The sequence below is a fragment of the Pleuronectes platessa genome, chromosome 5, assembly GCF_947347685.1.
Source record: "Pleuronectes platessa chromosome 5, fPlePla1.1, whole genome shotgun sequence".
Lineage (NCBI taxonomy): Eukaryota > Metazoa > Chordata > Actinopteri > Pleuronectiformes > Pleuronectidae > Pleuronectes > Pleuronectes platessa.
In genome coordinates this window covers 9,513,911-9,642,155 of record NC_070630.1, presented here as the reverse complement: position 1 = coordinate 9,642,155, position 128,245 = coordinate 9,513,911, and the positions used below count along the sequence as shown (strand labels likewise).

Below are 128,245 nucleotides of genomic sequence, written 5' to 3'. Positions count from 1 at the left end.
CAATACAGGATCATTTGGTCAGATCATCTCAGTCTCAAGTCCCCTGCAATACTCAGGGGAGCTGAACTGGAATCCAAACCCAACAGGTTATCATGTGTGCAGCGGGCATTAGGGAACCTTTCCTTTCAGAAATGGGTCGTGATCTCTGAGTTTGATCTTGGTTTGAATCACATGAAGTGCACACTCACCATTCTTATTCTTTCATGCACTGATGGAAAAAAGTTAATCGACACAGGACAATATGATTAAGGTTCCTTGAAGGGATGTTCTTAATGCATCTATTTCAAACTTGCCAGAACATTTGCTGGAAATTATGGAACTTTTGAAACCTCAAAATGCATCTGAGGCTGTGATACAAGGTGTGGACATTTTTGCCTATTGCCTTTTTATAGAGATAAGTGCAATGAATGATGTGCCCTGCTCATGTAGACCACTTCTTCAGATCATACACCCACAGTCTCCACGTTCAGCCTTTATACATTGTTATTTTCCCCCATGTTTTGTTCTCATCTTTGTTATCGCAAGCTTCGTGCCGCTCTCTCATTGTTCACCCCTCAGACTTTCTTTCTTTCTGCCTCTCTCTCTCTCTCTCTCTCTCTCTCTCTCTCTCTCTCTCTCTCTCTCTCTCTCTCTCTCTCTCTCACCCCACCTGTAGAAAGACAGATATACCTCAGTTGCCTGTATTTAGATACTTTATAATAATGACTGATAATCATCTTGAGGAGCATTTTTGTTTTTCTTTCAAAATAAATCTTTATATAATGCCTTTGAGTCTGTGGACCTGCAAGGTCTGTGTGTGTGGTTGTGTTCGTATTCATCATCTTATATCTGATGTTACAGGCAGGAAGCCACAAAATGAGACACATCCTTTAATGGTAGACTTAAATTGTCCGCTGTAAAACAATGTGAGCATACTAAAAATCTTGGTGGTGCTGACCTGACTTGATTATTTCCCGGAGACTTCAACATATAGAGATTTTATTGAAATGCACACTGTGCTGTTCTTTAAAATAAGGTTCAACTACTGAGACCTTCCTACGTTATGATTCACTCATTATACATCATTAGTTACCTGAGGGAGACTATTTAGAATACAGGGGTTTAATTTCATTTAGTAATTTCCGTAGAGATGGGAAAAAAGTTGAAATGCAGCGTTCACCAAACTCTTTCCCAGCTGATTTGACCTACAACCATTGGGGGAAATAAGGGCTAATGTGTAGAGTTGGTCAAAGACACAAAGCAAACAAATTAATGTGAAACATCTTTATGGCTGTTCCCGAGCTTCCTACTGGTAAATATACCCCATGCTGCAATGAACCAGCAAACACGTTTCCCGGCTCGGGGATGATTGAAACTGGAGATGCGAAACAGTCGGCAATGAACAGGGAATGAGCTGAAGAAATACATCTTTAGGAGGTTCGGAGGTAAAAGAGATGAAGATAATTACAACACGCAGGACGTATAGAACAGGGGTGCCAAGTAGGAGCAACAGAATCGTCCAACTTTTAAGCCAAGTGTCAAAAATGGCTTGAGGAATGGGGGAGAGCCGACACACACTTGTGCAAATATACACAGACGTAAAGTTGGGAAGTTCACGACCTTTGTTTTATTTATTTATTAACTTTTAGAGGGCGTTACCGCAATATAAACTTCGAACTATTAGTGGTTTATGGTGCATTATTTCAATAAACAATTCTAATGTGAATACCCCCCCCTCCGATTGGTGGAGCTGACCGACAGCTTTTTATGGGATTTGCTCCACATTCCACAAAATGTCAGCAGAACGTGTGGCAATGCAGGAGCATGATAGGTGGGCCTTAAAAAAAATCAATACAACACTGCGCTCCTTAAGTCTTTTCCAGATGTTAATTTGATGCGTGAATTCAATTTAACTTGTGGTGATTGTGTGTTAGCACATTTACACGTCTCTGAGGCTCTTTCAAGTATCGTTTTCAGCTTAAAACCTGTCGCAGCTGCTTATTTGCCCCCCCCCCTCGTTGCTCTCACTTGCTGGTAGCACTTTGGTAGATAAATGAAAAGTAACACCACCCACTTTCTCTCTCACCCTCCCTGTCATTAGCGGTTTAGCTAACTAACATCACAGCTAACATTACAACACCTCAGCATGTTCCCGGGAAAGTGTTTTGCACTTTGAACACTACAGCCCGCTGATGTTTCCCCCTTAGGTAACACAGAGCACGTGGGATGTACTTACAACCAAGACATGATACTTTCTGTGGAATAAGTATAATTCAAACGTATGGCCTCAAAAACTTTCACCATAGGACCATATCTAGAAACTCCCCATGCTGGAACTTTTGTTTTTGCTCTCGATACAAATTTGTTCCCCCCCTCATGTTGCCCTCTGGTCATAAAACGACTCAGCTTTCCTTCATGTGTCCTTTGGGCGACCCTAACAGTCGGGGGGTTGGGGGCATGCAGCCCCAGGAATGCCTGTGTGTGTGTGTGTGTGTGTGTGTGTGTGTGTGGTGTCTGAGGTGTTAGACATAGTACACTCAGACCAAATGCACACCCTATGTATAGACACATATGTGTGCAAATTATAGGATCATATGTGAGAGAGTGTTACAGATAATTAGTGTGTGTCATGCAGTTTCACACTTTAATTTGAAGGAGCTTGTATTGTGAATTGGACTAACACTGTTCCTATTGTGAAAGGTCACTAACAAATTGGGATTTGAACAAGTTTGAATTTGTTTAACATTTTTTAATACAAAAACTCTTTCAGGTACTTGCAAATAGAGAATATAATGTTATGTAAAATAGCGACATCCTGTGGATGCTCATCATAATCATTTGATAATATGATTACAATAATGTTTCAAATAACAAATATAAAATTAGCTTACATCTGTTCTCAATTCCTCTTAACAGTTTAATATGTGTTGCCTTCTAGATTTTTCTACTGACAGCTGACTTACTATAACTAATTATTATTTAATCACACAGTAAATCAGCATATCTCTGTCTCTCTCTTTTCCGACAAAAGGTGGAGAAACTGTTTACGGTTAAATTAGCAATCGATCCTCATTTTGCCGCAGACAGGTGAGAGATCAAAATCATTACTTTTACATCTTAGTGCACTCGGTGACACTGTCGACCGTGCATTTCTAATGAACTATCTCAAATTTGACTCTGACATGAAGGTCACTGCACTGAATTGGTTCAGCTGATATAACACATTTTCTGTCACAATGGGAAATGCCACTTCTAGTCTTGATGTGCAGTTCTCCCTGGGGCTTCTCTTTGTTACAGCCTTCATTTTGTTTTCCATTTGGATGGTCCCATTATGCCAATTAATTCACAGCAATTAAGAATTTTTTTGCATTTTACTACACATAAATTACCAGGATAAACTAGACTCATAGTATCTTGTACTGGTATAAACTTTCAGGTGTTTTAGGAGAAACAGAGTTTTTATCATCTGACAAATGTTTGAACCTGTGAAGTCGGGACTGTTTTCGATGCTCATAAAAACGTGTTGCTTTCATGTCGTTACCTTGTTCAAAGTGCAACACAATAACATCACGTTACTCGTAGCTTTCAGTCTGTGATCTTTTTAAGTTTTATTGAAGGCGCAGCTTGATCTGCCCTAAAGCTACTGTTATTACACACTTGTGAATTCTGTATGAGTCAGTGAGGAGCATCAGATTCACATGCAGGGCAAAAAACAAGTTAAAGACCAAAGGAGACCTGGTTCCACCCTCAACACCCCTGGACCTGCCTTAGGCAAGGTTGTTCCTATACCATGGCTACATACAACATGACTGGTATTATACTGCTACTGCACTGTATTTCTAGTACAATATATTTAGTTTTAGTTTACATTCTTTTAAAAGAGACATGATATGCTCATAATCAGGTTCATAATTCTGATTAAAACCCTCTATCTGAAAGGCTCCTGTCACTTTAAGGCACCCTAGTCTGTTCTGATTGGCCAGCTGGCCCACACAGTTGTGATTGGTCAACACTTCAAACGCATGTCTGTTATGTTGGCCGTAATCCACTCTTGTTTTACTTGGCTTTGATGGGGGGGGGGGGGGGTGCAAGACTAAACGCTAAATGTGCATTGCGCAAATGTTGGGAATTAGAACCTGGACTACTGACGAGCTGTTTCAGGAGCTTCAGGGGCAGTGTCCTCGGCAGGGAGAGGAGCCTCCTTTATCGCAAACATTAGGTTTCTTTACAGACCTGTCATTAGTTAGTTAGTTATTTAGCTAGTTAGTTAGTTAGTTGGTTGGCAAGTAAGTTAGCTTATTGTCCGGAATAGGGGAAACTCAGTTGAACAACATTGACACAAACAAAAACCTAATTACTACAATGGAAAGGGAAACATTGAAAAAAGCACAATATGCCCCCCATATATTTCCTTTTTAAAACTACTTTACCAAGCTTCATTGTGCACAAATTACTATGTATATTACTATTAGCTAAGTACTGTGAGGAAGGATCCCCCCCCCCAAGCCTAAACTAGAATACAACTTACTTTAGAGCTCTGGGTAAAGCAAATAAATGGGGAAAGTTTAATGTGTGACACCAAACACGTTTGTCCGAACCGCCAAACCCGAACTCCCCACAAGCAAAGTGGTACATCGCACCTTATATCATATAACTCCGCCAATGTTAAACACCACTCACATTATGGAAGGTGCACCACATTATATAGATCCAGATTTGGAATACACTTCATATTCTATATACCGCATATAATTACCATGAACTAAAAATGTAAATTCTCAAACATAAAATGAAAAAATGTGAATCCACGAATAATATCTACAAAATAAACCTCATTGTTGATCAGGATGTTTAAAATATTTGTGACAAACAGTATATGAGCCTAGTTGTAGGATGGAGCAGCTGTTACTCTTGGGTCCCAGTCATGTATTTTTCCATATTTTTTCCAAATGACTTCATTCCACTAAGCAAGCGGCAATCCAATTTGACTGGTAGAAGCAAAGCATTAATGCACCGCACCTGGCAAACTGCATTACACAGCACCATGTGGTGGGCTCCCATAATGATATGTGGGGACAGAAATGTCAAATCGAAGCTGGCTACGAGAGTTGTGAAGCGGGTGTGTGTGGCAGAGTGGCAGAGTGGCAGCGAGACATGGTGTTCTGCCCTCGCTGAAGTAAACAGATTGAGCCTGTTAACGGCACAAACACACAATTATGGTACAAGTTGCAAACATCCTGATGCTGCACTGTTTGTCATGTTTTCCGGACTGAACAAGTGTGCGCCATGTTTATGCATCTGACATTTGTTTCTGCTGACCATAATGCATGGCTGTGGCACAAGAAGTTTCCATCGCTACCTCATTACTCATGTTTGCATCTGGTGCACATGCTCATTACATAACATTACATTTCATTTAGCTGAAGCCTTTATCCGAAGCAATTTACAATACTTGCAATAAGGACAAGAATAAGAATCAAGTAAGTAAAATTTTCGTCAAAATAAGCCAAGCTACAAAGTGCTACATGTTCAACATAACACCATGTGCATAACCTTATTTAGCCTGTGCTGGATTATGAGGCGTACACCCCCCGCTTTCTTGAAAGTGGAGGCGACACAATCTGCAGTAAGCGCCAGGGAATCTAAGTAATCCTCAGATGACAGAAGTACTATTACAGATTTGGAGGCTGAGTTGTAATGACGACTTATTATCCTAACTTAGGACCTGGTTTGTTGGGCAAATCAACTTGTTTGATTGCCTCTAAATGATGAAACATAAATACTATCAGAAAAACTGCTCAATGAAGCTTTAATCTTGAGTTCGGCATCGTGCCAAAAGTAAAACAGTTCACCGAATGCTTATTTTTGAAAAACCAAATCAGAAGAGCATCCCCCGAGGCCATCTCCGCACATAACAATTAAAAGTGCTTAAGAAAGTGGGGCTCCCCACCCAATTTTCTTTCCATTGTTTTTCTCCTCACATGCTATGCGATCGTGGGACGACAAAAAAATAAATAAGAGGACAGACTTCTGGTAGCCATGGCAACAACATCGCCAGTCCTAATACCTGATACTTTTGATGTCCAGCTGGGCGACACAAACACACAAGGGACACACACACACACAGATATATATACACACACACTTAGTCTTAGCCATCTAATTTTACAACCTCCTGGTCTGTAATTTGTATCTACTCGAGCTCTCCTGAGTGAAGCGCAGCAGCCTGAATACATAAATACTCAAATGTATCACATCTGACATTTTTCACAGAAAAAGACTGGGGGTTATTGATGGAGTTCGGCTAATGGATTTCAGTCCCAGACTTTTAAAAGAGTTCACACTGTGGAGTCAATTATAAGAAGCATTAAAGTGAAGGAGAGAAAAAAACTGAAATATGTTCAATTAGTTTAATTTATAACAGGACGAACAGAAAACTTCACCACTTGGCAGAAAGACAAAATAGCTAGAAATGACCAAATAGCTAGCATTAGATAGACGAGTAATATCAAAAGAAAGTTAAACAATCGTTTCTTCTCTATGTCCCTGGGTGGCACAGCTTTTCTCTTTCAAGCACAAAAAAAAATCTAAGTGCATTTGATGAACCGACACAGGCTGACAACTAGTCAGTGTTTACTGTCCCTTCTTCTTGGGTTTTTTCCTGCTTTTTTCCAACACAATAAACACTGACTGAACGGAGCGTGTGGAATAAAGTGGAATGCACTTGCTGCTCGATGAAATTAAACTTGACGACTCTGAGCCTTTCTTTTAGAGCCTCCCTGTCAAAGTCCATTTCCTTCATCTTTGTTAACATTAAAAGCCAAGGGATCATAACAGGTATTACAATTCACTCCAATGGATAAATCAACGTCTGTACCAGTATTGTGGCAAATCCATCCTACAAATGACTCAAAAACACAAATTTCAACCTGATCCGCCTCTGTTTGCCAGATGTGGGGCACTAGTAAGCAATGGCAATACCTCACGCCTGTTAACCCGTCAACCATATGCCTGAATTGTTTGTTATTTTGCTATTTGGGCCATATTAACTATTTACCACATGGGACACTTAGGTACACATCCAGATTACATCTTGCCTAGAGCACTGCATGTTTGCCCAAAAAAGGGCCCATATATATTTTGGTATATTTTACTAGTAGGCAACTTCCAAAATAGCTCACATCCATTTGTTCTCCTGTTTCATCCTTTTTGCCTGAAATGGCACACATCATGATATCTTCTAGTCTCAAACCCAATCATTTATTCGGGCATATTAAAACACTTTTTTTTTATCCTCACACCTCATGTATTGCACAAAAACTGTGACATGCATAAATTAGCATTCCACATACTTGAATGAGGGAATAATGTACCCAAGTAAAAATGAAGACAAAGTAGGCAACTGCTTCTAAGCCAGAGGAGTTTCTGGGATGAAGCTGTGCGACGCACAACTGGAGACACAAATATAGAAACAATAACAAAGTGTTGGGAGGATGTGGAAAGATTTATTACATTCAAATATGGTGCATTTTTATGTCTCAGTCTTCTGGGTGGAAGACGCTCTAATCTCTATGTTGTGATGGGTACAATGCCAGGCTCCGTGCTGTGAAGAGTTGACTTTGGCATCCGACAGTGGGAGGGTGGAATCTGGTGGATTTATAATCAAATCCGTTCTCAGCCCTTCATGGGTCCCATCTAGCTTTAGCCCATTTCCCTCTCCTCAGTATTCATGAAAACCATTGTATAACTGACAGAAACCTAAACTCATATTTTAGAGCTGAGCCGTGAACTGTCACAAACTTTCCTCTGTGGACCCGTTCTCAGCTATTCTGGGCCCCACATCTCTCCCTCTCAAATCCCCCAGGTGGAGGTGCTGAAGCAGGGGCTGACGACTTTGACAACTTTGTCAGAGTGTAGTCTGGGTCTTTTTTCTTTTAGGTCTATAGGTCATTTGGGTCGGTGTCAGACAAAAAAATAGCTTATTTGGTAGAATGTACGTATATTTAAAGGTTTGTGTTTTACAAAAGTGCTTTATATACAGATGAAAGGTAAACACTAGGATTTTTACAATTACAATTTTAAGGAAAATAAAACAATATATAATAACAAGAATGGATATGAACAGATGGAAATCAGCTAAAAGTAATGCAGTGTAGGTAGTTTGTATTGAATTTTTTTTATTTCAGCTAAATTGGATAGTGTTATTTAAAGGGCAAAGTTTGGAGAAAAGACAGCGAGTGCTTGGTTTCTTACAAAGCCCCTAAAGTCCTGACAGGTGATATTTTGATTTTATCTCGTGCACACAAGATAATAACTTGTTTGCAAAAGATAAGTAGCTTGTGGGAACAAGTTAATGGATGCAGCAAATGATTTCCTTATGCACACAGAAAAAATATATGTCAGGACTCTAAGGGCCCTGCACAACACTCAAGTAGATGTCAGCCTTGTGTCGAAGCTCAGGAAACCATGTGCAAGTTTTACAGGATTTGTTATTTACTGAGAAGCACACTTTGGTGGCGACTGCCAGCAGCTTATTAGCTTAGCTTGGCACAAAGACACAGTTGATAATACGAAACCGGACTTTCTTTGGCAGTTATAAAAACCACCAGGTAACTTTCCTCCACACTAATAAGAGATATATAAGTATTTATCTTGCTATCGAGTTTAAGTCTAAAAACAAGTTTCTTCTCCTTTACAAACCATTAAACCTCTAGTGAACATGTAAAAACATATTTTATCAACATTCTCATCTAACTTTGTATCGGAAATGAAAGAAAATAACCATTTCCCTTGAATTATACAAAAAAAATCGTATTACTTTCAACTATTTCTTCCCTTACCCGTAGGAAGAGGGACGAGAGCAGAGGAGCCGTAATTACTTGAGTCTCCTTAGGAACCAATAAGAGTTGAAGGAGAGGAGCAGAGATCAGCTGGTCGAGAAAGTGGAGAGCGCGGGAGGAACGAGAGGGAGGGAAGGAGGCGAGGATGGACACCAGAGACACTTACGGTGTAATTGGATGAACACTTGACACTGAGATGGCTCGGCTCCTGAAAATGACAGCTCTCCCCTTCTCCCTCTCAGCCCCTCTCATCTGCAATAGGCCTCTCTCATCTATTCCTCCTGCTAATTGTACATCTACACGAGCACCCTCACATACCCACATGCAGCCCATCATCCGCGTGGGGAGACTCTGAGAGACACGTGGTCCAATCGCGTGTATGATTACACAGAATTATTCAACCCCTCCTATCTCCTCCGAATCAAGAGTGTCTTTGTTGATTACCTTCAGGAAAATCCCAAATTAAACTCATGTGTTTTGTATAAACACCGAAAATAAATCCAGGCATGAGGGCGAAACAGCTGCTTGTACCACGAACTACAGATAGCATCATCTATTTCAGAACAGCTGTCCCTAGTGGTACGAATGATACATTTGGGTTTTTCCTCTGGCTGTGTTAACTCCAAATCACCTTGTAGTCTCTCCGCTCAATAACAAACAGGTTTTTCTGCTCATGCTCAGCCAGAGTCTGTTTATCAGATGCGTTTGTTCTCGCTGTTGCTTCCTTCGGCGCGGCAGAGGAATGGCCCGTGCGTGTGGTGACGTGTGTGAAGAGACGATAACACCTCATTTGCAAAATATGTTGTTGGTTTGCTCCGGGTTCGGTTACATCAACAGAAATGAATTGTCAGAAATTCGCTCTACGGGATTTGGTGTGTTTCTTGCTACATTCATCACCTCTGCCAATGAGGTTATGTTTTCCTCTGCATTTGTTTGTTTCCAGGATTATGCAAAAACTACTCAACGGATTTCTTTGACATTTTAGAGAATGGGGGGTATAACGGCCAAAGAAAAAAGAAACACCACTAAAGTATGGTGTGTGTCACTTTCTTCAACATTTCTGTTCATTTCTCAGAGAAACCGTTGGGCCTTGGCAGATGTATGTGCTCACTGAGCGCCATACGTCCTTTTTTATCAGACTGCATTCGGACCATTATGCCTCATGTTAACCTAATCAGTGCTGTTTATACTTTTTCCTTCATTCGGGCTTTTCCTCACTGCACTCCTCGCTGCCGTCTAAGTGATGCATATCCATGATCTGCTGCCTTGCTGTGATGATCCAGGGGATTTATGTTGGTGGAGCCGGCACACTGATGATTGCAGGTTTATGTCGCAGCAGGTTATTGGAGGCCTGTTCCCTGTTTATCTTTAGGCACCAAAGCCTGAGATAGATTTCAGGATTTTTTTTGAAGAACTTTCTATGTTGCTTTCTTGAACATGTGCAGTCGGACTAACTCGATTTTCAGTTCACCTTCATCACATGTCTCTGATGTTAATCGTTGCTGCTATTGTGTTCCTGTTTCCAGCGAGTTTATCTCTGGCTGCAGGTCATGATGCATGTAACGGTGGAAATTAACAATAACTCAAATCTCCTGCCTGGCAGCTGTACTTCCCTGGCAGACCACTTTGTTCACAGACACAGCTTCGGCAACGGGACCAAATTCATCTGGCAAACCCTGAATGTGGATGTGCGCCTACGGTGCCAGTTACGGGTTGCTGATGCTCAGACGTCATCCTCCATTGTTGTGGCAAACACCCTTGGGGTGTTTGATATGCCCGTAGTGACAATAAATGATGTGTTGCAAACAGAATGATGATTCATGTGCTTGTAAATTTTGCTTCCAATTACATCTAATCCTGTGTTACAGAACCATATCTCTCTGAATTCGTCTTTTCACATTTTTGTTGTCTTGCACGGTGTCGCACTGCTGCCGCCCCACAGGAAGACGCTCATTGACTGTTCAATCGGTCTGGATTTGCCCTTGTTCAACTTCTAAATTCTCTGTGAGTTAATGAGGAGTTTCTCTGGCTGCTTCTTTCAATTGAAACACATGAATAGTACAAATGCTCGAGCAATTAACTGACAAAAGCAACACAGCCTCAAAAACTGGAACTGGTTATTGAGCAGTGGACAGATATACCACCAACAAAGTTAAGATGAATCAGATGTGGGGGATAAAGTTTCTGTTTGGGCCGACTTTAGAAGAACTTCTTTGTCTACTTAAGGATTTTCCATCTCACTGTCACCATCTGTCTGTCTCCCTGTCTCTAACTGAGAATAACTACACATGCTCTCCACAGGCGAGCTAACCTGGCCTCCTGTGTGTGTTTGAGTGATAAGCAGAGGGATCTGCTGTTCTACAACACAATGCTCAGGATCCGTGGCTGAGCTGCTGTATCTGGTGGTGGGGGGTTGTTTATGGATCATGATTTCTGGCAGATTTGGGATTGAATTGTTAACAAACACACTCAGGGAAACTGAAATGTGTGTCTGCTACAACAAGGTGAATCAAAACATACTGCAATGCCTCATTGTGAAAGTGTCCCTACAGCTTCTCTCCTATGACCTCTGTCAGTATTGTTTTCATTACTGTTTGCCTGTTTGCAGTATTATGTCAAAACGATTGGACCTATTTCCTTGAGACATGATGGAACATGGGCCACAAAGGAACTCAGTAAATGTTTGTGCTGATCTGGAGAAAGGGTCACTTCCTGATCATGTTTCATGGAACATTTTTCATGGATAATCAATGGATCTTGATTTACAAGATCAGGCATATGAGATTTCTCTTTTTCAGTTCAAGGACAATATGAAAATGAGAATAATAAAGGTTGTTGAAATCACCCAGAAACATCAGGATGAAATGTTTTTTTATCTATTATAAATGTTGTATTCACTTCGAAACCAGTGCCATCATGTGTGAGTCCACCAGACCCTTCAGTGGTGCACATATCTTGGAGAATTTCCCTGTCTTCATCAGTTTCCAGTGGCCAGTTTGATGAGCGGCCAGTTCGGGTCGGTGCCAGGATCTGTCACTGGTGAGTTCCACTCTTGACGCTGATTAACCTTCACATCATTGAATCTTTTGTTTGAGTTCCAATATTTCAACTCAAGTGGGGGAAGCAGTAAGTGACACAAACTTGTAATCTTGTGCTTGTTGCGTCACATGAAATTGAGTTTGTATGTAATCACATCCCACAAAATAACACTAATAAAAGAATAAATAAAGAAGAAGAGGGATAAACACATTCAAGGAACTTCACAATGTCCACTTGTGGCAGGTTTTTACCACCTCTCTATATAAATTATGGGAGAGTGTCAAGAGTATAAGTTTTTACGCAACTGTATATATAATTTAGCAGAAAGAAAAATAGCAAACGCATCTGCTATATGTGTTTCCCTCTCCTGACAGCCTCCCCCTCTCTTCTGGAGTGTGTTCAGTGTCTCGGGAGGTTTCAGCCCAAACCACAGTCTGCTTTCCCCAGCAGGTGGATCTCTTTTCTTAAAACAACACCATGGGACTCATCCTCTCCATTGTCTCAGCTGCTGGAGCAGCATCGACAGCTGCCACATCCCGTCCCCGCCAACACACACCACTGGTAAAAATAAAGCTACAGCTGAACTGATGCCAAATCACATTTTTTGGGGTGTATTACATTGTCGTTTCTTCCTTGTGATAAATGGGGTAATTATTTTGTAGTTTCCTGAAAATTGAAATATAATAGATAGTAATAATATCGAAAGCCAAGATACAATAAGTGTTTCTTATGTGTTTTGTTGCTTTCATTGGCTTGGTCCTGTGTGTTGAGACGCGCTCTGTTTGGAATCAGCTTCGGGTTGTGTATCTCCTGCCTGCTGAGCGGCACCGTCTTGGTTCTGGTGGCCCTTGATTCCACGCTGCCAGGGGGATACCTCATGGGTTGTATCGGTCCAACTCAGCAGAGATTTGTTTCCATCTGCACCCGGGCCCAGGTGATACTGTTCACATTCTTTTCACCGCTATTTATTCCTGCAGGGATTCTTGTATGACATCAAGGTTTTTCACATCCCTCCACTTTCGGGTCAGTTGACTGCAGATAAAGATAAAGATGCAGTGACTTGTTCAAGGTCGGGAAAGGTTGCATGATTTGGATTTCCTGGTATCATGACTGCTTCACTTCTCATCTTTTGCATTCTAAACATATACTTCATCCGTTTTCCTGACCTAACCTTATTTTTCCCCGTCGCTGATTTGTGTGCTGTGGCTGACCCTCCTGGCTCCTCTTCAGCCTGCAGAAAGACACATTATGGACCTCTGGGGACCTGAGATCATTCTTGAATAAGCTATCTCTCTGCGGTGGGCTTCTCACTTGTCCTGGGTTACACTGGCTTGCTGCCCTGCCTCTGCCTCCTCCTGGCGTCCCTGACAAGAAAACTCCCCTGTAACTTTAATGAAGCCAAACCGATCACCTACAGCATGCTGATGTTCGGCACGAACTTAGCGAACTGTGATCGTGTCTCCATCATTCTCCTCAAAAGTAGTGTCAGCTCAAGTTATGGCCTTTTGTTTTGAATCTTTGCCCCATAGCATTTTTATTATTCTTCCGAGGCCAAGGAAACATCCCAAAAAACACCTGATGGCCAAACAGATCAATAGTTAAGTGCATAAAAAACTTCAACAGAAACTTTAGGGCTGCACCGTTTACACATAAAGCGAAAATGTCCCAGATATGAACAATGACATTATTTTAAACATGAGTCTATGCAGTATCAATCAAGGAATGGACCTGCGGTATCAAGGTCCCGCCCATACTAGTGCTCAACCACTCATGAATCAGTCTCAGCAGCCAATCATCAGGTTTCAATCCCTTTCATAGCATCAAATTATAAATTCAAACCAAATTCATAGGAAAGATTAACACTTGCTAAGGATTTCTGTGTGATAAGAACTATAACTACACTGACAGAAACCATCTTAGAGTAACATTTATTTTAGCGGTGTATTTTGACTTTTAAGTTTTGCCCATGTCCCATCCACGTACGTGGAGGAGGCAGGGTTTATAAGAAGTTATGTTGTCCATAATGCTGTCTCTCCACTGCACAGAATTAATTCATAACGTCCAAACATGATTTCCGACATCTATTTAGATTTGCGTTGTGATTCACACCTTGTCAGAATAAAAGCCATTATTACTGCAGCTGCTTTAATTCCAGGAGACATGTGAGACCTTCTTATAATTTGCTTTACCACATGGGGCCCAGTGAATGGTGCTATTATGGCGGAGACCATTAGGTTCTGGTGCAGTTTCTATGGAGCCCATCTCGTCTGTGACACTGTCTCTCACTATATAATAGGTGAAAGAAAGTTGGTGTAAAAGCTACCTGAAAAGAACCGATTTCAAGAGAGACAAATTGGATTGGATTTTAGTGCAAGAGGGAAGCCATCATCATGAAAGAAAGTGAATTTAGGTCATAGAAATCTATATACATCTCGCCAAGATGTGTTATGCATTCAGCTCTGTGGCCTTTATATAATGATGATGTAAACTCGCAGCCATATGAACACTTTACGTACTTTAAAACCATTTGTGTTAATGCGACAAAAAGGTGGAGAAAACAGGACTAAATGGCTCTTAATGTTTTTTCCTGCTACTCCAGTAACGGATTAAGCCATGTGGTCATCTTGGAAGTACATTGTGTGTTTTTTACACAAATATTCAGTCTGTTTTTTCTTTTTAACTTAGTGTTGGTAAAAGTTTAGTTGTAAAATATTTCTTCATTCACTAATATCCCCTTACATTTCCCCCTTTATTACCTCCGCCAGGTTTTCATCTGTGTTTGTTTGTGCGTCTGTTTGTTAGTTAGCAGAATTACGTAAACTACAGGAAGGATTACCACAAAACTTGGTGGAAGCATGTGGTGTGGGTCAGGAAAGAACACGTTACAGGTTGGTGCAGGTTTAGATCAGAAGGTGCATCTGGGAATTTTGCCAGATAAATATATGTTGATTTTCTGAGAGAACAATTCATGAATAATAAAAATCTGACATGCAAGGGGGACTGATATTCATGAGTGTGTCTGATTCGGAGTAGTTCCAAATATAAATTCAGATCTAATAAATTTAAATGCGTTGTTTCATCAGAGGTTTTAGTGGAGGATTTTGTAGCCCATCTACTCTTTCATATGTCACCATGTCCCCTTGTCATTTTTTTTCTTTTTTTCTGTGTTTATTAAAGAATCGCCCACTCCTGGCAGGGACTAATTTTTACCTCTGCCGCTCATGTTAACTTGAAAACCTGACAAACTGACACATTATATTAAAAGCAGCTTATATAAACGTGATTTGTTGGTGTTACTGACAAACACTTCAAGACTGAATGGGAAGAGAAGTCTCAAGTAGGGCAATTCTCAGGTGTAAGTCACAGATTGTCAGCACCACCTGAGAGACACTTATTTTAACAACTACACCCTACGTCCTGAAAACTGACTATTAAGCTGAGGCAAACTCTTTTGAACTTGTCAAAACAAACCAATCATTACAGGCTGCACCAAACTGCTATTTACTGCAGGTCTGCACTGCTTGCCTTATTCAGTTCTTCCTATTTATCTGCAGTCTATTTGCCGCTAACCCTTCCTTAAAGCCTCTGATATCATATTACAACCTTAAATTCAAGTTATTTTGTATTACTTCTCTGACATCTGTTGTAGTGAGGTAAACCCTAACGCGTCCCTGTAGGAAATAAGGAAAACATCTGGTCAGACCCAAAAAAAATAGATAGGTCATGTCCTAATTTCTGGTTCCTTCCCGTGTTTACCTCTAAACTGTCATCAAACCTATGTTGCAATATCTCAGCTGAATTCTCACGCATTCCCCAGACTCACTCCCTCCTTCCATTTATTATCCACAGCTATTAAACGCTTCTCTTCAATATTTTTGTATCTTGCGATTCGATGGACCCTTCCTTTTCATTCAAGAAATTACTGCACTGGGTTTTCTTATTCGAACCAAATTAATGTTTTAACCTTCAAATGGAGACGCTCTATTCTGGTTTCCCTAATTAAATCAAGCAAATAATGCGATGATGTGACGGATTAATCTTTGAAATGGAACAGAGGCCGGCTGTGCACTGTGAGGAGAAATTAATCCACTGTCTTACAATACAAGGAAATCGAGTGATACAATGTCAATAAGACACAGTCGTCGATCTGCCTCTCCCTGCCCCTTTCCCCCTGCTTGTCCCTGATAGACGTCAGAGACCCCACATCTCTCCATCTTCCAATTTATTTCACTGCCTTGGGAGGAACAACAGATCAATCAGTGGTGAATAATCAATGTTAGCCTGAGAGCAGCTGTGGAAAGACGGAGCGATGTCTGACGTTGTGGTTTGTTATTGCAGGAAACAGCCAGGCGTGATGCTTATATGTCAAGTCCTCTGGAGTATGAGGATTTAATTAACCAATGACAGCAGGGATTTCCAGGAAGCGTACCTCGGAGACCCTGGGCCTCATCATTCTTTCGGAGGTCAAATCAGCATGGATCCCTCTGCCAAATTCCAGTCAGATCTAGCACTGGCTGCCCTTCACTTTTCCAGGGAGGATGTCATGGGACTGTCATGTCGGATGGAAACAAATGAAAGCCAAGACTATGTGGGTTTTCATGTTTTTGTAAACTGTTGGCTGCGATCATGATTGAAGTCTTCAGTTATTTGGGACTGACTATGGGGGCTCATCACCCAATACATACATAATGTAGTGCTGCTTCTGTGGTTCTGATTCCTGTCTTCAGTTATGCACCACTAACCAAACTAATCAGTACAGTTGAAGTGGTTTATTTAATTATACCAATGGGGAAAATTGACAGGATGCATTTTCTGTTGACCAGGCGAGCACTGAAAGCACTCTGCTACCATCTGGTGGTGAAATGGAAATTGCCATATTCGAGGACAGTGAGTTCATTCTATTCATCTGGAAAGGAGCAAGTAAGAGGAAGGGATCAAATGTGGATGAAATCTTTCAAAATCTGTCGGTGGCAGCTTTTGACATCAAGTGTTTCTTCGTGTTCTTCTCTGGCCTTAATAGAATAATGTAGCACTTTGGTGCAAAGAGGCAGCCCAGCAGTCCGTAACTGGAGGCCAGGATGGCAAACACCTCTGTGACCGTGGAGTACTTCCCTGGAGAGGTGATGTACGCTGGAACAAAGGCAACCCACACGGCACAAAAAATGAGCATGCTGAAGGTGATGAGCCGGGCCTCGTTGAAGTTGTCTGGGAGTTTCCTCGCCAGGAAGGCCAAGACGAGGCAGAGGCAGGCCAGCAGGCCAATGTAGCCCAGAACCAGAGCAAAAGCCACGGGTGACCCTTCGTCACACAAGAGGATGACGATCGGACTCTCGCGGGGCATCAGTGTGCGAGGAGTGGGGGGTGCAACTACCAGCCACACTGTGCAGATTATTACCTGATGGAAGAGATATATCTTTTTTCTAAACATTGCAAGCATTTGAATAAAAGTTTTTCTATTCTTTCAAAGAGCATAATTAGATGTTCTTACCTGGATAAGTGTGCAAAAGATGATGATTGCTTTTTGCTGCTGAGGCCCAAACCATCTCATGACATTTCTTCCTTGAAGTGACGCCTTGAAAGCCATTAGCACCACTAAAGTTTTCCCCAGAATACAAGAGATGCAGAGGACAAAGGTGATGCCGAACGCTGTGTGGCGCAGCATGCAGGACCACTGAGAAGGTCGGCCGATGAAGGTCAGAGAGCAAAGGAAACACAGGGTCAAGGAAAAGAGCAGCAGGAAGCTCAGCTGAGAATTGTTGGCCCTGACAATCGGAGTGGTTCTGTGATAGGTGAATATGAAGAACACGGTGCAGGTGAAGAAGGAGCCAATAAGGGAGATGGCCATCAGGGTGATGCCCATAGTGTCGCTAAAAGAGACAAACTCAACCTCTTTGGGGATACAGGCTGTCCTCTCAGGACTGGACCAGAACTCTGGCAGGCAGCGCACACACTCTATGGCGTCTAAAGGAAAGACAAGAAGGTTTTAGCCAACTAACACTGTACAGTACGTTCAATTCTGAAACATAGTGTGGGTGAGTAGTTCTCTTCTCACCGGTCTGATTGCTAATCTCCCCAGCTGTACAAACCGCACAATCGTGGCAGCAAATAGGGAAGTTGGGTCTGATTGCCTTCCGTGTACCTGGGGGACAAATGCTGCTGCATGCTGACAAGGGCACCTGAGCAAAAGAGGAAGCACACACGACACTGGTCAAAACAGACTCACATAATGAAATATTATTGAACAAAATGCAATTCAGAAAACCTCAATGCCTACAGTGGTTAGGTTGCCGTTCCATACAATGTTGTGGTCCTGGATCTGGAGGTCTTGTTTTCCAGTCGTCTCATCGAATTTGCCAATAGTGACAATCTCCATTTCTCCATTTGCTCTCAGCTGCCAGTTAACTAGGTCATACATGGCAGCAGGGTCGCCATTCTCATCAAACTTTGTCTCATCACCAAATGAGTTTGAGTATTTCACCTGTTTTATGTAATGAAGCAGCTACGGGAAGAAATAACTTATGTAGCATTACCAAAATCTTTAAATAATATTTTAGAACACCAGCAACTTAGGTTAAACTTTACCTGCCATGGCTGTATATTGTCAATATCTGGACAGGCCTGCAGAGGAAAAGGCCCTTTTCCTTTCACACACTTCCTCATAGTCTGGAGTGCATGGCCAATGGCATAAACAGCCTTATAGACATTGTAGGAAATCCTTAGCTGCGACACATCTGAATAGATATTTGTTACATCCCCCAATTCTTCTGCTCCAGAGCAGGGGGGTTTATGTTCCTGAACATTGGACGGCAAACTCAGGCTGCACTGAAACACCTCTTCCCAGAATGGTACCAGGAAAGGATCTTTGGGGGCATCTGGGCTGGTGGGATGCAAGCGAAGCAGAAAGTCCTGCAATCCCGGGATGTGTGCTTGTCGAATGGCAAATCCCATAGAACCCTGGAGGATGTGGTGGTACTTTTTGGGCGTAGAGAGGACGGCAGCCGTACTCCATGCCTCACTGGCGAGCCACTGTATCCCAGTCAGCCCCTTTCTAAATTCAAGAGATATGTACACTGGATGTCATTTCTCCCATTGACAAACACAAAATATATTTAAGAGGCGGCTTTGTATCCCATTATGAATAGTGTACTATTGCTGAAGATTGCAAAGAGATGAAATCATGCCTGAGTGCTTCATCAAATAATGCAGCTGCATCTTGTTCAACAGCAAACACGAGAATCACCCGAGCCCCAGAGGAGCGGATCTTGGAAACAATAGATGAAACTGCAGCCTGCTCTCGGTTCTTAGGGATTATTTCATGGAGGGCAACACAAGCACCTAGCTTTCTAACCTAAGAGAGCAGAAAGAGACACTCAAGACAACTTCATTCTTTATATGTCTACATTAAAAGCTACAGAGTTGCAATTTATCATGATTGAATCTTTTATTCATGGGTGTGTGACCAACCTTAGCGGCAAAGATATTTGCTCCACCACGGCCATAGGCATCATCCCCAGCAATCACACCCACCCAACTCCAGCCGAAATGCTTGACAAGCTGTACAAGTGCATCTACCTACAATGAGACAGAGAATCGGGAATGTGATAATGATAATAACTGATTGATTAATGTTTAATAAGGGATAAGGTTTCAGAAGGTAAACTGTGAAAATACTTTTAATTCTCATCATTTTGTAAGTAGGCAGTGCCTCTAACCTGGAAGAAGTCGCTGGGCATGGTCCTCAAAAAGGCAGGAAACTGTTTTTTGTCACTGAGACAGGCACAGCTCGAGAAATAACTAACCTGCACGGAAGAAAACACAGCAGCCAAAGGTTAAAGCCACCATGTCTTCAACTTTTACCCTCCTCAGAGGAAGTGATGACAAAGGAATACTGTGGGAAAAACATTTTACACTGCTACATTTATAATAATAATACTACATTTTATTTATATAGGACCTTTCATACATTAAATGCAGATCAAATTGTTTGCAATAAAATCAAGGACATGAAATAAGATCATAGGGAACATGTTGGCATTAAAACAAAGTCTAAAGATAAAATCAAAGCATAAAACTAGCTAAATGTATAAAAGAAGTAAAAAATAAAGACAATTGTGTCTTTAGTTGTTTCTTAAAACTATCAACAGAAGTAGCTCGTTATAAACTTTTGGTGCAGTGCAAGAGAAAGCTGCGGTAGAAGACCTGAGGGAACGGTTAGGAATATACTCCGATAAACAGAAATGTATGAGGGTGCTGCACCATTAGGGGACATAAAAACAAGTAAAATAATTTAAAAATAAATCCTCGATCCTTGATCTCTTTTCCTTTTTCTCATTTAAACCCTGGCCGCTAAAAGCTGGAGCCGATCTTTTGGGTAATTCTGAATAAAGTGCATTAAAGTAGTCCAGGCGAGAAAGTATAAAAGCATCAGTCAACTTTTGGGTATCTTCAACAGTGAGGTACGCTCTTACTCTAGATGATTAAAAGCAATTATATATGTGTGAATTAAAATCTTATCTTTACCCGGCCCAGTGGCTTTAACATAGACATAGACATTAAACAGTAGCTTGTCATTAAATTACCTGTGGCACATGGAAAACTCCCAGGAAACGAGCCACTACGAGAGACTGAGTAGAGCCACCATCTCCTATCACTGCTGGTACAGCTCCATGACAGGTGTCATTACCCTCTGTCCCACCTTCAGCCCCTGAACCCTTCTCATTCCCCATTAACTCCAAGGCGGCCTTCAGAGCCTGATGAGGTGAACTGCATGAATCATAGATCTTATAGCCCAGCGTGATGTTGGGAAGGAGTCTGCCTTCCCTGTTGATTTCCTCGATGGCAAAGATCATAGTTTGCATCCAACGGAATGTCCGAAAGTTAAATCTGGAAGAGAAAAAGAAGAAGAAGAGACAGATGCACATTTTTAGGCAATTTTCATTTTCAACATTCTCAATCACAACTTTGCAGAACCAGAAATTGGAGGGCTTACCTGGTGCATTGTGTGCGAGGAGGTGTGGAGGTGTAAGACAGACTGTGCTCCACCACCATGTCATGGAGGGAGAAGAGTCCCCCCAAGGTAATGTCTCCCCTTTTCTCCAGCACAGGCAGGGTCATAGAACCTGGGATTATCTCACATTTGGGGTTCTGGTCTTGGTGGGTGGGTAAAATCCCAAACCCCAACAGACCCAGAAGCACAATCTCTGTCATCCTTAATGAAAGACTGCGCTCTTCTGATCTCAAGCACAAATTATCCATCCTTTGGTTAAGCTATGTCTATGCTTGTTCAAACAACAAGCTACTTGGATAACCAAAAAATAATAAGCCAAATAGACACCCTGTTTGTTGACAAAGCCCCAGACTATTTGTCGGAGTAAAGTGCAAAAAGCAATAAGTGCTAGTGCATAGAAGATAATACATCATGAGCCCATTCAGACAAGCATAGTATGTACAGAAATTCCCCACAGATAAATTATCCTGCCTTCAAACAAGTGGTAAAAAGAAATCCCTCAAAAACAGTCTGAGTCCTGCATCTTCATCGCAAAAGCACAGTACAGACAGCCCGTCCTGTCTTTTGTGTCAAGTAGATACGCTGTCTTATAGCCTATATATGGTCCATGGCTCAAATCACAACTGTCACATTGATCTTATTTCCCCTGGGTTTCTGATCGATGGAAAGAGAGCCCCAGTTTCGCACTCGGTAACAACAATAACAAGAAAGTGGAATGAGCACTTAAGCAAAATGGAAAAAGACAAGAGCTATCCTGTCAGAAGGTCATGCCTGACTAGGCCTAGCTCATCCTTCTGTGATGTGAAGAGGGAGACAGTAGACCCGTGTCACCGGGGGCTGCGAAATTAACTTATATGTCTTTCAAACCGACACGCTGACACACAAACATACACTGACACACAAACAAACGCTGACACACACACACTCCCGCACACACACTGAACAAATGAGCAGAAGGAGAGCTCTCCACTTGTATCAAAGATATGGAAACATCAAAACATTATTTGTATTATTCAGTGTGTTAAACCAAAATAAGTGCATGATTGTGTTCAATGAATGTAGATTATATGTGAAACTGCTTAGAAGTTAATTACTTTCAACATCCTGAAAGCTTCACCAGAATCCAAAGAAAACTTTTACTTCCATAGTGTGACTTTTTTTTCTACTTTCTCTTCTCCTTCAATGAGGTTTAACAGGTTTAATAAGGTGAGATTCATTAGGTAGTTGTGCTATCATTACCAGGAAAAACCCTGCAGGCAACAAAACAAAGCACCACCGAGTATGAAGTAAAGAGGATATGTTATGTTGCCCCGGGTCATAAAGGATTATTCACTTAATATGTCCCTGTGTGACGCCCAGGAAAGGACAGACAGAAGCCCCCTAACAGAAAACTCAGTAATACTTAAGTTGTTTCCTTTTCTTGTAAAGTAACTCGTTAACAAAGTTTTAGATTGAAAATATCCTGTGCTCTCATGGGACGAGAGGTCGGCCTTGTTTCTGAACACAAGCTGATTAGAAGTGAACAACAATGAGATTGCAATTGTATCACAGTTGTCCTCAAAGGGATATGAGATTTAAGATAATTTGAGCCCCTGAGAATTGGGTGTTGCATCGTATTCTGCGAAGGCTTTGAATGTGCAGACAGGCACACTGAGAAAAACATACACAGAAATACGTGTAGGAAAACAGAACAGACTGTGGTGCGAAAAAAGTTGTCACAGTGAGTGAGTCAACAAGTGCAATAGTATGCATAGATTGACTGAAAGTATATGCTAAAGATATATAGAGAGACAGTAAAACAGATAGGAGCAAGTCGAAAAAAGTGTAAACTGGAAAGAGGGTTAGCTTAACACAGATAATGGGGAAAAGTGAGAATATAATTAAGCAATTCAATACTCTTGTGAATTTAGGGGTGTTGTATAGGACAAAACTTATACCGGGGGCGTTTCTAGGATTGAAAGAAAGGGGGGGCTTAGCCCCTAAGGATGCTGAATGTTTGCGCGCTGTCGATAGTTTTTTAATTTCTTACATTTCAAATTTTCTCGTTCATACTTTTGCTCACTGGAGACATTTTCTAACAAAATAGCTAGCTAGCTAGCTTAGTGTTAACATAGCTCATTACAATATCCCCTTTCATTTGCCTCAAGTAAACCTAAATTTAAGCAGGTAACAATCATTAACAACTACAGATAGCCACATTCTGTAACTACCTGTACTTACTATTTCACTCCGTGCATCATTTACTATGAGCTAAACTCCTTGGCTGTAATGGCAGAGTGAGAAAGCCAGCGCAGCAGCGATGCAGTCTCCCAAAGGATCTCCAGTAGTAAGAATCTAAAACAGTAAAAATTAACTCTGAGATGTTTTTGAAATCTGACCTTCAAAATCATACTCTCATGCCGTGTGTAAGGTAGGGCAGTCGGTGGATGAACAGAATGTGTGTCCATTCATCATTGAGGAAGATATCAGGAAGTCCTACTGACAAACATTGTTGTGCATTTTAAAGAACAAAGTATTTTCATGTGAGAGAACAAGCATTTCAATGAAAACTAGGGCTGCGCAAAATGATCAAAATCTCATATCCTCTTGTAGAAGTCATTTCATATCCAGTTAGTCATATGTACTGTAATTGGTCATCCGTCTCCATGATTCTTTAGGTTTTGTTTGAGCTCTGAGCTGTATTACTCTCATCCATAGACACCTGTGAAGGTATTTTCTGCTGCAAAACACTTGTGCAATTTGTGGTTGTAGAAAATCGTCTTTTCTTAAATGTTCTCCATATAGTGTGACATGAACCTCTTGATAAAATAAATTTAAAATATTTAAGTCTGAATTTTGTTTGGAAATATCCTGGGTATAATTGTTCACATGTTCGTTTGTGATGAAATACTGCGGCTAAGAGTTACACGACGAAATGAACAATAGAGAATTAAATGAAACAAAATACATTTTCTACCATCACTCTCTCTCTCTCTCTCTCTCTCTCTCTCTCTCTCTCTCGCTCGCTTAAACCAGCCAGTCCGTCTCTCTCCCTCTCTCTCCTTCTCTCTGCGTGTGTCTATCTGTGTCAATTGTTTTATATTGATTGTTTGATAGATCAAATTCACCTAAATCTTACACACTATTTCATCCTGTCACCTGCAGACGAAAAAGCCATTTGACTTCAAGATCCAGACAAGAACGGAAACTTCTTCTGAAATAGTGCATCAACTGTTCCAACAGCTTCATCAAAAGATAGATCTACTCTCTGTGGTAAACCATGGAGAAACCAGATATTCTGAAGATCCTCAATGACGAACTCCTCACAGCCTACAGGAGGATTAATGCTCTTAAGGATGAGGTGTGGCATTCGGAAAACCAGCTTCAAGACAGAGATGATGTCATAAAGATGGCGGTGGAAAAGGAGAAGGAGAAAGAGAAGGAGAAGGAGAAAGAGAAGGAGAAGGAGAAGGAGAAGGAGAAGGAGAAGGAGAAGGAGCAGGAGATTGAGACCGAGACCGAGACCGAGAAGGAGAATGAGATCCAGGTCCTGACGGAGAAGGTGGAGCAGCTGGAAAACCAGCTGAAAGAGAAAGATGATGTTATAGCGAAGGAGGTCAAGAAACGGCACGCTCGCCTCAGGGCCTATCTTGACTGCTTGGCTGAGCTCAGTGACTGTCAGGCCAAGGTTAAGCTTATGGAAGCAAGTCTGCACCAGGAGCCACCTAAGCCTGATACACGCTGTAGCAGTGAGGTGGAGGTGGAGAAGGAGAAGGAGAATGAGAAAGAGAAGGAGAATGAGAAAGAGAAAGAGAAAGAGAAAAAGAAGGAGAAGGAGAAGGAGAAGGAGAAGGAGAAAGAGAAGGAGAAGGAGAAAGAGAAGGAGAAGGAGAAGGAGAAGGAGAAGGAGAAGGAGAAACTTGTGACGATCTACAATGTCGAAATCCTCCGAGCCAACAGGAAGATGTTGGCTCTTCAGGAGGAGGTGTGGCAGCTGGAAAACCAGCTTAAAGACAGAGATGATGTCATAAAGATGGCGGTGGAGAAGGAGAAGGAGGAGGAGAAAGAGAAGGAGAAAGAGAAGGAGAAGGAGAAGGAGAAGGAGAAGGAGAAGGAGAAGGAGAAGGAGATTAAGATTGAGACTGAGACCGAGAGGGAGATGGAGACGGAGAAGGAGAAGGAGATCCAGCGATGGAGGCGAGGCTTAGCGACTTAGAAGCTCGGCTCAGCAGCTTAGAAACTCCGTTAGCTGTAGTTAGCCGGCTGATGTTGTTTAGCACGTAGCTTAGCCTTAACGAGCAGTCCCCAGACTAGTCCCGTGCAGCAGGGAGCCCAGGGCAGCTGGGTTACAACCCGTAGGGGGCATAGTGCTAGACTTAAAAAGCCCACGATTAAAGAGCCACCAGCTCACGTTTCAAATAGATTCGCTCCTCTCAGCGAGGCACCCGCTGATAAACAAACTCTGATTATTGGCGACTCGGTTCTGAGAAACGTCAGGTTAGCGACACCAGCGACTATAGTTAATTGTATCCCAGAGCCGGCGACATCGAATCTAAACATCTAAAAAGTTAATGGCTAAAACTAAAAAAGGTAAATACAATAAAATCGTAATTCACGTCGGCAGCAACGACTCCCGGCATGTCGGAGGTCACTAAATTGAATGTTGAGTCGGTGTGTGCGTTTGCTAAAACGATGTCGCACACAGTAGTTTTCTCTGGCCCGCTCCCTAATACAACAGGTGATGACATGTTTAGCCGCATGTTGTCTTTTAACCGCTGGCTGTCGAGGTGGTGGCCTGTAAACGGCGTGGGCTTTATAGATAATTGGCTAACTTTTTTGAGAAAACCTGGTCTTGTTAGGAGCGACGGCGTTCATCCCACTTGGGATGGAGCAGCTCTCTTATCTAGGAATATTACTAAGTCTATAACATGACAACCCATAGTTGGGACCAGGAAGCAGAGCTGCAGTGCTAAACACTTCTCTGCGCTCCCTCTGGATGAGTCACAAAACCCCATAGAGATTGTGTCTGTTCACCGTCCGATTAAATTATTGAAATTAATCAATAACAGAGCGAGAACTCCACACAAACATTTTATACAAATTAAAACAACCTCTGAAACAATACAGGAAACCCAGACTTTTAAATGTGGTCTTTTAAACATTAGATCACTGGGAAAAAAAGGCTCTTTTAGTTAATGAAATAGTCTCCGATTACAACATAGATTTATTGTCCCTCACTGAGACGTGGCTGCATCCTGATGAATATGTCAGTCTAAATGAATCTACTCCCCCCAGTCATATCAATTCACAGGTTCCTAGAGAAATTGGGCGAGGAGGTGGAGTTGCTGCTATTTTTAACTCCAGTCTATCAATTAATCCTAAACCTAAACTCAGCTACAAATCATTTGAATGTCTGGTTCTTAGTCTTCCACGCCAATCCAGGAACCACCAACAGCCAATCATATTTGCCGTAGTTTACCGTGCTCCCAGGGCTTATACTGAATTTTTAAAGGAATTCCCTGACTTTTTATCAAACTTAGTCCTAAAGACCGATAAAATGATTATTGTTGGTGACTTTAATATTCATGTTGATAATAATAAAGATTGCCTTAGCGTAGCATTTATTTCAATACTAGACTCTATTGGTTTCAGTCAGTGTGTGCACAAACCTACTCATTGTGGTAACCACACACTTGACCTTATATTATCGTACGGTGTCGGAATTGAAAATTTAACAGTACTTCCGCGCAATCCAGTTCTATCAGACCTAATTTAATAACCATTGATTTTTCAATAACTGAATATATGCCACTAATAAAAAATTCATTTTCTAGATGTCTACCTTATAGTGCTGTAGCTAAATTTAAGGAAATAATCCCAATTACATTTAAACCCGTATAAGCAGTAGATATAAACAACAAATTCTTTAAAACCCTGAGCTCCATTGAGATCGACCACCTCGTCGATAGCTCTGCAGACTCATTACGATTAACATTAGACTCAATAGCGCCTCTAAAAAAGAAAAATGTCAAACATAGTAAATTAGCTCCGTGGTATAATTCCCAGACAAATGAGTTAAAACAATTATCAAGAAAACTAGAAAGGAAGTGGCGCTCCAGCAACAATGTTGAAAATCTAATAGACTGGAAGAATAGTGTTAAAGAATATAAAAAGGCTCTCCACAAAGCAAGAGCCGCCTACTATTCAAAACTAATAGAAGAGAATAAAAACAACCCCAGGTTTCTCTTCAGCACTGTAGCCAGGCTGACAGAGAGTCACACCTCCACCGAACCCAGTATTCCTCGATCCCTAAATAGCAATATCTTTATGACCTTTTTTAATCATAAAATTCAAACTATTAGAAATAAAATCAACCATCTCCTGCCCTCAATTGGCACTAATACCCTCCCAACAACAGAGATCTCAGAAACGGCTGAGAATCCTACCCATTACTTAGACAGCTTCTCTCTGATCACCCGTGATCAGTTTACCAAATTAATCTCAGGTTCTAAACCAACAACCTGTATCTTAGATCCCATTCCTACCAAATTACTTAAAGAAATTCTGCCCCTAATTGATAGTTCGTTACTTAACATTATCAATCTGTCATTATCATCAGGTTATGTACCACAGTCTTTTAAAATAGCTGTCATCAAACCCCTACTCAAAAAACCCACCCTAGACCCAGAGGTTTTAGCCAATTACAGGCCAATGTCTAATCTCCCCTTCATTTCTAAAATCTTAGAAAAAGTTGTTGCCAATCAGCTGTGTGAGTTTCTCTGGGAAAATAATATATATGAAGACTTTCAATCGGGGTTTAGAGCCAATCACAGTACAGAGACAGCCTTGGCCAAAGTCACTAATGACATTTTAATAGCCTCAGATCAGGGACTTGTGTCTGTCCTCGTTCTGTTAGATCTCAGTGCAGCATTCGACACAATTGACCATCAAATTGTATTACAAAGACTCAAACAGTTCATTAACATTAATGGAACCGCCCTTAACTGGTTTAAATCGTATTTTTCTGATCGCTCCCAATTTGTGCAAATTAATGATGAGTCATCTGTGCGCACCAAAGTTAACCATGGTGTTCCACAGGGCTCTGTGCTCGGGCCAATTTTATTCTCATTATATATGCTTCCACTAGGAAACATTATCAGGACACACTCGGTAAATTTCAATAGAAATTTTTATAAAAAATAAAAAATTCAGGTTTTATAATTGTCAATAAAACCTGAACAAAGTAATCAATTAACTAAACTTCGAACATGTCTCAAGGACATAAAAACCTGGATGACCCGCAATTTTCTCTTATTAAATTCAGACAAAACAGAGGTTATAATACTTGGCCCCAAACACCTTAGAGATGCATTATCTAATGATATAGCTGCGCTAGACGACATTGCTTCCAATGAAACAGTCAGGAACTTGGGAGTGATCTTCGATCCTGATTTATCCTTTAATAGTCACTTAAAACAAATTTCTAGGACCGCTTTTTTCCACTTGCGTAATATTTCAAAAATTAGACATGTCCTTTCCCAAAAAGATGCAGAAAAACTAGTCCACGCCTTTGTTACATCGAGACTGGACTATTGTGATTCATTATTATCTGGCTCCAGCAGTAAGTCGTTAAAGACTCTACAGCTTGTCCAAAATGCCGCAGCACGTTTCCTGACGAGAACAAAGAGAAGAGAGCACATTTCTCCAATATTAGCATCGCTACACTGGCTTCCAGTTAAATCTAGAATAGAATTTAAAATTCTCCTCCTCACCTTCAAGGCCCTTAATAATATAGCGCCTTTTTACCTTAAAGAGCTGTTAGTACCTTATAAACCCGCTAGAGCACTCCGCTCCCAGAATTCAAGCCTACTTGTCGTCCCTAAATTCTCTAAAAGTAGAGTAGGAGCCAGAGCTTTTAGCCATCAAGCCCCTCGGCTGTGGAATAATCTACCACTTTCAGTTCGGGAGGCAGTCACCCTCTTTTCGTTTAAAAGTAGGCTCAAAACCTTCCTTTTTGATAAAGCTTATAGTTAGAGCTAATTAGTGCGCCAGAACGTAACTTGTTCTATTTTATGACACATGACACACGGAGCTTCTCTTTCCAGCTTCTCCTTCCTCTTCTCCATCCCTATCCCCCTTCCCCGGAATCCCTTTGCTTTATCACCCGCAGATCCAGGGCCTCTGTGGCCGCACCATGGATTGCGTTTTGAGGATCGCGCACCGGGGGTCGCGGTGTTGGATCCAGTGTGGCGGATTCTGAGTCATGTGGGCTGATCGTGGTGCTGGTGGCGGACCCTGTGTCGCGTTGGCATTGGGCACGGGCGCTGGACCAGGACCGCGGTGGTGGCTTGTGATGGGTCCTGGTGGGCGGCGGTGGACGGTGACTGAGGACTGGAGTGGCGTCTGGTCTGGATGGTGGATCGTGGTCTAGATGGTTGCTGAGCATGGACTGTGCTTGCAGCGGGACTGCTTGTCATGTCATGTTGGGGTTGTCCTTCGGGATGTCTACCCTCATCAAATGCTGCTAGAGACGTTGATTATTGATGATGTTCTCCTGCACGTGGCATTTATTGCACTTCTGTCCGTCCTGGGAGAGGGATCCCTCACATGTGGCTCTCTCTGAGGTTTCTACATATATTTACCCTGTTAAAAGGGTTTTTAGTAGTTTTTCCTTACTCTTGTTGAGGGTTAAGGACAGAGGATGTCACACCCTGTTAAAGCCTTATGAGATGAATTGTAATTTGTGAATATGGGCTATACAAATAAAATTTGATTGATTGATTGATTGAAGGAGAAGGAGATTAAGATTGAGACTGAGACCGAGAGGGAGATGGAGACGGAGAAGGAGAATGAGATCCAGGCTCTGAAGGAGAAAGTGGAGCAGCTGGAAAACCAGCTGAAAGACAAAGATGATGTCATAACGAAGGAGGTCAAGAAACGGCGCGCTCGCCTCAGGGCCTGTCTTGACTGCTCTGCTGAGCTCACTGACTGTCAGGCCAAGGCTAAAATTATGGAAGCAAGTCTGCACCAGGAGCCTGCACCAGGAACCTGAGACAAGAAGGAGCAGTGAGGTGGAGGTCAACAAGGAGAACGAGAACGAGAACGAGAAGGTGCTTGCTTCAGGGCCGAAAGGAGACGAAACTGCAGCAGGAGAAAACTCCAACTATGGGACTGAGCTACAGAAAGGAGGAGGCCGAGATGAGCTGGAGGAGAGAGAAGAGGTGGAGAAGCCCCCGCCCTCACCCTTTTTCTACTCCTCAAAACAAACCCCTCCCCTGTCCCCCTTTGTACATATTTGAAATGATCTAATGATGTGTTGTAAATATGTTAAACTTTTTGAATAAAAATAACTAGTACAGTAACATCTACCTCTGTCTTTCTGAATATACATACAGGATTCATTGATCAATTAACACAGTGTTGGAGTGAAACAAATCAGTGTGATTCATTTAGTTTGCTACTATTCATACGAACACAGCAGAGCATAGACAAGCAATGTTTCTTAACTTTTTTACATTTGGTCAAATCTATTTATTAATTATGACAACAATACAATAATAATACTATCATCTCATCTGAGGGCCCACCCATCACACTGACCACGCCCATCTGACACGCACACACACTCACGCACACACACACATGCACACACACTCACGCACACACACACACATGCACACACACACACACACACACACACACACACACACATACACGCATACACACACACGCACGTACACACACACACAAGTCATTATCATTTATATATTTACTGTATATATACACATTTATTTCAGTTTATTCATGGTTGAGGTCAATATCAGATCAGAAGACATGTTCATGGCACTGAAGTCAATTTAAAATGACATGTAGCATGTTGGAGTTATAAATAACTTGTCCATGTGTAAAACAATAGTTTAATTAAAAAGAATCACAATAATTATTTTGGGGGGCTGAAGCACATTTTAGGGGGGCTTCAGCCCCTAAAATGTATATCTCTCCAGGAGATTCTGTGTCTACTCCAGGATCTCCTCCTAACTGGACATTGCCAGAGAGAGGTCACCTAAACGTCCCCCTGTCAGATGGCTGAATCACCTTAACTGGCTCCCTTCATGCACATGAACCGCAGATGAGCTGCTCACCCTGACTCAAACACTCTGTGGGGGAAATTAATTTCAATCCCATGTATCTATGATCTCATCCAATCCTTTGTCATCACACGGTACTGATTATGCCAGGATGAAGTCGTCATATTACTGCATCTACCCACTTATTCCACAAATGTCTGATTGTATGTGAAACCCATATCTACAGTAATCAACTTCAACTTGGCCTGTCTGTTGGCATGCTCTGTAGCAGTCAGTGGAGGCAGGGCACTGAGCCTTCAGTCCACGAATCAAGTTCAATATGTCTTCTACTATGTCCTCTGATAAACTACAGCAGTGGTTGGTAAACCACGGGTAAAACCATGGGTCAAAATCACCGCCAGATCATCTTGTTTGGCAATTCGTCTTCAAAATGAAAGTAATAAAAACATAAAAAGCTTTTATAGAGAAAAGTTGAGAATTTAGGTCTGAAGATTGTGTCACTTGCTTAACAAACTTTCACTCTTTGTCCCTCTTAACATTGCAACTGCAACCTAAGGCTATTATCAATTTAATTTATGAGAGGAGAAATCAAAGTATATGTAGTGAGATAGAGTAGAAGCAAGAAGGAATCTGTCCTTGTGATAATCCACCAATCCTCCATCTCCCAGTAAAGAACGTCTGTTCTTGAATATCAGTTAATCACAGTCTAAATTGTTCACTGTAATGTCAAAGTATATAATAGAAAAGGAAAGTTAAGAACAACAGGAGGCCTGATCAAATGTTTGAGATCAACTGTTGAGATCAAATGTTTGCGTCACACCACCTGTCTGTGCTTGTTTGTCTGGCGGGTGTTATGGGAATGACTTGTTTTCCAACTTGTTCATGAGAAAAATAACCTATAGTAACATTAGCGTGTTGTTTAATTTCCAATTAGTCATGAATAACATGCACTGAAGTGTAACACACCCACTTGGGAAGCACTTAAAACTTGTTATTGTGTATATTGTGGAAGAGATGTTGCGTCATGGCATCATCCTGAATCTGCCAATTTGCCTTTTACCCATGGGGCTGAGGTGGAACAATGGGGCCAGCTGGGCAAGCAAAGACAAGCAAGTGTTTCTGTCAAGACTGATGACATCTGGGCCTGAGGCGGTGAAACAGGCGCTGAGCAGGTGTTGTGTCGGGAAAATAATTAAATCTGAGATTTAATGAAAGATGATCTTGGCTCTTTCAAAACAAGCCACTCTCATTAATTAGTGACACAGCAGCAGAATCAATATTCCATACCAGCTACACAACTTTGTTTGGAGGTGGAGTTAATGAAATTAACTTTTAAATGTGTAAAAATCTGGCATGTCAAACTGGATGAGGAATCCTGATAGGAATATGTATCGTGAACAGTTTAACACACATTGCTAATACATATTCCTATCAGGGTTCCTCGTTCAGGTGGTTTGACATACAATACTGTGATTCTCAGTGAAAACACTAACTCTAGACATTCAAGTGTTCCTCAGACAGTGACCTCAACATTTAGCTTTAACATGACACAACTTTAGGAGGAAACCAAATAAATATAACTGTAAAAACAAGTTACATAAAATGCAAGTCATGAGAACAAAAAAAGAAGGTAAGGCCTACAATGAGAAAAACAACTCCCTGGCTTAGCAAGGGTCAGACTATATATTTTGGTTGACCTTAACCTTTATTACAGCCTTAATGGATCTTGGCCTAAGTTTCCGACAATCTTCCTCAGTCTTGCATTTCTGGACCAAGATTTTCAAACAGCTTGCCTATGTTGTAATTCTAACATACTGTATTATAGCACAACATTGCATTTTAAGTGGGTTTGGATCTTAGGGTTACTTCAAAGTTTGGATGTTCCATCTTTCTCAATTTGAATATAATTCTATATATGACTGAAAGGCGTACAGATTACTGCCCTGCAGAAAATCCCAGTTTCGAAGCATAGTCTGAAGAGATTTTACAGACAAATGTTTCACAGATGATTTTTTAAAGTTTTTTGTTTCTCTGTCTTTTCGTCAAATCACCAACAAATCATCAGCAACCTTCTGCCAAATGTCACATTTGGCTGGAGACACTAGGGGTCTCCGTCTCTCCAGGGTGTCGATGTCATCAGCTGCTTCTGCCAGGCACTGGCCAGAGTAGAGACTCATCATAACAGATGACCTGACTCAAGTCCTTATGCGCTGCTGGGCTTTTCCAAACGAACCTTGGGAGCCGAGTAGTTCTTCACATCAGACAGTGTTGCTCTGTATTTCTGAAGGTCACATAACGCCGACCTTTGGTGCAATGAGGCAATGTCGAATTTCTGAACGTTGTTATTCAGCTGTGAGGCTCTATTGTATTCCCTGGTATACACTGACCTTTATTTCAGCATTTTATCGGTGAAAATCTGCAGTCTATATTTATATGGGCAATAACACTATAAATCCAAATTAATGGACACAGACGTAGGCCTCAAGGTCACAGCTTGTACTAAGATACTTTTAGATCACTACAGTCAACCAACAGTGTATTCTCTGATTGTCTGACTCAGATCAAATATTAATATAGACCAACATCTACACAATAATAATGTATAAGGAATTGCTGGTTGAGCTGAGTTTGCACAAACAGCTAACCCTAACCCAACCCCCAACTTGGTGCCCACCTGCTTTCAGACAAACGCATGTGTTCTTACTCTTGGCAATATTTTTCTTTTGCTAAATAAATTGCATAGCGGGCGGTTTAGTGTCCTGCCACGAGGTTCAGAAAGCATTTTGCTGCCACGAGGTTTTACTTTTTCTGGTGTGGCAGGGCTTCTGTAAAAGTGTTTCATGTAACATGAAACCCACATAACATTTTACAGTAAACGTACTTTTTATAGCCTAATAACCAAAACATTTCACGATATAACATGATAGTTTACTGTAAAAATTTAAAACAGTTTACATTGTAATCTTATAAATTATAATTCAAATGTACCACGTTATAACGTCTGTCTCATTCCTTTATATCGGATAAATCATTAAAGATGCAGATTTACATAATCTGATGAATTTCATGCTCCGGTTGAGACGTGTCAAGATTTTGCTGTTATTGAACATTGTGGATGATATTTTGCTCAGAAGGAATTATGAGTCTGGTTCAGACTTTTTACACTTAACATAATGCTGATAGTATTTAGAAAGACTCCCTTCTGATTTTAACTAAAGAAAACACATTAACACAAATGTACTGTCTCTTTATCGCTTTGAAAATTGGTTTTTGATTTCATGAAATCTTCTAATCTAGTTCCATTTCAAACAGTATATAATAAACATGCAAACTTTTTATGAGCCAGTATGCATTCTAAGATTTTAAAGTAAAGCGTGTCTTTAACTTTTACTTTTAAATTGTTTCTTTTTGCCCTATTCCTGAAATTTTTACTTTTATAGTTATATGTTTGTAATGTGCAATTATTTTTTATTTTCCTCTGTTACTGTGTCTTTTGTGTTGTTTTACGTTATTCCTTTGTAAATGGGGCTTTCATTTCATGCTATTTAACTATAATTATAATCACCATCATTAGCCGCAGCAGCAGCAATATCTCAGTCATTATTAGAGCTTTGTAGCTGTTCTATACTAATTCCAGAAGATGGCACCATTGTCCTAGGTACGACCATGCTCCTTGGTTCAAATAACACAAACGAGTGTGTTGTTGTGAGGGTGCGACTATGTTGTGGTGACAAAAAATTGTCAACAAGATTGAAACATTTGAGTTGGGGGGGGGGGGGGGGGGGGGGGGGGGTAAGGGAGACTTCCATTTGGCTTGTGACGAGGGAAGCATACCGAAGCGCATTCGCAGTCACTCAAGCATGACGTTTCTGACATAGAGGAACCATAACAAATCGCGGAAGTTGTTTCTCTTCAGAGTTTTTGGGTCGGTAGACATGCCAGATACCCAAATTAACATGTACAAGCTCTACAAAAGTGGAATTTTCATAATATGTCCCCTTTAAGTAGAAGTACAGATACTTGAGTACAAAAAGACTCTGGTAAGAGTAGAAGTACGGATTCATCTCCTTTACTCAAGTAAAAGTAAGAAAGTACAGCCTCTGAAATGTAGTTAAGTACAAAAGTAAAAAGTAGAAATACATGTTTTACTTCAATGATACACGATGCCTCTTTTGATAACTCGGCAAAACTAAAAAAGTTCTATCCACACAATCTAGTTTTGCTGCCAAATTTCAGAGAGAATAATACATTTCTATTTAACAAAGTGAGATTGTGTACATTTGGTGAAATAGTCTCAAATCTGTTTCCCTCCTTAGCTGAAACATTTGAAAACATGCTAAGTACTTCAGACTATGCTTTCAACATGACGGAGCCAGGTCCGTGAACGAAACGACCAACTTCAGTGCCCGACCTCACTCACACTCATGTAGCTTGATGGATGCAAAGCCCTGCAGCCAGGTTGAGGAATGGACGGCCTTCCCAGAGGAGATTCATCATTCATGCAGGGGTGTAATGTTTGGAAAATAACATAGATATAGATCTTCAGCAATGTGGTAATGGACTGCACAAAATTAACTCTTTTGTGTCTTTATTTTCATCCATACGTGTTGCACTTAAATAAAAAAAAAGAGAGGAAGTAAAACTTAAAAGTAAGTAAGTTAGAAAAATTAAAAAACTCACTCTTGTTTTAATATGTCGTCTTTTAGGAAGGTGTTAAACCGGACAATGAAACCCTGTGTAGATGGTCTACAATAAACATACCGATAACACATCAATAAAGTTCCGAGAACTTATATTGGGATGGCAGAAATGCTTATCCTTCAAAAATAAAATTGTGTTATGTTCCTGTACAAGATAAAGCACAAACAACATCACACTATATGAACAGTGAAAAAAGTAATAGCACAGCTTTTTTTATTTGTTTTCTATTGTCTCACCTAAATTGTATAATTGATATATTTTGATTAAGATTTGATTCCCCTTCCCTCAGTGCCACAGTTAAATAATTTTACTTTCTTTCTTTCTTGAGGTTTATTGAGTTCAAAATGCAACCTAATGGACAAACAGATTTGAGCTTCAGGGTTGAGACTTGAAAAAGGCCTGAAGGTCTCGTCTGGAGATCTCGGGGGGATCATGATGCAACTGCTCTGTAAGCTTCAAGGTGCGGTGTGTGAAGGCAGGCTGGAGACACTGGGAGCTCTTGAGGGAGTTTGTTAGTCCGCTGGTGTGTTTGAGTGGGAAAAGCCCGAGGTCTAAGACATGGTCAGGTGTGAGGCACCTGCCCCTCACCAGATGTGTTTGTACTAAATCAGCTCCCAAAAGACAAACTCTCTACGGAGCCCTAAAGCAATTCATGAACTGCAAACACACAAACACCTTTTTAATTAAAAATGGCTTAAGAGGCGTATCAGCTCACCTTTAATCATCTCTCTGACTGAAAAATAACAATAATGTCAAATTAAATCTCACATGGCTGAGTGCCTTGCTAAATCAGGTGTGCTGAATTGTTATTTTGATCGGCTGTCAAAAGTATCACTTTAATCCACTTATCCAAACGAGCAATTCCAAATAAACATGTTCACAACTTCTGTATACAGCCAAATAATAGAAAGATTATTATTGTGGTAATCTTCTATGATATCTAAGTGTTAATGGCCAGTTCAGATATATTTGCAAAAAGGAAGAAAAAATACGCAAATCAATGGAAAGAATCTTCCCACATTAGTAATTTCACGATTCATTATCAAAGTATATATTGATGCCGTCTTGATATTTGCAATTGCAAGATATCTCATTCATACCAAGAACAGAATAAACTCTAACTTTAACCAGCACCTAACCCAAGTTTATCCTCATTGAAACCATTATTGATCGGTGAAACTCTCTCCATAAAATTAATTAATAAATAAGGGTTAGGGTCCTCTCAAGAAGATGGTTCTTTGAAACACCCCAGTTTTGAGCAAGTCAACAATGAGTGCAAACATCTGTTGTTCAAGAACTGGTACATGTTAAAAAATAAAGGGTTTGGGTTACCCTAATCCTAATGTACTCTGCTATTTCTATATAATTTATATTTTCTTTTGATACAAATTGTGCATTTTTGTCCTGAATATATATATTTTTAATTAATGTAAAGTGCTCACCTACAGCTCTACACAATAACAGGATTCTTTCAAGGAGATGGTTGTGTCTGCCTTTCTTTACACACTCTTAGGTCAAATTTGCTTTTGATGTCTAACACATCGTTGTGGGAGAAAATAGTGAGTAAAATGGGAATTTCACAGGCTGCATGTTTTAATGAGACATATTTGTGTTTATTGTTTTGTTTTTTTTATCACCAAAGCAGTACATTGTAGTAAATGTAATTATGATTCACAGCCTATCCCAGTCACCAGTGGACATAGCTCTTAGACACAGAAATACGTCGATGTAAGGTAAAGTATTTAAAGTGTATCAAAAGTAAAAGCACTGATTATGCATAAAGGTCCCAGTCCAATTAGAAAACTATAATTTAAACTATGTTAGTGGATTGAATTAATTTTATTTTTGTAATTTTCTCTTTTATTTTCTGTTGAACAGCTTGTAGCAACACAAAGTAATATATCCGTAAGGTAATATGTAACTATGCCTGCCATCATTCAGTTACTCTGTACTGACATTTTATTGCTATGGCCAATCAAAACTGTACTATCAAACTTATCTCTGATTGGTCACTAAGAAATCAGTGAGCTCTGTCGTCATCTAAGATTATAAAAGTCACATTCAGGTCCGTTTTGACCTCGACGTGGGTGGCAGTGCCCTCTCAGGTTCTGGGAGTAGAAAATGTCACCAGTGAAAACCGGTATGGTTTTTGTGGGGCTCCTGTTTGCATTTGCAGCAGCCGAGGAGGAAGCTCCTGTCTGTCAGATACTGGGGAGTCCAGAGATCCCCCTGTTGTCTAAACGGGGAGATGTGACAATCGGGGGAGCCTTTTCTATCCACAGCAAAATTGCACAACCTCCACTTTCTTTTACAGTGAAACCAACACGCCTCACATGCTCCAGGTAATTGGAGGCACTGCATAACAATACTTTCTGATGATGTATTTCACAGTGTACGTTGTTTCTATTTTGCTGTTTTTTGTCTCAGTGTCAACCTCAGGGAGTTTCGATTTGCCCAGACCATGATTTTTGCAATTGAAGAAATAAACAAAAGTGACGTCCTTCTTCCCAATGTTTCTATCGGATACCGTATTTATGACAACTGTGGCTCAACGCTATCCTCGATGCGAGCGGTGATGGCCCTGATGAACGGCGACGAGTTGACGACAGGAAAGAGCTGCTCCGGTCAGTCAGCCGTTCATGCTATTATCGGGGAGTCTGAGTCTTCGTCAACCATCGTGCTGTCACGCACTACAGGACCATTCAAAATACCAGTGGTGAGTCGCAGGTCCATTCGGATTCATGCGTTTATTACGTGCAAATCCTCCTAGTTCTGTCACTTTTCTTCTGAATTCCCAGATAAGTCATTCAGCTACTTGTGAGTGTTTGAGCAACAGGAAGGAGTATCCCTCTTTCTTTCGAACCATTGCCAGTGACCTTTACCAGAGCCGAGCCCTCGCCCAGCTGGTCAAGCACTTTGGCTGGACGTGGGTCGGGGCAGTCAACAGCGACAGCGACTATGGTAACAACGGCATGGCCATCTTCCTGGCCGCAGCCCAAGAGGAGGGCGTCTGTGTTGAGTATTCTGAGAAATTTCATAGGGAAGAACCGGAGAAACTGATGAAAGTGGTCGAAGTGATCCGTAAGAGCACTGCCCGGGTCATCGTGGCCTTCCTGGCCCACGTAGAGATGAACAACCTGCTGGAGCAGCTGAGTCTCCACAACATCACGGGCCGTCAGTTCATTGGTGTGGAGGCCTGGATCACTGCCGACAGCCTTGTGACTCCGACCAGCTTTACTGTCCTGGGAGGTTCACTGGGCTTCGCTGTGCAGAAAGCCAACATCAGTGGCCTGGATGAGTTTTTAACCAAAGATTTCTGGCAGGGAGAGTTTAAGTGCAAGGAGGGACATAACAACAGCATTACAGGAGCTGCACCTTGCAAAGAAAACCACAATCTTACAGAGCTGAAATATTATAATGATGATGTGACGGAGCTGAGATACTCCGGTAACATCTACAAAGCCATCTATGCTGTGGCCTATTCTCTGCACAGCATGTTGAAGTGCTCACAAAGTCAGGGGTGTGACAGGACGGTGAAGGTTACACCCTGGCAGGTAAATTCAAGTGACAACTTAACTTTCTCAGACTTGTAACTCAATTGACTAAAATGTGTCTTTGGCCTTTCAGGCGGTGGAGTCTCTTAAGCAAGTGAACTTCACGACTAAGAATGGGGAGCAGGTGTGGTTTGACAGCACCGGAGCAGCTGTGGCCCTGTATGAGGTGGTAAACTGGCAGCGTGGATCAGACGGGTCGGTCCACTTCAAACCTGTTGGTTACTATGATGCCTCCCTGCCGCCGGGAAAGAAGTTCGTCCTCAAGAATGACGCCATAATGTGGCCTGGAGGAAACACAGAGGCAAATATGTTAACTAAGAGTCACACCTGAATGTCTCTATGGCCTTGTAGTTCTGATGTATTGTGGAAATAAATGTAATGTCTACATTTTTTCTTTGATCCAAAGCTGCCGGTGTCAGTGTGCAGTGAGAGCTGTCGTCCAGGAACTCGTAAAGTCCTTCAGAAAGGAAAACCCGTCTGCTGCTACGACTGTATTCCATGTGCAGAGGGAGAAATCAGCAACACCACAGGTGCCACAGACCTGATACCCGGCAATATGAACACACTGTTTGTTAGCTCACAATGCATCATGTTAAAGTTTGCTGTGGTACAAGCTTTCATTCGTGTTGTCAGGATGCCACATACTGGATTGTAATAATGGTAACATTACTTCTATTGCAGATTCTAATGGATGCAAAAAGTGTCCTGAGGAGTACTGGTCCAATCAAAACAGAGATGCTTGTGTTCTGAAAAATGTTGAGTTCCTCTCCTTCACTGAGGTTATGAGTAAAACACTTGTGTTTTTCACTGTGTTTGGTGTAGTTCTCACTTTAATTGTGGCAACGCTATTCCTGATCAATAAGGACACTCCCTTGGTGAAGGCCAACAACTCGGAGCTGAGCTTCCTGCTGCTCTTCTCCCTGACTCTGTGCTTCCTGTGCTCCCTCACCTTCATCGGCCGGCCCTCTGAGTGGTCCTGCATGCTGCGACACACTGCTTTCGGCATCACCTTCGTCCTCTGCATCTCTTGTATTCTGGGGAAAACTATAGTTGTGTTAATGGCCTTCAGGGCGACACTTCCAGGCAGAAATATGATGAAATGGTTCGGTCCTGCACAGCAGAGAATCAGCGTTCTGATGTTCACTCTGATACAGATTTTAATTTGCATTCTTTGGCTGACGATTAATCCTCCATATCCCTTCAAAAATGTAAGCCACTATAAGGAGAAGATCATTCTTGAGTGTGCCCTTGGATCACCGATAGGCTTCTGGGCTGTGTTAGGATACATCGGAGTCCTTGCTGTCCTTTGTTTTGTACTTGCTTTTTTGGGTAGAAAGTTACCTAATAATTTCAACGAAGCTAAATTGATCACCTTCAGCATGTTGATATTCTGCGCAGTCTGGATCACATTTATTCCAGCTTACGTCAGCACTCCTGGGAAGTTAACTGTGGCTGTGGAGATATTTGCTATTTTGGCCTCAAGTTATGGAATTCTCTTTTGTATATTTGCACCTAAATGCTTTATTATTGTTCTAAAACCGGAATTGAACACAAAGAAACATCTGATGGGAAAAACATGATCATAAACATTTTACAACTATATTTCAAAAATTGCCTCTTCATTGAAACATAAATGTTGCTTAGCTTTTGTTAGACTTTCAATTGATTCATCATTGTGAACTGGCAGTCAAATATTTAACATATATACATATATACATATATATATATATATATATGTATATATGTATATATGTATATATATGATGTTATGATTGTATATGTATTGAATCATACCTATATAACACTTCAGACCAATAAAATACATTTGAATTCAAATATGTATTGTTGTTGTATTTCATAAGAATAACATAAATCCATAACAACCTGCTCTTTATTGTTGTTATCAAGACTAAAATGTGCACATTTGTCCTTTTTCATGAACATTAACGTCACACAACTGCACAAATTTGAATAAAGCATATGACTCCTTATATACTGATAATCTAAGTGCAAAGCCAAAAGCATCTGGCACAAATGCATTAAGGACTTCTTAAGAAATCTTAATGCATCTTTTTTTGGGAATAATATTTCAAAAAAAATAGTGCCATCACCTTATATCTTTGACATCTCGGTTCACTTATCATCATAACATCCACAGTCCGTCCTGCAGCCTAGGAATAATCACCTGATCAATTTCATTAGAATTATTTTTAATGTAATCACACATAATATCAGCTAAACACATTCCCACCTCTCAGAAACAGTTTAGGTATCTGTCTGTAAATCTTTTTAACTAAACTGCTCCAAACTAAGATGTATTGGGGTTTATTATTGTTGACGCTGATGAATTCATCTTTAAAAAGTAAAAAATTAATCGTTTGCATATCTAAATATACTCTCTTCTTTATCAAGTTAGTTTTATTTATTTACCTTTTCATCCACTTAATGTTGTGCTGTTTATTTGCAGCATAACTCTGAAAGCCCCACTTTACAACTATAATTATATTTAAATGCTACATGTCCCTCCTCATCACATCTCATTACACAATATAATTCACAGCTAGCGGTAATTATGACATAATGGTCTTGTTGAATGAAGAAAATTTAAGTGGTCTGACGTCATCTCACTGTCATTTGATAAGAGGATATCGGTTATTTATGCATAATTATAAAGCTCTGCCCAGCAGCTACATGTTTTGTTCGATGATAGAATATCACAGGATACAGGTTATTGTGCACACCTGTGTGCCTCTTATCTGCACTGGATGAGTGACTGCGTCTATACAATGTTGTTGTGTTTGCTTTTTATGGGAGCCCTCGGAGTAGAGGAAGATTGTGAGATGCTGGGGAGCCCGGAGTTTCCTCTGTTATCGAAGGCAGGAGATCTCACTATCGGCGGGGCTTTCTCCATCCACAGTCAGATCTCAAATCCTCCCCTCTCCTTCACAGACGCTCCACAGCCTCTCAAATGTTCCAGGTACTATTTAACATCTCCTTTCTCATTTCTTAAGCAGGTAAAATCACGTATTATCTGAAAACATGTTTTACCTTTATGGTTTTTTAGGATAAACTTCAGAGAATTTCGTTTTGCCCAAACAATGATATTTGCCATTGAGGAGATCAACAACAGCTGCTCTCTACTGCCTAATATCTCAGTGGGTTATAAGGTATTCGACAGCTGTGGTTCAACGCTGCCCTCAACTCGTGCAGTGATGGGTCTGCTGAATGGGGAGGAGAGGACTTTGGGAAAAAGCTGCTCCAGTCAGTCGCCTGTTCAGGCCATCATCGGAGCCTCTGAGTCCTCCTCGACTATCGTGATGCTACAAATTTCAGGGATTTTCCAAATACCAGTGGTAAATATTTGCACATTTTATCTTGCTTTATTTGGACACTCGTCCCCTGAACTGTGCTTTCAACAAAGGCTGAATTGCTTATTTCTAAATATGGGATTAAGTATTTTTGTCTTTCAATTTAAATTATCACTCAAATTGAATGGAATTTTTGCATCCCTGTTTTTTTGCTATTAGATCAGCCACTTTGCAACATGTGCTTGTCTGAGTAACAGAAAGGAGTTCCCCTCCTTTTTCCGCACCATCCCCAGTGACTACTTCCAGAGCAGAGCCTTGGCCCAACTGGTGAAGCACCTTGGCTGGACGTGGGTTGGGGCAGTTAGAAGTGACAACGACTATGGTAACAATGGCATGGCAAAGTTTATCGCAGCTGCAAGTCAGGAAGGGGTTTGTGTTGAGTACTCTGAGGCCATATCGAGAACGGACCCCAGTGAGCAGGTTGCCAGGGTGGTCAGATTGATCCGTGGCGGCAGTGCAAGAGTGTTGGTTGCTTTTCTCGCCCAAAGTGAGATGGACGTCTTGCTTGAGGAAGTTCTGAATCAGAACATGACCGGGCTGCAGTGGGTGGGCAGTGAATCCTGGATCACAGCAGGTCATTTGGCCAATGAGAGGTCCTCTGCCATCCTGACAGGGTCTTTGGGCTTCACCATTAAAAAGACAAAGATCACAGGCCTGAGAGAATTTCTTCTGAAGGTTAACCCACGTCAGGACCCTCGGAATAATCTTCTGAGAGAGTTCTGGGAAGAAACCTTCGGCTGCAGTGTCCAAGCCAGTCTGCAGGGTCAGACCCAGTGCTCTGGTTCTGAGACATTACAGGACGTAGACAATCCTTTCACAGATGTGTCAGAGCTGAGGATATCTAACAACGTCTATAAGGCCGTGTACGCTGTGGCTCATGCTTTGCATAACATGCTAAATTGTGGACTTGGTGGTGAAGCGCTGAACCAGACGTGCACATGGAAAGATAGTTTAGACCCAAAACAGGTATAAGGTTGCCTCCATGACTCAGGCCAATGATATAAATAATATATGATTCCCTATTCTTAAACCTAATCGACGTTTCTACATGTAGGTTGTAAAACATCTCCAACATGTGAACTTCACTCTTCAGTCTGGAGAAAGAGTGTACTTTGATGGGAATGGAGACCCTGCTGCAACATACGAGCTGGTGAACTGGCAGAGAAACCAGGCGGGAGATACTGGGTTTGTGGCGGTGGGGAGCTACGATGCATCACTACCAAATGGAGAACAGTTCACCATGAATGGATTAAACATTACATGGGCTAGTGAATCCCTTAAGGTACGTCAAAAGTCTAAAGTAATCATTATGGAGCAGATTGACTTTGTGTTTTGTTGAGGATGCAGAGACAGATGTGATAGGATCTAAACTTAAGATGACAGCATTCACATTGAAATGAAATAAACAAAAATTGAATTTATTGTCATGTCTTTTGCTATAGATTTTGTCAGACTGACACTATCTGGATCCTGATTTATCTTAAACATCTAAATACATATTCAATATCAACATTGGACATTGTCAAGTTTCACTTATGATTCATGTGTAAGATCAAGGTCTAAATCTCAAACTTGAGGTTGACTAATAACATTTAAAGATCATTCCCTATGATAAATGGCCTACACTAAATTCAAACTGTGACTGTTGGTGTTGTGTTGTTGTTGCAGAGGCCTCGGTCTGTTTGCAGTGAGAGTTGTCTGCCAGGTTTCCGACAGGCTGTGATTAAAGGTAAACCCATCTGCTGTTTCTCCTGTATCGCCTGTGCTGCTGGAGAAATCAGCAACTTCAACAGTGAGTGAACACTTTCCTAATAATCAGTCAATGTGTAATTTCTTATGTGAATATACATGTGTGTGTTCAGCTTTATTAATAATTCCTCATGACTGTTGACAAAAAATGACTTAATAGAAATGGCTATTTCTCCAATAAATGATTGATATCATTTAAAACAGCATTTTCCTCATAATATGAGTTTATGATATGTTACAGATTTTTTTTAAGAAATTAAATTGTGTTTAACGATTAAAGCATAATAAATGATTGGAATTTGAAATTTAGATCTTGTCCCATTTAACCAACTTTCTTGACAGTTTCCACATCAAATTTTGTGTTTCCACCCTCAATAGAAAAAAAAAAAAACTCTTTGACTTTCCCTTATTACACTATATATGAGTTCCAACTTGTCAACTTGCAGCTCACATCATTCACACGTTTCATGTTTTTCATTCAGATTCTGCGGAGTGTTCACGGTGTCCATTGGAGTTCTGGTCTAATGAGGACCACAGCCAGTGTGTTCCAAAGGTGATCGAGTTCCTGTCTTATGGAGAAACCATGGGGGTCCTCCTCGCCGCCTTGTCATTATTTGGAGCAAGTTTAACTCTAGTGGTGTCGGGGGTTTTCTTTCGGTTTCGTCACACACCTCTTGTCAAGGCCAGTAACGCTGAGCTGAGCTTCCTGCTGCTCTTCTCCCTGACTCTGTGCTTCCTGTGCTCTCTGACCTTCCTCGGCCGGCCCTCTGAGTGGTCCTGCAAGCTGCGACACACAGCTTTCGGCATCACCTTCGCCCTGTGCATGTCATGTATATTGGCTAAAACCATAGCAGTGGTGGTGGCCTTTAAGGCCACAAGGCCTGCTAACACTGTTCTCCAGTGTTCGGCCCCGCTTCAGAGAACCAGCGTTCTCAGCTGTACCTCACTGCAGGTCTTGATATGTGTACTGTGGTTAACCCTTGCCCCGCCATTCCCCTACAAAAACACAGCCCACGCCACTGAAAGGATCATTCTGGAGTGTGACCTTGGTTCACCTATAGGCTTCTGGGCTGTGCTGGGCTACATAGGACTCCTGGCTGTGCTGTGCCTCATCCTTGCTTTTCTGGCTCGAAAGCTGCCCAATAATTTCAATGAGGCTAAGTTCATCACTTTCAGCATGTTGATATTCTGCGCAGTCTGGGTCACTTTCATCCCAGCTTATGTCAGCTCGCCTGGAAAGTTCACTGTGGCAGTGGAGATCTTTGCAATTCTGGCCTCCAGCTTTGGTTTGCTTTTCTGTATATATGCTCCAAAATGTTACATTTTAATACTGAAACCAGAGAGGAACACTAAAAAACATATGATGGGAAAAATATGATCATAAACATGTTACAACCATATTTCAAAAATTACCTCTTCATTGAAAGATAAACGTTACTTATTTTTCTTTAGACTTCTCATTCAATTCATCGTTGTGGACTGGCAGTCAAACATTTAATATATATAGATATATACACATACATATATCTATATATATGATGTTATGGTGTATTGAATCATACCGTTATAACACTACAGACAATAAAATACATTTGAATTTAAATATGTAATGTTGTTTTATTTCATATGAATAACATAAATCCATAACAACCTGTCTCTTTATTGTTGTTATCTCAACTAAAGTTTTCACACTCGTCCTTTTGGTGCACGTTAACATCACACAACTGCACAAATTTGAATAAAGCATATGACTCCTTACATTTCTTGCTCTATAATGATGATCTAAGTGCAAAGCCAAAAGCATTTGGCACAAGTGCATTCAGGACTTAATAAATAAGGGTTAGGGTCCTCTCAAGAAGATGGTTCTTTGAAACTCCCCAGTTTTGAGCAAGTCAACAATGAGTGCAAACCTCTGTTGTTCAAGAACTGGTACATGTTAAAAAATAAAGGGTTTGGGTAACCCTAATCCTAATGTACTCTGCTATTTCTATATAACTTATATTTTATTTTGATACAAATTGTGCATTTTTGTCCTGAATATATATATTTTTAATTAATGTACAGTGCTCACCTACAGCTCTACACAATAACAGGATTCTTTCAAGGAGATGGTTGTTGACTTGTCCTAATGTCTGCCTCTCTTTACACACTCTTAGGTCAAATTTGCTTTTGATGTCTAACACAACGTTGTGGGAGAAAATAGTGAGTAAAATGGGAATTTCACAGGCTGCATGTTTTAATGAGACATATTTGTGTTTATTGTTTTGTTTTTTTTATCACCAAAGCAGTACATTGTAGTAAATGTAATTATGTTTCACAGCCTATCCCAGTCACCAGTGGACATAGCTCTTACACACAGAAATACATTGATGTAAGGTAAGGTCTTGTCAACATGAAGTATTTAAAGTGAATCAAAAGTAAAAGCACAGATTATGCATAAAGGTCCCAGTCCAATTAGAAAACTATGACTTAAACTATGTTAGTGGATTGAATTATAATTTTCTCTTTTATTTTCTGTTGAACAGCTTGTAGCAACACAAAGTAATATATCCGTAAGGTAATTCATTCAGTTACTCTGTACTGACATTTTATTGCTATGGCCAATCAAAAGTGTACTATCAAACTTATCTCTGATTGGTCACTAAGAAATCAGCGAGCTCTGTCGTCATCTAAGATTATAAAAGTCACATTCAGGTCCGTTTTGACCTCGACGTGGGTGGCAGTGCCCTCTCAGGTTCTGGGAGTAAAAAATGTCACCAGTGAAAACCGGCATGGTTTTTGTGGGGCTCCTGTTTGCATTTGCAGCAGCCGAGGAGGAAGCTCCTGTCTGTCAGATACTGGGGAGTCCAGAGATCCCACTGATGTCTAAAGGGGGAGATGTGACAATCGGGGGAGCCTTTTCCATCCACAGCAAAATTGCACAACCTCCACTTTCTTTTACAGTGAAACCAACACGCCTCACATGCTCCAGGTAATTGGAGGCACTGCATAACAATACTTTCTGATGATGTATTTCACAGTGTACGTTGTTTCTATTTTGCTGTTTTTTGTCTCAGTGTCAACCTCAGGGAGTTTCGATTTGCCCAGATCATGATTTTTGCAATTGAAGAAATAAACAAAAGTGACGTCCTCCTTCCCAATGTTTCTATCGGATACCGTATTTATGACAACTGTGGCTCAACGTTATCCTCGATGCGAGCGGTGATGGCCCTGATGAACGGCGACGAGTTGACGACAGGAAAGAGCTGCTCCGGTCAGTCAGCCGTTCATGCTATTATCGGGGAGTCTGAGTCTTCGTCAACCATCGTGCTGTCACGCACTACAGGACCATTCAAAATACCAGTGGTAAGTCGCAGGTCCATGTGGATTCATGCGTTTATTACGTGCAAATCCTCCTAGTTCTGTCACTTTTCTTCTGAATTCCCAGATAAGTCATTCAGCTACTTGTGAGTGTTTGAGCAACAGGAAGGAGTATCCCTCTTTCTTTCGAACCATTGCCAGTGACCTTTACCAGAGCCGAGCCCTCACCCAGCTGGTCAAGCACTTTGGCTGGACGTGGGTCGGGGCAGTCAACAGCGACAGCGACTATGGTAACAACGGCATGGCCATCTTCCTCGCCGCAGCCCAAGAGGAGGGCGTCTGTTTTGAGTATACCGAGAAATTTCACAGGGAAGAACCAGAGAAACTGATGAAAGTAGTTGAAGTGATTCGTAAGAGCACTGCCCGGGTCATCGTGGCCTTCCTGGCCCACGTAGAGATGAACAACCTGCTGGAGCAGCTGAGTCTCCACAACATCACGGGCCGTCAGTTCATTGGTGTGGAGGCCTGGATCACTGCCGACAGCCTTGTGACTCCGACCAGCTTTACTGTCCTGGGAGGTTCACTGGGCTTCGCTGTGCAGAAAGCCAACATCAGTGGCCTGGATGAGTTTTTAACCAAAGATTTCTGGCAGGGAGAGTTTAAGTGCAAGGAGGGACATAACAACAGCATTACAGGAGCTGCACCTTGCAAAGAAAACCACAATCTTACAGAGCTGAAATATTATAATGATGATGTGACGGAGCTGAGATACTCCGGCAACATCTACAAAGCCATCTATGCTGTGGCCTATTCTCTGCACAGCATGTTGAAGTGCTCACAAAGTCAGGGGTGTGACAGGACGGTGAAGGTTACACCCTGGCAGGTAAATTCAAGTGACAACTTAACTTTCTCAGACTTGTAACTCAATTGACTAAAATGTGTCTTTGGCTTTTCAGGCGGTGGAGTCTCTTAAGCAAGTGAACTTCACGACTAAGAATGGGGAGCAGGTGTGGTTCGACAGCACCGGAGCAGCTGTGGCCCTGTATGAGGTGGTAAACTGGCAGCGTGGATCAGACGGGTCGGTCCACTTCAAACCTGTTGGTTACTATGATGCCTCCCTGCCGCCGGGAAAGAAGTTCTTCCTCAAGAATGACGCCATAATGTGGCCTGGAGGAAACACAGAGGCAAATATGTTAACTAAGAGTCACACCTGAATGTCTCCATGGCCTTGTAGTTCTGATGTATTGTGGAATGAAATGTAATGTCATTTTTTCTTTGATCCCAAGCTTCCGGTGTCAGTGTGCAGTGAGAGCTGTCGTCCAGGAACTCGTAAAGTCCTTCAGAAAGGAAAACCCGTCTGCTGCTACGACTGTATTCCATGTGCAGAGGGAGAAATCAGCAACACCACAGGTGCCATAAACCTGATACCCGGCAATATGAACACACTGTTTGTTAGCTCACAATGCATCATGTTAAAGTTTGCTGTGGTACAGGCTTTCATTCGTGTTGTCAGGATGCCACATACTGGATTGTAATAATGGTAACATTACTTCTATTGCAGATTCTAATGGATGCAAAAAGTGTCCTGAGGAGTACTGGTCCAATCAAAACAGAGATGCTTGTGTTCTGAAAAATGTTGAGTTCCTCTCCTTCACTGAGGTTATGGGTAAAACACTTGTGTTTTTCACTGTGTTTGGTGTAGTTCTCACTTTAATTGTGGCAACGCTATTCCTGATCAATAAGGACACTCCCTTGGTGAAGGCCAACAACTCAGAGCTGAGCTTCCTGCTGCTCTTCTCCTTGACTCTGTGCTTCCTGTGCTCCCTCACCTTCATCGGCCGGCCCTCTAAGTGGTCCTGCATGCTGCGACACACGGCTTTCGGCATCACCTTCGTCCTCTGCATCTCTTGTATTCTGGGGAAAACTATAGTGGTGTTAATGGCCTTCAGGGCGACACTTCCAGGCAGAAATATGATGAAATGGTTCGGTCCTGCACAGCAGAGAATCAGCGTTCTGGCGTTCACTCTGATACAGATTGTAATTTGCACTCTTTGGCTGACCATAAATCCTCCATTTCCCTTCAAAAATGTAAGCCACTATAAGGAGAAGATCATTCTTGAGTGTGCCCTTGGATCACCGATAGGCTTCTGGGCTGTGTTAGGATACATCGGAGTCCTTGCTGTCCTTTGTTTTGTACTTGCTTTTTTGGGTAGAAAGTTACCTAATAATTTCAACGAAGCTAAATTGATCACCTTCAGCATGTTGATATTCTGCGCTGTCTGGATCACATTTATTCCAGTTTACGTCAGCACTCCTGGGAAGTTCACTGTGGCTGTGGAGATATTTGCTATTTTGGCCTCAAGTTATGGAATTCTCTTCTGTATATTTGCACCTAAATGCGTTATTATTGTTCTCAAACCGGAATTGAACACAAAGAATCATCTGATGGGAAAAACATGATCATAAACATTTTACAACCATATTTCAAAAATTGCCTCTTCATTGAAACATAAATGTTGCTTAGCTTTTTTTAGACTTTCATTTGATTCATCATTGTGAACTGGCAGTCAAATATTTAACATATATACATATATACATATATATATATATATATGTATATATGTATATATGTATATATATATGATGTTATGATGTATTGAATCATACCTATATAACACTACAGACCAATAAAATACATTTGAATTCAAATATGTATTGTTGTTGTATTTCATAAGAATAACATAAATCCATAACAACCTGCTCTTTATTGTTGTTCTGTCCGTCCTGGGAGAGGGATCCCTCACATGTGGCTCTCTCTGAGGTTTCTACATATTTTTACCCTGTTAAAAGGGTTTTTAGTAGTTTTTCCTTACTCTTGCTGAGGGTTAAGGACAGAGGATGTCACAGCCTGTTAAAGCCCTATGAGATGAATTGTAATTTGTGAATATGGGCTATACAAATAAAATTTGATTGATTGATTGATCTCGACTTAAATTTGTGTGAGGATTTGTGTAGTTGTTTGTTGTTGTTTTCGTCTCTCCTCCTCCCCTTCTCTGTTTCCCTTTGCAGGGGTCCGAACACCACCACAAACCATAACAGAATAATCTGGCCAAGAAAATGGACCCCGCAGACGCGGAGTAATTCCAACAGGCTCTCACGCCCCAAGGAGCCCGTGTGGGACAACACGAGAAGGCTTTGCACGAGGTGATGGAAACTCTCCAAACCCTCACCTCCAACGTGGCGCAGATCGGGGGCCGCATGGAACAGCTGACTACTCACCTCACCACGCTGACGGTCCCAGCTCCGGCTCCGGATCCCGCTCCAACACTTCCACCTGCTGCGTCCTCGGGCGCTCTTCCCACACAGTCGCGGGAGCCATTCATCCCCACACCCACCAGGTTTTCAGGACAGTTAGGTTCAGTCAGAGAATTTATTTATCAGTGCAATCTTGTTTTTGATCAGCAGCCGTTCACCTACTCCACGGACAAGTCGCGGATTGCTGTTGTAATGAGTCTCCTGTCAGAGAAAGCCGTGGCTTGGGCTGTTGCCATCGCTCACAGTAATTCTCCAGTTTGTCTTTCTTTTACCTCTTTCACTGAGGAATTCCTTAAGATTTTTGACCACCCGCTGGACAGCAGGGAGGCCAGTAGCCGGCTCCTGTCTCTTCGCCAGGGGAATAACTCCGTTGCGGCGCACTCAGTAGACTTCCGTATTCTCGCTATAGAGAGCGGGTGGGACGAGAAGGCACTTCCGGGGGGTTTTCTCAGGGGACTTAGAGATGAGTTGAGGGATGAACTGGCCGCTCGTGATGAGACCACCTCGCTGGACGATCTTATTTCTTTATCGATACGGCTAGATAATCGTCTTCACGAGCGGCGCAGGGAGAGATCCGGGAGGGTTGGCCATGCCCCCCCCGTGACTCGGACAATGAGCCCCCTTTATCGGGGGTTTGCGCCCTCTCCGCTGCCTCAGTCAGGCTCCAGCAGGATTCCCCCGCAGATCGATCCTTCTCCCCCAAGCACAGAGGAACCCATGCAGCTGGGGAGGACAAGACTCACACCGAGAGAACGTCAACGTCGTCGTCTCAGCGGACTCTGTGTCTACTGCGGGCAGGAGGGACACCTGCTGGAACACTGCCCGTCTCTACCAAAAGGGGGGGCTCATCAACCACGGGAGGAGCATTGGTGAGCCATTCAGCTGTTGTTTCGTCTCCTCCCCGCCTGATCCTTAAAGGTACTATTTCATGGGCTCAGACCTCCCTGCCTATTTCTATTTTAGTTGACTCTGGGGCAGATGATAGTTTCATTGACTCTGATTTCTCTGCCCAGTCAGGAATCCCCTCTCAGCTCCTTCCTCACCCGAAGAGGGTGTTTGCACTGGATGGTAGGCTGCTTGCCCATGTCACTCATCGCACTATTCCCATTTCTTTGCAACTTTCCGGTAACCATCATGAGCTTTTTTTTTTTTATCCCTTCTCCAAGTTCCCCAGTAGTGTTGGGTGTCCCGTGGTTAAAACTGCATAATCCCCACATAGACTGGGTTACCATCTCCATCACTAATTGGAGTTTATTTTGTCATTCACACTGCTTACATTCCGCCATTCCTTCCACATTAGCCACCACACCATCCCTACCCAAACCAGTGGATCTCAGTTCCGTTCCTTCTGTTTATCATCACCTCCGGGAAGTATTCAGTAAAGACCATGCTCTATCCCTTCCGCCCCACAGACCGTATGACTGTGGCATTGACTTGATCCCTGGCGCCCCCTACCCATCCAGACCAAACTTGTCCAAACCTGAAAGAGACGCCGTGGAAAAATATATTACGGATTCTTTGGCCACTGGACTCATTCGCACCTCTTCTTCACCTTTGGGGGATTTTTTTTTGTTGAAAAGAAGGACAAGTCATTTCGCCCCTGCATCGATTTTAGGGGCCTTAATGACATCACTGTAAAAAAAACGACCCTGCCTAGGTTGAGGGGGCATTTGAGGGGGCATTTGCTCGTCTAAAGTTATTATTCTCCTCTGCACCTGTGTTAATTCATCCTGACCCTGCTGTTCAGTTCGTTGTGGAGGTGGATGCCTCTGACTCCCGGGTGGGGGCTGTGCTCTCCCAACGCACTGTCTCTGACCAGAGGTAGCACCCTTGTGCCTTCTTCTCCCGCCAGCTCTCGCCTGCGGAGAAGAATTATGACTTGGGTAATCGGGAGCTGCTGGCGGTCGTGCCGGTGCCACAGGAATGGAAACACTGGCTTGAGGGTTCCACTCACCCTTTCATAGTTTGGTCTGATCACAAAAACTTGTCTTACCTCCGTTCTGCCGGCAGGCTCAACTCGCGCCACGCTCGATGGGCGTTGTTCCTGGGGCGGTTCAACTTTACGCTCACTTACCGACCGGGGTCGAAGAACATTAAGCCGGATGCACTGTCATGTCAGTTTGCATCTTGTGTGGAGGACACATCCGGGAGCACCATTTTGCCATCCGCCTGTGTGGTGGGAGCAGCAGTATGGGAGATCGAAGGTGTGGTCCAGGGGGCCCTGAGGGATCAGCCAGGATCAGCCAGCTCGGGGGACAAACAGCCGGTTTGGTGGACCTCCTGGTCCACCAAACCGGCTGTTTGTCCCCCAGGCGGTCAGGTCCCCAGTCCTTCAGTGGGGGCACTCTTCCCGGATCGCCTGCCATCCTGGTTGTCGTCGGACCCTGGGCCTCCTCCAACAGCGTTTTTGGTGGCCTTCCATGGCTGCCGATACAAGGGATTTCATCGCAGCCTGTTCTGTCTGCGCCAGAAGCAAGGCTTCGCACCAGGCTCCTGCAGGGTTGCTGCGCCCCCTACCCATCCCGCACCGACCGTGGTCGCACATTGCTGTGAACTTTATCACTGGCCTTCCTCCCTCCGAAGGCAAGACAGTGGTTCTTACCATCGTGGACCGGTTTTCAAAGGCGGCTTATTTCATTCCCCTTGTGAAGTTGCCGTCTGCCCTCGAGACCGCCAACCTTCTTGTGATTCACGTTTTTCGCCTTCATGGAATCCCAGTTGACATTGTCTCTGACAGGGGTCCGCAGTTCGCCGCCAGAACTTGGAAGGTGTTCTGCCAGGCTTTGGGGGGCGTCGGCCAGCCTTTCCTCAGGGTACCACCCTCAGACAAATGGCCAGACAGAACGGGCTAACCAGGATCTGGGGGCAGCCCCACGCTGTGTGACAGCGAAACACCCGGCTTCCTGGTCCACACACCTCCCCTGGATCGAATATGCACACAACTCCCTGATCTGCTCCGCCACAGGTATGTCCCCATTTATGACTATTAATGGTTATCAGCCTCCGCTCTTTCCCTCCCAGGAGACTGACGTGGCAGTGCCTTCCGTCGAAGAACATCTTCGACGCGCTCGTCGGGTTTGGCGCGAGGCCCGGGCAGCCCTCATCCGGACCTCTGCCCGCAACCAACGTATCGCCGACCGTCATCGTACACCTGCTCCGGATTACCGGCCAGGGCAAAGGGTTTGGTTGTCTTCTCGTGATCTGCCTCTACAGACAGAGTCCCGTAAATTGACCCCCAGATTCTTTGGACCATTTGAGATGGATCAGATCATTAATCCTTGTGCAATAAAAATTAAGCTTCCCCCGTCTTTGAAGATTCACCCTACATTTCACGTTTCCCTCCTCAAGCCAGTGTCCTCAAGTCCTCTGTGCCCTCCAGCCGAGCCTCCTCCTCCCACCCTGAACATTGACGACCACCCGGCTTACACGGTGAATAAGGTTTTGGACATACGTCAGTGAGGCGAGGGTTCCAATATCTGGTGGATTGGGAGGGGTATGGGCCGGAGGAAAGACAATAGATTTCCCGGTCATTGATCCTTGATCCCTCCATCCTCCAAGACTTTTACGCCCGGTTCCCGGATAGACCGGGTAGGCCGCCAGGAGGCGTCCCTTGGGGGGTACTGTGAGGATTTGTGTAGTTGTTTGTTGTTGTTTTCGTCTCTCCTCCTCCCCTTCTCTGTTTCCCTTTGCAGGTGCTGTGAGCGGTAGGGGGGGGTGGCTGGTTCCCTGCAGCGGACGAGGCGCACCTGCACTCAATCCTAATCATCCCCACTATAAAGATCTGGTCCGCTCAACAAGCCGGCGCCAGATTATTCCATATATCATGGTAGTTGTTTCGCTGCTGCTCTCGACCTTCACGTCTTGTTTCATATTGTGGACTAATTCCTGCTTCTTGCTTGCTCCACGCAGAACCTCCGTGTGCCTCTTCGCTCGGCTGTCATCCTCGCCAGATCCGTGGATCCTCCAGCCAGCCTGCACCCTGCCGCTCCAGCCTGCACCTGCCTACACAATAAACTGTTACCTTTTTCGCTACCTGCTCCTCCGTGTCTGCTTTGGGGTCCGAACACAACCACAAACCATAACAATTTGCACACTTGTCCTTTTCGTAAACATCAACGTCACTGTTGCGGGGGTACGCTGGCGCACGCTGGCTGCCGCTCCTCTTGACACTTTGCTACCGCTCTTGTGATTTATGTGACTTTTTAAAGCAATTTTTCGGCGGACTTTGGATTAATAGAGCCTGCCTGCTCTACTGGAGTCCTTATTCTGTGATGACTACGGAGCTGGGGCTCGCCAGCCTGTGATCGTTGCCAGACGGCGCGGCTTGTTTTGTGTTCTGTTTTTTTTACATCGGTGCTGGCAATGATTTCATACACCGCCCCGCAGCTACGGCGTTGGTGCAGCTTCATGGCTCCGTCCGACAAAGGGTTTAAAGCCCTCTGTCAAGAGTGTGGGATTTTGAAAAACAGACCTCCCTACATCCATAGAGGCTCGCGCCGCGGCTTCAACGTGAAACCAGGAAACAAAACAAACCTCGGAGTCATCGTCGGAAACATCGCGAGACTACCCAATACTAGGCAAAATGGAAGACACGGAGTGGATCCAGTGTATTACGGAGCTTTCAGGGATTTCCCCCCTGTGCTCTGTCTCTTACCACCATGGAGCTGCTAAACGCACAATCCCTCACTAATAAATCTCTCCTCATATACGACCATATTCTGGACAAAGGGCTTGACTTCATGTGCCTAACCGAAACCTGGCATAAACCAGGGGACTACTCCGTGCTTAATGAAGCATGCCCCCCTGGCTATAACTACATGGAGAAGGCCCGCAGCTCTGGTCGTGGTGGTGGACTAGCTGTCATGCACCGGGCTGAGCTAAAACTGTCTCCTCTGCCAATGCCTGATCTTTCCTCTATGGAATGCCTGGCCTTCAAATGCAAATCTCCATACTCCATGACAGTGCTTCTCATATACCGTCCTCCAAAACCAAACCCATCTTTTCTACCTGAGATAAGTGATCTCCTTACCTCTCTCTGCACTATGTCAACTAACATTGTCATTGTTGGTGATTTAAATATCCATGTCGACAACCCCTCCTGTCAGTTTGCAGCAGATTTCCTGAGTGTGCTTGAGTGTCTTGGGCTGCAGCAGCATGTTGAGGTTCCTACTCACACCAAGGGGCACACTCTGGATCTGGTTATCACTGACTCTGCTTCCATCAGTAACCTACAGGTCTATGATCTCGGTGTGTCTGACCACAAAGTGGTCTCAATGGCCTTAACTTTTATGCTGCCTACTATTAGACCTAGGCGTCAAATGTCTTTCCGGAACTGGAAAAGCATTGACTTGGCCACTATGACCATGGATCTCCAGCTCATGAACTGCCCAGCCTCTGCATCAATGGATGAATTAGTGGAACTCTACAATACATCCCTGAGAAGTATTTTTGATCTCCATGCCCCTGTCAAGTCACGTGAGATCAATTTCTCACGCTCCGCTCCCTGGTTCACACATGAGCTAAGGAAAAATAAAAACAGCTGGGCGTGCCCTGGAACGACGCTGCAGACACTCTGGGCTCACTGTCCATAAACTGGCCTATCGGGAGCATCAAAGGGCCTACTCCAACTCCCTTAAAGATGCTCGCTCACAGTTCTATTCCGGGTTAATCAATAAAAACCCTGGCAACTCCAAACAGCTTTTTTCCACCATAAGCCATCTCCTGAAACCACAACCACCCTCTTCAACTGAGGCTACAGAGGAGCAAAGCAACGGCTGCATTAACTTTTTTAGATCAAAGGTCAACACCATTCGCTCTCTGATGTCCAGCTCTCCATCTCTGCTTCCCTCTGACACCAACACCTTATCTACGAGTGTGCAGTCTCCTCTACATCTCGCTGAGGTTCAGGAGAGCCATGTTGAGGCAATCCTCAAAAAAATGAAATCCTATACCTGTACCCTGGACCCCATTCCCACTGCTCTGCTCAAGTTACATATCCCCACTCTCAGTCCTTTTATCACCAAGGTTGTTAACCTTTCCCTTCAGTCTGGCTGTGTCCCAACTACTCTCAAGGTTGCTGTCATCCGTCCCCTTCTCAAGAAACCCACCCTGGACCCGGAGGTTCTAGCTAATTACAGGCCTATCTCCAACCTTGCCTTCCTATCCAAGGTGTTAGAGAAGGTAGTCGCTTCTCAACTTCAGGACCACCTCCAACATAACTTGTTTGAAAAGTTTCAGTCAGGATTTCGTTCAGCCCACAGCACTGAAACGGCTTTGCTCAGGGTTACCAATGACCTGCTGATGACAGCCGATGCAGGATCACCCTCACTCCTCATCCTCCTGGACCTGACTGCTGCATTTGACACAGTGGATCACACTCTCCTCCTAGAGCGCCTCTACAACGCTGTTGGACTATCAGACTCTGCACTCAAGTGGTTTCAGTCCTACCTCTCTGGCAGAACTGAATATGTCTCACTGGGAAGATGCAAGTCCAGACTGCTCCCTGTCTCCTGTGGTGTTCCGCAAGGGTTGGTCCTCGGCCCCATCCTCTTCATTATTTACATGCTCCCCCTCGGTCGTGTCATCAGCAAACATAGGATGTCCTTCCACTGTTATGCTGACGACACACAGTTTTACATCAAAACTGCCCCAAACCCCTCTGCAGCCATTTCATGTCTCACCGCCTGTCTTGGGGAGATAAAGACATGGATGAGCAGCAACTTTCTCCAGTTAAACAGTAGCAAAACTGAAGCCCTCCTTGTTGGCACTCCACACCAGGTTCAGTCATCCTCCATAACTCAGTTTACCTTCGACGGTCAGGTCATACCCCTCTCCTCCACAGTCACTAATCTGGGAGTTAGGTTTGATCCTAACCTGACCTTTAATGACCATATAAAACACCTGTGCAAAACCTCCTTTTATCATCTCAAAAACATATCCAAACTACGTCCCACTTTAACCCTGTCAGATGCAGAGAAGCTCGTCCACGCATTCATCTCCTCTAGAATGGACTACTGCAATTCACTTTTCACTGGGATCACTGGCAAGAACATCCAAAAACTGCAATTCATTAAAAACAGCGCTGCCAGGATCCTGATGAGAGTCCGTAAATATGAGCACATAACTCCAATTCTCCAGTCACTCCACTGGCTCCCTGTCTCAACCCGGATTGATTACAAAGTCCTACTCCTCACCCATAAATGCATAAATGGACATGCACCCAAAACCTCCACCCGCACCCTCAGATCTACAAGTAGCTCGCTCCTTCGGGTTCCAAACACCAAGCTCCGCACCATGGGCGACCGGGCCTTTTGCTCAGCTGCGCCCCGCCTATGGAACGGTCTCCCTGACCACCTGAGGGCAACACAGACCCTAGACCCTTTTAAGACTGGCCTAAAAACCTTTTTATTCAAGAAGGCGTTTTTACTTTGAGTTGAGTTTTTTTTTTTTTTTTTTTTTTTTTTTTTATGACTTTGATTTTAACTATGTGGCACTCTGAGATTCTTGGATGAAGACAAATAAATAAAATGTATTATTATTATTAACTGCACAAATTCGAATAAAGTATATGACTCCTTATATACTGATGATCTAAGTGCAAAGCCAAAAGCATCTGGCAAAAATGCATTAAGGACTTCTTAAGAAATCTTAAGAAACAGTTTAGGTATCTGTCTGTAAATCTTTTTAACTAAACTGCTCCAAACTAAGAGGTTTTGGGGTTTATTATTGTTGACGCTGATGAATTCATCTTTAAAAAGTAAAAAAATGTATAGTTTGCATATCTAAATATACTCTCTTCTTTATCAAGTTAGTTTTATTTATTTACCTTTTCATCCACTTAATGTTGTGCTGTTTATTTGCAGCACAACTCTGAAAGCCCCACTTTACAACTATAATTATATTCAAATGCTACATGTCCCTCCTCATCACATCTCATTACACAATATAATTCACAGCTAGCGGTAATTATGACATAATGGTCTTGTTGAATGAAGAAAATTTAAGTGGTCTGACGTCATCTCACTGTCATTTGATAAGAGGACATCGGTTATTTATGCATAATTATAAAGCTCTGCCCAGCAGCTACATGTTTTGTTCGATGATAGAATAATCACAGGCTACAGGTTTGTGTGTGCACACCTGTGTGCCTCTTATCTGCACTGGATGAGTGACTGCGTCTATACAATGTTGTTGTGTTTGCTTTTTATGGGAGCCCTCGGAGTAGAGGAAGATTGTGAGATGCTGGGGAGCCCGGAGTTTCCTCTGTTATCGAAGGCAGGAGATCTCACTATCGGCGGGGCTTTCTCCATCCACAGTCAGATCTCAAATCCTCCACTTTCCTTCACAGACGTTCCACAGCCTCTCAAATGTTCCAGGTACTATTTGATGTTTCCTTTCTCATTTGTTAAGAAGTTAAATATATAGTATTGTCTGAAAACATGTTTTACCTTTATGATTTTTTAGGATAAACTTCAGAGAATTTCATTTTGCCCAAACTATGATTTTTGCCATTGAGGAGATCAACAACAGCAGCTCTCTACTGCCTAATATCTCAGTGGGTTATAAGGTATTCGACAGCTGCGGTTCAACGCTGCCCTCAACTCGTGCAGTGATGGGTCTGATGAATGGGGAGGAGAGGACTTTGGGAAAGAGCTGCTCCAGTCAGTCGCCTGTTCAGGCCATCATCGGAGCCTCTGAGTCCTCCTCGACTATCGTGATGCTACAAATTTCAGGGATTTTCCAAATACCAGTGGTAAATATTTGCACATTTTATCTTGCTTTATTTGGACACTCGTTCCATGAACTGTGCTTTCAACAAAGGCTGGATTGCTTATTTCTAAATATGGGATAAAGTATTTTTGTCTTTCAATTTAAATAATCACTCAAATTTAATTCATGTATTTTTGCATCCCTCATTTTTTGCTATTAGATCAGTCACTTTGCCACATGTGCTTGTCTGAGTAACAGAAAGGAGTTCCCCTCATTTTTCCGAACCATCCCCAGTGACTACTTCCAGAGCAGAGCCTTGGCCCAACTGGTGAAGCACCTTGGCTGGACGTGGGTTGGGGCAGTTAGAAGTGACAACGACTATGGTAACAATGGCATGGCAACGTTTATCACAGCTGCAAGTCAGGAAGGGGTTTGTGTTGAGTACTCTGAGGTCATATCGGGAACGGACCCCAGTGAGCAGGTTGCCAGGGTGGTCAGATTGATCCGTGGTGGCAGTGCAAGAGTGTTGGTTGCTTTTATCGGCCGAAGTGAGATGGGGATCTTGCTTGAGGAAGCTGTGAAGCAGAACGTGACCGGGCTGCAGTGGGTGGGCAGTGAATCCTGGATCACAGCAGGTCATTTGGCCAATGAGAGGTCCTCTGCCATCCTGACAGGGTCTTTGGGCTTCACCATTAAAAAGACAAAAATCACAGGCTTGAAAGAGTTTCTTCTGAAGGTCCACCCACATCAGGACCCTCGGAATAATCTTCTGAAAGAGTTCTGGGAAGAAACCTTCGGCTGCAGTGTCCAAGCCAGTCTGCAGGGTCAGACCCAGTGCTCTGGTTCTGAGACATTACAGGACGTAGACAATCCTTTCACAGATGTGTCAGAGCTGAGGATATCTAACAACGTCTATAAGGCCGTGTACGCTGTGGCTCATGCTTTGCATAACATGCTAAATTGTGGACTCGGTGGTGAAGCGCTGAACCAGACGTGCACATGGAAAGATAATTTAGACCCAAAACAGGTATAAGGTTGCCTCCATGACTCAGGCCAATGATATAAATAATATATGATTCCCTATTCTTAAACCTAATCGACGTTTCTACATGTAGGTTGTAAAACATCTCCAACATGTGAACTTCACTCTTCAGTCTGGAGAAAGAGTGTACTTTGATGGGAATGGAGACCCTGCTGCAACATACGAGCTGGTGAACTGGCAGAGAAACCAGGCGGGAGATACTGTGTTTGTGGCGGTGGGGAGCTACGATGCATCACTACCAAATGGAGAACAGTTCACCATGAATGGATTAAACATTACATGGGCTAGTGAATCCCTTAAGGTACATCAAAAGTCTAAAGTGATCATTACGGAGCAGATTGAGTTTGTGTTTTGTTTTGTGGAGGATGCAGAGACAGATGTGACAGGGTCGAAACTTAAGATGAGTTTATTGTGATGTCTTTTGCTATAGATTTTGTCAGACTGACACTATCTGGATCCTGATTCATCTTAAAAATCTAAATAAAAATTCAAAATCAACATTGGACATTGTCAAGTTTAACTTATGAGTCATTTGTAAGATAAAGGTCTAAATCTCAAACTTGAGGTTGACTAATAACAATTAAGATCATTCCCTATGATAAATGGCCTACACTAAATTCAAACTGTGACTGTTGGTGTTGTGTTGTTGTTGCAGAGGCCTCGGTCTGTTTGCAGTGAGAGTTGTCTGCGAGGTTTCCGACAGGCTGTGATTAAAGGTAAACCCATCTGCTGTTTCTCCTGCATCGCCTGTGCTGCTGGAGAAATCAGCAACTCCAACAGTGAGTGAACACTTTCCTAAACATCATGTGTAATTTCTTATGTGAATATACATGTGTGTGTTCAGCTTTACCCAACAGACCCCATAGAAATGTAGGAAAACGTATTGATTTGAATGTCTTCTCCATTTCTCTAATTATTATTTCTTTATTGATTTTTTCTGGTCTTTAAATGCATATTTTCTTTGAACATATGAATCAGTTTTTTTTGTAAATAATGATCAAATAAGTTCCTTATGACTGATGACAAAATAAATGATGTCACAGAAATGGCTATTTCTCCAATAAATTATTGGTATCATTTAAAACAACATTTTCCTCATAATAGGAGTTTATGATATGTCTTGGATTTTTTAAAATTAAATAAAATGTGTTTAATGATTAAAGAATAATATATGAATACAAATTTTGTTTTTGATCTTGTCACATTTAACCACATTTCCTCACAGTTTTCACATCAAATTTTGTGTTTCCACCCTCAATAGCAAATAAAAATTCTTGGACTTTCCCATCATTAACACGTTTCATGTTTTTCATTCAGATTCTGCGGAGTGTTCACGGTGTCCGCTGGAGTTCTGGTCTAATGAGGACCACAGCCAGTGTGTTCCAAAGGTGATCGAGTTCCTGTCTTATGGAGAAACCATGGGGATCCTCCTCACCTGCTTCTCATTATTCGGAGCAAGTTTAACTCTAGTGGTGTCGGGGGTTTTCTTTCGGTTTCGTCACACACCTCTTGTCAAGGCCAGTAACGCTGAGCTGAGCTTCCTGCTGCTCTTCTCCCTGACTCTGTGCTTCCTGTGCTCTCTGACCTTCCTCGGCCGGCCCTCTGAGTGGTCCTGCAAGCTGCGACACACAGCTTTCGGCATCACCTTCGCCCTGTGCATGTCATGTATATTGGCTAAAACCATAGCAGTGGTGGTGGCCTTTAAGGCCACAAGGCCTGCTAACACTGTTCTCCAGTGTTCGGCCCCGCTTCAGAGAACCAGCGTTCTCAGCTGTACCTCACTGCAGGTCTTGATATGTGTACTGTGGTTAACCATTGCCCCGCCATTCCCCTACAAAAACACAGCCCACGCCACTGAAAGGATCATTCTGGAGTGTGACCTGGGTTCACCTATAGGCTTCTGGGCTGTGCTGGGCTACATAGGACTCCTGGCTGTGCTGTGCCTCATCCTTGCTTTTCTGGCTCGAAAGCTGCCCGATAATTTCAATGAGGCTAAGTTCATCACTTTCAGCATGTTGATATTCTGCGCAGTCTGGGTCACTTTCATCCCAGCTTATGTCAGCTCGCCTGGAAAGTTCACTGTGGCAGTGGAGATCTTTGCAATTCTTGCCTCGAGCTTTGGTTTGCTATTCTGTATATATGCTCCAAAATGTTACATTTTAATACTGAAACCAGAGAGGAACACTAAAAAACATATGATGGGGAAAAACTAGTCAAGATCACTGTGAATGAGTTAGAATAGTAAAATCATAAAGTGGTTTTACGAATATTATTAGTTTCAATGAATGACCATCATCATTAAATGCCTGAAAAGGTTAAACTAAAGAAGATATTCACTGCACTACATGTTGAAAACTGCATTTGTAAGTAAAATGTGGATGTGTGGAAAATAAAGTCTAGCAGCTGTCAAACTTTTAGCGTCCTTTGTGATAGTTTTGCTTATTTTAAAGAGAACGCTTTCTTCTGAATACGTAAGTCACCAACAAAATTATTCCTTGCAGTTAAGGATTAGGCTAGAATGATCAAATAAAAAATACATAACAACAGTTCAGACATCCCCAGAGACACGTGCAGATTTCTGATTGTAAGGAGTTGGTTATGCAAAAAATGAAAATAAGACAAACAAAGCTGTTGGGCCTTCTAACAGGTCAACATATATATCAGTCACACCACGAGTGCTGTCATTGGAGGAGAGGAACAGTCCCTGAGGATTTGTGTTGAAAGAAAAAACCTTATAAAATACTCAGAGTCGGTGGTTTGATCTGGGAGACTTGGGTGGTAAATACCGTGGTGAGGCATGATGCTGCTGATGGCCGATCTGCTGCTTGTTTCCCTTCTGGCTATCAGAGGAGAGAAGCCTGTCTGTCAAACATACGGGACAAAAGAACTGTCTCAGTTTTCTAAGGAGGGGGACATCAGCATTGGAGGCATTTTCTCCTTCCACCAGAACCCAGTCAGTGTCAGTCCAGAACTACAAGTCAACTCAGGAACGATCCGGTGTGAAGGGTAAGGTTGCTCCAGAATGTGTTGGATTTTAATGTTTGTTTCTCAGATTTAGATTTTGACAAATTGTACAATCTCTCCTGTTCTCAGACTGGACCCGGGTGAGCTCCAGTATGCCTACACTATGATGTTTGCCATAGAGGAGATCAACAACAGCTCAGAGCTGCTGCCAGGCGTGACACTGGGCTACAGAATCTTTGACTCCTGCCCCAGTATCCCTCTTTCCATCAAAGCATCACTGAACCTGATGAATAGGTACGAGAGTGGGGAAGGCAGATGTAACAAACTCTCCAATGTGCATGCTGTCATAGGGGAAACCACATCCACCTCCACGATAGGTATCGCACGCACCATGGGACCCTTCCATATACCTGTGGTGAGTGTTGGGGGGGCTGCACGCCTTCTACACACAATACTGTCAAGGGAATATGTGTTGTTAAATCAGGAGTAATATAATATTTGAAAATGCTTCATTACATGTGCGATTCCTATCAGGTATTGTTGACATAATGATTTGCAGAAATATGTTGACAACTTGCAATTTCTCTGTGTCACTTGTGTTTCAGATCAGTCATTCAGCCACTTGTGCATGTCTTAGTAACAGGAGAGATTATCCTTCCTTCTTCAGAACCATACCCAGTGACATTTACCAGAGCAAAGCATTGGCAAAGCTGATGAAACAGTTTGGCTGGACCTGGGTTGGAGCTATAAGAACCAACAGTGACTATGGAAATGGTGGCATGGCCACATTTCTGGAAGCAGCTGAAAAGGAAGGTGTGTGTGTTGAGTATTCTGTGGCTATTTATAGGACCGACCCCAGAAAGTGGTTCTTGGAGGTGGTTGACATTATCAAGAAATCCACCTCTAAGGTAATAGTGGCATTTGCAGACGGCACAGACCTTGACATCCTTATCAAAGAGCTTCATGCTCAGAATGTGACTGGCCTGCAGTGGGTGGGCAGCGAGGGCTGGATCACCTATCGCTACATTGCCTCTTCAGTGAACTACGCTGTGGTCCAGGGGGCTGTGGGCTTCGCGGCACTCAACGCTCACATCCCCGGACTGCAGGAGTTCCTGTCGAGCACCAGACCCTCCACCACACCAGGCAACAGGGGACTGGTGGAGTTGTGGGAGAAGGTGTTCAGTTGCACCTTGACTCCCCAAGCAGAGGCTCACAGTCAAGGTTCAGTGGCAGCCTGCTCGGGCACGGAGTCCCTGCGGAACACAAACACGCGCTTCACAGATGTTTCAGATGCCAGTCTGATGAATAATGTTTACAAGGCCACATACGCTGTCGGTCATGCACTGCACATGCTGTTTACATGCACAGATGGCCGGGGGCCTTTTGAGAATAACACTTGTGCTGACAAGGAAAATATTCAGACCTGGCAGGTAATCATATCAAACAATATTCCACCCTTAAAACTACTGTGTATTTATATATCGTCCAGTTAAATAACATCACTGTGCCTCTGCAGGTGCTGCATTATCTGACCCAGGTGAATTTCACCACTAAGATCGGTGAAAATGTCTTCTTTGATGAGCTGGGCGACCCTGTGGCACGCTATGCGCTGGTCAACTGGCAGATGGATGAGACAGGTTACATACTCTTTGAGACCATCGGCTACTACGACACCTCCCGACCTGAGGGTGAACAGTTTGAGATGAAAAGAGACGTGAAGGCCATCTGGGCAGGCGAGAATCTTGAGGTATGTTCATGAATAATAAGTAGTTAGAAGAGGTCATTAATTACAATAATAACATGATTATAAGTCTTAGAGTTATAATTGTTTTGATGATGTCTGTGATGCAGGTGCCGAGGTCCATCTGCAGTGAGAGCTGTGTGCCGGGGACCCGCCGCGCTTTTGTCAAGGGCAAACCCATCTGCTGTTTTGATTGCATCATCTGTGCTGACGGGGAGTTCAGCAACAGGACAAGTGAGACAGCAGGATTCCTAGCCTTTACTCTAGCGCTCGCCGTGTTTCTGTTGGGCAAAATCACTGCCGGCACTTTGCTGGTCTACCTGAAGATGTGCGTGCTCTACAGCCTAAACGTATTTATGCTTTCAGATGCAGTGAAATGTGACAAATGTGCCCCTGACTACAAGTCCAACGTGGAGAGGAACAGCTGTGACTTAAAGGCCATTGAGTTCCTCACATTCAAGGAGCTGATGGGTATTCTGCTTGTCAGCTTCTCTGTCTTTGGTGCCTGCCTGGCAATGACTATAGCCCTGATATTTTTCCACTTCAGGCAAACTCCAATTGTCAGGGCCAACAACTCGGAGCTGAGCTTCCTGCTGCTCTTCTCCCTGACTCTGTGCTTCCTGTGCTCCCTCACCTTCATCGGCCGGCCCTCTGAGTGGTCCTGCATGCTGCGACACACGGCGTTCGGCATCACCTTCGTCCTCTGCATCTCTTGTGTCCTTGGGAAAACTATAGTGGTGTTAATGGCCTTTAAAGCAACTCTTCCAGGCAGAAATGTGATGAAATGGTTCGGGCCTGCACAGCAGAGGATCAGTGTTCTGGCGTTCACTCTGATACAGGTCGTGATTTGCATTCTTTGGTTGACAATCAATCCTCCGTTTCCTTTTAAGAATATGTATCTCTACGAGGACAGAATCATATTAGAGTGTGCGCTGGGATCAGCTGTCGGCTTCTGGGCTGTGTTGGGATACATCGGACTCTTAGCCATGTTGTGTTTTTTTCTCGCTTTTTTGGCTCGAAAGCTTCCCAATAATTTCAACGAGGCTAAATTGATCACCTTCAGCATGTTGATATTCTGCGCAGTCTGGATCACATTCATCCCGGCTTATGTCAGCTCTCCTGGGAAGTTCACTGTGGCTGTGGAGATATTTGCCATCCTGGCTTCAAGTTATGGAATGCTGTTTTGCATTTTCTTACCAAAGTGCTACATCATTTTATTAAAACCTGAGGAAAATACAAGGAAACATTTGATGGGTAAATTTACCTGAAGATCTCTTTAAGTTTTCTGTATGAAAACAATAACAATATATTTATCATAATTTTTTTTTGCGTTTCTTCGTAGTTTATGAATGAATCATATATATTATAATGTTATTATATTATACAGATACATTTACAGCTCACACAGTAATTATAAGAAATTACTTATGTTTTCGATTAAATGTAAAAAGTAAGTTGTAGTTTTGCAAAAAAAATTAACTCAAGTGACTTGAGCTAAACTTAATATATATTTAAACACAAACAAGACCTGGAGAGTGGCACTGAAATGGTTTCCAGTGACTTTCGTGGATACGTTTCTTTTTCTTTGCACCTCCTATATATATATGAATATTTACAATTATGCGTGTGTTATTCAAATTGTAATAAAACTCAAATGTTACACAAAATATGCATTGTTTTTGTGTTGCTCTTTACTGCCATGAACATTTATTTTTCTTAACCCCTTGTTATGAGATTTCATAAATCATATGAAACACAAAGCTGTACATATAACAGACACATGATAAGTTCACAATATGTCAGTCCCTGTGATTGATTCATGATTTAAAGTATCAACAAGCACAAACCCTCAATTAAATATTAACACAAACTAAAAACTTTTAGATTCAATGAGTTCTCGTTGTTGGCCCAAATTTCAGTTTGGGTCAAGCCAGTGCGGCCTCCATGTACATCTGCTAACGTATGAACTGTTACACATTCAGTCATGAATAATTACTTTATGTCTTGTATCGTTCATAAATAAACTATAAACTTCATGACCTAACATGAAACTGCACAACTTTGTTCAAACCACAGAACCTAAGACATCAACACAGTACTACACTAGAGCCCGCAAGGGTGAGAACTGTCATTTATCAATAATGATCAGAATCACTCTTGCATTAGATATAATGTGAATCAAATTGGAAGTATGGTCTGGGGAGACTCTGAGGAGAAGGGGCAACGCTCTGTGCACAGCTGGCTTACGAAAATAAAAAATACAAATAAAAGTGTTCAGTTCGGGCACAGATGTATTTAGTCAGAGGAGCCATTACAAAACATCAGAAAGACTGAGTCACTACAGCTTGTGAGTGCAGGAGAGTAATTGCAACTAACCAGCAGATGGCGACGTCCAAAACCGAGATTAAAATTGAAACTGAATATTAGACATGACTGCTTGTTGTGTAAGTACCCCCCCCCCCCCCCCCCCCCTGTGAATCTTAACTTATCAACTTATATTAAAACAAAGTTTTTTTTTTTAATGGGGGGGGGGGGGGGGGGGGGGGGGGGGAGTTGCACTGATGTGAATGTTCTTATCTGAAACACACACTCGTAAAAATATATTCGAAATAGGCTATAACCCTAAACTCTTCTCGTCTTTTGGCACCTCCCTCCTCTTGCCCCACCTCACAGGTCCAGAGCAGTGAATCATCACTGTTCGGGTAACATTTTATATGACGCTCGTAAATGTATAAATACCAGTGCAAAGCCTCTGATTTAAACTGTGGCACATGAGATGCCATCAAGTGGTTAATTTCTCTAAGGCAGAAGAATGACGTCCATTCAGAGGAGGCCAGAACAAGGGTGGGCACTTTTACAGCTGCTGCTGGTGGCGTCTTTCTCTCAGGCTGAGGAGCCACAGTGCAGGCGGAGGGGGGATCCTGAGAACCCTCCACTGTCTCAGGATGGGGACATTATGTTGGGGGGAATCTTCTCTTTCCACAGCAGCTGGAAAGACAGAGAGGAAACCTACACTCACAAACCACTGCCACTGGAGTGCACCAGGTAAATTATTCAGTAGAAATCTATAATATGGAAAATATCTACTGGATGAAATGAATAGAGATAGAAAACAGGTTAAAACTAATTTAATGAAACTAAGAAAATTCAAATTATGTTGTGTGCATTGATACCATCAGAGTTTTTCATTTAAACTGCTGTGAGAAAATACAATTGTTTAAGTTTAAAAAAATTAACCGACACAAAAATGAATTGAGTTTGTTCAACTTATAGTCAGCAAGTTATATTCACACAATTCCTATTTAGAGTGTGAGGAAAAACACTCCATGCATTTTATTCAGGGAATTGTTACTATATCTATAACTGTTTGCATTTAGTTTGAATTTCAGAGGGTTCCAGTTTGCCCAGGCTATGCTTTTTGCCATCGAGGAGATTAATAACACCACAAATTTACTGCCTGGCATCTCTTTGGGATATAAAATGTACGATGCCTGTGGCTCCATTGCCAGAAGTGTGAGGGCTGCTCTGGCCTTGGCTAACGGTAACGATGTTGAATCTGCCCCCTCCGCCACGCCGTGTACCAAACCCGCACAGGTGCAGGCCATCATGGGAGAAACCTCCTCCTCTCCGTGCATGGCTATAGCTACCGTCATCGGGCCATTTCATATCCCACTGGTGGGTAGGTTTCTTAAATGTATAATGCTTGTGACCTTTTTTATCATTTTTTGCTGCTTAGAGTAAATTAGGAGAGACATTTTTTAAATATTTTACATCTTTATCTTTAGAGGAAATTTCTTTCTTCTTTTAGATCAGCCACTTCGCCACCTGCGCTTGTCTCAGTGACAAAACCAAATACCCGTCCTTCCTCAGAACAATACCCAGTGACTACTACCAGAGCAGAGCCCTGGCCCAGCTGGTCAAGCACTTTGGTTGGAGTTGGGTTGGAGCCATTAGAACCAATGATGATTACGGAAATAACGGCATGGCTATATTCACAGAAACTGCCCGACAGCTGGGCATCTGTCTGGAGTACTCCGTGTCTTTCTTCAGAACAGACCCGCCCGACAAAATACAAAAGATAATCAACGTCATCAAGGCATCCACCTCTAAGGTGATTATTGCTTTTGTCTCTCCCTTGGATATGGATGTGCTGATACATGAGCTGTCCCACCACAACCTGACTGGTTACCAGTGGGTGGGCAGCGAGGGCTGGATCTTTGATTCTCAGATTGCAAAAATGAATGGGCATCACATCCTGGACGGGGCCATAGGCCTGTCCATCCCCAAAGCACATGTCAGGGGCATGAGAGAGTTCATACTGAATGTGAAGCCACTCAATTCATCCGGTAATGAAATGTTTACAGAGTTCTGGGAGGCTTTATTCAGCTGTAAGTTCAAACAGACCACAGGGAACCAGAGAGAATGTACTGGGGGTGAAGATCTGACCCAAGTGCACAACAGCTTCACTGACATGTCTCTCATGCCGATATTTAACAATGTCTACAAAGGAGTTTATGCTGTGGCTCATGCACTTCATAGCATTCTTGGCTGTAATGAAACATGTAACGACAAAGTGCAGCTCAATCCATTGACGGTGAGTTCTTACACAAGAGATAACACTTCCACAGTTTCTTATAAGCAGCCTCTCTGTGATAGACTTAGAGGATGTTTATTAACTATGATCTGTCTTCTTTAGATTTTACATCGCATAGGAAGGATTCAGTTCAAAACAAAGGAAGGAGACAAGGTTTACTTTAATGAAGATGGCGATCCAGCAGCAGAGTATGAAATCATAAACTGGCAACGAGCAGAAAGCGGCTTTGTGGAGTTTGTCACAGTCGGTCTTTATGATGCGTCTCTACCTGCAGACAAACAGCTGAATCTGCACAATACGTCTTTAATCTGGGCAGAGAACTCAAAACAAGTCAGTATATACCTGCAGTATAATTGTGTGGTTGCACCAAAATGAATACAACTGAATGCACGTGTATTTCCTCAAGATCGTTTTCTTCATGCAGGTGCCTGTGTCAGTTTGCAGTGAGAATTGTCCCCCAGGAACCAGGAAGGTTCTCCGGAAAGGAAAACCTGTCTGCTGCTTTGACTGTATAAGATGTGCAGAGGGAGAAATAAGCAACGTCACAGGTCTAGTGATATATATTTTATATTTGAGTGGTCATCTAGACTAGAAAAGTGCTATATAAATACAAAACCATTTACCATTACCATTTACCACAAATCTGTTTTCTAATGTCCAACTCAGGTAAGATAACTTGGGGGGGGGGGGGGGGGGGGGGGGGAATGTGTAGTTTCTCTATTACAAATAAATGAAAAAATGAATTGTGAATTAAACATATCAAACAAAGCAAATTGTCATAAATCACCTAAATATATTGTATGCAGTTATAAATTCAAGTCAAATTTGAAGACCCCATGTGAAAAGTGAATTAACAAAGTTATACCAATATGACTTATGCAGCAATAAGCGTGAAGCCTGCGAATAATCTAGCATATCTGCACATTTCCTTTAGGTTAGTTGTCCGTTGCAATCACAAGATGAATGTCTTTTTATTCTAAAAAATATAATACAACAGTAAATATCATGATTTATTGAAAAGACTGTTGCTATAAGTGGCCAATGTCAGGGACATAGTGTGGACTTAGTGTAGATGGTATAAAAGAACAATGAAATGAATCTAATCTACTCGGCGAGTCACACCTGCTGTAATACTTTTCAGATTCTGTCTCCTGTGTGCAGTGCCATCCTGAATTCTGGTCGAATGAAGGAAGAGACGCCTGTGTGAAGAAAGAGGCAGAGTTTCTTTCGTATAAAGAAGTTATGGGAGCACTGCTCACCGCGGCGTCCCTGTTTGGAACATGTATGACCACAGTCGTGACACTCATCTTTTTCAGAAACAGGAAAACTCCCATCGTCAGGGCAAACAACTCGGAGCTGAGCTTCCTGCTGCTCTTCTCCCTGACTCTGTGCTTCCTGTGCTCCCTGAGCTTCATCGGCCGGCCCTCTGAGTGGTCCTGCATGCTGCGGCACACAGCGTTCGGCATCACCTTTGTCCTCTGCATCTCTTGTGTCCTCGGGAAAACTATGGTGGTGTTAATGGCCTTCAGGGCGAGACTTCCAGGCAGAAATGGGATGAAAATGTTTGGTCCTGCACAGCAGAGGCTCAGTGTTCTAGGGTTCACTTTCATACAGGTTATTATATGCATCTTATGGCTGACAATTTCTCCTCCTTTCCCGTTCAAGAACTTTAAAGAATTCAAGGACAAAATCATCCTGGAGTGCGCGCTGGGCTCAGCTGTAGGATTCTGGGCCGTACTCGGGTATATCGGGATTCTGGCCATTTTATGTTTCATTCTTGCTTTTCTGGCGCGGAAATTACCCGATAACTTTAACGAAGCCAAATTCATCACCTTCAGCATGTTGATATTCTGCGCAGTCTGGATCACTTTTATTCCAGCCTATGTCAGCTCTCCTGGGAAGTTCAGTGTAGCAGTGGAAATCTTTGCTATTTTGGCCTCAAGTTTTGGACTCCTCATTTGTATTTTTATTCCAAAATGTTATATTATCTTATATAAACCGGAGAGGAATACAAAGAAGAATATGATGGGGAAGGTGCCACCAAAATAGATAGAATGGCACATAGTAAAGCACCTTACTCCAACAAGACCCAATTGTCCCCTTAAATCTATCAAGCAGAAGTCATAGATATCTGTTTTCTTAATATGCATGACTTATTTTTTATCAAGATTCATAAATCCTTCCCTGGTAAAACTGAAAAAACACCCCATCTGGCAAGAAAGTATGTATATACACCAACATCTAATTGGTTCTTTCTTGACCCATACAGCATGATTTCACCAAGTTTCGTATTAAATCCATTTAATAGTTTTAGGTTTATCCTGCTCACAAACAAACAAAAGCAACAAACTAAAGAGTGGTCGCAATATGTTCTCATGCCATCATTGTTTCTACATAATAACTGTCAAATAAACAACTCTATTCTGTATTCTATACTGTACTGTATATCATTTAATTTGCAGCATTTGATTCAGTGTAACGTAGTCAGTATGACTAAAAGCAGAAGCCTGATACATATTTCCATTGCCGATTTTCCAAAGTTTAATTCAGTATGCAAAGTGAAATCAAAACAATAAAATCCAGTTTCACTGACAAAAGCATCCTTGGCTTTACTTGTTTGGCTTCGTCTCCTGAGGCTTGAGTCCAACCCCTCCTTCTTGTTGAAGGTGTATAAAGCCCCGCTACGAGACGCAGGACCGGGTGACCAATAACCACTATGCGTTTATTGAGGCTGCTCCTCTCGGTTCTGCTGATTGGGTATGGAGCCGCCATGTGCCGCCTGCAAGGCTCCGCACGACCTCCTGAACTGGCCCAGGATGGCGACCTTGTTCTGGGAGGCATCTTTTCTTTTCGCACAGGGCAGGATTATGTGACTAATACATTTCAGACAGTTCCAGATGTACGAAAGTGCAAAAAGTATGTATTGTGTGCCCTGTATAGTATATTTCCAAAGTGTCTGTGTATGTTTGCCTCTGTATTTGAGACTATAACACACTGATCAATTATTTCACGTCATTTCTTTCTCACCGCCTCAGCTTCAATCTCAGAGAATTCAAATTTGCTCAAGCGATGATCTTTGCTATAAATGAGATCAACAGAAATCCTGACATGTTGCCGAACGTCACGCTCGGTTACAGGATCTATGGTGACTGTGGGACCATGGACATACTGAGAGCTGCACTGGCACTGGTGAGCGGAGTGAAGGAGGAAGTCAGGGACAACAACTGCTATGACTCCCTCCCAAGCACAGTCAGACAGCAAATGGTTTCCTCCACGGGTCTTTAATAAAGTCTTGTTCTTCACATCAGACCGTGAAAACTGCGCCACACACGGCAACAAAAGACACAACATACAGCGTTAGCTAACTAGCAAACACAGTATCAATTATTACAGTTAAAGTTAAAATAAATAACAAACAAAATACCTCGTTGGCTGCATGTTCTGAAAAGGAATCCTCTTATCTTCTTCTTACTTAAAAACTGTTAGACAGATCCCTTCTTCATCCAAAAATGGACTTAACTTGTACAGCTTGCTGTGCTTTGTCTTACAGATCGATTTCTTCACTTCCAAGCTCTTCATCTCATCTGGGAACGCTTCTTCTTGAACTAACTTAATGATAGCAATTTCTGCTTCTTTCCTTTCTTCTAGGCTTGTACTTTCATTGGTTCTTTGCTTGTCAGCTTTGTGTTCTTAAACTCATCGTTTCAATCTGGCAACTGCTTGCACTACCCTTGACCAGTCAGAAAACTTCTCAAGGCGGTCTAAAAGTGTTCTGTTCTCCCTTGCCTTAGTACTCAACACAAGAGCCTTGCGGAGCTCAGGATCATCTTCCTTAACTTCTTCCACCTTGCACGCTTTGTCAGGTAGGTCTTTTTGCCAAAGAAACTTCGGTCCGCTGAACCAGTTGGAGGTCTTGAGTTGCTCTGCAGTCAAACCTCGGGACGCATGGTCGGCCGGATTATCCTCAGATGCAACGTGGAACCATTGTTCAGGCTTTGTACTTGACTTGATTCTTTGTGTGCGGTTGGCTACAAACACTTGAAATCTTCTTGCATCGTTGTTTATGTAGCCGAGGACGACTGTAGAGTCCGTCCAAAAGTATTCTTGCAGGTCTTGGATTTCCAATTCATTGCGGAGCATGTCACTGGTGCGGACGGCAACTACTGCTGCACTGAGCTCCAGTCTTGGTATTGTTGTCACTTTGGTTGGTGAGACTCTTGATTTTCCCATTAATAGAGAGCAATGGACATCGTTGGACTCATTGATGACTCGCAGGTAAGTACATTCACCATATCCGGAGGTGCTTGCATCGGAAAAATGATGAAGTTCATGACTCTTAATGTTGCCAAAACTTGAAGGTAAGTAGCATCTTTTGATTTCCATTTCAGCTAGATTGGGTAGGTCTCTGATCCAGGACTCCCACTGGGGCTTTAGGTTTACTGGAATTGCATCATCCCAGCCAATCTTTTCTCTGCACATTTGTTGAAGAATTTGTTTCCCAATAAGGACAAAAGGTGCCATGAATCCCAATGGATCATACACCGAGGCTACTGTAGAGAGCACACCTCTTCTGGTCAGTGGATTGGACTTTACTTGAACTCTGAATCTGAATGAATCAGAAGTGATGCACCATTCAACTCCAAGCAATCTCTCCATATGAGGTAAGCTCAAGGCCATGTTTTGCTCTTTAATTGTAGCACGTTCTTCTTCTGGGATGGATGCCATCACATTCTTGTCATTAGAGACCATCTTGTGGAGTCTTAGCTTGCCAGCGGCGCAAAGCTCTCTTGATTCCTTGACGAGCTGGATGGCCTCCCTCTCAGTATGAACACTTGCCAGCCCATCATCTACGTAGAAGTTTCTTTGTATGAAGTGGATCGTGTCTTCACAGTACAGAGCCTGCCCTTGTGCCGCCAGATGTTTCAAGCCAAAGTTGGCACAGCCGGGAGACGAAGCCGCTCCAAACAGGTGGACTTTCATTCTGTAGGTTGAGGGTGTGGTTTCCAGATTGCCATACTCCCACCATAGGAATCGTAAGTAATCCTGGTCTTCTTTTTTCACATGAAACTGATGAAACATCCTTTCAATGTCACACATCACTGCGATGGAGCCCTTTCGGAATCTACACAGGACACCCACTAACATGTTTGTCAGGTCAGGTCCGGTGAGTAGATGATCGTTAAGAGATGTTTCTTGAAATTTGGCAGAACAGTCAAATACCACACGAATTTTCCCTGGTTTCTGCGGATGATAAACTCCATGGTGTGGAATATACCAAGCCGGGCTGTGGCCAATTTCCTCTTCAGGGACTTTCTCTGCATCGCCACATGAGATTATGTCGTTCATGAAGTTCACGTAATCCTTGTAGTATGCTTCATTCTTCTTTAGCCTCCTTGGAAGACAATTAAGACGATGTGTTGCACATATCTTCTTGTTCGGTAGTTTTGGTCTTTCCTGTTTGAACGGTAATGGCATTTTGTAGTGCCCATCATCCTTTTGTGTGATGTTTTCTCTTATCTTTGACAGGGACTTGAGATCATCTTGAGACACAGGATCCTCTTCTCCAGCTCTTTCTGAGAAGTCTGACTCAAGGACCTTAAGGATGTCTGAGGGGGTGATTTCTTTGACTTTGGTTCTATTCACATAGTGTACTTCAGTTTTCAGACTGACTGAGGGGTTAACTCCTGGTGTCACTTGCCTCACTACTATGCGATGGCTGATTCCGATGGCATCTCCATAATCTACACCCGCATTCCCAGGGCCAACAATGCTCCACCCAAGGTCTGTGCGCTGTGCATAGGGTTAATTTTCTTCGCCAGACACAACTTCTCGTGGGAGTAAGGCTTGCGAGCAGTTATACCCAATGAGCAGACCTACTTCACAGTCTTGTAAAGGTGCCACATTATCTTGGAGGTGTTCTAGATGGGACCAAGCTTTGGCAGTTTTCGCTGTTGGAATGTGAGTTCTGTTGGCGGGAATAAAGTCACGTGTGTAGGTTGGTGGTAAATAGACCTTTCTTGTGGAGTAAAAGCCACGGACTTGAAGGTTGTTTACTCTCTGAGAACTTACCAGTGTTGTTCTTGAAGTCATAGTAGAGAGTTTTAACTTGACTTGCTCTTTGTCGGCCTCCAAAGCATTAACTACTTCACTGAGAACAAAGGTCGTGTCACTTTGCGAATCCAAAAGAGCATATGTAAGTACGTCTTGTGATGGTTGAGCTGCAGATGACAGCCAGACAGGAATTATTGCAGATGTTTGTTTATTATTTTCCTTAAGGATTACTCTATTTGAAGTAGCTACTGCAATTGTTTCACATTGTGTTGCTTGGGGCCTTCCCTACTCCATTCCTGCCTTGTAGTTGACCTGTCTTGACTTGGACTTTGTGTGACTTGTGGTGCTCTATGTTGGCCTGTGTCTCTTCTTCGTGTTACTTCTCCGAGTTTCTTCTAGGTGATTCTTCTCAAAACATGCAGCTCAGCGGAGGCTTCAAAATAAAAATCTTATTTCTAATTAAAGCAATGATATATACAAATACAAAATAAACATTAGAAACCTTAATAACATATTGCATTAATATGTTGCAGTTACAACTGCACTAAAGTGGAGACGATGCAGGCTATACTGGGACATTCAGGATCCAGACCAACTATTGCATTTCAAAAAGTGGTTGGAAGATTTCATATTCCTATGGTAAGTAAAATAATACAGATGCATTATGTCCTATGTTAAATTCTGTTAATTGGGCTGCTGTAAACTTACTCTGGTCTGCAAATGTATATCTATAGGATTCATTTAAATGTTGATTCTGCAAAATCATTAAATGTTAATAGTAATCTTCCGGTGACATGTTTCTGTTTTTCACTCATATCAGCCATTTTGCCACCTGCGCCTGTCTGAGCAACAGAAAACAATATCCCACCTTCTTTCGAACGATTTCCAGTGACTACTACCAGAGCAGAGCCCTGGCAAAGCTGGTCAGGGTCTTCAGCTGGAACTGGATCGGGGCTATAGCTGTTAATAACTATTATGGCCGCAATGGCATGAATGAATTTATCCAAAGTGCACAAGAATACGGCGTCTGCATTGAGTATTCTGAATCGTTTTCATCGTCAGGTCCTCCTGAAAACCTGCATAGAATAATAACGATCATTAAGCACACCACCTCCAGAGTTATTGTAGCCTTCATGACTCACAGAGAAATTAAGCTGTTGGCAGCAGAGTTGTACAAGCAGAACATCACGGGGCTGCAGTTTGTCGGCAGCGACGCCTGGATCACAGATCACTCTCTGACAGACAGCGAGGGGCACAGCATCCTGAAGGGTTCACTGGGCTTTGTCGCCAGCCGAGCTGAGATCCCGGGGCTGGAAGAGCACCTGAGACGGCTCCACCCCTCACAGTTCCCCCACAGTCAGTTTGTCAGGGATTTCTGGGAAGAGACGTTTGACTGCTGTCTGAATGAGAGTGCAGACACACAGAGAAAGCCATGCTGAGGCTCTGAGAGCCTGCAAAACATAGAATCACAATTCACTGATGTGTCAGAGCTGAGATTCACTAACAATGTGTACAAGTCAGTTTATGCAGCGGCTCACGCTCTCGACAACCTGATTAAATGTGAGGACGGTAAAGGACCCTTTGCCTCTGGGAGCTGTGCTGATCCCAAACACATTCAGCCTTGGCAGGTGAGAAAGCTCAGCTCTGAGTGACGGTGTGATAACAGCAGGAATCTGTCTTTTAATCTCTTTAAAATTTCTTAATTATAGGTTGTGCAGTATCTCAGCACTGTGAATTTCACCACCGGTGAGGGGGAGAGAGTTTATTTTGACAAAAATGGAGACTCACCGGCAAGATATGAACTCATTAATTTACAAACGGCAAACAAAGGAACTATGAAAGGAGTCACAGTTGGCCGTTATGATGCTTCTCTTCCAGAGAGTCATCAGTTCATAATGACTAACGTCCCAGTTGTCTGGGAAAACGGGCTCACAGAGGTAAAGTGGAAACTGAGGGCTTGATTCTTTAACCTGTGTCCTGATTTACTGAAAACTGCTCCAAAACCTAAAATTTGATTTATAAGTTGATTGTATTACATTTCTGATGTGAACTGTGGCTGTGTAGGAGGCGCCTGTGTCAGTGTGCAGTGAGCCTTGTCTCCAGGGAACTCGTAAGGTCCTCCAAAAAGGAAGACAAGTCTGCTGCTATGATTGCATACCCTGTCCTGCTGGAGATATCAGTAACTCAACAGGTAAATGCAGTGGGTCACTGCAGACAAAACATCTGTATTTGCTGAGAAAGAGACACAAAAAAATAAAATTTCATGAATAATGACTGTTAAAACACATTTCTCTGCATTGTTTTTCATTTTGCAGATTCAATAGACTGTATGAAATGTCCACCAGAGTATTGGTCCAACGGCCAAAGAGATGCCTGCATCCCCAAAACCATAGAGTTCTTGGCATATGATGAAATCCTGGGAAAACTGTTGGCCGCATTTTCATTACTGGGACTTTTTTTAACAATGATCATGACACTTGTCTTCTACTGCCACATAGAAACCCCACTAGTACGAGCCAACAACTCGGAGCTGAGCTTCCTGCTACTCTTCTCCCTGACTCTGTGCTTCCTGTGCTCCCTCACCTTCATCGGCCGGCCCTCTGAGTGGTCCTGCATGCTGCGACACACGGCGTTCGGCATCACCTTCGTCCTCTGCATCTCTTGTGTCCTCGGGAAAACTATAGTGGTGTTAATGGCCTTCAGGGCGACACTTCCAGGCAGAAATATGATGAAATGGTTCGGTCCTGCACAGCAGAGGCTCAGTGTTCTGGTGTTCACTCTGATACAGATCGTGATTTGCATTCTTTGGTTGACAATCAATCCTCCGTTTCCTTTTAGGAATATGTATCTCTACGAGGACAGAATCATCTTAGAGTGTGCGCTGGGATCAGCTGTCGGCTTCTGGGCTGTGTTGGGATACATCGGACTCTTAGCCATGTTGTGTTTTGTTCTCGCTTTTTTGGCTCGAAAGCTTCCAAATAATTTATACGAGGCTAAATTGATCACCTTCAGCATGTTGATATTCTGCGCAGTCTGGATCACATTCATCCCGGCATATGTCAGCTCTCCTGGGAAGTTCACTGTGGCTGTGGAGATATTTGCCATCCTGGCTTCAAGTTATGGAATGCTGTTTTGCATTTTCTTACCAAAGTGCTACATCATTTTATTAAAACCTGAGGAAAATACAAGGAAACATTTGATGGGTAAATTTACCTGAAGATCTCTTTAGGTTTTCTGTATGAAAACAATAACAATATATTTATCATCATTTTTCTGCGTTTCTTCGTAGTTTATAAATGAATCATATATATTATATATGTTATTATATTATACAGATACATTTACAGCTCACAGAGTAATTATAAGAAATTACTTATGTTCTTTCGATTAAATGTAAAAAGTAAGTTGTAGTTTTGCAAAAAAAATTAACTCAAGTGACTTGAGCTAAACTTAATATATATTTAAACACAAACAAGACCTGGAGATTGGCACTGAAATGGTTTCCAGTGACTTTCGTGGATACGTTTCTTTTTCTTTGCACCTCCTATATATATATGAATATTTACAATTATGCGTGTGTTATTCAAATTGTAATAAAACTCAAATGTTACACAAAATATGCACTGTTTTTGTGTTGCTCTTTACTGCCATGAACATTTATTTTTCTCAACCCCTTGTTATGAGATTTCATAAATCATAAGAAACACAAAGCTGTACATATAACAGACACATGATAAGTTCACAATATATCAGTCCCTGTGATTGATTCATGATTTAAAGTATCAACAAGCACAAACCCTCAATTAAATATTAACACAAACTAAAAACGTTTAGATTCAATGAGTTCTCGTTGTTGGCCCAAATTTCAGTTTGGGTCAAGCCAGTGCGGCCTCCATGTACATCTGCTAACGTATGAACTGTTACACATTCAGTCATGAGTAATTACTTTATGTCTTGTATTGTTCATAAATAAACTATAAACTTCATGACCTAACATGAAAATGCAAAACTTTGTTCAAACCACAGAACCTAATACATCAACACAGTACTACACTAGAGCCTGCAAGGGTGAGAACTGTCATTTATCAATAATGATCAGAATCACTCGCATTAGATATAATGTGAATCAAATTGGAAATATGGTCTGGGGAGACTCTGAGGAGAAGGGGCAACGCTCTGTGCACAGCTGGCTTACGAAAATAAAAAATACAAATAAAAGTGTTCATTTCGGGCACAGATGTATTTAGTCAGAGGAGCCATTACAAAACATCAGAAAGACTGAGTCACTACAGCTTGTGAGTGCAGGAGAGTAATTGCAACTAACCATTAGATGGCGACGTCCAAAACCGAGATTAAAATGAAACTGAATATCAGACATGACTGCTTGTTGTGTAAGTACCCCCTTACTTACGCACTTATGTGAATGTTCTTATCTGAAACACACACTCGTAAAAATATATTTAAAACAGGCTTAAACCCTAAACTCTTCTCGTCTTTTGGCACCTCCCTCCTCTTGCCCCACCTCACAGGTCCAGAGCAGTGAATCATCACTGTTCGGGTAACATTTTATATGACGCTCATAAATGTATAAATACCAGTGCAAAGCCTCTGATTTAAACTGTGGCACATGAGATGCCATCAAGTGGTTAATTTCTCTAATGCAGAAGAATGACGTCCATTCAGAGGTGGCCAGAACAAGGGTGGGCACTTTTACAGCTGCTGCTGGTGGCGTCTTTCTCTCAGGCTGAGGAGCCACAGTGCAGGCGGAGGGGGGATCCTGCGAACCCTCCACTGTCTCAGTATGGGGACATTATGTTGGGGGGAATCTTCTCTTTCCACAGCAGCTGGAAAGACAGAGAGGAAACCTACACTCACAAACCACTGCCACTGGAGTGCACCAGGTAAATTATTCAGTAGAAATCTATAATATGGAAAATATCTACTGGATGAAATGAATAGAGATAGAAAACAGGTTAAAACAAATATAATCAAACTAAGAAAATTCAAATTATGTTGTGTGCATTGATACCATCAGAGTTTTTCATTTAAACTGCTTTGAGAAAATACAATTGTTAAAGTTTAAAAAGATTAACCGAATTGAGTTTGTTCAACTTATAGTCAGCAAGTTATATTCATACAATTCCTAATTAGAGTGTGAGGAAAAACACTCCAACTGTGAAGTTGTCCATGCATTTAATCAGGGAATTGTTACTATATCTATAACTGTTTGCATTTAGTTTGAATTTCAGAGGGTTCCAGTTTGCCCAGGCTATGCTTTTTGCCATCGAGGAGATTAATAACACCACAAATTTACTGCCTGGCATCTCTTTGGGATATAAAATGTACGATACATGTGGCTCCATCGCCAGAAGTGTGAGGGCTGCTCTGGCCTTGGCTAACGGTAACGATGTTGAATCTGCCCCCTCCGCCACGCCGTGTACCAAACCTGCACAGGTGCAGGCCATCATGGGAGAAACCTCCTCCTCTCCAAGCATGGCTATAGCTACCGTCATCGGGCCATTTCATATCCCACTGGTGAGTAGGTTTCTTAAATGTTTAATGCTTATGAACTTTTTTATCATTTTTTGCTGCTTAGAGTAAATTAGGAGAGACATTTTTCTCTTATCTTTACCTTTAGAGGAAATTTCTTTCTTCTTTTAGATCAGCCACTTCGCCACCTGCGCTTGTCTCAGTGACAAAACCAAATACCCGTCCTTCCTCAGAACAATACCCAGTGACTACTACCAGAGCAGAGCCCTGGCCCAGCTGGTCAAGCACTTTGGTTGGAGTTGGGTTGGAGCCATTAGAACCAATGATGATTACGGAAATAACGGCATGGCTATATTCACAGAAACTGCCCGACAGCTGGGCATCTGTCTGGAGTACTCCGTGTCTTTCTTCAGAACAGACCCGCCCGACAAAATACAAAAGATAATCAACGTCATCAAGGCTTCCACCTCTAAGGTGATTATTGCTTTTCTCTCTCACTTGGATATGGATGTGCTGATACATGAGCTGTCCCAACACAACCTGACTGGTTACCAGTGGGTGGGCAGCGAGAGCTGGATCTTTGATTCTCAGACTGCAGAAATGAATGGGCATCACATCCTTGACGGGGCCATAGGCCTGTCCATCCCCAAAGCACATGTCACGGGCATGAGAGAGTTCATACTGAATGTGAAGCCACTCAATTCATCCGGTAATGAAATGTTTACAGAGTTCTGGGAGGCTTTATTCAGCTGTAAGTTCAAACAGACCACAGGGAACCAGAGAGAATGTACTGGGGGTGAAGATCTGACCCAAGTGCACAACAGCTTCACTGACATGTCTCTCATGCCGATATTTAACAATGTCTACAAAGGAGTTTATGCTGTGGCTCATGCACTTCATAGCATTCTTGGCTGTAATGAAACATGTAACGACAAAATGCAGCTCAATCCATTGATGGTGAGTTCTTACACAAGAGATAACACTTCCACAGTTTCTTATAAGCAGCCTCTCTGTGATAGACTTAGAGGATGTTTATTAACTATGAACTGTCTTCTTTAGATTTTACATCGCATAGGAAGGATTCAGTTCAAAACAAAGGAGGGAGACAAGGTTTACTTTAATGAAGATGGCGACCCAGCAGCAGAGTATGAAATCATAAACTGGCAGCGAGCAGAAAGCGGCTTTGTGGAGTTTGTCACAGTCGGTCTTTATGATGCGTCTCTACCTGCAGACAAACAGCTGAATCTGCACAATACGCCTTTAATCTGGGCAGAGAACTCAAAACAAGTCAGTATATACCTGCAGTATAATTGTGTGGTTGCACCAAAATGAATACAACTGAATGCACGTGTATTTCCTCAAGGTCGTTTTCTTCATGCAGGTGCCTGTGTCAGTTTGCAGTGAGAATTGTCCCCCAGGAACCAGGAAGGTTCTCCGGAAAGGAAAACCTGTCTGCTGCTTTGACTGTATAAGATGTGCAGAGGGAGAAATAAGCAACGTCACAGGTCAAGTGATATATATTTTATATCTGAGTGATCATCTAGACTAGAAAAGTGCTATATAAATACAAAACCATTTACCATTACCATTTACCACAAATCTGTTTTCTAATCTCCGACTCAGGTAAGGTTACTTGGGGGGGGGGGGATGTGTAGTTTCTCTATTACAAATAAATGAAAAAATTAAGTCATAAATCACCTAAATATATTGTATGCAGTTATAAATTCAAGTCAAATTTGAAGACCCCATGTGAAAAGTGAATTAACAAAGTTATACCAATAGGAATTATGCAGCAATAAGCGTGAAGCCTGCGAATAATCGAGAATATCTGCACATTTCCCTTAGGTTAGTTGTCCATTGCAATCACAAGATGAATGTCTTTTTATTCTAAAAAATATAATACAACAGTAAATATCATGATTTATTGAAAAGACAGTTGCTATAAGTGGCCAATGTCAGGGACATAGTGTGGACTTAGTGTAGATGCTATAAAAGAACAATGAAATTAATCTAATCTACTCGGCGAGTCACACCTGCTGTAATACTTTTCAGATTCTGTCTCCTGTGTGCGGTGCCATCCTGAATTCTGGTCGAATGAAGGAAGAGACGCCTGTGTGAAGAAAGAGGCAGAGTTTCTTTCGTATAAAGAAGTTATGGGAGCACTGCTCACCGCGGCGTCCCTGTTTGGAACATGTATGACCGCAGTCGTGACACTCATCTTTTTCAGAAACAGGAAAACTCCCATCGTCAGGGCAAACAACTCGGAGCTGAGCTTCCTGCTGCTCTTCTCCCTGACTCTGTGCTTCCTGTGCTCCCTGAGCTTCCTCGGCCGGCCCTCTGAGTGGTCCTGCATGCTGCGGCACACGGCGTTCGGCATCACCTTTGTCCTCTGCATCTCTTGTGTCCTCGGGAAAACTATGGTGGTGTTAATGGCCTTCAGGGCGAGACTTCCAGGCAGAAATGTGATGAAAATGTTTGGTCCTGCACAGCAGAGGCTCAGTGTTCTAGGGTTCACTCTCATACAGGTTATTATATGCATCTTATGGCTGACAATTTCTCCTCCTTTCCCGTTCAAGAACTTTAAAGAATTCAAGGACAAAATCATCCTGGAGTGTGCGCTGGGCTCAGCTGTAGGATTCTGGGCCGTACTCGGGTATATCGGGATTCTGGCCATTTTATGTTTCATTCTTGCTTTTCTGGCGCGGAAATTACCCGATAACTTTAACGAAGCCAAATTCATCACCTTCAGCATGTTGATATTCTGCGCAGTCTGGATCTCTTTTATTCCAGCCTATGTCAGCTCTCCTGGGAAGTTCAGTGTAGCAGTGGAAATCTTTGCTATTTTGGCCTCAAGTTTTGGACTCCTCATTTGTATTTTTATTCCAAAATGTTATATTATCTTATATAAACCGGAGAGGAATACAAAGAAGAATATGATGGGGAAGGTGCCACCAAAATAGATAGAATGGCACATAGTAAAGCACCTTACTCCAACAAGACCCAATTGTCCCCTTAAATCTATCAAGCAGAAGTCATAGATATCTGTTTTCTTAATATGCATGACTTATTTTTTATCAAGATTCATAAATCCTTCCCTGGTAAAACTGAAAAAACACCCCATCTGGCAATGTTAAGAAAGTATGTATACACACCAACATCTAATTGGTTCTTTCTTGACCCATACAGCATGATTTCACCAAGTTTCGTATTAAATCCATTTGATAGTTTTAGGTTTATCCTGCTCACAAACAAACAAAAGCAACAAACTAAAGAGTGGTCGCAATATGTTCTCATGCCATCATTGTTTCTACATAATAACTGTCAAATAAACAACTCTATTCTGTATTCTATACTGTACTGTATATCATTTAATTTGCAGCATTTGATTCAGTGTAACGTAGTCAGTATGACTAAAAGCAGAAGCCTGATACATATTTCCATTGCCGATTTTCCAAAGTTTAATTCAGTATGCAAAGTGAAATCAAAACAATAAAATCCAGTTTCACTGACAAAAGCATCCTTGGCTTTACTTGTTTGGCTTCATCTCCTGAGGCTTGAGTCCAACCCCTCCTTCTTGTTGAAGGTGTATAAAGCCCCGCTACGAGACGCAGGACCGGGTGACCAATAACCACTATGCCTTTATTGAGGCTGCTCCTCTCGGTTCTGCTGATTGGGTATGGAGCCGCCATGTGCCGCCTGCAAGGCTCCGCACGACCTCCTGAACTGGCCCAGGATGGCGACCTTGTTCTGGGAGGCATCTTTTCTTTTCGCACAGGGCAGGATTATGTGACTAATACATTTCAGACAGTTCCAGATGTACGAAAGTGCAAAAAGTATGTATTGTGTGCCCTGTATAGTATATTTCCAAAGTGTCTGTGTATGTTTGCCTCTTTATTTGAGACTATAACACACTGATCAATTATTTCACGTCATTTCTTTCTCACCGCCTCAGCTTCAATCTCAGAGAATTCAAATTTGCTCAAGCGATGATCTTTGCTATAAATGAGATCAACAGAAATCCTGACATGTTGCCGAACGTCACGCTCGGTTACAGGATCTATGGTGATTGTGGGACCATGGACATACTGAGAGCTGCACTGGCACTGGTGAGCGGAGTGAAGGAGGAAGTCAGGGACAACAACTGCTATGACTCCCTCCCAAGCACAGTCAGACAGCAAATGGTTTCCTCCACGGGTCTTTAATAAAGTCTTGTTCTTCACATCAGACCGTGAAAACTGCGCCACACACGGCAACAAAAGACACAACATACAGCGTTAGCTAACTCGCAAACACAGTATCAATTATTACAGTTAAAGTTAAAATAAATAACAAACAAAATACCTCGTTGGCTGCATGTTCTGAAAATGAATCCTCTTATCTTCTTCTTACTTAAAAACTGTTAGACAGGTGTGTAACTCCATCTGCCTGCTTCTCTGTGTCTCTTCTTCGTGTTACTTCTCCGAGTTTCTTCTAGATCAGGGGTTTTCAAATTGGGTGAATGTGAGCCTCCCCTTAGAGTAGGTAAGGACAGCCGAGCCTCCCCTCCAAAAAAATGAATCCCGTCCGCCTGACCTAACCCACACACGCCTCTTCAGTAAATGCCATCTTTTGTGTGTTCCAGGCAATGATGATTTTCAATAACTAATCAAATGTAATGTTGAAGACATTTTATTTCCACAACTTTTTTAAAAGTGCATTCATAAACGATTCTTTGCAACAGCAAATCATTTCCAACTTCATGCAGGCCTAATTGAGGCTACTTTTAAAATTAGGCCTATCCACAAGTCAACAAAACATGCTTAACATGTGTAATCGGCGCCAAAGCTACAACCAACGACATCCGACGGCTGATCGGTGCTGTGTGACCGGGCTTTAAGCGCACATTTGAAGGAGATGCACATCGTCTCGAAAAGAATCTGCACAATGGACAACTCTCTGATCAATGAACGACAACGGCATATTATCAGATCGAACAGATTCACATATTTTCATGAAATTTGTTAACGATTTCAGCCACGTACAACCTCAAATTTAAACAACAAACAAAATGCGTCAAATTCACATCATTTGCGCTACGAGCGGCATCAACCCTATGGCCCACCCAATTCATGGATTCAAGACAACACAACATTGACTTTCAATTGAATCGTCCATATCAGTGGGAACAATGAGGCCTCGCTTTTGATGCACAGAGGTGTTCGATGCGGGGCTGCAGTGCAGAGAGAAATATACACAAGTCGTCCTCCACCTGCAGCCTTGATCTGTATTTGTTTTTAATCACGGTCAGTGTGGAAAACCCACACACACACAAGTACGTGGAGGTAAAGGGGATTAAGACTTCCATAGCCCTATTGGAGATCTGGGGGAACTCGCTCTCCACAGACAACCAGAAACGCATTCAAGATCATTTTTCCTACGTTTTTTGCTGGGTCCTGTCTCCTCCCTTAATGCTGACTCCTGTTGACTTGGGACAGGGAAACGATGCATTTTAAAACTAATACACGCACGCACAATTATAGATATCACTAGAGCTGCATACAGATGTGTATTTTGTTTTTGCGAGTGTCTCGTGTCGCGCCTCCCCTTTGGCTCTTTGGCGCCCCCCAGGGGAGGCGCGCCTCACCTATTGAAAACCACTGTTCTAGATGGTTCTTCTCAAAACATGCAGCTCAGCGGAGGCTTCAAAATAAAAGTCTTATTTCTAATTACAGCAATGATATATACAAATACAAAATAAACATTAGAAACCTTTATAACATATTACATTAATATAGTGGCAACAGTTACACTCCCACCAAATCACAAAACCTTACTTCTGAGATTTCCTCATACATACTGACTGTTGCAGTTAAAGTCTTTGACCTTAAAACATTACACATCTGTCATTAACCATTACGTGTGGAATGCAAAGATAAACATTAAACTTCTTCCATAGAATGAAGATAAACATTAGACATATTACACTGGGTCTGCTTCAAGCAGAGAAACCAACTTATGCACAGGTCTCTCCAAGAAAACTGTCTTTGTAGTGGATTTACCCTTTTCATTAAATGTGGTGTCACTAACTAACAATCTGACCTTTCTCACCCTATCATCTGACCCTGGATAAACTGCTGTTATTTTGGCCAGCTTCCATTCATTACGTGGGGCTTGATCATCCTTTAAAAGCACAATGTCGTTTACTTTTAGGTTTCTTCTGTTCTTCTGCCACTTTTGTCTTGGTTGTAAACTCAAAAGATATTCCTTTTTCCATCGAATCCAAAACTCATTGGCTAGATATTGAACTCGACGCCACCTCTTCTGAAGATAAAGATCTTCCTTGATAAACTTTCCAGGTGGGGGAAGAATGATGGTGGACTTCATTGTAAGAATATGATTTGGAGTCAAAGGTTCAGGTGAGGATGGGTCATTCAAGTGTTCAACGGTAAGTGGCCTGCTATTAATGATCGCCATCACTTCATATAGAAAAGTTCTGAGAGATGAGCTATCAAGTTTTTGTACTAACTGGTCAAGAATGGCAGTGAGAACACTTCTTATAGTTCTAATTTGCCTCTCCCAGACGCCACCCATATGACTTGCCGCTGGATGATTCATCCAAAATTCACATCCTAGAGCTTTTACTCTGTCTTCATCCATTCCTTCATGAGTTCTGCAAACTCTATTCTTGCACAAATGAAATTGGTTCCTTGGTCACTTCGAAGTTGACGAACATTTCCTCTTACAGCAATAAATGCTCTTAAGGCATTTATGAACGCATCAGTCGTCATTTCGTCAAGCATCTCTATGTGTATAGCCCTTGAACATAGACAGGTAAGTAAAAGTCCATACCTTTTAATGTCTTTTCTTCCTTCTTTAACATGGATTGGACCAAAGTAGTCGTTGCCAGTGTAGGTGAACGGAGGACTTGTTTCCATTCTATCTTCAGGTAAGTTACCCAATTTCTGTTCTTCAGTACATCTTCTGTACTTTCGACACTTGACACATTTGAAGATGTGTGACGACACTGCACTGCTGCATCCCAGGATCCACAATCCATTAGCTCGCAGTTCGTTAACAGTCATTCCACGTCCCTGATGATGAACTCTTTCATGGAAGTGCTTGATAATTAAGTCTGATGTGTGACTGTTTCTTGGAAGTATTGCTGGATGCTTCACATGTGGGTGTACTGTGGCTTGACTTAAACGTCCTCCCACTCTTAGGATCCCTTCTTCATCCAAAAATGGACTTAACTTGTACAGCTTGCTGTGCTTTGTCTTACAGATCGATTTCTTCACTTCCAAGCTCTTCATCTCATCTGGGAACGCTTCTTCTTGAACTAACTTAATGATAGCAATTTCTGCTTCTTTCCTTTCTTCTAGGCTTGTACTTGCATTGGTTCTTTGCTTGTCAGCTTTGTGTTCTTAAACTCATCGTTTCAATCTGGCAACTGCTTGCACTACCCTTGACCAGTCAGAAAACTTCTCAAGGCGGTCTAAAAGTGTTCTGTTCTCCCTTGCCTTAGTACTCAACACAAGAGCCTTGCGGAGCTCAGGATCATCTTCCTTAACTTCTTCCACCTTGCACGCTTTGTCAGGTAGGTCTTTTTGCCAAAGAAACTTCGGTCCGCTGAACCAGTTGGAGGTCTTGAGTTGCTCTGCAGTCAAACCTCGGGACGCATGGTCGGCCGGATTATCCTCAGATGCAACGTGGAACCATTGTTCAGGCTTTGTACTTGACTTGATTCTTTGTGTGCGGTTGGCTACAAACACTTGAAATCTTCTTGCATCGTTGTTTATGTAGCCGAGGACGACTGTAGAGTCCGTCCAAAAGTATTCTTGCAGGTCTTGGATTTCCAATTCATTGCGGAGCATGTCACTGGTGCGGACGGCAACTACTGCTGCACTGAGCTCCAGTCTTGGTATTGTTGTCACTTTGGTTGGTGAGACTCTTGATTTTCCCATTAATAGAGAGCAATGGACATCGTTGGACTCATTGATGACTCGCAGGTAAGTACATTCACCATATCCGGAGGTGCTTGCATCGGAAAAATGATGAAGTTCATGACTCTTAATGTTGCCAAAACTTGAAGGTAAGTAGCATCTTTTGATTTCCATTTCAGCTAGATTGGGTAGGTCTCTGATCCAGGACTCCCACTGGGGCTTTAGGTTTACTGGAATTGCATCATCCCAGCCAATCTTTTCTCTGCACATTTGTTGAAGAATTTGTTTCCCAATAAGGACAAAAGGTGCCATGAATCCCAATGGATCATACACCGAGGCTACTGTAGAGAGCACACCTCTTCTGGTCAGTGGATTGGACTTTACTTGAACTCTGAATCTGAATGAATCAGAAGTGATGCACCATTCAACTCCAAGCAATCTCTCCATATGAGGTAAGCTCAAGGCCATGTTTTGCTCTTTAATTGTAGCACGTTCTTCTTCTGGGATGGATGCCATCACATTCTTGTCATTAGAGAACCATCTTGTGGAGTCTTAGCTTGCCAGCGGCGCAAAGCTCTCTTGATTCCTTGACGAGCTGGATGGCCTCCCTCTCAGTATGAACACTTGCCAGCCCATCATCTACGTAGAAGTTTCTTTGTATGAAGTGGATCGTGTCTTCACAGTACAGAGCCTGCCCTTGTGCCGCCAGATGTTTCAAGCCAAAGTTGGCACAGCCGGGAGACGAAGCCGCTCCAAACAGGTGGACTTTCATTCTGTAGGTTGAGGGTGTGGTTTCCAGATTGCCATACTCCCACCATAGGAATCGTAAGTAATCCTGGTCTTCTTTTTTCACATGAAACTGATGAAACATCCTTTCAATGTCACACATCACTGCGATGGAGCCCTTTCGGAATCTACACAGGACACCCACTAACATGTTTGTCAGGTCAGGTCCGGTGAGTAGATGATCGTTAAGAGATGTTTCTTGAAATTTGGCAGAACAGTCAAATACCACACGAATTTTCCCTGGTTTCTGCGGATGATAAACTCCATGGTGTGGAATATACCAAGCCGGGCTGTGGCCAATTTCCTCTTCAGGGACTTTCTCTGCATCGCCACATGAGATTATGTCGTTCATGAAGTTCACGTAATCCTTGTAGTATGCTTCATTCTTCTTTAGCCTCCTTGGAAGACAATTAAGACGATGTGTTGCACATATCTTCTTGTTCGGTAGTTTTGGTCTTTCCTGTTTGAACGGTAATGGCATTTTGTAGTGCCCATCATCCTTTTGTGTGATGTTTTCTCTTATCTTTGACAGGGACTTGAGATCATCTTGAGACACAGGATCCTCTTCTCCAGCTCTTTCTGAGAAGTCTGACTCAAGGACCTTAAGGATGTCTGAGGGGGTGATTTCTTTGACTTTGGTTCTATTCACATAGTGTACTTCAGTTTTCAGACTGACTGAGGGGTTAACTCCTGGTGTCACTTGCCTCACTACTATGCGATGGCTGATTCCGATGGCATCTCCATAATCTACACCCGCATTCCCAGGGCCAACAATGCTCCACCCAAGGTCTGTGCGCTGTGCATAGGGTTCATTTTCTTCGCCAGACACAACTTCTCGTGGGAGTAAGGCTTGCGAGCAGTTATACCCAATGAGCAGACCTACTTCACAGTCTTGTAAAGGTGCCACATTATCTTGGAGGTGTTCTAGATGGGACCAAGCTTTGGCAGTTTTAGCTGTTGGAATGTGAGTTCTGTTGGCGGGAATAAAGTCACGTGTGTAGGTTGGTGGTAAATAGACCTTCTTGTTGGAGTAAAAGCCACGGACTTGAAGGTTGTTTACTCTGAGAACTTACCAGTGTTGTTCTTGAAGTCATAGTAGAGAGTTTTTACTTGACTTGCTCTTTGTCGGCCTCCAAAGCATTAACTACTTCACTGAGAACAAAGGTCGTGTCACTTTGCGAATCCAAAAGAGCATATGTAAGTACGTCTTGTGATGGTTGTGCTGCAGATGACAGCCAGACAGGAATTATTGCAGATGTTTGTTTATTATTTTCCTTAAGGATTACTCTATTTGAAGTAGCTACTGCAATTGTTTCACATTGTGTTGCTTGGGGCCTTCCCTACTCCATTCCTGCCTTGTAGTTGACCTGTCTTGACTTGGACTTTGTGTGACTTGTGGTGCTCTATGTTGGCCTGTGTCTCTCTCTTCATGCAGACAAGTAGGATGGCGCCTGTTGCCGGTGTCGCAAACGCTCCTTTTTACTTGCAACTCTTTGAGAGGTGACCGGGCCTAAGGCAACCGAAGCACAGCCTTTCAGCTTGGACAAACTTTACTCTATCTGAGACGGCTTTTTCCACAAACTTCCTATATTTGAGCAAAGTGTGCCCAGTCTTCTCACAGAAAGTGCAGGTTTTCACACTGTCTTCATTGGAGCTCGTAGTCAGTGTCTTTGCGTTAACACTTTGATATCTTTGTTGTTTTGGCTTTTCAATTTCACCTTGTGTCAGTGACTGCAATGATGTAACTGGATTACAAGCGATTTTCACTTCTCTTATCAGAAATTTGACAAACTGACTAAAGGAGGGGAACTTGCTGCTTTTCTCTTCAGCTTCTATGACGTTCCGATTCCATCTTGCAGTTAGCCAGTCAGGTAACTTTAACAATATTTTTCTGTTTTCATTGCAGTCGTTTAGAATCTCCAATGCTTTGATGTGGACCATTGCGGCCTCGCAACTTCTGAGAAAATCAACAAACTCTCTGAGCTTGAAGCTCTCCTTAGTGCCGATCCTGGGCCATGCTTGGAGTTTGTCTCTGTATGCCTTTGCAACTGTAAATGGGTTTCCTTATCTTTCCTCCAAAATCTCCCATGCAGACACATAGGCAGATTCAGTCCCAAGTAGGAAATAGCCATCCAGTGCACTCTTGGCTTGTCCACTTACATATCTACGGAGGTAGCATATCTTCTCCTTCTCTTGAATATTCTTCTGGTCTATCAGAGTTTGGAAAGAAAGCTTCCAGTCACCGTATTTTAATGGATTGCCACTGAATACTGAAGGTTCAGGAACTGGGATTCTGTTGGCACTTAAAGCATCTGCAAGGACCATGACAAGCTCTCTTGTGCTTTCACTTGTGGAGGTTGTGACGGCTTGAGGGGCAGGAAACACAGGCAGGGGCAGGTGTCTTGTGGGGCTCCGCAGCTGGTTAAATTGCAACCGACCCATGGCTTAGGATGTCTTTTGGTTCTTGGTTGTACACCTGCATTCTTGCTCGTGCTGCACTGAGCTCCTTCATGGCCTCCAAATGCTGTATTCTTCTCCGTCTTTCCTCAAGAGTTCTTTGCATAGCTGTGTGCTCTTCTTCCAGTCCAGCTTTTATTTCAGCGTCCTCATCTTCTCTCCTTATTCTTCTCTTCACCTCTTCTGCTTCTTGCTCTAAACAACGCTTTAGAGCGGGGGCCTCTTGAGCAGCACTCTTCCTTTTAACCTCTGCTTCCAGGCGCTGTATTTCCAATTGTTCTCATTCTTGTTCTTGCAACACTTCCAGAACAGCTTGACTTGCAGCAGCGTCGGCGGCAGCTTCTTGATGTTTCACAGAAGACATGTTTGAATGCTCTGAGGCGCCCTTTAAGATAGAGGAGGAAGTTCCAGATTCACTCGTGCTTGAGTTCCAAAGAGAGCTTGCATCTGGCCAATCTTGTTCTTCTCCCTCTGGCGTCTTCCCACTCAGACGACTCGCAGCTTTGGACACGATGAAGTTGGAAATCTCTACACACCGATCCACTCTTCGACGCATATCACAGTCTGGTGTTGTGACTCTGCGCAGCTCTTCATAAACACGCTGGACGTCTGCACAAAGGCCTCTGGTGTCGCCAATGATATCATGAAGCAGACCGTCTGCTAATGGCTCTGATGATTGTGATAATGCCTGCTTAGCTGATTTAACTTGTGTTCTCCATATTTGGTAAATGTAGTTAAATCTTTGTTGCAGTGGTTTAATTTTCTTGTCCTGCATTTCTTTGCCTTTTTCTGTAAGATTACGGATCCGTTCACTGCATCTTGGCTGAGGCACTTCTTCTGGTTGGGCTTCAGTGTCTCTAGCTTGATCTTCAACCAGCTCATTTTCACTATCCCTAACATTATCCCTTACCTGAGTTAAAGACTGACTAGGCTCTGCCATTATCAAAGGGTCTTGAATAGCTTATCCTAACTTACATGTAAATGTCAATAAAAGAACTCTAGAGTATAATAAATGTCTGGATGAATTGCTAAAGCTTACTTAAATCTGTATTAAATGTGTGTATCTGCAGTGTTTTAATATTTAAACTGAAAATATTATCATAAGCTATGATAATCAATAGCAGTAAATGCACTTAGAAAATGTATATATCTCGGTTCCCTTGGAACACTTATTGAGAACTTAAACATCAAATGGCAAATAGCCTTCACTTAGTATAACAACAAAACACAATTTAAACTTTCAAAACAAAAAGGTATGTATCCTACAACTTTAAGCCTTTTGCTTCTTAAAACTGGCTATACAGTAAATGGCAAGATTCAGTTGTACATGCTAAGCAAATAAGTTGCATTCATCACTCACACAACAGTACTTAAACCCACACATAAACCTTTAAGCAAACTTTAGCAAAGCCCTCTTCTTAGCCCACTCTTATCAGTGTCCAAGTTTCTTATGGATTTGCTTTCAAACAAAGGCTCAAACAGCGTGTGTGTGTGCTTCCTCAACTGTGTGAAAGTGCGTGATTTTGACTCATCTGCACGATCGTTCCAAGCACCGTAGCCACCACGTCGAGATTAGCTCGCTAGTCTTGAGACGTCTTGCTGCTCCGCCCACTTGCGTCGACGAACAGTCCGAGTTTTCACTGTGTCTCCCTCCCAAGCACAGTCAGACAGCAAATGGTTTCCTCCACGGGTCTTTAATAAAGTCTTGTTCTTCACATCAGACCGTGAAAACTGCGCCACACACGGCAACAAAAGACACAACATACAGCGTTAGCTAACTAGCAAACACAGTATCAATTATTACAGTTAAAGTTAAAATAAATAACAAACAAAATACCTCGTTGGCTGCATGTTCTGAAAAGGAATCCTCTTATCTTCTTCCTACTTAAAAACTGTTAGACAGGTGTGTAACTCCATCTGCCTGCTTCTCTGTGTCTCTTCTTCGTGTTACTTCTCCGAGTTTCTTCTAGATGGTTCTTCTCAAAACATGCAGCTCAGCAGAGGCTTAAAAATAAAAGTCTTTTTTCTATTTACAGCAATGATATATACAAATACAAAATAAACATTCGAAACCTTTATAACATATTACATTAATATAGTGGCAACAGTTACAACTGCACTAAAGTGGAGACGGTGCAGGCTATACTGGGGCATTCAGGATCCAGACCAACTATTGCATTTCAAAAAGTGGTTGGAAGATTTCATATTCCTGTGGTAAGTAAAATAATACAGATGCATTATGTCCTATGTTAAATTCTGTTAATTGGGCTGCTGTAAACTTACTCTGGTCTGCAAATGTATATCTATAGGATTCATTTAAATGTTGATTCTGCAAAATCATTAAATGTTAATGGGTATCTTCCAGTGACATGTTTCTGTTTTTCACTACAGATCAGCCATTTTGCCACCTGCGCCTGTCTGAGCAACAGAAAACAATATCCCACCTTCTTTCGAACGATTTCCAGTGACTACTACCAGAGCAGAGCCCTGGCAAAGCTGGTCAGGGTCTTCAGCTGGAACTGGATCGGGGCTATAGCTGTTAATAACTATTATGGCCGCAACGGCATGAATGAATTTATCCAATGTGCACAAGAATACGGCATCTGCATTGAGTATTCTGAATCGTTTTCATCGTCAGGTCCTCCTGAAAACCTGCAGAGAATAATAACGATCATTAAGCACGCCACCTCCAGAGTTATTGTAGCCTTCATGACTCACAGAGAAATTAAGCTGTTGGCAGCAGAGTTGTACAAGCAGAACATCACGGGGCTGCAGTTTGTCGGCAGCGACGCCTGGATCACAGATCACTCTCTGACAGACAGCGAGGGGCACAGCATCCTGAAGGGTTCACTGGGCTTTGTCGCCAGCCGAGCTGAGATCCCGGGGCTGGAAGAGCACCTGAGACGGCTCCACCCCTCACAGTTCCCCCACAGTCAGTTTGTCAGGGATTTCTGGGAAGAGACGTTTGACTGCTGTCTGAATGAGAGTGCAGACACACAGAGAAAGCCATGCTGAGGCTCTGAGAGCCTGCAAAACATAGAATCACAATTCACTGATGTGTCAGAGCTGAGATTCACTAACAATGTGTACAAGTCAGTTTATGCAGCGGCTCACGCTCTCGACAACCTGATTAAATGTGAGGACGGTAAAGGACCCTTTGCCTCTGGGAGCTGTGCTGATCCCAAACACATTCAGCCTTGGCAGGTGAGAAAGCTCAGCTCTGAGTGACGGTGTGACAACAGCAGGAATCTGTCTTTTAATCTCTTTACAATTTCTTAATTATAGGTTGTGCAGTATCTCAGCACTGTGAATTTCACCACCGGTGAGGGGGAGAGAGTTTATTTTGACAAAAATGGAGACTCGCCGGCAAGATATGAACTCATTAATTTACAAACGGTACACAAAGGAACTCTGAAAGGAGTCACAGTTGGCCGTTATGATGCTTCTCTTCCAGAGAGTCATCAGTTCATAATGACTAACATCCCAGTTGTCAGGGAAAACGGGCTCACAGAGGTAAAGTGGAAACTGAGGGCTTGATTCTTTAACCTGTGTCCTGATTTACTGAAAACTGCTCCAAAACCTAAAATTGGATTTATGAGTTGATTTTATTACATTTCTGATGTGAACTGTGGCTGTGTAGGAGGCGCCTGTGTCAGTGTGCAGTGAACCTTGTCTCCAGGGAACTCGTAAGGTCCTCCAAAAAGGAAGACCAGTCTGCTGCTATGATTGTGTGGTAGTGGGGGATGGTCAGCGTCGGCTACAGGAGGGAGGGAGTGGAGATGGGGTGCTGGGATCGGTGCCTGGGAGAGAGTCTAATTGTGCTCAGGTGTTCCAGTTCCACTAATGACTCTCTCCCCTTATCAGCAGTAGCGAGCTGGGGCTCGGGACGGTTACGAGAGGAGCCAGTGCACGCCCGGAGAAGAAACGATACGCTGCAAAGCGAATGAGAAGTTTGATTTATGTTTTTGTATGGGTGTCTGAAGAAATAAAAGAAGCTACTGAGACACACTTACCTGCGTCCCCACTGTTTCCTGACAAATAACCCACGGTGACGAGGGAGATCTTGTTACAGATTGCATACCCTGTCCTGCTGGAGGGATCAGTAATTCAACAGGTAAATGCAGTGGGTCACTGCAGACAAAACATCTGTATTTGCTGAGAAAGAGACACAAAAAAATTAAATTTCATGAATAATGACTGTTAAAACACATTTCTCTGCATTGTTTTTCATTTTGCAGATTCAATAGACTGTATGAAATGCCCAACAGAGTATTGGTCCAACGGCCAAAGAGATACCTGCATCCCCAAAACAATAGAGTTCTTGGCATATGATGAAATCCTGGGAAAACTGTTGGCCGCATTTTCATTACTGGGACTTTTTTTAACAATGATCATGACACTTGTCTTCTACTGCCACATAGAAACCCCACTAGTACGAGCCAACAACTCGGAGCTGAGCTTCCTGCTGCTCTTCTCCCTGACCCTGTGCTTCCTGTGCTCCCTCACCTTCATCGGCCGCCCCTCTGAGTGGTCCTGCATGCTGCGACACACGGCGTTCGGCATCACCTTCGTCCTCTGCATCTCTTGTGTCCTCGGGAAAACTATAATGGAGCTCAGCGTAAGTTCAGTAAGGAAGACTTACTGTTCGCTGTCGAAAAAAGTTCAACAAGCGACCTCTTCCAAAGCCCCTCCCGAAGATAAGTATTACATCGTCCTTTTTAACACTCATAGTAACCACTCTAGCTTTAGATAATATTCTGACCACCACTCCGCAGTCCCTGGTCCTCAGCACACTGACACTCGTCTTAAACCCTCGCACGCCGCAGGCGCCGCATCGGCGTATTTATTATCTGATCTGAGACTCGGAAGCATTTTACCTTTTCAGAATCATAAAACCGCGCTGTGGTTGAGGCATGCAATACACACCTGAACCGGACCGATTAATTTCCTCTAATTGATTACAGGTGCGCGTGCATTTGATGGCCGTCTCGTATACCACAAGACCCGTATATCCAAAGACCACGTGAGCGTCAGTCGTGCACGTCCTCAGAATGAACGCTCCGCAAACGCCAGATGCAATATGCACTGAACGACAGGGCTGGTATATCAGAGGTGGAGAAGCTCACCTTGCGCGTCTTCCAGTGTAAGATCAATTGGGCCAATCCGACGGAGCAATAATCTAAACGTCCTGGCGGACATTCAAAAATACTGGGCCTGAATCCCGTCAATTCCCCGTATCAGTGAACGTTAGAAACGTACTGGCATCGTCACGCCGTACACGATTGAGGGGCCATACAGATAATCTACATGGCAGCGCTGCCTCCCTGCGTAATCTTAAAATCCACAAACATCGTTCACATGGGGCGTTTCTAGGATTGAAAGAAAGGGGGGGCTTAGCCCCAAAGATGCTGAATGTTTGTCTAAGCCTAACCCTAGACATAATTTCAGGGTCATTGTGAAATTTGACAATACAAATATGAACTTTTCTCAAATGGAGAGAAATAATTCTCAATGAATTGGATGATATAGCGCTATGAGGGACACTATGACATTAAAGTTTTTGCTATCATTAACTGATTATAAACAACAACATTCTATAGGCACTGATATTATTGTTTTAAAATACTAGAGATAGGTATTAATGCAAAGAATAGAGAGCTGTCGATAGTAGTTTTTTACATTTCAAATTTGCTCGTTCAGTCTTGCTCACTGGAGACATTTTCTAACAAAATAGCTAGCTAAGTTGTTAACATAGCTCATTACAATATTCCCTTTCATTTGCCTCAAGTAAACCTAAATTTAAGCAGGTAACAATTGTTAACAACTACAGAGCCACATTCTGTAACTACCTGCACTTAAAATGTCACTCCGTGCATCATTTACTATGAGCTAAACTCCTTGGCTGTAATCCTGCTGTCTTGATGAGAGACGTTACTTGGCAGGGTGAGAGTCAGCGCAGCAGCAATGCAGACTCCCCAAGGTCCTAGTGCCCGGTTTTATTGTTAAGTATGATGAGAGGCTATTGGATCGTAATTTGAAGGGGGAGAAAACATATAAAACTGAAACGCACTCGCATATGTAGCATGTTAGAGTTATAAATAACTTGTTCATGTGAAAACAATAGTTGATAAAAATAAAGATCCTAACTTATTTGGGGGGGGAGAACAGTTTAGGGGGAATTCAGCCCCCTAAAATCGTAGAATACTGAGCACAAAAGTATTTTCATGACGTTTAAATACAGACTTATAAACTCTGGAGCGAACAACAATCTAAATGAATAGATAAATTAATCATTATTTATATTAAATCGATTCGTTCAACTCATCGTTCCCATAAAATAAATGCATAAATTCAAATATAAATGAATAAAAATAATCTATGAACACGTTTACTGACACGTTAATACACAAACTATCCCCAGTGGCGAGATTATAGGTACACCGCGATCTGATCAAGGTGCAAGCGCAACAGCTGACTTAAATTTAAATTGTCAGACGCGTGTTCCTGAGAGGTCCTACGGTTTTCATCTGCTGGATGATCCCCCCCCCCCCCCCCCCCCCCCCCACGATAATTCCACGGAGTCAGGCGCAGCCTCTCTAACTAAATGCTTCAATCATTCGGTGTCCCGCAGTCCGAATTAAAATAAATAAATCAATTGTACAGCATATTCACGACATAAATCCTCCCATGCAGCTAATACGCCACAAATAAGTGTCTGCTTTCCTCAGCACTTCGTGGTACACATCATCTCTCATGAAATTCCATTAACTATTCCATCCATGGGACTCGGAATGTCACGCATAAGGTGCCGATCTGACCTGCGTCTGGCCCCATCTGCACAATCACATGTCACAATCACAATCAAAATAAGTAAAAATAATAATATATTTAGCAGTGCATCTGACTGATAATCTGCGGTTATTCACAAATGTACTCCATCTGTGAGTTTTGGGGGATTTTTAAGGACAATGGCGTAGCCCTGGCCTTCTCCATTCGTCCCGTATTCCTCATTTTGGAAACCTCATCTCTAAAACAAAACAGTTCTTCACCAGCATAAACAAGTTTAATTAAAGCAAACTCTTGCATGCACTCTATTCAGCCATGCGTTCAGAATAGGAAATGCAACTTCTTCGGCCTTCCAAGGTATTCCCTTGGCTCACTAGAACAACCGGGAAGAGTATCTTTTGCCTTCACTCCCTGTATCCGTCCTCTCATAAACACATCCCATTTGAATCAAAGTTTGAAAAAAAAACCTGATGTCTTCAAATGCATATGTGGTGGTTCCGGATCATCTGCTCATTCTTTGAGTGACGCTAGCTATACAGTTAAATTCTCTTTAAATCAGAATCAGAATTATTTTTATTGCCATGTATATTTGCACATACAGGAAATTGCCTTGGGCACTCTCCTCACTACATACTGCACTACACCTGGTCGGATTTGGTCTTGGACCGTAATTCTGTTGGACGAATGACCTTTTTATTTACGTTCGGTCCCTCGCGACCGTTTTTTAAGACCTGCATTCACCATGGCTTTAATTCGGTCAGTGGACCTTCATTTAAGTTGCCATGCCACTTAATTTCCGTTGGCGATTGTGCCAAGCCGCTTTTAATTTCTGTTCGTCATGCGATTTAATTTCTGTTGCGGTGTGTCGTGCCACTCTGCATTTCTGTTGTTATTTATTTATTTTGGTCTTGGATCTTAAAATTCCTTTTTGGTCGAATGACCTTTTATTTATGTTTGGTCCTTGTTGACCGTTTATTCAGTTCTACATTTAGGAGCTGCACTCACCATGGCTTTAACTCGGTCAGTGGACCTTCACTTAAGTTTGCCATGTCACTTAATTTCTGTTGCGGTGTGCCGTGCCGCTTTGCATTTCTGTTGTTATTTATTTGATTTGGTCTTGAACCTTAAAATTCATTTTGGTCGAATGATCTTTTATTTATGTTTGGTCCTTGTTGACCGTTTATTTAGTTCTACATTTAGGAGCTGCACTCACCATGGCTTTAACTCGGTCAGTGGAACTTCATTTAAGCTTGCCATGCCACTTAATTTCTTTTGGCGGTGAGCCGAGCCGTCTTAATCCCTGTTCATCATGCGACTTAATTTCTGTTGCGGTGTGCCGTGCCGCTTTCAAATTCTTCTAAAAATTTTATCTAATTTTGGTCTCTGCCTTATTTTAGTCGTTCAAATTACCTTTTTATTAAGTTCTACATCTAGAACCTGCACTCACCACGACATTTTACCTTCAGTCCAGCGGACCTAATTTTCATCAAGCAACCTAAAAATGTTTGTAGCGGTCACTTTATCGACATGTAATTACCGTTATATATTTTTGCATCAATTATGTTTTACATTTTAGATCCCTGTTTAAACTTGTGAATACCTCTTCATTTACCTCATATCTTGTCCACTCGGGGGCGTAGATGCACTCCAACGTGTCATCTTCATATTTTTGAACTAACTATCATCGTTTTCCAAAGTATGTATTATCCCCTAGGATTCTACAACACAAGGTAAGACTCACCAGTATCTCACTTCCCCTGATCTACATTCTTCGTCTTCCTTCTTTTGGGGGTATTCCTGTAAGACGTTCTGCTCCACCCCCTTCCAATCCTGATGACATCACACAGGGGTCTAAAATGCCAAAGACTATAAATATTCACATTCTCTGTGCACTGTAAAAAATAAACTCGTTAAAGTAAAAACCAAGTCTCTCCTGATTGAAATGGAGCTCAGCGTAAGTTCAGTAAGGAAGACTTAAAACCCCATTCAGATCAGCTGAGTGCGGGCGGTCCTAAATATCGAGAATGCCCATGGGAGGGCTTAACCTGTATGCTGTCAGCTGATCGTAGGTGTTCCCAATTATCTAATCAGGCCCGCGCTGTTTCCTTCAGCCAGTCACACAGCAGCTGTCAAACTTTAAAAATCCCTTCTCTTCTCTTCCTCAGCAGTGTCAATGCAGTGACTCGCACAACCCCTTCAACCACCCCAAACTCCTCCAGTCCTGAGAAGAACTTTCATCACCTCTTCCGGATCCCGATGACAACCGATCACGGACTAAGGTGGCAGCTGACTGCCTGACAACAGACTTGTTACTCGTGGCATCCATTGCACTTCTGTCCATCCTGGAAGAGGGATCCCTCGCATGCGGCTCTTCCTGAGGTTTCTACGTTTTTCCCTCAAGAAGGGTTTTTTCGTAGTTTTTCCTTACTCTTGTGAAGGTTAAGGACAGAGGATGTCACCCTTAGGAAGTCCAACAAGACAATGCTCATATATGGACCATCTAAACAAACGATTGACCAATGAACCACCACCAGTGTCTAGAACCCTGGGGGGTATTCCTGTAAGACGTTCTGCTCCACCCCCTTCCAATCCTGATGACATCACACAGGGGTCTAAAATGGCAAAAGACTATAAATGTTCGCATTCTCTGTGCACTGTAAAAAATAAACTTGTTAAAGTAAAAACCAAGTCTCTCCTGATTGAAGTGGTGTTAATGGCCTTCAGGGCGACACTTCCAGGCAGAAATATGCTGAAATGGTTCGGTCCTGCACAGCAGAGGATCAGTGTTCTGGCGTTCACTCTGATACAGGTCGTGATTTGCATTCTTTGGCTGACAATCAATCCTCCGTTTCCTTTTAGGAATATGTATCTCTACGAGGACAGAATCATCTTAGAGTGTGCGCTGGGATCAGCTGTCGGCTTCTGGCCTGTGTTGGGATACATTGGACTCTTAGCCATGTTGTGTTTTGTTCTCGCTTTTTGGGCTCAAAAGCTTCCCAATAATTTCAACGAAGCTAAATTGATCACCTTCAGCATGTTGATATTCTGCGCAGTCTGGATCACATTCATCCCGGCTTATGTCAGCTCTCCTGGGAAGTTCACTGTGGCTGTGGAGATATTTGCCATCCTGGCTTCAAGTTATGGAATGCTGTTTTGCATTTTCTTACAAAAGTGCTACATCATTTTATTAAAACCTGAGGAAAATACAAGGAAACATTTGATGGGTAAATTTACCTGAAGATCTCTTTAAGTTTTCTGTATGAAAACAATAACAATATATTTATCATAATTTTTCTGCGTTTCTTCGTAGTTTATAAATGAATCATATATATTATAATGTTATTATATTATACAGATACATTTACAGCTCACACAGTAATTATAAGAAATTACTTATGTTCTTTCGATTAAATGTAAAAAGTAAGTTGTAGTTTTGCAAAAAAAATTAACTCAAGTGACTTGAGCTAAACTTAATATATATTTAAACACAAACAAGACCTGGAGAGTGGCACTGAAATGGTTTCCAGTGACTTTCGTGGATACGTTTCTTTTTTTTTGCACCTCCTATATATATATGAATATTTACAATTATGCGTGTGTTATTCAAATTGTAATAAAACTCAAATGTTACACAAAATATGCACTGTTTTTGTTTTGCTCTTTACTGCCATGAACATTTATTTTTCTTAACCCCTTGTTATGAGATTTCATAAATCATATGAAACACAAAGCTGTACATATAACAGACACATGATAAGTTCACAATGTGTCAGTCCCTGTGATTGATTCATGATTTAAAGTTTCAACAAGCACAAACCCTCAATTAAATATTAACACAAACAAAAAACGTTTAGATTCAATGAGTTCTCGTTGTTGGCCCAAATTTCAGTTTGGGTCAAGCCAGTGCGTCCTCCATGTACATCTGCTAACGTATGAACTGTTACACATTCAGTCATGAATAATTACTTTATGTCTTGTATTGTTCATAAATAAACTGCACAACTTTGTTCAAACCACAGAACCTAAGACATCAACACAGTACTACACTAGAGCCCGCAAGGGTGAGAACTGTCATTTATCAATAATGATCAGAATCACTCTTGCATTAGATATAATGTGAATCAAATTGGAAGTATGGTCTGGGGAGACTCTGAGGAGAAGGGGCAACGCTCTGTGCACAGCTGGCTTACGAAAAAAAAAAATACAAATAAAAGTGTTCAGTTCGGGCACAGATGTATTTAGTCAGAGGAGCCATTACAAAACATCAGAAAGACTGAGTCACTACAGCTTGTGAGTGCAGGAGAGTAATTGCAACTAACCAGCAGATGGCGACGTCCAAAACCGAGATTAAAATGAAACTGAATATTAGACATGACTGCTTGTTGTGTAAGTACCCCCCCCCCCCCCCCCCCGTGAATCTTAACTTACATTATATTAAAACAAAGTTGCTTTTTTTTAAATGGGGGGGGGGGGGGGGGGGGGGGGGTTGCACTTATGTGAATGTTCTTATCTGAAACACACACTCGTAAAAATATATTTAAAATAGGCTTAAACCCTAAACTCTTCTCGTCTTTTGGCACCTCCCTCCTCTTGCCCCATCTCCGAGGTCCAGAGCAGTGAATCATCACTGTTCGGGTAACATTTTATATGACGCTCGTAAATGTATAAATACCAGTGCAAAGCCTCTGATTTAAACTCTGGCACATGTGATGCCATCAAGTGGTTAATTTCTCTAAGGCAGAAGAATGACGTCCATTCAGAGGTGGCCAGAACAAGGGTGGGCACTTTTACAGCTGCTGCTGGTGGCGTCTTTCTCTCAGGCTGAGGAGCCACAGTGCAGGCGGAGGGGGGATCCTGAGAACCCTCCACTGTCTCAGGATGGGGACATTATGTTGGGGGGAATCTTCTCTTTCCACAGCAGCTGGAAAGACAGAGAGGAAACCTACACTCACAAACCACTGCCACTGGAGTGCACCAGGTAAATTATTCAGTAGAAATCTATATAATGGAAAATATCTACTGGATGAAATGAATAGAGATACAAAACAGGTTAAAACAAATATAATCAAACTAAGAAAATTCAAATTATGTTGTGTGCATTGATACCATCAGAGATTTTCATTTAAACTGCTGTGAGAAAATACAATTGTTTAAGTTTAAAAAAATGTACCGACATAAAAATGAATTGAGTTTGTTCAACTTATAGTCAGCAAGTTATATTCACACAATTCCTAATTAGAGTGTGAGGAAAAACACTCCATGCATTTTATTCAGGGAATTGTTACTATATCTATAACTGTTTGCATTTAGTTTGAATTTCAGAGGGTTCCAGTTTGCCCAGGCTATGCTTTTTGCCATCGAGGAGATTAATAACACCACAAATTTACTGCCTGGCATCTCTTTGGGATATAAAATGTACGATGCCTGTGGCTCCATCGCCAGAAGTGTGAGGGCTGCTCTGGCCTTGGCTAACGGTAACGATGTTGTATCTGCCCCCTCCGCCACGCCGTGTACCAAACCTGCACAGGTGCAGGCCATCATGGGAGAAACCTCCTCCTCTCCGTGCATGGCTATAGCTACCGTCATCGGGCCATTTCATATCCCAATGGTTCGTACGTTTCTTAAATGTATAATGCTTGTGACCTTTTTTATAATTTTTTGCTGCTTAGAGTAAATTAGGAGAGACATTTTTTAAATATTTTACATCTTTATCTTTAGAGGAAATTTCTTTCTTCTTTTAGATCAGCCACTTCGCCACTTGCGCTTGTCTCAGTGACAAAACCAAATACCCGTCCTTCCTCAGAACAATACCCAGTGACTACTACCAGAGCAGAGCCCTGGCCCAGCTGGTCAAGCACTTTGGTTGGAGTTGGGTTGGAGCCATTAGAACCAATGATGATTACGGAAATAACGGCATGGCTACATTCACAGAAACTGCCCGACAGCTGGGCATCTGTCTGGAGTACTCCGTGTCTTTCTTCAGAACAGACCCGCCCAACAAAATACAAAAGATAATCAACGTCATCAAGGCTTCCACCTCTAAGGTGATTATTGCTTTTCTCTCTCACTTGGATATGGATGTGCTGATACATGAGCTGTCCCACCACAACCTGACTGGTTACCAGTGGGTGGGCAGCGAGGGCTGGATCTTTGATTCTCAGACTGCAGAAATGAATGGGCATCACATCCTTGACGGGGCCATAGGCCTGTCCATCCCCAAAGCACATGTCAGGGGCATGAGAGAGTTCATACTGAATGTGAAGCCACTCAATTCATCCGGTAATGAAATGTTTACAGAGTTCTGGGAGGCTTTATTCAGCTGTAAGTTCAAACAGACCACAGGGAACCAGAGAGAATGTACTGGGGGTGAAGATCTGACCCAAGTGCACAACAGCTTCACTGACATGTCTCTCATGCCGATATTTAACAATGTCTACAAAGGAGTTTATGCTGTGGCTCATGCACTTCATAGCATTCTTGGCTGTAATGAAACATGTAACGACAAAGTGCAGCTCAATCCATTGACGGTGAGTTCTTACACAAGAGATAACACTTCCACAGTTTCTTATAAGCAGCCTCTCTGTGATAGACTTAGAGGATGTTTATTAACTATGATCTGTCTTCTTTAGATTTTACAGCGCATAAGAAGGATTCAGTTCAAAACAAAGGAGGGAGACAAGGTTTACTTTAATGAAGATGGCGACCCAGCAGCAGAGTATGAAATCATAAACTGGCAGCGAGCAGAAAGCGGGTTTGTGGAGTTTGTCACAGTCGGTCTTTATGATGCGTCTCTACCTGCAGACAAACAGCTGAATCTGCACAATACGTCTTTAATCTGGGCACAGAACTCAAAACAAGTCAGTATATACCTGCAGTATAATTGTGTGGTTGCACCAAAATGAATACAACTGAATGCACGTGTATTTCCTCAAGGTCGTTTTCTTCATGCAGGTGCCTGTGTCAGTTTGCAGTGAGAATTGTCCCCCAGGAACCAGGAAGATTCTCCGGAAAGGAAAACCTGTCTGCTGCTTTGACTGTATAAGATGTGCAGAGGGAGAAATAAGCAACGTCACAGGTCTAGTGATATATATTTTATATTTGAGTGGTCATCTGATCTGGAAAAGCGCTATATAAATACAAAACCATTTACCATTACCATTTACCATAAATCTGTTTTCTAATGTCCAACTCAGGTAATGTTTCCTGGGGGGGGGGAAATGTGTAGTTTCTCTATTACAAATAAATGAAAAAATGATTTGTGAATTAAACATATCAAACAAAGCAAAGTGTCATAAATCACCTAAATATATTGAATGCAGTTATAACTTCAAGTCAAATTTGAAGACCCCATGTGAAAAGTGAATTAACAAAGTTATACCAATATGAATTATGCAGCAATAAGCGTGAAGCCTGCGAATAATCTAGCATATCTGCACATTTCCTTTAGGTTAGTTGTCCGTTGCAATCACAAGATGAATGTCTTTTTATTCTAAAAAATATAATACAACAGTAAATATGATTTATTGAAAAGACAGTTCCTATAAGTGGCCAATGTCAGGGACACAGTGTAGACTTAGTGTAGATGCTATAAAAGAACAATGAAATTAATCTAATCTACTCGGAGAGTCACACCTGCTGTAATACTTTTCAGATTCTGTCTCCTGTGTGCGGTGCCATCCTGAATTCTGGTCGAATGAGGGAAGAGACGCCTGTGTGAAGAAAGAGGCAGAGTTTCTTTCGTATAAAGAAGTAATGGGAGCACTGCTCACCGCGGCGTCCCTGTTTGGAACATGTATGACAGCAGTCGTGACACTCATCTTTTTCAGAAACAGGAAAACTCCCATCGTCAGGGCAAACAACTCGGAGCTGAGCTTCCTGCTGCTCTTCTCCCTGACTCTGTGCTTCCTGTGCTCCCTGAGCTTCATCGGCCGGCCCTCTGAGTGGTCCTGCATGCTGCGGCACACGGCGTTCGGCATCACCTTTGTCCTCTGCATCTCTTGTGTCCTCGGGAAAACTATGGTGGTGTTAATGGCCTTCAGGGCGAGACTTCCAGGCAGAAATGGGATGAAAATGTTTGGTCCTGCACAGCAGAGGCTCAGTGTTCTAGGGTTCACTCTCATACAGGTTATTATATGCATCTTATGGCTGACAATTTCTCCTCCTTTCCCGCTCAAGAACTTTAAAGAATTCAAGGACAAAATCATCCTGGAGTGCGCGCTGGGCTCAGCTGTAGGATTCTGGGCAGTACTCGGGTATATCGGGATTCTGGCCATTTTATGTTTCATTCTTGCTTTTCTGGCGCGGAAATTACCCGATAACTTTAACGAAGCCAAATTCATCACCTTCAGCATGTTGATATTCTGCGCAGTCTGGATCACTTTTATTCCAGCCTATGTCAGCTCTCCTGGGAAGTTCAGTGTAGCAGTGGAAATCTTTGCTATTTTGGCCTCAAGTTTTGGACTCCTCATTTGTATTTTTATTCCAAAATGTTATATTATCTTATATAAACCGGAGAGGAATACAAAGAAGAATATGATGGGGAAGGTGCCACTAAAATAGATAGAATGGCACATAGTAAAGCACCTTACTCCAACAAGACCCAATTGTCCCCTTAAATCTATCAAGCAGAAGTCATAGATATCACTTTTCTTAATATGCATGATTTATTTTTTATCAAGATTCATAAATCCTTCCCTGGTAAAACTGAAAAAACACCCCATCCGGCAATGTTAAGAAAGTATGTATACACACCAACATCTAATTGGTTCTTTCTTGACCCATACAGCATGATTTCACCAAGTTTCGTATTAAATCCATTTAATAGTTTTAGGTTTATCCTGCTCACAAACAAACAAAAGCAACAAACTAAAGAGTGGTCGCAATATGTTCTCATGCCATCATTGTTTCTACATAATAACTGTCAAATAAACAACTCTATTCTGTATTCTATACTGTACTGTATATCATTTAATTTGCAGCATTTGATTCAGTGTAACATAGTCAGTATAACTAAAAGCAGAAGCCTGATACATATTTCCATTGCCGATTTCCCAAAGTTTAATTCAGTATGCAAAGTGAAATCAAAACAATAAAATCCAGTTTCACTGACAAAAGCATCCTTGGCTTTACTTGTTTGGCTTCATCTCCTGAGGCTTGAGTCCAACCCCTCCTTCTTGTTGAAGGTGTATAAAGCCCCGCTACGAGACGCAGGGTCGGGTGACCAATAACCACTATGCCTTTATTGAGGCTGCTCCTCTCGGTTCTGCTGATTGGGTATGGAGCCGCCGTGTGCCGCCTGCAAGGCTCCGCACGACCTCCTGAACTGGCCCAGGATGGCGACCTTGTTCTTGGAGGCATCTTTTCTTTTCGCACAGGGCAGGATTATGTGACTAATACATTTCAGACAGTTCCAGATGTACGAAAGTGCAAAAAGTATGTATTGTGTGCCCTGTATAGTATATTTCCAAAGTGTCTGTGTATGTTTGCCTCTGTATTTGAGACTGTAACACACTGATCAATTATTTCACGTCATTTCTTCCTCACCACCTCAGCTTCAATCTCAGAGAATTCAAATTTGCTCAAGCGATGATCTTTGCTATAAATGAGATCAACAGAAATCCTGACATGTTGCCGAACGTCACGCTCGGTTACAGGATCTATGGTGACTGTGGGACCATGGACATACTGAGAGCTGCACTGGCACTGGTGAGCGGAGTGAAGGAGGAAGTCAGGGACAACAACTGCACTAAAGTGGAGACGGTGCAGGCTATACTGGGACATTCAGGATCCAGACCAACTATTGCATTTCAAAAAGTGGTTGGAGGATTTCATATTCCTGTGGTAAGTAAAATAATACAAATGCATTATGTCATATGTTAAATTCTGTTAATTGGGCTGCTGTAAACTTACTCTGGTCTGCAAATGTATATCTATAGGATTCATTTAAATGGTGATTCTGCAAAATCATTAAATGTTAATGGGTATCTTCCAGTGACACGTTTCTGTTTTTCACTACAGATCAGCCATTTTGCCACCTGCGCCTGTCTGAGCAACAGAAAACAATATCCCACCTTCTTTCGAACGATTCCCAGTGACTACTACCAGAGCAGAGCCCTGGCAAAGCTGGTCAGGGTCTTCAGCTGGAACTGGATCGGGGCTATAGCTGTGAATAACTATTATGGCCGCAATGGCATTAATGCATTTATCCAAAGTGCACAAGAATACGGCGTCTGCATTGAGTATTCTGAATCGTTTTCATCGTCAGGTCCTCCTGAAAACCTGCAGAGAATAATAACGATCATTAAGCACGCCACCTCCAGAGTTATTGTAGCCTTCATGACTCACAGAGAAATTAAGCTGTTGGCAGCAGAGTTGTACAAGCAGAACATCACGGGGCTGCAGTTTGTCGGCAGCGAAGCCTGGATCACAGATCACTCTCTGACAGACAGCGAGGGGCACAGCATCCTGGAGGGTTCACTGGGCTTTGTCGCCAGCCGAGCTGAGATCCCGGGGCTGGGGGAGCACCTGAGACGGCTCCACCCCTCACAGTTCCCCCACAGTCAGTTTGTCAGGGATTTCTGGGAAGAGACGTTCGACTGCTCTCTGAATGAGAGTGCAGACACACAGAGAAAGCCATGCAGCGGCTCTGAGAGCCTGCAAAACGTAGAATCACAATTCACTGATGTGTCAGAGCTGAGATTCACTAACAATGTGTACAAGTCAGTTTATGCAGCGGCTCACGCTCTCGATAACCTGATTAAATGTGAGGACGGTAAAGGACCCTTTGCCTCTGGGAGCTGTGCTGATCCCGAACACATTCAGCCTTGGCAGGTGAGAAAGCTCAGCTCTGAGTGACGGTGTGATAACAGCAGGAATCTGTCTTTTAATCTCTTTACAATTTCTTAATTATAGGTTGTGCAGTATCTCAGCACTGTGAATTTCACCACCGGTGAGGGGGAGAGAGTTTATTTTGACAAAAATGGAGACTCACCGGCAAGATATGAACTCATTAATTTACAAACGGCAAACAAAGGAACTATGAAAGGAGTCACAGTTGGCCGTTATGACGCTTCTCTTCCAGAGAGTCATCAGTTCATAATGAATAACGTCCCAGTTGTCTGGGGAAACGGGCTCACAGAGGTAAAGTGGAAACTGAGGGCTTGATTCTTTAACCTGTGTCCTGATTTACTGAAAACTGCTCCAAAACCTAAAATTGGATTTATAAGTTGATTTTATTACATTTCTGATGTGAACTGTGGCTGTGTAGGAGGCGCCTGTGTCAGTGTGCAGTGAGCGTTGTCTCCAGGGAACTCGTAAGGTCCTCCAAAAAGGAAGACCAGTCTGCTGCTATGATTGCATACCCTGTCCTGCAGGAGAGATCAGTAATTCAACAGGTAAATGCAGTGGCCCACTGCAGACAAAACATCTGTATTTGCTGAGAAAGAGACACAAAAAAATAAAATTTCATGAATAATGACTGTTAAAACACATTTCTCTGCATTGTTTTTCATTTTGCAGATTCAATAGACTGTATGAAATGCACACCAGAGTATTGGTCCAACGGCCAAAGAGATGCCTGCATCCCCAAAACAATAGAATTCTTGGCATATGATGAAATCCTGGGAAAACTGTTGGCCGCATTTTCATTACTGGGACTTTTTTTAACAATGATCACGACACTTGTCTTCTACTGCAACATAGAAACCCCACTAGTACGAGCCAACAACTCAGAGCTGAGCTTCCTGCTGCTCTTCTCCCTGACTCTGTGCTTCCTGTGCTCCCTCACCTTCATCGGCCGGCCGTCTGAGTGGTCCTGCATGCTGCGACACACGGCGTTCGGCATCACCTTCGTCCTCTGCATCTCTTGTGTCCTCGGGAAAACTATAGTGGTGTTAATGGCCTTCAGGGCGACACTTCCAGGCAGAAATATGATGAAATGGTTCGGTCCTGCACAGCAGAGGATCAGTGTTCTGGTGTTCACTCTGATACAGGTCGTGATTTGCATTCTTTGGCTGACAATCAATCCTCCGTTTCCTTTTAGGAATATGTATCTCTATGAGGACAGAATCATCTTAGAGTGTGCGCTGGGATCAGCTGTCGGCTTCTGGGCTGTGTTGGGATACATCGGACTCTTAGCCATGTTGTGTTTTGTTCTCGCTTTTTTGGCTCGAAAGCTTCCAAATAATTTCAACGAGGCTAAATTGATCACCTTCAGCATGTTGATCTTCTGCGCAGTCTGGATCACATTCATCCCGGCATACGTCAGCTCTCCTGGGAAGTTCACTGTGGCTGTGGAGATATTTGCCATCCTGGCCTCCAGCTTCGGACTCCTCTTCTGCATTTTCCTGCCAAAATGCTTCATAATCATTTTTAGACCTGAGCAGAACACCAAGAAACACATAATGGGAAAGACATCAAATAATGATATACATTATTGATCTAGGATTTATTTAAGTATTTATGTATAGATTTTTAAAGTGTTTTCATTTCCTGCAGTTTTCGTCTTCATATCAAAGTGTAATAAATATTTAACCTCAGAAATGATTCTGGAGTTTTTCCACAAATCTTTATTCCAACGAAGGTAAAAAAGGGGAGGCACCTCCAACAATAAGACAGTGTACAATAATAATAAAAACAATACAGTTCTACTCCCAATTCTTTACATCTAAACACAAGTTGTGTTTACAGTGTGAGAAATATACAAGTATATATATATATACAGTATATATATATTTATTTATTACAGTCTGCAACTTAAGAGACATTTTATTAACCTAATAAAATCCTTATTGCCAGACGATAAAAATGCTCTCGAGCTCGACTGTGAAAACAAGTCAAACTGTAATAAAATATAAACCTTCAAATGTCAATTTGACTTTCGTTCCCACACATGCACCAGACTAAATGAACAAACTCAGAAACACACTCAAGATCTCCCCTGAATAAATGGAGGAATTTCATACAACAGCTAAACTGACTGAGACAGGATAAATATGAGAATAAAATAATAAAGACATTCTCAAACAAACAAAACAAACGGGAAATTAAAATACATGCTTGGAGTGAATGACCCAGACCAAAGATGTTGTAATACATTTCCCTGATTAACACAGCTGCACCTCTCCTTAGGTTTTACAATCTGACATCCGAAGAGAATTTGAGAACCTAAAGTTCAACAATAGTTAATTTACAGGGGAGGTGAAGGAGAAATAAACGATTACAGCTTTTTACTTGGGATTCCAGGATGTATGTAGTTCCCAGTATTGAAGAAAAAGAGTGACTGCAGTTCATCTTTGTGGCCAGAATTAGGGTTAATGTGAGGGCAAGTGATAGGATGCTGAGAATATGATTATGTTGGGTTTGATAATTACTTTAATGTTTGGGAATGTAGTTTTGAATCAGGTCAGGATTCACCATATTGCAATCACACTCTTACATGAAGCCACAACTGCTACAAACATATCACCACACGAAATGACCCCAATGATCCCTAGTTCAGAACAAATACTCACATGGAAATGTGGAACTGATAAACTTTACTATGGCACTAATAAAATAAGTTTCTGGTTATTTACAATACAGCATGAGGCCTCCAGAGGCAGAATTCCCCTGACATGGGGAAACAAATTTTGACAGACACTTTTACAAGTTCACACAAACAATGATGCAATACGACAAAAACAAGTCTTACACATGTACACAAAAAACAAAGTTGAAAAAACACATCAGAATGAGATGAGTCCTCATCTGTTGTGCATCTGCCTTTAATACCCGGGAGTGTGGCTCCTGTGAGAAAACATAGGAGCCGCTGGGCTCTGTAATGCAAACACAACAGATTGCTTCATCAGGAACAACAGGTGTCTTGTTTCCTCAAGCAGAAAAAACAGGCGCTTCATTAACGAACGCCTTTGTCACAACAGGTAAATGTTCAATTTAAATTGATTAAGGGTTTGTTGTGATCTCTCTGACGGCCTCTTTATTTGTTTTCTCAGCTCTGACCTCACGATGATCTCTGCAATTCTTTGGCCTGTTAGTTTTATAATATAAGTTAACATATTAATTCAAGTACTTTTATCTCCATTGTGTGTCACTGTGTGTTCATATTGAAAGTTGCAAATCATATATTTTCGAAGGACATTTCTTAGGCCCAGAAAAATTATTATACACTAGTAAAATGTGTACACTAGACCACTAAATTGCTATTGTTGTTATACAAAAGTCAATATTTCTTTTTTCACAAATAGTTTATAAGTAATCACAGAATGGGCCAATTCGGCTTCACCAGCCATTTCCTGATTACATGACTGAGTTAGTGTTCTGCCTATACTGAGCTGCTGGGTGCTGAGCAGCTCCATTAGTTTGTTGGCTTATGGACACCACTGTGATATTGATGACGGAGGAGTAACTCTGTCACATTCCTCCACCTCAATAAAATCCTGCCGGTCGTTGGGAAGAGTCCAGACTGGTTCTCTCATCTTTATTCCACCACTGACATCATGATCATAGTTTTTAATATTTGTATTTATATATGACGAATAAACTTAATAAATCACCAGTTGATTTTAGATTGTTTCTGCTTCAGAGAGATGAACATGTGGTGTCAGATTGTTTTCGTTTATTATGGCAGTCAATACGGGATAAACTATCATATCTATATATTATATACAGTAAATAAAGCATCTACATTGTTAAATGTTTAAATTATTTTAAAATTGTGTCTTTGACCATGAGAAACCGGATTTTTGTTGTTGTTTTTAAACATTGTACTGTGAAAAGAGAAGGCTACACTAATTTGGATCAAACTATAACGGCTCTGAGCAGAGAGAAAACCTCCTGCGGCCCAACAGTTCCCTACAATTCAATCAAACTGTGCCAAATGACACAAACTCAAACTGTCAGCTTCCTGCATTTGTCTGATTTCTTTCATTGAGATCAGGAATTATCCCCTAAACAGTGATAATGAAAAAAAAATGCTCTCGAGAATATTAATGAAATTGTAAAAAAACAAAACATTCCTGGATCTGCCCCTTGATCTACATCCACAAAAAAAATGTTTTATCATATCTTCCCTGTGTCATAAAGCATTTTTCCACCAAGCTTGGAGGAATTCTGTTTTGTAGTTTTTTGCTAAACTTGTTCACAATCACACAAATCAACCAATGAAAAAATGGACAGATGGGATAACACAACCTAATTGGCAGAGGTCATAAGTCTATTTTATTAAAACAATTATATACGACTAAATGTGGATTATTTATACAACATAACCAACATTGATGTTAATTGATTGATTGCTGTTGTTTCATGAGGTTCATTGAATAATTGTGTTAAGACCTGAAGATTCGCTCAGATTTGAGATGTGGGTTGCACCTGCTCCTGTAGTAAAAGCAAAATATAAGTGAACAATATATATTTGTGCGTATAACTTTAACATAAGACTCTATTACTGTACATACCACATCTGTCTAGTCCCTGGGGTGCTTTACACTCAGGTCTCTGCATAGATACGAATTTGATCATGCATATGCAGGGTATAAAGGGTGCAGTGGGGGACAGTGCTGAAGAAGCCTGCCTGCAGAGGGAAGCCATGCCACTGTTGAAGCTCGTCCTCCTGGTTCTTCTGATCGAGGGGGTGACTCCTGTGTGCAGGCTTCAGGGGACAGTGCAACCACCTGAGCTGACCAAGGCTGGAGACTTCACCTTAGGTGGCATCTTCACCTTTCGCACTGGCTACAGAGGCAGTGTGCCCACATTTCAAACCTTACCCCATCCTCCAAAGTGTCTGAAGTAAGTATGTGTTTTTGTAGTTTGATATCGTTCTCTGATCTGCTTTCTTGTTTAAATCTAAATACTGTTTCTGTTTCTAGCATCAATGTAAGAGAATTCAAATTTGCCCAGACCATGATCTTTGCAATCGAGGAAATAAATCAAAATCCTGCAATTCTCCCTAACCACACACTGGGCTACAAGATATATAATTCCTGTGGAATGACAAACATCATCAAGGCTGCTATAGATTTAGCCAGCGGGCGCAGAGAGGTCATAGACGAGAGGAACTGCACAAAGGCTGACACTGCCCTGGTTGTACTGGGCCATTCGGGCTCTGCACCCACCATGGGATTCGCTCGGGTTATAGGACGATTTCAGATACCAGTGGTAAGGATTGACCTTTGCTCCTTCAGTCTTTGCAAAATCATTCATCTTTTAATCACAGTCAAATGGTTGGGGATATGTCTAATTCTAGATTTTTTTATGTAAGAGATGCTCTCTTTATATGTGGTAAATGACAAGTATTGTTTTTTTTTACTCTGGCACAGATAAGCCACTTTGCAACCTGTGAATGTCTGAGCAACAGAGAGGAGTTTCCATCCTTCTTCCGAACCATTCCCAGTGATCTCCACCAGAGCCGAGCCTTAGCGAAGCTGGTCAGGCTCTTCGGCTGGACCTGGGTGGGGGCGATTAGTAATAAAAATGACTACGGCATCAACGGGATCTCTTCGTTCATACAAGCTGCGCAAGAAGAGGGGGTGTGCATAGAGTATTACCAGGCCTTTGAGCAGACGGGTCCTCTCCGTGAGTTGAGGAAAGTGGTTGAAACTGTCAAGCACTCCACCTCCAAAGTCATTGTGGCCTTCATGTCGCACCGAGAGGTTAAAGTGCTGGCAACAGAGTTGTACAAGCAGAACATCACAGGGCTGCAGTTTGTGGGCAGCGACGCCTGGATCACAGATCACTCTCTGACCGACAGCGAGGGGCACAGCATCCTGGTGGGCTCACTGGGATTTGTCGTCAGCCGAGCCCGGATCCCCGGGCTGGAGGAGCAGCTGAGGCGGCTTCACCCCTCACAGTTCCCCAACAGTCGGTTTGTCCGGGACTTCTGGGAAGAGACGTTTGACTGCTCTCTGGGCGACGACACAAACACACAAAGAAAGACCTGCAGCGGATCGGAGAGCCTGCAGAGTGTTGAAACATATTTTACAGATGTCTCAGAGCTGAGGTTCACAAACAATGTGTACAAGTCGGTTTATGCAGCTGCTCATGCTCTGCATAACTTGGTCACGTGTGAAGGGAAGATGGGCCCTTTCTATGATGGGAGCTGTGCCAATAGCAAACACATTCAACCGTGGCAGGTGAGGAGGAAAACAAAAGAGTCGTTGATGTCTAATATCACTTGTTCTAATGTCAGAGGCCGAGAGAGCTCAACGCACTACAAACTAAGAAAACACACAAAACAACTTCATCAACACATGCGCTGCAAAAACACTTGCACATACAGAAATGACCCAAAATTGTGATGAACCTGACTGTAGTTCAGTGCTTTGTGAAGTAAAAGTCTAGTCTGGAACTTCACAAAGCAATAAAATACAGCCGGGTTCATTGAAGCATGTTACTGTATTTGAATGTGTTATTACTTTTTGCGTGTGTTTTCTAAATTTGCAGTGCGTGGAGCTCTCTCGGCCCCCGTACATAAAAGTCAACTTAAGCAGAGAAAAAGAGAAATCTGAATTTGATTCATCCTCTCTCGTCTTTACAGGTGCTGCATTATTTACAGAATATCAACTTCACAACAAGTCAAGGGGAGAGAGTGACCTTCAACCAGAATGGAGATTCACCAGCGAGATATGAACTCATAAACTTGCAGCGTGTCACTTCAGGCACCGCGCACGTTTCCACCGTCGGTGTTTTCGACGCCACTCTGCCCGGCGAGCGTCAGTTTGTCATGAACGGCGTGAAGATAGTCTGGGGTGGAGGAAGTCACATGGTACAAATTCATGTTGCTTTTTTCTCACATTTCTGGGTTGTCAGCCACAATGTGCTGCTCCACAACATTTTATAATCCATAGAATTAACTGATATACAAACCCCCAAAAGAATTTGCAGTGTATGGGTCACATACAAACTCTTCAACATGTGCAGCAGGTGCCTGTGTCCGTGTGCAGTGAGAGCTGTCCCCCTGGAAAACGCAAAGCCCTGCAGAAAGGAAAACCTGTTTGCTGTTATGACTGTGTACCGTGCGCTGAAGGAGAAATCAGCCAAGTCAAAGGTTAAAGAAAAAACACAGTAATTTCCCAAATTGAATGAATACTCTTAGTTAGCTTTCGGTCTAACCAACTTTATTGTCTCTTTCAATAACAGACTCTGTGGACTGCTTCAAATGTCCCATTGATTACTGGCCGAACACCAGAGGAGACACGTGCATCTTGAAGGAAATTGAATTTCTGTCCTATGCAGAGTTCATGGGGATTATTTTAACATTCCTTTGTCTGCTTGGAGCAGTTCTGACAGTTGTGATAGCACTGGTTTTCTATCACTTCCGGGAAACTCCCCTTGTTAAAGCCAACAACTCTGAGCTGAGCTTCCTGCTGCTCTTCTCCCTGACCCTGTGCTTCCTGTGCTCCCTCACCTTCATCGGCCGGCCCTCTGAGTGGTCGTGCATGCTGCGACACACGGCGTTCGGCATCACCTTCGTCCTCTGCATCTCTTGTGTCCTCGGGAAAACTATAGTGGTGTTAATGGCCTTCAGGGCGACACTTCCAGGCAGAAATATGATGAAATGGTTCGGGCCTGCCCAGCAGAGAATCAGCGTTATGGCGTTCACTCTGATACAGGTCGTGATTTGCATTCTTTGGCTGACAATCAATCCTCCTTTTCCGTTCAAAAACTTGAACCACTATAAGGAGAAGATTATACTTGAGTGTGCGCTGGGATCAGCTGTGGGCTTCTGGGCTGTGTTAGGATACATCGGACTCTTAGCCATGCTGTGTTTTGTTCTCGCTTATTTGGCTCGAAAGCTTCCTGATAATTTCAACGAGGCTAAATTGATCACTTTCAGCATGTTGATATTCTGTGCAGTATGGATAGCATTTATCCCGGCTTATGTCAGCTCTCCTGGGAAGTTCACTGTGGCTGTGGAGATATTTGCTATTCTGGCTTCAAGTTATGGACTTCTTTTCTGTATATTTATACCAAAATGTTATGTTATTTTACTGAGACAGGAACAAAATACCAAAAAGCACATGATGGGAAAAACAAAAGATATTCAATATTGATTATATAACTTATTTTGTGACAGTTTCTTTCATTTATATTACAACTTATTATGTTTGTGTCAAATAAAGTTATAAAATTACAACAAAATGTCAATAAAATTAACAAACTACTGGTATCCTAATTTTCTGAATGTAACACTTTATGCAGTAAATATATATGATGGTAGATCACCAATAATCATTTTGAGATGTATATTATATTGTGTTTTGTATTTTATTTTATAAGAAATTGTGACCAGTTTGCCTCTTTATCATAACTTTTTTTCAGAACAACAAGATTATTATTTTACTATTTTTACTCAGAATGGTGGGGAAAACAAAAAAACATGCAGAAATGATGAGATCTAATGGTGTCAACATGGAGCAGAATCGTGTGGAATCCACGTAGAGCAAAGGAAGGCCTTACCCAGTCTATAGCATATAATATATTAGAAATACATAGTGGATTAATATTATGTGCTACATGCCTAACACAACAGTTGATACACATGATTTCTTTAAGATGTTTTACTTATACTGTATCCACATGTTTGCAAACACATGCACGTGAATAAGTGCTAACTGTCCGGCCTTCATTAAATTCCTGTCGGTAAACCGCAAAACTGACCATTATTTGGAAACCGGCCTCATGTGTATTCGAAATAGATTCATTCGTCCCTCAGTTCCGACGCAAAAACTTAATTTGCATGTATCTCTGAGAGTGGCCCAATAAGTTGCCTCCTACAATTGGTTAGAAGAGAGGAAGCTATAAAACACGTCCTTCCAGCGAACGTGACTGTGCCGAAGGCGAGGCTCTGAGATGACAACAGTCACGTTTGTCTTCTTTACACTGTTCACTGGGATGGTGTTGTCTGGCTCATGGCTCAGCCTGGACCAGTGTTCTGAGCTCACCGGGTACGGGCAGGATGACGAGACAAAGGGCTGCAGCTCCAACGCATCCACTCAAAATGCTGTCGCTCATTACACAACACAACTGACAGTGAAGTGTGAAGGGTGAGTATATTGTTGGTAAATGACTGCCGATGTTTTCTCCAATTTCCTCGACCTTGTGTCTTGCTCGTTGACCTGCTTTATTTTCTTTTCTCTTCTTGTCAAGGACATAAAAAGACAATTAGATCATCACTAGAGGAGGTTTTATGAGTCAATTACAATTTAAAGAGACAATCGGGTTATTACGCTTTTTATGTTGCATTGTTGGATTCAGTGTTGATTTAGCTCATGTCAGGGTAATGATGGTGAGCACTTGAGAAAAAAAAGCAATGTATGACGGTAATAATGTGTTACGACTGTGTGACGTTTTTTGCTGCTCGATGTAATCATGAACTGGTATTTGTCTTTTTTTTAATCCCTCTATTTAGTTCTCCTGATTTGAGATCAGCCTCTGAGATGATTCACACAGGACTCCCACAGCCCAGGGTCACAGAGGAGTCCTGTTTATTTCCTGTTCTAACTGTGAACCTCATGTTCTCTAATGGTTATGTGAAACCTTTGAGAAGAGTGACGGAAACTGTGAATGGAGAGAAACGTAACAGCCACGTCTGCAAACGGCACCAGCTGTTGGTGTGTTTCCAGTCAGTAACCAGCTGTGTTTTACGTACCTTCGAGGTGAGCCCCAGAGGTTGACAGTCATCATACTCATCATGTGAAATGAGATCAAAATGTATAAATGATCATATGTGTTGTGTCTGTAAATTCCTTCATAGGTAAAGATTGACAGTCAGTGCACAGATCGGAGCTGTAGAGGTATCTTCCCTGCATCTGTCCTGAAATCTGCAGCACCCTGCTTCCACATCACTGCCCTCATTCTGGAGAGCCGCTGGAAAACGATGGGTTGCATCTGTGTCTGTAAATCATGTAGAAATCTGCAAGTCTTCTTGTGCAGAGAACTTGAACCTGGATTTATATTCATCCTGGACCAGGTGAGCCTGAAGAGCCAAACAGGCCTGATGTCAGGGTCTGCTATTTGCGGGTTTTTAACATTATTTTAGTATTATTATTTTCCATTTTACCTAATTTTTATAAACTCAATATGTTTTGGGGAATTTACAGTGCTCACTAAAATACAGTAATCTGTAGAACCAGATATATTCAAGCCATAAACTCATGAAAGCCGGTTATTTCATATTTTATTTTCAGGGATGGATGTTGTCAAGATATGTTGCTGATATTACAGCTATGTTAAAATATGCAGGAGCTGCACAGAAGCATTTTTATTAAGCTAAACACCTTCAACGCTAAAATACATATATGAAAATGTCTATTTTGTCATCTACAAATATTCTATCAATTAAATGTGGTTATGACATAGTTATCACAGGCACGGGTAATCCTGCAGTATCATCATGTTGCCTATATTTGTTTGAAATAATCCGTGATTGCAGTGTGCTGTAACAATTTTTGTATCAACAGATGCTAAGTTAGAGAAAAGCATCCATGCACTAAAACCTTTAGTTCTCACTAATCCAGTGCTGTTTGTAGGCCTCATCTGCCACTGAAGGCATTTCAAACCTTTTCAGGCCTTCAAGAAGAAAGCGAGAAGAAAGCAAATGAATCCAAACAAGATATTTGCACAGATTTGAGTGTGCAGATGCTTTTTCTCTCATTCAGTTAGATTTGTGTAAAGCTCCGGGCACCTCAGCCAAGCCTGATACTGTTTGACTTGTGCTTTTTTTCCCCTTATAACAACAGATGCTGCCGAAGTTCTGTGCAAAACAATGTGAGAAAGGCAGAGTGGAGAGTGTGCAGCCTGTCCCCAGCCGATGGGTTGGACGTTTTTTCCTGGCGGCCGTGTTACTTCTCGGGACGTACATAAGAAGAATGAAACTATCACCCAGTGCTGTGAATGAGAGTAACTCCACAATGGCAATGCTCTTAAGCCTCACACTGCACTCCTTCCCCACCCAGCAGCCCTCTGAGTGGCCCAGCATCACTGTGGGGGTCTCTGTCGCCGTCTACCTCTCGTGTGCTTTGGGTAGAACTGTGCATGTGTTACTTGCCTACAGGGCTGTGATGAAACTGCTATGTCCGACACAGCGGCAGTTTGGAGCTCTGCCTCTCACTGTGCTGTTCCTCTGGTTGACCTGTGGCCTTCGTCTGCTGAATAAGAATGTGAGACACTGGATGGAAGACGCACTTGCTGAGGGCAACGGAGGATCAACTCTGAGTTCCTGGGCTTTGTTAGTGCTGCTGGCTGCTTTGTACTGCATCTCTGTCTCACTTCTCAGCCTGCTGCAATTCATCCTGATGAAAGTGAATTTTTTGAGTTTACTCTTACATGTGCAACTCGTTACCTGTCTTCAAAATTCAAGGATACCAACAAAGTATGTACTGGTTATTAAGATCCGCAGGTTCATTTAAAGTTCATTCAATTAACATATGTTCAAGCATGTCTCTTTAACATTAACGACGTCGCAATTTGATTGGAAATGTGGATTGAAAAGAATTCTAAAAAATAAAATATCAGTGTAATTTCCCCTTATTTATGTTTTCTTGTAATATCAAACATTAAGACTAAGCTCCCAGCTGTACTAACCCAGTTTTGTTGGATCAAAGTATAGTATACATATATGATATATATTTAAAACACGTATACATGGCTGTTTATGATATCATTAAATCTTTTTAACATAAATGGGTCTTTATGTGTGCCCCTCTCTTGTCATATTGTACTAATGTATAACTTTATGTGGCAAAAATCCACGGTTTACTAAGCAAAGGATAGGTTCCTGGTGCTTTCTTGTTAGACATATCATGTAAGGTTGCAGGAAATTTGATGAGACTTGCCGCTTTAAAAAAAAGGTTTTACCTTGGTTAATCTCTGATCATGAGTTGCACCGACTGGTACGTCAACAACAAAAAATATGAACATGTAATCTAATTAAAACCCTATACTATATAAGCAGTATGTGTGTGTTTGTGTGTTTGACATATTATGTTCAAGATGCCAACAGGCACCTTGACCTTTGACCACCCAAATCTGATGACTTAATCCTCGAGATCAAGTAAACGTTTGTGCCAAATTTGCAGAAATTCCCTGAAGGTCTTCCTTGAGATACCAATTTCACAAGAATGGGAAGCTGGGTGTGAACTACGTGTCATATCAAGGGGGTTGGAGACCACTTGATTGACACTTAAGATCCCCTGAAAAACTTTACACATTAACAATGAACCATCACTAATCTTAAAGTTATTACGAATCTGAGCAGTTCTGAAGTTTACTTTGTGTTTGAACATGTTTGAACACATTGAAAAAAAGTCCAACATGCACACTCGTAGTTCAACTGCCACGCACAATACGAGACAATTATTCTTATTCTTATTCTTATTTGCCTTATATGTTTTTAGAGATCCACAGCTGGCAGACTTCTGTAATTTACCGGAACCATTTAAATAGATACAGCACAACGAAACAACTTCTATCCACAATGTATTTATTATTTTTCAATCCCGTGCAGAGCCCCAGAGGTAACAGTTAATGAGTTCGGTCTCCTACACGTCAGTCATTGGGCTGGGATTCTTAGAAGTGCAGTAGTGCGTTGAGAATAATCTCATGGGATTTGGGAGTACGTTCACATTGGCTGTTGATTCTTCTCTCATGGTAGAAAGAAACACTATAAAGGTCAGTGCCCAGGTCAGAGCTGCCTCGGTGAAGAATAGGGAGACTCATTATGGGTTGGATCTCTTGTATCCTCTTCACTCTGCTGGCAGGGATAAAGTCAGAAAAACAAACATGCAAAGTGATTGGGCAAACAGGGTTCAAGGAGTTTTCTAAAGATGGTGATCTCATTATCGGAGGAGTTTTCTCTTTGTCTAGTACACGCAAATTGATAGACAACGGCTACCACGCATTGCCGTATACATACTGCGAAAAGTAAGTGAATGTGCAGTAGAGCCTGTCTATGTTATGTAATCGGGTCGTAACGTGTTTTATGTGTGAATGTGATCAGCTCTAATGTCATTTATTAAAAATAAGCAAACACTGTGTGTAGGATGAATGACAGGGAACTGAAGTTTGCCAGGATAGTGATGTTTACAGTGGAGGAGATCAACAGAGATTCTAAGCTCCTTCCTGGATTGAGTCTGGGCTACAGGCTGTACAATGGCTGTGGGAGTGAGAACCTGATTCGAGCAGCAGTGGAAGCCGTATATGGAGAGGATTCAAAGGGCTGCGCTGATCAGATACAGGCTCTCCTGGGCCATTCCTCCTCCGGAGTGAGTAAAGATATAAACATCATTCTCAGCCCGCTATCCATTCCACAGGTGAGGACACGTGATTGGTAAATAACTGGGATTTATTAATGTTTCTATCTTTGAAGAATGTTTATTCTTTCTTGTTGTAGTTAACCTGTTTTCTTTCTTTTAAGGTGAGCCATCTCTCCACTTGTGCTTGCTTGAGTGACAAAAAGCAGTTCCCCACATTCTTCAGAACTGTGCCCAGTGACCGCTTCCAAGTCATTGGTCTGGTGCAGCTCATGAAATACTTTGACTGGCGCTGGGTGGGGATTATTTATACTACGGGCTTGTACTCAGACGAAGGTACAATGGCATTTGCAAAGGAAGCAGAAAAAGAGGGCATATGTGTTGAATACCGGTTACTTTACTCAAATACAAATGTAAAATTTCTTGCTATTGTGGAGGCTCTGAGGAAATCCTCGTCCAAGGTGATCCTCTTGTTTTTGCCCTTATACTACACCAAATCGTTCTTGTCGAAAATAGAGAAGTATAATATCACTGGAAAGCAATGGGTTGGCAGTGAGGCTTGGATCACTCAAACAGACCTGGCTTCTGATGGGAGAAAGAACCTTTTGCAGGGGGCGATGGGCTTCGCCCTCCCTCAGGCCTCAATACCAGGTCTTGCTGAATTCTTACTCAGCTTTAAGCCCTCTGATGAACCACAAAGTGCTATAGTTAAAGATTTCTGGGAGTCGTTCTTTGACTGCAGCTTCTCTCCGTCAAATACTTCTGCTACGTGTACTGGCAGAGAAGATCTCAGCACAGTCTCCAGTGAGTACACAGACGTGACACATTTTAGGGAAGAGAATAATGTGTACAAAGCTGTGTACTTGGTGGCATATGCTATTCACGCACTACTGCAATGTCACAATGGCTCAAATCCAACCACTGGAAAGTCCTGCGTGACTAAAGACCAAGTTCAGCCTAAATTAGTAAGTTCTGGTATATTTACTCTGGCTTAAGATACTTAATTTTAATGTTCCTTACCTTGATGTTAATTCAAAAACTTTAACATTTGAATATTCGCTACAAATCGTATTGATTTCTCGGAAATATGCTGAAATGTCATGATTGTCCTCTTACAGGTGTTGGAGCACATTAAGTTTGTGAACTTCACAACACAGAGTGGGGCCAAGGTTTTCTTTGATGAAAATGGAGACTCAGTTGCCCAGTATGACTTAGTTAACTGGCAAATAAAAGATGATGGCTCTGTTGAGATCGTAAACATCGGTCAATTTGACACGTCTCTTCCAGAGGGGAAGAAATTCCAACTAAAAGACAACACCAGGATAGTGTGGGAAGGAAACAGTATGCAGGTGAAGTGACCATTTGTCTAATTAATTCTCCCAGCTGAATTACATTGTTTTCCTACAGTGCATTTAGGTGCATTTAAGAATTTTCACACGTTGTGTTTTCTCTAATCAGGTGCCGAGGTCTGTTTGCAGAGAGCCGTGTCCCCCAGGGACTCGAAAAGCGCTAAACAAGCATAAACCTGTGTGCTGCTTCGACTGCTTTGAGTGCCCCGAGGGATCAATTAGTAATGAGACAAGTGAGACAGAAAATGAATTCATTCATGTTTGCAATAGAATTAGAAAAGAAAAGAAATGCATTAATTAAAATCTCTCTCTCTATCTCCACTGTTAGATTCTCCGGACTGTTTGATCTGTCCACCTGAACTTTGGCCGAATGAAAAGAAAGACCAGTGTCTCCCGAAGCCGACTGAGTACCTCTCCTACAAAGAGATCATGGGGGCACTTTTAACTGGATTTGGTTGTGTAGGCATATTTTTGTCTCTTCTGATTTCAACCATTTTTCTGACTCATAAAGAGACTCCCATTGTTAAAGCCAACAACTCCGAGCTGAGCTTCCTGCTCCTCTTCTCACTAAAACTCTGCTTCCTGTGCTCCCTCACCTTCATCGGCCGGCCCTCTGAGTGGTCCTGCATGCTGCGACACACTGCGTTCGGCATCACCTTCGTCCTCTGCATCTCTTGTGTCCTGGGGAAAACTATAGTGGTGTTAATGGCCTTCAGGGCGACACTTCCTGGCAGAAATATGATGAAATGGTTCGGTCCTGCACAGCAGAGGCTCAGTGTTCTGAGTTTCACCCTGGTTCAGGTTGTAATTTGTGTACTTTGGCTCACAACAAACCCTCCGTTTCCAAGGATGAACATGAAATACTATAAAGATAAGATCATCTTAGAGTGCGCTCTGGGGTCAGCTGTCGGGTTCTGGGCTGTGCTGGGTTACATCGGACTTCTTGCTCTTTTGTGTTTCATTCTTGCTTTTTTTGCCAGGAAGCTGCCAGACAGCTTTAATGAGGCCAAACTGATCACTTTCAGCATGTTGATATTCTGTGCAGTCTGGATCACATTCATCCCGGCATATGTCAGCTCTCCTGGGAAGTTCACTGTGGCTGTGGAGATATTTGCTATTCTGGCCTCCAGCTTTGGCTTGCTGACATGCATTTTTGTTCCAAAATGCTACATTATCATATTCAGGCCAGAACATAACTCAAAGAGACACTTGATGGGGAAAATACCACCAAGGACACTTTGAACTGTAGTTTTAAAGGTGTTGAGTTAACTGCAAATAAACTAGACTCACAGCCTGAAAAATATTGTAGTAAATTACAAGTTGTGATGTGCTGAATAAAGTAAATGAACCAAATCAATTCTTTTAGATTTTTTATTCATGAACTCAACTGAGTGTAAGCAGTGTCTGAGATTTCATTAGATTGATTTTGAATGTAGAATTTAAACAAATTCAACAGAAATATTTACATTTATATTAGTTAATTCAATTTACTGCAGTGGAACAGACAAATAAAAGGTGTCAAGAAACAGGCTCCACTATAAGCCGCTACAACTGCACCCAGTAGAGCACATACCTCCTCCAAGGCCCAACAGTCAAAGGTAACGCTCTGATAAATATCACTCCCATAGACTTGCTAGATTTTTCTTATCGAGGTTCATTAATTACTCTCTGACAAATTAAAGAAATGTTGAAAGATGCCCTGTCTCACAATGATAAAGAAAGTAAGAGAAAATTCCTGGATCTGCCCCCTGATCTGGATCCATATTAAAAATATTTGGTTTCTCCATCAAACCACTTTTAGTAACCGTCCTAGAGACAATAAAAACACAGAATTACTAACTCAATACTCTTCCTGTATATATGTGATTAGTCATTATAGAAGCCCCCCTTGATTATTCCATGGACTTGCTAGCATTGTAAAAAAAATCTTTCAGAATTTAATTTGTATTGTTATATCCAAGAAAACAGGGTGAGGTGATGATAAGTGGAATCACAGAGTTATGGCCATTTACAGCTGTTTTATTAAAAACACATTTATTAATGTTTATAAAATCATGTATCAGTAACTACAGTGTAAACAGTACCAAAATAAAATGTCACGTCATCATTTTTATCAATAACTATATAAAAAATAAGATTTACATGTAAAAGGTAATTACATGATAAAAAGTGACATATCCTTCAGGCAGTGTATATGTGTGTACAAATCAGATTAAACCAATTCAATCCATAACCTCCAAAAGAGACCTGTTCAGCTTTTGGAGGAGCTGATCAGTTTCCTCCAGTACATTTTAAAATTGTTTATGCCATAGAAAAATGATAAGCAGGTAAAACTGGGAACACGCAATCACATATTTTTGTATTTTTTTGTACAAGGTTAGTATTGTACATCATGAAGAATGCACCTTCTTCAATATGCTTACTTAACAAAGCTGTCACGGCCTTGCAGCTAAAATGAAACCAGCACTTTCTGCAGTATTGAATATGTCCATAACTGAATACACTCATTATGTATGTATATCTTTGATGTAGGACTTTACGCTTTGATTTTGACATTTGCTGTTTTTGATTTTGAATGACATGAATTATGTTTATATCTGTTAGAACTGGTTTAACTTGTTTTTTTATTTTTCTTATTCTTGTTTTAATTGTCTTCTACTATTATTATTATTAATGTTATTATCATTAATATTATTATTATTATTATTGTTGGGACAGGGTTTTTGTGAAACCAGAGGCCTACGTGGGTAGTCAAAAGCCTGAAACCGCATGTCCTTTGTTCTGGACGAAGCCAGAGCAAAGGGATCTCGGTCTCCCAGGATGCCTCAACTTCATACAGAGGTGTGAAAAGCCTCCAGAGACACAAGGTTTAACTCCTATTGGTCACTCTGGACCCCATGACCTGTGAGGTCCCGGGCCAATAGAAGGCCAGATCTCCCCCCTTCAATCTCTTTCTACAATCCCTCCAAGGAGAGAAGGCTGTCCAGCCTCTCTTCTCCTTCATCGCCGATGGAAGAAGCCTGGCTGCTCCAGAAGGAGCAGTTCGGGCCAGATATATGGCCTTCACACAATTACTTTTAATAACCGTTGCTGCTTGGTGTTAATCTTGAAGTTAGTTAAAGAATATGTGTGCGTCACATTGCTGGTCAATCTCACACCTGTCTTGATAAAAGGTCTGATAAGAGCCGCT

At 42.3% G+C, this 128,245-nt stretch overlaps 12 protein-coding genes and 2 pseudogenes across 12 annotated transcripts; 13 read left to right on the top strand and 1 right to left on the bottom strand.

The window, feature by feature from the left end:
* Window positions 1–16,812: 16,812 nt before the first annotated feature.
* On the bottom strand, window positions 16,813–20,981 carry LOC128440108 (extracellular calcium-sensing receptor-like). Its single transcript, XM_053422701.1, has 10 exons — window positions 20,848–20,981; window positions 20,438–20,741; window positions 19,571–19,657; window positions 19,323–19,430; window positions 19,040–19,206; window positions 18,441–18,906; window positions 18,133–18,357; window positions 17,911–18,034; window positions 17,347–17,819; window positions 16,813–17,253 (listed from the first exon to the last, which is right to left on the bottom strand). The coding sequence occupies exons 1-10, from the start codon at window positions 20,970–20,972 to the stop codon at window positions 16,813–16,815; spliced, it is 2,520 nt and encodes an 839-aa protein (XP_053278676.1). The 5' UTR covers window positions 20,973–20,981.
* Window positions 20,982–30,609: 9,628 nt separating this feature from the next.
* LOC128440133 (extracellular calcium-sensing receptor-like) lies at window positions 30,610–40,767 on the top strand. The gene is made up of 7 exons (XM_053422744.1): window positions 30,610–30,640; window positions 37,813–37,975; window positions 38,061–38,349; window positions 38,432–39,187; window positions 39,261–39,488; window positions 39,594–39,717; window positions 39,869–40,767. The coding sequence occupies exons 3-7, from the start codon at window positions 38,095–38,097 to the stop codon at window positions 40,765–40,767; spliced, it is 2,262 nt and encodes a 753-aa protein (XP_053278719.1). The 5' UTR covers window positions 30,610–30,640; window positions 37,813–37,975; window positions 38,061–38,094.
* Window positions 40,768–41,952: 1,185 nt separating this feature from the next.
* Window positions 41,953–45,682, top strand: LOC128440150 (extracellular calcium-sensing receptor-like). The gene is made up of 6 exons (XM_053422767.1): window positions 41,953–42,164; window positions 42,252–42,540; window positions 42,715–43,521; window positions 43,610–43,837; window positions 44,224–44,347; window positions 44,787–45,682. The coding sequence occupies exons 1-6, from the start codon at window positions 41,953–41,955 to the stop codon at window positions 45,680–45,682; spliced, it is 2,556 nt and encodes an 851-aa protein (XP_053278742.1).
* Window positions 45,683–47,117: 1,435 nt separating this feature from the next.
* On the top strand, window positions 47,118–50,064 carry LOC128440141 (extracellular calcium-sensing receptor-like). The gene is made up of 6 exons (XM_053422750.1): window positions 47,118–47,275; window positions 47,361–47,649; window positions 47,732–48,487; window positions 48,561–48,788; window positions 48,891–49,014; window positions 49,166–50,064. The coding sequence occupies exons 1-6, from the start codon at window positions 47,166–47,168 to the stop codon at window positions 50,062–50,064; spliced, it is 2,406 nt and encodes an 801-aa protein (XP_053278725.1). The 5' UTR covers window positions 47,118–47,165.
* Window positions 50,065–59,082: 9,018 nt separating this feature from the next.
* On the top strand, window positions 59,083–62,883 carry LOC128440677 (extracellular calcium-sensing receptor-like). Its single transcript, XM_053423461.1, has 6 exons — window positions 59,083–59,294; window positions 59,383–59,671; window positions 59,849–60,655; window positions 60,744–60,971; window positions 61,326–61,449; window positions 61,988–62,883. The coding sequence occupies exons 1-6, from the start codon at window positions 59,083–59,085 to the stop codon at window positions 62,881–62,883; spliced, it is 2,556 nt and encodes an 851-aa protein (XP_053279436.1).
* A 587-nt stretch (window positions 62,884–63,470) lies between these two features.
* On the top strand, window positions 63,471–66,643 carry LOC128439690 (extracellular calcium-sensing receptor-like). The gene is made up of 5 exons (XM_053422081.1): window positions 63,471–63,676; window positions 63,764–64,049; window positions 64,240–65,064; window positions 65,151–65,381; window positions 65,486–66,643. Exons 1-5 carry the CDS (start codon window positions 63,471–63,473, stop codon window positions 66,641–66,643), a joined length of 2,706 nt encoding a protein of 901 aa, XP_053278056.1.
* A 1,616-nt stretch (window positions 66,644–68,259) lies between these two features.
* LOC128440678 (extracellular calcium-sensing receptor-like) lies at window positions 68,260–72,018 on the top strand. The gene is made up of 6 exons (XM_053423462.1): window positions 68,260–68,420; window positions 68,753–69,050; window positions 69,184–69,969; window positions 70,072–70,299; window positions 70,394–70,510; window positions 71,131–72,018. The coding sequence occupies exons 1-6, from the start codon at window positions 68,332–68,334 to the stop codon at window positions 72,016–72,018; spliced, it is 2,406 nt and encodes an 801-aa protein (XP_053279437.1). The 5' UTR covers window positions 68,260–68,331.
* Window positions 72,019–73,038: 1,020 nt separating this feature from the next.
* Window positions 73,039–79,237, top strand: LOC128440793 (extracellular calcium-sensing receptor-like; annotated as a pseudogene).
* A 1,490-nt stretch (window positions 79,238–80,727) lies between these two features.
* LOC128440794 (extracellular calcium-sensing receptor-like) lies at window positions 80,728–84,470 on the top strand. The gene is made up of 6 exons (XM_053423635.1): window positions 80,728–80,921; window positions 81,258–81,555; window positions 81,682–82,467; window positions 82,570–82,797; window positions 82,892–83,015; window positions 83,563–84,470. The coding sequence occupies exons 1-6, from the start codon at window positions 80,833–80,835 to the stop codon at window positions 84,468–84,470; spliced, it is 2,433 nt and encodes an 810-aa protein (XP_053279610.1). The 5' UTR covers window positions 80,728–80,832.
* A 736-nt stretch (window positions 84,471–85,206) lies between these two features.
* LOC128440824 (extracellular calcium-sensing receptor-like) lies at window positions 85,207–102,708 on the top strand (annotated as a pseudogene).
* Window positions 102,709–104,242: 1,534 nt separating this feature from the next.
* On the top strand, window positions 104,243–108,017 carry LOC128440109 (extracellular calcium-sensing receptor-like). Its single transcript, XM_053422702.1, has 6 exons — window positions 104,243–104,436; window positions 104,769–105,066; window positions 105,200–105,985; window positions 106,088–106,315; window positions 106,410–106,533; window positions 107,110–108,017. The coding sequence occupies exons 1-6, from the start codon at window positions 104,348–104,350 to the stop codon at window positions 108,015–108,017; spliced, it is 2,433 nt and encodes an 810-aa protein (XP_053278677.1). The 5' UTR covers window positions 104,243–104,347.
* A 736-nt stretch (window positions 108,018–108,753) lies between these two features.
* On the top strand, window positions 108,754–111,895 carry LOC128440100 (extracellular calcium-sensing receptor-like). Its single transcript, XM_053422692.1, has 6 exons — window positions 108,754–108,890; window positions 109,010–109,298; window positions 109,476–110,288; window positions 110,370–110,597; window positions 110,725–110,851; window positions 110,976–111,895. Exons 2-6 carry the CDS (start codon window positions 109,044–109,046, stop codon window positions 111,893–111,895), a joined length of 2,343 nt encoding a protein of 780 aa, XP_053278667.1. The 5' UTR covers window positions 108,754–108,890; window positions 109,010–109,043.
* A 3,209-nt stretch (window positions 111,896–115,104) lies between these two features.
* On the top strand, window positions 115,105–118,507 carry LOC128440099 (extracellular calcium-sensing receptor-like). Its single transcript, XM_053422690.1, has 6 exons — window positions 115,105–115,244; window positions 115,325–115,613; window positions 115,775–116,587; window positions 116,992–117,219; window positions 117,378–117,501; window positions 117,594–118,507. The coding sequence occupies exons 2-6, from the start codon at window positions 115,359–115,361 to the stop codon at window positions 118,505–118,507; spliced, it is 2,334 nt and encodes a 777-aa protein (XP_053278665.1). The 5' UTR covers window positions 115,105–115,244; window positions 115,325–115,358.
* Window positions 118,508–119,348: 841 nt separating this feature from the next.
* LOC128439689 (extracellular calcium-sensing receptor-like) lies at window positions 119,349–126,297 on the top strand. Its single transcript, XM_053422080.1, has 10 exons — window positions 119,349–119,500; window positions 120,004–120,112; window positions 120,211–120,426; window positions 121,196–121,704; window positions 123,321–123,377; window positions 123,496–123,766; window positions 123,871–124,656; window positions 124,825–125,055; window positions 125,165–125,288; window positions 125,384–126,297. The coding sequence occupies exons 1-10, from the start codon at window positions 119,349–119,351 to the stop codon at window positions 126,295–126,297; spliced, it is 3,369 nt and encodes a 1,122-aa protein (XP_053278055.1).
* The last annotated feature ends 1,948 nt before the right edge of the window (window positions 126,298–128,245 follow it).

Bases quoted from the DNA above. Each gene is read 5' to 3' on its own strand.
- LOC128440108 (XM_053422701.1), bottom strand. From the start codon at position 20,972: ATGACCCTGCCTGTGCTGGAGAAAAGGGGAGACATTACCTTGGGGGGA. The intron at 19,431-19,570 runs GTTAGAGGCACT...GTCTCATTGTAG, and splicing joins TGCCCAGCGACTTCTTCCAG to GTAGATGCACTTGTACAGCT. The intron at 17,254-17,346 runs GTAAGAACATCT...CTCTTCCATCAG, and splicing joins TCTTTTGCACACTTATCCAG to GTAATAATCTGCACAGTGTG.
- LOC128440133 (XM_053422744.1), top strand. From the start codon at position 38,095: ATGATTTTTGCAATTGAAGAAATAAACAAAAGTGACGTCCTTCTTCCC. The intron at 39,188-39,260 runs GTAAATTCAAGT...TTGGCCTTTCAG, and splicing joins TGAAGGTTACACCCTGGCAG to GCGGTGGAGTCTCTTAAGCA. The intron at 39,718-39,868 runs GTGCCACAGACC...CTTCTATTGCAG, and splicing joins AGAAATCAGCAACACCACAG to ATTCTAATGGATGCAAAAAG.
- LOC128440150 (XM_053422767.1), top strand. From the start codon at position 41,953: ATGAGTGACTGCGTCTATACAATGTTGTTGTGTTTGCTTTTTATGGGA. The intron at 42,165-42,251 runs GTACTATTTAAC...ATGGTTTTTTAG, and splicing joins CAGCCTCTCAAATGTTCCAG to GATAAACTTCAGAGAATTTC. The intron at 42,541-42,714 runs GTAAATATTTGC...TTTTGCTATTAG, and splicing joins GGATTTTCCAAATACCAGTG to ATCAGCCACTTTGCAACATG.
- LOC128440141 (XM_053422750.1), top strand. From the start codon at position 47,166: ATGTCTAAAGGGGGAGATGTGACAATCGGGGGAGCCTTTTCCATCCAC. The intron at 47,650-47,731 runs GTAAGTCGCAGG...CTGAATTCCCAG, and splicing joins GACCATTCAAAATACCAGTG to ATAAGTCATTCAGCTACTTG. The intron at 48,488-48,560 runs GTAAATTCAAGT...TTGGCTTTTCAG, and splicing joins TGAAGGTTACACCCTGGCAG to GCGGTGGAGTCTCTTAAGCA.
- LOC128440677 (XM_053423461.1), top strand. From the start codon at position 59,083: ATGAGTGACTGCGTCTATACAATGTTGTTGTGTTTGCTTTTTATGGGA. The intron at 60,972-61,325 runs GTACATCAAAAG...TTGTTGTTGCAG, and splicing joins GGGCTAGTGAATCCCTTAAG to AGGCCTCGGTCTGTTTGCAG. The intron at 61,450-61,987 runs GTGAGTGAACAC...TTTTTCATTCAG, and splicing joins AGAAATCAGCAACTCCAACA to ATTCTGCGGAGTGTTCACGG.
- LOC128439690 (XM_053422081.1), top strand. From the start codon at position 63,471: ATGCTGCTGATGGCCGATCTGCTGCTTGTTTCCCTTCTGGCTATCAGA. The intron at 63,677-63,763 runs GTAAGGTTGCTC...TCCTGTTCTCAG, and splicing joins GGAACGATCCGGTGTGAAGG to ACTGGACCCGGGTGAGCTCC. The intron at 65,065-65,150 runs GTAATCATATCA...GTGCCTCTGCAG, and splicing joins AAAATATTCAGACCTGGCAG to GTGCTGCATTATCTGACCCA.
- LOC128440678 (XM_053423462.1), top strand. From the start codon at position 68,332: ATGTTGGGGGGAATCTTCTCTTTCCACAGCAGCTGGAAAGACAGAGAG. The intron at 68,421-68,752 runs GTAAATTATTCA...GTTTGCATTTAG, and splicing joins CTGCCACTGGAGTGCACCAG to TTTGAATTTCAGAGGGTTCC. The intron at 70,511-71,130 runs GTCACAGGTCTA...TCCTGTGTGCAG, and splicing joins CAGAGGGAGAAATAAGCAAC to TGCCATCCTGAATTCTGGTC.
- LOC128440794 (XM_053423635.1), top strand. From the start codon at position 80,833: ATGTTGGGGGGAATCTTCTCTTTCCACAGCAGCTGGAAAGACAGAGAG. The intron at 81,556-81,681 runs GTGAGTAGGTTT...TTCTTCTTTTAG, and splicing joins GGCCATTTCATATCCCACTG to ATCAGCCACTTCGCCACCTG. The intron at 82,798-82,891 runs GTCAGTATATAC...TTCTTCATGCAG, and splicing joins GGGCAGAGAACTCAAAACAA to GTGCCTGTGTCAGTTTGCAG.
- LOC128440109 (XM_053422702.1), top strand. From the start codon at position 104,348: ATGTTGGGGGGAATCTTCTCTTTCCACAGCAGCTGGAAAGACAGAGAG. The intron at 105,986-106,087 runs GTGAGTTCTTAC...TGTCTTCTTTAG, and splicing joins TGCAGCTCAATCCATTGACG to ATTTTACAGCGCATAAGAAG. The intron at 106,534-107,109 runs GTCTAGTGATAT...AATACTTTTCAG, and splicing joins AGAAATAAGCAACGTCACAG to ATTCTGTCTCCTGTGTGCGG.
- LOC128440100 (XM_053422692.1), top strand. From the start codon at position 109,044: ATGATCTTTGCTATAAATGAGATCAACAGAAATCCTGACATGTTGCCG. The intron at 109,299-109,475 runs GTAAGTAAAATA...TTTTCACTACAG, and splicing joins GAGGATTTCATATTCCTGTG to ATCAGCCATTTTGCCACCTG. The intron at 110,598-110,724 runs GTAAAGTGGAAA...GTGGCTGTGTAG, and splicing joins GGGGAAACGGGCTCACAGAG to GAGGCGCCTGTGTCAGTGTG.
- LOC128440099 (XM_053422690.1), top strand. From the start codon at position 115,359: ATGATCTTTGCAATCGAGGAAATAAATCAAAATCCTGCAATTCTCCCT. The intron at 116,588-116,991 runs GTGAGGAGGAAA...TCGTCTTTACAG, and splicing joins AACACATTCAACCGTGGCAG to GTGCTGCATTATTTACAGAA. The intron at 117,220-117,377 runs GTACAAATTCAT...CATGTGCAGCAG, and splicing joins GGGGTGGAGGAAGTCACATG to GTGCCTGTGTCCGTGTGCAG.
- LOC128439689 (XM_053422080.1), top strand. From the start codon at position 119,349: ATGGTGTTGTCTGGCTCATGGCTCAGCCTGGACCAGTGTTCTGAGCTC. The intron at 124,657-124,824 runs GTTCAGCCTAAA...GTCCTCTTACAG, and splicing joins CCTGCGTGACTAAAGACCAA to GTGTTGGAGCACATTAAGTT. The intron at 125,056-125,164 runs GTGAAGTGACCA...TTCTCTAATCAG, and splicing joins GGGAAGGAAACAGTATGCAG to GTGCCGAGGTCTGTTTGCAG.